At 35.8% G+C, this 111099-nt stretch overlaps 1 protein-coding gene and 1 non-coding gene across 2 annotated transcripts; both read right to left on the bottom strand.

The window, feature by feature from the left end:
• Positions 1-16479: 16479 nt before the first annotated feature.
• Positions 16480-86789, bottom strand: LOC138708072 (protein Hook homolog 3-like). The gene is made up of 15 exons (XM_069838214.1): positions 86610-86789; positions 73337-73422; positions 65825-65897; positions 62196-62298; positions 59018-59098; positions 53276-53674; positions 51850-52127; positions 48037-48201; positions 46105-46244; positions 45444-45584; positions 36523-36701; positions 35616-35818; positions 35458-35529; positions 24912-25049; positions 16480-16618 (listed from the first exon to the last, which is right to left on the bottom strand). Exons 1-14 carry the CDS (start codon positions 86646-86648, stop codon positions 24912-24914), a joined length of 2097 nt encoding a protein of 698 aa, XP_069694315.1. The 5' UTR covers positions 86649-86789; the 3' UTR covers positions 16480-16618.
• A 20051-nt stretch (positions 86790-106840) lies between these two features.
• Positions 106841-106913, bottom strand: TRNAN-AUU (transfer RNA asparagine (anticodon AUU)). The gene has a single exon. It is a non-coding gene; the product is annotated as a tRNA-Asn (tRNA).
• Between the last annotated feature and the right edge of the window lie 4186 nt (positions 106914-111099).

Raw genomic sequence — 111099 nt, 5'->3', positions numbered from 1 at the left:
ATTTTAATAGCTCAGCTATAAGGTTTTCATATTAAATGACAGAATTATTTAAATAGATACCTTGTTTATGAATATACTGCAAGTATATTTTTTTAGGTTTTGGTACGTACCTTATACGCGTGAATGCTGTTCATGACTACCTTCTACATCAGCAGATCCTCTGTGCCTCCTTATATTCATTATATGAACCATTCCTATAAGATATGCATTTGCTGGTCAAAATGACTTATTGACGAGAATGTAGCCTATCATGCACATGTGTGCTCGATCATTTTCATTATCCAATCGTTCGACACAACATAACCCAAATTTGCAGTCTTTGTCAGTGTAAATTTTCGCAGACACAGGATTTCCATTTGCATTTACATACTCTTGGCAGCTATTTATTTATTTATTTATTTATTTATTTATTTTCCTACATTCTTTTCCCACTCATCGCAGTTTTCCACACGATTGCTAGATTTCACCTCAGTCGAGTTATTTTCTTCCACTTCGTCTGCTATGTTCTACATCAAGTCACGTGGCAAGAAGCAGCAACTTTCACTGGGCGCTTGGACATGGCCCACTCTGCTTCTCAAAAGAACTGGCATTTGCTTGAGAGAGTATTTTTGTAGCTTTAATTATTTCATAACGTGAAGTATTTGGGCCAAATGACGCTATCTGTTGAGTACGTAAGTCAGCAGGCAATCAAAAGATGACATAAGCATCAAAACACTGAAAATGGATTTGGCCCACTATGGCTCTCAGCCCTTCAATATAACTATGTTGTCATCTAGCTATTGCATAAGAAGTCACGTAATAAGTCTCATTTGAATTGCATGGAGCAACTGAGCAACTGTACTTCTTTCTAGCGGTCGTTACCAATCGACGGTGGCGATCCTGGTGGTTGTTCTCTTCTACTTGTTACCGTTTTTAACATGGGGATGGCTAATATATATATATATATATATATATATATATATATATGATCAGGGGTTAAACGGACTAGCTATGATGAGTCCCAGACCACAAATATAACAGATTGCTCATCCCTATGTTAAAATCGGTAGCACTTTGAAGAGAACAACCGCCAGGATCGCCACCCGTCCGCAGTAAACGAACACGAGATGGCAGTACAGTCGCTAATGCAATTCCGTATTCAAATGGGAATTATGACGTGACTCCTTATGTAACAGCAAGATGGCAGCATAGTAAACCAAACAAAAGTTGTTACCGTCAAAGCCTATAAGGCCGAACAATCTGAGTATACGTATATGATCTAGGGATGAGTGTACATATAGAAAATTTGTGTTTGACAACTACGACTACTTTATTCAAACAGTGCCGTCATTTCCCATAACTATGGTCCTGGAACACAACTATGGTCCACTCAAATTTTGTACTCCATAACGTAGTACCCCGTTTATCTATATTTTTGCTGTACTGTAGTTTGAAGTCGTCACGTCACTGCAGCTATCTATGAACGGTCTATGTTACTTCTACAATAGTTGTATAGTTCTTTGAATAGTTGTATCGTGGACCATAGTTGTGTTCCAGGACCATAGTTATGGGAAATGACGGTACGGGTAGTTGAACAATTTGCCATGAACCCAAGAAAGTTAATTTTTCAATAATTATCAATTATTTGCAACTCTTCCACATTGTGAATTTTTCATAGTTTTACATTTCATTGTATTGTATTGTATTTGCTACTCAATTCCATTAATAAAATAATTATTAATAAAATATCAATTATTTCCTCGTCAATAGAATTAATGTTTATAGTTTATTATGTCTGCTCCTTTCCCTGTAAGCTCCGTAAAATTTTAAGTTCCCCGTCCCCCCTCCCCCAGCTTGGAAGCTGGTGACGCACCTGCATATGATAATGCTTGGAAATTAGGGTTTTAATCGTGAATGTAGAAGGTATTCAGCTATATAATATTAAAAAAAAAAAAATGTCCACACCTGTGGAGTAACGGTCAGCGCGTCTGGCCGCGAAACTAGGTGGCCCGGGTTCGAATCCCGGTCGGGGCAAGTTACCTGGTTGAGGTTTTTTCCGGGGTTTTCCCTCAACCCAATACGAGCAAATGCTGGGTAACTTTCGGTGCTGGACCCCGGACTCATTTCACCAGCATTATCACCTTCATTTCATTCAGACACTAAATAACCTAGATGTTGATACAGCGTCGTAAAATAACCCAATAATATAATATAATATTAGTCGGATTGGGTGGCACAGTCGGTAGAGTGCTGACCTTCTACATATACTCGACGTTGCGGGTTCGATCCCGGCCCAGGTCGATGGCATGCTTAAATGCGACAGGCGCATGTCAGTAGATTTACTGACATGTAAAATAACTTCTGCAGGACAAAATTCTGGCAAACCAGTGACGCTGATATAACCTCGGAAGTTATATATATATATATATATATATATATATATATATATATATATATATATATATATGCTAGGTAGTACCTTAACACTAGGCTCTACAACTAGGTAACTGCAAAGTTCATAATTTTACAGGAAGCTGATTTGAATATATATGCTACAAGTAGTTAAGTGAAGATACTTAATTGTAGCACTAAAGCTGTTTTGGTAATATCTATTTGTAACAACCAGAATCTTAAGAATATGAAATAAAATCTCACTTAAGCATCCAGGAAATGTAGATAACTCATTTTCATGCAAAAGTGCAGTTACAGGTACCTAGTTGTAGCATTAAGGCAGCAATATAATATAATATAATATAATATAATATAATATAATATAATATAATATAATATAATATAATACAATATAATACAATACAATATAATATAATATAATATAAAATAATATAATACAATACAATATAATACAATACAATATAATATAATATAATAATATATAATATAATATAATATAATATAATATAATATAATATAATATAATATAATATAATATAATATAATATAATACAATATAATACAATACAATATAATATAATATAATATAAAATAATATAATACAATACAATATAATACAATACAATATAATATAATATAATAATATATAATATAATATAATATAATATAATATAATATAATATACAGTGCGTTCGCGTCACGCTTGATCCAAAGAATGTGGGCGGAAGCAAGCCTGCAGAGCAGCGGTCATCAAAACACTGCATGCTCAGGCTAGCGTCTCTTACCCGCAGACAAGACACAGCTCTAGCGTGCAATCGTCGCTACTGGCGGGTATGCTGTCTCTCTATCCCTTGTGCACGACGGAGCAGAGTTCCTTACCCTGTATGCACTCTACCCATTTCAGTGAGTGCTGACGACCACTGCTGTAGAGCATGAGGTAAAACGCAGCATTTTAGATCCATATTCTCCAGCGTATTGAACTCATATAACTTTCATTAATTAATGGCATGCACACAATCAACATTTTAATTCACCAACCTCTGTTACAGTAGTTGCTGAAAATGGTGTCCAATAGCATTCAGACATCCCAACATCTTTTGATGAAATTTGAATTCACACGCAAAAATTCTTCTTTCGTTATACTTTTAATTTCTATTCTTATATTGTCTTTCAGTTCATTGATTTTGTCTAATTTATTTGTATCGATTCAATTTTTTAGAGTTCCCCACAAATAATAATTGCACTTGGTAAGATCTGGGGAACGTGTGGGTCATAACCGTGTAGAAATAATTCGGTCATCAAAAATCTCCCTTATACCTCCAAAGAAGCACCTGCAGTATAGTCTGTGACAGAATCTTGTTGAAAATATGCATGTTGTCCCTCATTATCAGATAATTCTTCAAAAATAATAATTACTAAATGCATGCAGGAAGGGTGAAATGGAAAACTTAGGTGTAAGTATTCCATTACTCAATGAGTGTTAATTTATGATTCTTATATTCGTTTTGAATTTGCTCGTGCTGTCAGATAGATATTTTCAAGAGGAATTCCCTTGTGTTTCAGTTGATATGGGAAATGGTCACGATAAACGAAAAAGACGACAAACACTGCTCATGGAAATAACTCTGGTTGACACTAAACACCAGCTGGAAAATTCGCCTAAAATCTCTTTATCATCTTTCTCAGCAAACGAGAATTTCTTACACCTTTGTACCAGAGGCTACAAAGTTACTTCTTGCAGCCCATGAGCTTCATGCCATGCTCACAATTCATAGATAATTTGCTCACTCATTATTATAACTTTGTTCAATAAAATAGCAGTACAAATTTTAAAAAAAATTCAATTCAAACATTTATAAAATAATACGCAATATTACCATAAGAAGGGTTATATCGGATGGATTTACTATATTTTTAAATATTCTGAAACTATTATGATTTTCATGAAACTCGATGTACTTATTGTTTCTATTACACCTTAGAAATAATAATAGCATAAAATGAAATAATTAAATAGTTTCATGGAAACAGGATTAACAATTATATGCTGTCTGAAGTTACCTCGTTCCATGCAGTTTTCTGTAAATAATTTAATAATTTTCAGTTCGTATAAGATAGGGAGAAAATTAAACATTTATTTTCATTCTAATACTACAGACCATGGGAAGAAATTTTCTCGTGAAATTTTGGCCAGTGTATGGGACCGGTGCCCACCTAGCATTGTTATGCACTTGGGGAGCTACAATAGGTAGCGAAAATCCGGTTTTGCAAACCAGCTATAAGGGCTGGGGGGATCATCGTGCTAACCACACAGTACCTCCATACTGTTGGATGATCGTCCACCTCTGCTTCAGCATGTGGACGTGAGGCCAGCAGCCACTGGTCGGTCTTTGTCCTTCAAGGGCTGTAGCGCCATGGATTTTTAATATTACAGACATATGTGTCACATGAAAATAATACTCACATACTTATTCTTCAATGCTGACTTGATGGAAGTTTCCATAATAAAACAATACACCAGTAACTAACACACTATTTTCAACAGCTTCACACGACACACTGGCAGTTATAATTCAACAATGGGTCTTTAAAAATGTGCAGAAACATACAAGCGGTACAAACACAGCAAAAAGCGCGGAAAAGATGCCAGGAACTGGTGTCACCAACATGAAATATGATAAATTGAATTACCGTCTGATGTTACCCCTGCGTCCGAAATATCCCCACTTTATGGTACACTAACAAACCAATTTACAGCAGCTTATTTTTTTAGGATTTGTCCACAATACCGTAGTTGTCCCATTGTAGGCATGTTTGCTGGGAAGAGGGGGTGATACACTGATAAATGGCAGACCTATTGTACCAGATGATTTAATATATGAGAAGTGGTAAAGCATTAATTAAAATTAATCTCTGGCCCTCTGAACTATCCTAGCGTTCATCTGGAGAACTTGGGAAACCACAAAAAACCAAAGAGGTCTCCTGGAGGTTAAACCTTAGGCAAAGGCAAAGGCAAAGGCAAAGACAATGACTGTTACTTCACTTTGTTCAGAAGGAACTAATTAACGGTAATACCAGTGGCGTATACTGGTTAAAGGGTTTGGGCTACCGCTGACCCTATTATTACACAAAATATATCTAACAATTACTTTAATTTAAATTACTATGGTAAAACTAATAATACAAAATTATTACATTATGTTATATTATAAACTTTTTCTTTTGTAATTTCCTTGGGCTACCACCGGTAGCCCCGGTAGCCCGCAAAATACGCCCCTGGGTAATACAATATGAAACAGAAAACAGATTAACAAGTCCAAAAAATGTATGTAGGCTATATAATTATCACAATATTTATAACTTCATTAAGTGTTTGGAAATGTCAGTACCGGTACTATAACTACATTATGATTATGATGTATTAAAGACCTACAGATTATGAAATAATTACTGTGGAATGGGGATGGGGAATTTAGTTTTTTCTAAATGGAAAGAAATATATCGTTGGCTTTGAATGTAAACCTGCTAACTAACAAAAAGGAAATTTTACAGGGGAGACAAAAAATTAAGTACAAATTAGCTCTGAAATCTTGGATTTGGTTCTAAATTTTCAAAGTTAATTTATACTCAGTTTTTTGTTTCCCTTGTAAAATTTCAATTTATTTACTTACCAGGTTTACACTCTAAGCCAACGATACTGAATTTGCTGCTTGCCACAACTAATCATATACAGGAAATACTATACGGGACTTCAGTAAATAGTGTGTACACATGATTATCGCAAAATTTATCAGCAGCAAATAAGATATTTATTCCTTGCTGTCTAATATCTTATCTGAGCGTGTTGACTGCCAGACAACATCTCTGGGATGTGGCTATTTTTGAAGGCAGTTTTGTTTGCTGTATTCTTTTATCAATAATTTATGGCGGTAATGCGTGTTTATATTTAAAATGTGTCTCAGTGAAACATTCAGCAGAGTCCCTATAGAAAATTTCTGTCTGACGCTCTTCCAATTCACTGCAGGCTAAAGCAAGGAGATGCACTATCATCTTTACTTTTTAACTTTGCTCTAAAATATGCCATTATGAAAGTGCAGGAAAACAGAGAGGGTTTGGAATTGTTACATCACATCACCTGCTTGTTTATGCGGATATGAATATGTTAGGAGAAAACCACAAACTATTACGAAAACATTGAAATTTTATTTGAAGAAAGTAATGAGATAGATTTGGAAGTAAATTCCGAAAAGATAAAGTATGATTATGTCTCGTGACCAAAACATAGTACAAAATGGAAATAAAAAAATTGGAAATTTATTCTTTGAAGAGGTTGGAAAATTCAAATATCTTGGAGCAACAGTAACAAATATAAAAGACACCTGAGAGAAAATTAAACACAGAATAAATATTAGAAATGCCTGTTATTATTCGGTTGAGAAGCTTTTGTCATCTCGTCTGCTTTCAAAAAACTGAAAGTTAGAATTTATAAAACGATTATATTACCAGTTGTTCTGTATGGTTGTGAAACTTGGACTCTCATTTTGAGATAGGAACAGAGGTTAAGGGTGTTCGAGAATAAGGTGCTTAGGAAAATATTGGGGCTAAAAGGTGTGAAGTTACAGAAGAATGGAAAAAGTCACACAACGCAGAACTGCACACATTGTATTCTTCACCTAACATAATTAGGAACATTAAATCCAGACGTTTGAGATGAGCAGGGCATGTAGCACATATGGGTGACTTCAGAAATGCGTATAAAGCATTAGTTGGGAGACCTGAGGGGAAAAAGACCTTTTGGGAGGCCGAGAAATTGATTGGAGGATAATATTAAAATGGAACTGAGGGAGGTGGGATATGATTCTAGGGACTGGATTAATCTTGCACAGGATAGGGACCAATGGCGGTCTTATGTGTGGGTGGCAAGAATCTCTTGGTTCTCCAAAAGTCATTTATAAATAAGTAATATATGTTTATACAGTCTCTTTTATACCTAAAGATGATGTTTCACTGCAGATTTTTGTGACAGTTTCCCCCAAATAGACACTTATTTACACCACAGTGCTGTTCTCCTGCTAGTCTTTGCTAAATGCTGGTTAAGCATAAGCCTGCAATCAGTGGTAATATGAGCACATGGTTTTATGAACATACAGATACCGGTATTGGTAATTCAGAAACTGATAAAAAGATTTTTAACTCCCATGCAAATAGTATTGATATATTATGATAAGATATTTATTAGTCAAACAACATCTATAACATCATGGTGTACCTTCACATTCTTGTTGTCCACATCTGTGGAGTAACGTTCAGCACGTCTGGCCGCGAAACCAGGTGGATCGGGTTCGAATCCCGGTCGGGGCAAGTTACCTGCTTGAAGTTTTTTCCGGGGTTTTCCCTCAACCCAATACGAGCAATGCTGGGTAACTTTGGGTGCTGGACCCCGGACTCATTTCACCACCATTATCACCTTCATTTCATTCAGACACTAAATAACCTAGATGTTGATACAGCGTCGTAAAATAACCCAATTAAAAAAAATTCACATTCTTCTATTTAGGAAACACCATAATTCATCATTAAGGTACATTATTAGGCATTTCATTATTCTTTCTCCTCATCATCTACTTTTCTTTCCCCTATTCGTATTATTTAAAATCATGAATTTTTCTACCCAGCAGTTCTAGTACCACATTTGTTCTCAACTATTAACTCAATTTACATAACTCAAACAAAACACACAATATTAACACTATTCCCCTTTACTCTTTACTATATTAACACAATTTCCAGCCACTGGCATGGCTCAGTCGGTTAAGGTGCTTGCCTGCAGGTCTGAAGTTGCAATCAGGCGCAGGTTCGATCCCCATTTGGGCTGATTAACTGGTTAGGTTCTTCCGAGGTTTTCCACAACCGTAAGTGAATGCCAGGTAATTTATGACGAATCCTCGGCCTCATCTCGCCAAATACCATCTCGCAATCACAAATCTCATTGACGCTAAATAACCTCGTAGTAGATACAGCGTCGTTAAGTAACCAACTAAAACACGCTATTTCCCCTTATTCTGTACTATATTAACACTATTTCCCTTTACTCTTTACTATATTAACACTATTCCCATTTACTCTGTACTATATTAACACTATTTCCCTTTACTCTTTACCATATTAACACTATTCCTCTTTACTATATTAACACTATTCGATTCACCTTATTTCTTTACTATATTAACACTATTCCCCTTTACTCTTCACTATATTAACACTATTCCCCTTTACTCTGTACTATATTAACACTATTTCCCTTTACTCTTTACTATATTAACACTATTCCCATTTACTCTGTACTATATTAACACTATTCCCCTTTACTCTTTACCATATTAACACTATTCCTCTTTACTATATTAACACTATTCGATTCACCTTATTTCTTTACTATATTAACACTATTCCCCTTTACTCTTTACTATATTAACACTATTTCCCTTTACTCTGTACTATATTAACACTATTCCCCTTTACTCTTTACTATATTAACACTATTCCCCTTTACTCTTTACCATATTAACACTATTCCTCTTTACTATATTAACACTATTTGATTCACCTTGTTTCTTTACTATATTAACACTATTCCCCTTTACTCTTCACTATATTAACACTATTCCCCTTTACTCTTCACTATATTAACACTATTCCCCTTTACTCTGTACTATATTAACACTATTCCCCTTTACTCTTTATTATATTAACACTATTCCTCTTTACTCTGTACTATATTAACACTATTCCCCTTTACTCTTTACTATATTAACACTATTCCCCTTTACTCTGTACTATATTAACACTATTCCCCTTTACTCTTTACTATATTAACACTATTCCCCTTTACTCTTTACCATATTAACACTATTCCTCTTTACTATATTAACACTATTCGATTCACCTTGTTTCTTTACTATATTAACACTATTCCCCTTTACTCTTCACTATATTAACACTATTCCCCTTTACTCTGTACTATATTAACACTATTCCCCTTTACTCTTTATTATATTAACACTATTCCTCTTTACTCTGTACTATATTAACACTATTCCCCTTTACTCTTTACTATATTAACACTATTCCCCTTTACTCTGTACTATATTAACACTATTCCCCTTTACTCTTTACTATATTAACACTATTCCCCTTTACTCTGTACTATATTAACACTATTCCCCTTTACTCTGTACTATATTAACACTATTCCCCTTTACTCTGTACTATATTAACACTATTCCCCTTTACTCTGTACTATATTAACACTATTTCCCTTTACTCTGTACTATATTAACACTATTCCCCTTTACTCTGTACTATATTAACAATATTCCCCTTCACTCTTTACTATAGCTATTAACACTATTCCCCTTTACTCTGTACTATATTAACACTATTCCGCTTTACTCTTTACTATATTAACACTATTCCCCTTTACTGTGTACTTTATTAACACTATTCCCCTTTACTCTTTACTATATTAACACTATTTCCCTTTACTCTTTACTATATTAACACTATTTCCCTTTACTCTTTACTATATTAACACTATTCCCCTTTACTCTCTACTATATTAACACTATTTCCCTTTACTCTTTACTATATTAACACTATTCCCCTTTACTCTGTACTATATTAACACTATTTCCCTTTACTCTTTACTATATTAACACTATTCCCCTTTACTCTGTACTATATTAACACTATTCCCCTTTACTCTGTACTATATTAACACTATTTCCCTTTACTCTTTACTATATTAACACTATTCCCCTTTACTCTGTACTATATTAACACTATTTCCCTTTACTCTTTACTATATTAACACTATTCCCCTTTACTCTGTACTATATTAACACTATTTCCCTTTACTCTTTACTATATTAATACTATTCCCCTTTACTCTATACTATATTAACACTATTTCCCTTTACTCTTTACAATATTAACACTATTCGATTCACCTTATTTCTTTACTATATTAACACTATTCCCCTTTACTCTGTACTATATTAACACTATTTCCCTTTACTCTTTACCATATTAACACTATTCCTCTTTACTATATTAACACTATTCCCCTTTAGTCTGTACTATATTAACCCTATTTCCCTTTACTCTTTACTATATTAACACTATTCCCCTTTACTCTGTACTATATTAACACTATTTCCCTTTACTCTTTACCATATTAACACTATTCCTCTTTACTATATTAACACTATTCGATTCACCTTATTTCTTTACTATATTAACATTATTCCCCTTTACTCTTTACTATATTAACACTATTCCCCTTTACTCTGTACTATATTAACACTATTCCCCTTTACTCTGTACTATATTAACACTATTCCCCTTTACTCTTTACTATACTAACACTATTCCCCTTTACTCTTTACTATATTAACACTATTTCCCTTTACTCTTTACCATATTAACACTATTCCTCTTTACTATATTAACACTATTCGATTCACCATATTTCTTTACTATATTAACACTATTCCCCTTTACTCTGTACTATATTAACACTATTTCCCTTTACTCTGTACTATATTAACATTATTTCCCTTTACTCTTTACCATATTAACACTATTCCCCTTTACTCTGTACTATATTAACACTATTTCCTTTTACTCTGTACTATATTAACACTATTCCCCTTTACTCTGTACTATATTAACCCTATTCCCCTTTACTCTGTACTATATTAACACTATTCCCCTTTACTCTGTACTATATTAACACTATTCCCCTTTACTCTGTACTATATTAATACTATTCCCCTTTATTCTGTACTATATTAACACTATTCCCCTTTACTCTGTACTATATTAACACTATTTCCCTTTACTCTTTACTATATTAACACTATTCCCCTTTACTCTGTACTATATTAACACTATTCCCCTTTACACTGTACTATATTAACACTATTCCCCTTTACTCTATACTATATTAACACTATTTCCCTTTACTCTTTACTATATTAACACTATTCCCCTTTACTCTGTACTATATTAACACAATTCCCCTTTACTCTGTACTATATTAACACTATTCCCCTTTACTCTGTACTATATTAACACTATTTCCCTTTACTCTTTACTATATTAACACTATTTCCCTTTACTCTGTACTATATTAACTCTATTTCCCTTTACTCTGTACTATATTAACACCACTTCTCTTTACTCTTTACTATATTAACACTATTCCCCTTTACTCTGTACTATATTAACACTATTCCCCTTTACTCTGTACTATATTAACACTATTTCCCTTTACTCTTCACTATATTAACACTATTCCCCTTTACTCTGTACTATATTAACACTATTTCCCTTTACTCTTTACTATATTAACACTATTCCCCTTTACTCTGTACTATATTAACACTATTTCCCTTTACTCTTTACCATATTAACACTATTCCTCTTTACTATATTAACACTATTCGATTCACCTTATTTCTTTACTATATTAACACTATTTCCCTTTACTCTTTACTATATTAACACTATTCCCCTTTACTCTTTACTATAATAACACTATTTCCATTTACTACACTTCGAAACATTCACCTTATTTCCTATGCCCTCACAACCATCCCTTATCCGCCTTAATCCCCCCATAATGTGTTCCGACTTATTTATCCTCTTCTTATCTACACGCATCTCTTTTCTAGCATCCGCATTCCTTATTTCGCTCTTGTTAATCTTCTTCAAGTGAGACGATATTATTGCTGTTATCAGCAAATTCCTACATGCCATACATCATCCTGGTTTCCACTTACAAGCTTGTTTGCATTTCCTCGTTCAGTAACCTTTGGTGGAATTCCGTTTGCTCCAGGCTCTTCTCCCATTTCCATAATAAGATCTGAAAGAACCTCTTGTCTAGCTCCAGAAGATGTCATTATTTTTTCCATCCATTTTTCTTCATTTCCACAGATTAAATTTGTCTTCTCCTATTGATTGCTTAACTATTTCTTTCTTCTGTACCGCTGTCTTCTTCTCCTTACTCCCCTCCCTGGTCTGCCCACTGCATTCTTCCCTACTTCTCGTGTATGCCAGTATTCTGAATTCTGGATAATCATTTTCCAAGCAATACTCCACACCGTAGAATTTTCCATTTACTTTCAACTTACCTTCATACAGTTTCGCAAAATGTCCTTTCGCCTTAGCTGCTTTCATACATGGAAGCAGTGTTTTCTTCTATTTCTCACTTCAAATGATGTCTTTTTCTATGCGCAAATTTGAACCACTGAGCCGTTTTCGATTATTTAAAATGACTTCCCTCATTCCTGTATTTCTAAACCTTATCATAAATGGACCTATTTACACCTCCTCCTAATCTATATGTTTCCTCGATGTGTTCAACTTCTAAATTAAAAATCACTTTACATAGTTCACTTACTGTCTCCAAGGTTTCCTCTTCTTTTTCACAACCCTTTCTTCTACACTAAAACTTAATCGGTTCCTTTTCCTCATATTGTGTTCAAAATAATTCACTTTCTTATTTTAGTCGGTTTTTCTCATTTAGCAACTCCTCCATCTTCACACTGATGTTTTCTACCACGAATCTTAAGTTTTCTAATGTCTGAATCTTAGGTGCTGCGTCCTTCTGGTTTATTTTTTTTATTAGGTTATTTTACGATGCTTTATCAACATCTTAGGTTATTTAGCATCTGAATGATATGAAAGTGATAATACCGGTGAAATGAGTCCAGGGTCCAACACCGAAAGTTACCCAGCATTTGCTCATATTGGGTTGAGGGGAAAACCCCAGAAAAAACCTCAACCAGGTAACTTGCTCCAACCAGGAATCGAACCCAGGCCACCTGGTTTTGCGGCCAAACATGCTAACCGTTACTCACAGGTGTGGACCTTCTGGTTTAATCCTGTAATGTTTACCACTACTTCACTGCCTAATTCACTTGATTTTTCACCTTCTGTTATATCCTTTGTATCCACTTTTCCATTTTTGTCTTATGAAAATTTCACTTTTGCTACCAGTTTAATGAAGGTGAATGCCTCTATACTCATCAGCGCTTTTGGTGTTTGTGTCTGTTCTCTATGGTTTTCATAGTAGTAGCACAGTCTAGTACATACAGTCACGAAGCTTGAGTTGTGAGAGTGCTAGGAACAATAGACTGTGCCGGTATTATTTCGCATTGTCTGTGATGAGGCGATAGTAGCGATCCTAGTGATTAGCAACTATCTATGGATGCATATTCCCTATTTATTGAGCTTCGTGACTGTATATACTAGACTGTAGTAGTAGTGACAGTGACAGTTGTATTGATGACGTATCAACCAGCAAATTAGCTTGTGTAGTTTCAGTTTGTGACAATTAGGGCTAAGACATTGCGGCTTTTATATTCAGAGGTATGATACAGGATTCATTATCTTCAAGGAAGTTCATGGTCTCTCTGAAAATGATAGTATTCGAAGAATGGACATGATAGCCTTCAACGATGATCATACAGGCTATGTAAGTGATTCAAGAATTAGATTTGAATACTCCAGGAACCAGCTTGATGAAGTTCAGACCGAAAAGCAGCGTATATATGAGCCATCTATTCCTTTCCATCTGCGGAAGTACAATCTTCACCACACTGAAGTGGAGCTAGAGGAACCATCCTTCATTCGTTTGAAAATTTCTCTAGTGATTTCATTAGGAACAATATCTCTTCATTGACTCTTAAAGGATCAATAATTGCTCTCCTAAAAATTCACCTCAAATGATAGCTTTGTTGCCTTTGTATAATGAAATTTATTATGTATCTTTGTTATTTATTCTATCTTTTTGGTAGTTTTTACTATTTTTTTGAAAAGATTAACTTCTAAATTCTATTAATTGTATATTAAAACTGTCTACAGTAGAGACAGAAAAAATAGGCGGGTTTGGCGAACCCCTTCTTCACTACTCTGACTCCTACATACCTCAGAACTTGCTTGGTGTATGGTCCTGTCCCAAATAGCTTTCTTTTCCATTCACATGTTTTGTACTATAGGAAATCTTAAGAAAATAATAACGTGATTTCTAGTAATTACAAATACCTGATTTACTGAATATCTATTTATTTATTTAATCTAATGCTCTAGACCAGTGGTTCCCAAACTTTCTTGATCACTGATCCCTTTCGACTCGAAAAATGATTCACAGATCCTCAAATTAAATTAAATTTAATTTAATTTAATCGCTAGATTAATATAGATGTAAATTTAATATGCCTCCATATTTATATTCTGTACGTATTTAACATCGATAATATGTCTACAACTACATTAATTACCATGCACAGCCATGAGTTCATAAACATGCAGTAGTATTTATAAACTGCGTGTATTTTTTTTCAGCAATTACATGCATAATTATAAAAAAAAATACCTTCAAAATACTAATGTGAAGAATGGTATTGTTTCCTCGCTCACAAATTCTTTTCAAGTTTGGGGAGATGGAAGAAAGCTGAATTCTCATATCTGATGTGGCATCCAGGCGATGACGGAATTTTGATTTCATTGCTGCATATCGTGAAAATTCTACTTTGCGCAAATATGTTGCTTCACCATATTTTCGTTCTTTGGTTGATTCACCCATTTTTAAATTAGCAGCATTGGCGTGTGATACATTACAAAGTGACCAACTGGTTTCTGAATTTGTAAAACTATCATTTTTATTATCTTTTATTACCCACCGATCCATTGAGACAACACTGTATAATATGAAAATTAAAATTATTCGTGATATTAAGTTAATATTATTATGTTCGTAATCAAAGACACGTGGTTATTAACACACAGTTTAACATGAACTCCTCACATAAGTCTGCTTGTACGGAATGAATAAAAACTGACTTCACAATAAAAGTAGCAGAAGAAGAATACGTGCACAACAATGGACGAAATTAGTTTATTTTCAAAAACACGTGTCAAAATTTATTGCTGACTAAATAACATTGTCAATCAAATTTATTTTACAATTAAGACATTAAGGGCCGTATTCATAGACATTTTTAGCGCGGGCTTCCGGTGGATGATCAGCGTTTTTCGTATTCATAAACCAGTGTTAGTGATATGAAATGATTTAAATTCTGTACAAGTAACCAGTGGATAGCCAGGGCTAGCTTAGCACGCTCGTAGCGCGTCTTAACAAAATTCTGATATTAGTCCCTACATTTGTAAAATAAACAATTAAAATTTAATAACACTTTTTTATTTCCTTTTTTGCAAACAGACACTTTTAAAATGAAATCAATTAACAAAATTCTGTTACAGAGGAAAGTTTCTTATTAGTCTAAAGAATGTGTGTTATAAATTTCTTGCATGTATCTTTAATAGTTCAGAAATTATATCTATTTCTGTCTGGCAGTGTAGCAAAAAAATGAAGTTACCGGAAACAACAAAAAAAGGGGGCATATGACTTAAAAATCCATAGCACAGGAAGTTTAAAAATGACGTCTCAACATCAGATAAGGGCACAAATACCCACAAAATGTTATGCAATGCATTCCACACATGTCAAAGAGTATCTTAAAGAATTTTTTTTTTTAATTTAATTTAATTTACCGGAAACAACAATAAAAGGGGGCGTGTGATTTAAAAATCCATACCGCAGGAAGTTTAAAAATGGCGTCTCAACATCCGATAAGGGTACAAATACCTACAAAATGTTACGCAATGCATTCCACATATATCACAGAAAATTTGAAAATTTACTCGTTTTTCACCAAAAATTATCGTCCTCTCCCCTTAAGAAGTTTTATTTTCTATATTAGAATGTAATAAAAATTGTTTCAAGCAGTGTGACAATTTCCCCGTGAATCTGTTTCAGATTTTTAAAGGCACTAAATAGTCATGTGGAAAGATTCTGGAACACCGACTGAAATGGAGAACAATGGAGCAATTCAGAATCAGTAATCAAATGATAACGCTCTTTATTGCATAACCGACAATACAAAACATTTGTGTAGGCTATAGTGTCCAATCTGTATTATCCTCTACCATTAATAAATACATGAACATGATATAAAAGAATAACAATTCATTTATAAGTATTATCTTAGGCTAATTAGTGAATAAATCAAAATAAGACTGAAGGAAGCACTACCTCCCAATACTTCATGCACTCAATCCAACACGGGAAGACTAGCTACACTGTTGACGTCTCTCCAGTCTGCAGGAAATAAAATGACATTTCAGTTCGAATAAGATAAATTGTATCAAACAATTTTTACATGCAACAAACTATTATCTAGTGCAAAGTAAGATAACTCTGCTACAGGCCATACACACAGCTCTCTATTTATGAACAATGCCATTGGTAGCAGTACAGATGTTACTTGCTGCTTTCAGTTCTCAAGGAAATGTCTAGTACTTTATTTCTGTTAGAAGAGTTAGGGGCTGAAGTTGACTGTGGAGTCTTAGTATGAACAGAAGTATTAGGCCACTGGAAAAATAGAATTACCTCTCTGGAATGGGAACGTGTCGTCTTAACTATTAAACTGTGCATCCTCTCAACTATCTAGTATAGAAATGTATTCGAAGTCATTCTAATGACTCATCAATTTTCTTGCTTCCGAGCAAATAATCAGAAATTATCTGGAAGAAAATTACCATGTCTCTCAACATAGCAAAGTTAAAATAAAAGCAAAAACAATATAAGTAATTGATTAACTAGCGGACTTACTCGTGTTAATTATGTAAGTTTGTGCGGCTTACAGCTGTTTTGGTGCTTATCACACCATCCTCAGAGCCTACTAGATCTCGGCGTCATCTCGAACTTCTCTGCCTGTTATGTGGGTGCGTTTGATTGTTGAAAGGTGTTGAATAGTGGAGTCAAATAGTGTGTGTGTACTGAAATTGATCTGTGTGTTGAGAATTTGATCAGGGTGTGTTTTAGTGTGTTTGTATATTTCGTATTGTATCGTATGAAATATACAAACACACTAAAACACACCCCGATCAAATTCTCAACACACAGATCAATTTCAGTACACACACACTATTTGACTCCACTATTCAACACCTTTCAACAATCAAACGCACCCACATAACAGGCAGAGAAGTTCGAGATGACGCCGAGATCTTGTAGGCTCTGAGGATGGTGTGATAAGCACCGAAACACCTGTAAGCCGCACAAACTTACATAATTAACACGAGTAAGTCTGCTAGTTAATCATTACTTATATTCAGGTGTTAAAAGTAGTGTATGCAGAATCAAAATGAACAAAAACAATAGCTTAAGTTTCTCTACAAATACTAACAACCATCGAGGTCAACAGTATACTGGAACAACTGCTAGCATTATTAATTCGCTCTTGACTGAGTGATTGTTAAGTTCTGTTTTGCTGTGGTTCTCATTTGAATTTTTTAATGAACGTTTAAAATAAGTTTTATGTTCAATAAGAACAGTTTCGTGAAAGGAGCTGATAAGCTTAATATATACTTCATTTTGTATGTAAAAGCAATACACGATACCTACGTCATATTTATTTTAGTACTGCAAAGTTTATTGCTATCATTAATATATTTCTTAAGAATGAAGTCAATGGAAGACTTAACATATATAATTGTCATATATCACACATTTCCATTTAAATGTCCACAGATGTTAATGGATAAGAGCTGTAATAAAAAACAACTCGAAACATACACATTTTTTTTTTTTTTTGGGGTCTTTCGGAGGAGGGCCTGCAGGCTAGCACTGCAACCTTATGGCTCATCTCCACTATTAAACATTTAACAACATGTTGATTGAACATGTTAATGCTAATTTCATTTAACACTTTGTCCACACTGTTAAACATGTTAAACTTGACTTTCTTTGTGTAGTCCACTGTAAACAGTCTATGAGATTTTAATGCAGATAGTGTCTTATTTTCAAACCTTGAACATTGGACTCAGATGATGATTTGACTTTTGTAATTGCCTCTATTGCTTCCTACAAGGCCTTGAAAAGCAAGAAAATGAGAATGTGGGTGTGGCAATATCTTAGTAACAGACACTATGCAGAAGACATTCTAAACGAGCTTAAAGTTGAAGATCGATTTGGATTCAAAAACTTTCTGAGAATGTCAGAACACGATTTTAGAGCCGCCATTTCATTTCAATTAAAAAAATTACAGCGCGATTGATTATCATAGGACCTACGACATGATAGATGTTTAAGGAGCGGGTAATATCATATAATTATTCTTTCCGAAGTTTTACGAACGTTAACATATATCACCAAACACGACCATTACTGACGTCAACATAGTATTACCGTTTAGCGTACGACGAGAGTGCAAACTCTCTATTGTATTCTCGAGAACAATTAAATAATAATTCCATTTCTCTAAAACAGTCAGCCTTCTTTGTTTTGTCTCTGTCTTCTTTTGCAGACATCCCACAAACAAGGCCTTTCCATCAGTGCATTAATTTTATTCTAACGTATTTTCTTCTGTCCACTCCATTACTCTGAACAACTTACAGCCAACACCAAGGACTAATGATAGTATAAAAATGATCAAGATACGCGCCACAAAATCAGAAGTTAGATGTTGCTATGAAAACTGTACGAACTTTGCCGAACTGTACCGACGCTACACGAGCAAATGAATTGACTTGACATGTTTTCCATTGCTGCTGGAAAACACGCCAACATGTTAAAAGTGTTAACTTCAACATACTCACTCAACATGTTAATTCAATTGAGACTTGAAATGCCCATATACATGTTAAATTCAACATGTTGTTGTTAAATGTTTAATAGTGGAGACTAGCCTTTAGGCTTACTGCGCAACCTCCTTATGTTGGAATGATTGTTAAGTCCTTAGGATCGCTTGTTTCAAGCTCATGATTTACTGCATAGTGTCATCATATTGATTCACTCACAGAATCCAGTTCTCCGGCCTCCTCAGAACCATGGCATCTGTTTGCAATTCATGTGCTTGAATCTGCTGTATCCTCAATCAGAAGAACACACCGTCATCCATTCCACAACTCACCAAGGCGCCATCTATCCAAGGGAGCTACATTCCCCCAGTCACCCGCAGTCCACTTATTAAAGCCCCTGCAGCTTTGCTGGATATGTGCAGCTCCCACAGACAGATGTTCCCTATAGGCAGATCATGTAATGTCTGCCATGTCCTCCTGGTTGATCTGTAAACTACTGAGATGATGGAAATGATACTAATGAAGGCGAAATGAGTCCGAGGTCCAACGCCGATAGTTATCCAACAATTCTGCTTTGAGTGGTTGAGGAAAAATCTCAGAACAAACCCCAACCAGGTAACTTGTCCTGACCGGGATTTGAACCTGGGCCTGCTTGTTCCATGGCCAAGAAGGCTAACCATTACTCCATAGCGATGGACTACACAGTACATTTATTTACATAGTAAAATTTTCCGAAAAATGTCACATTTTTAAATAAGCAAAGATAAAAATTTGATGCAGTTCCAGACACCTTTAGCTTTCCTGAACATTTACTTTAGATACTTAAATAAATTCACAGTATAAATTTTTTTTTGTAATAGATCAGTCAAATTCTGACTTAAAGAATGAGCTGTTATATTTCATTTTGCTTTTTAAAATTTTAACACCAGTGAAGAGAGCAGTGAAGTTCCTGAGGTTGAATTATAATTACCATGGAAGACAGCATTGAAAAGACGAATTAAAATCTTACAATAGAAGCTAAAGAGGAAGAAAAAGAAACATGAAGCAATGCTCCAACATATGATGAAGGATGGGTGGAACAGAGAAAAATTCTCTCTGGCACTGGGATTTGAACCCGGGTTTTCAGCTCTACGTGCTGATGCTCTATCCACTAAGCCACACCGGATTCCAATTCCGATGCCGGATTGAATCCTTTCAGTTTAAGTTCCACCTCTTAGGTTCCCTCTAGTGGCCAACCCTCATGCAGTGAGTCACAGATGTATGACAGTGGCACAATGTCCAACACATTAATGTGCAGAGGTGCACTCATTGGGTTGGGGACAACTAGCCACAGAAAATTGGCCACAGAGGCAATTCACCACATAATTGGAATTCGTATCAAAGACAATTCGCCACATAATTGAAATTCGTATCAAAGACAATTAGCCACACATTAAAATTCAAGGCAATACTCAAATTCGCAACAATTTATAATATATTTCTATGATAACACAAGGCAAATCCAGAAGCTGTAAACTAATTCGGAACTATGGCGGAAGAAATTCGCTTCACAAAATCAGAATGAGGCTCTATCAAATTAATATAGCTTGGCTACATGTACACGAGACTTAGAGAAAATAAGAATGGAGTTGTTTGGCGCTGTGACATGCGTGGCGGGTGTAATGCAAGTCACGTTATCAGAAGGTGGAAGCAGTGTCGTCAAAGAACCGTCTGAACACAAGAATCATTCTGCAGACTGGGGAACGATTAAGGGAAAGGAATGTATAGAGAACATGAAGGCAAGGGAGGGGACTTCCCGAGAACCAACGTCTGTCATTATTCAAAATGAGTTACGGTGTATTGCAAGCGAAGCCAGTGTGAATCTACCGAAGAAACCATCTATTAAAAAAAACTGTGCGCTGTGCCAGGAAGCTGCACCTATCACCTGAACCAAGGAATATTGACCAACTGAACGTTATAGCTGACAGATACAGAGAGAGATTGGAAGGTGGTCATTCTCCTACCAAAAAGAAGCGGAAGTATATCGACATGGGCAGACGAATATCATGTATAGTTGAAGAATACCCGCGGTACAAGGAGAAGGCACCATCATCCGGTACTTGAGAGCTGTAGACCACAACCTAGCAGGACATTTTTGAAGCCAAATTTACATGTACATAGCAATTCACATACTTAGTGGAATTTACAATTATTAATCTCTGTATCCATTCGCACAATATAGAGCTTCTGGAAGTCATAGATTCATCTTTGTACCTCAGTGTGGCAAATTGTCTATCTGTGGGAAATTGTCTATCTTTGGCAAATTGTCTATTTGTGGTGAATTGTCTATTTGTGGCAAATTGTCCCTGTTACCAATTTTCTGTGACCAATTGTCCCAGTTCCCAAATTTCTATGGCCAATTGTCCGGAACCGGCACTCATTACGAGTGACCATGCAGCCAGGATCCGACGAAATAAGCGTCATCTTAAATCACTAAGTGATTATTTTCGCATATCATATATTATGATGTACCGAAGTAGATATATTTCCATGCAGAAATTAGTCACTCGTAATGAGTGCATGGGAATCTTGTAGATGCTGCAGCACTGTTGAGACCTCTTGTATTTTATAAAAGTCTAAATCACAGCTAATAAGAGACGAAAGGGTTATGACCCTACCCATTTTTCGATATATTGGTAATTTTCTGGAGACAAAATTTCTTTTTAGTCACTGACTCAACAGACTTCTTCTTCTTTTTTTTGTGATATACCATTTACAATGCAATTTATTACGAATACCCAAGTGCACTGTGGTCAATTTCAAAATCTGATTGGGGGGGGGGGGGAATAAAAAATTGCACTCTACCTCGAAAACTGTATTTTTTCTGTCACCATATCCTGGAATAGTTATTCTTCACACCACTGTATGTTGTGAAGATGTTATGTTTATTTTCAATTGGCAGCATGCCCCTAAACTTTCCCTTAATAAAGATAGTGTGCCATGCAGCTGGCAGTTTTCTTCTAAGTGCTGAGATTTGTTGGGTGACTTTCTTATGTTAAAGGAATACTTTTGTTTGAAAAATGAATTATATTCCTTCAGTTATAGGTCTACAGTATTAATCATATCACACCAATAATTGAACAAAAATATTTAATCCAAGCTATGCATTTACCACTAACATTTTTATGCGAGTTAATGAAATTGAAATGAAGTTATTTAATTTTATTAACTTAAAAAATTACTCTGACAAGCTCGGATGATAAATATTTTACCATAATGATGAGAAATTATTCTACTTCCATGGGCATATTTCAGATGGTGCTCATATTTGCGCTTTTTGAGAATATAATATTTTTTCTTGGATAACAAGTCATTTTGAGGCAGTGCACAGTGTGTCAGAATGCAAATCTAGCTGAACAAAATTAATAACTTCTCTCCTATATAACATAATTTTATGAAACTTCGTACAGGAGTTGCAGGTAGCATATATTTTGTGTACAAACTCTGATTACGTTTGTGTACAAGAAACAACCACTTATAGTGGGAGGTTTTAGAAAAAATTAATAACTTCTCTCCTAACAGATTTTCATGATACTTTATAGAAGAGTTACAGGTAACATATATTTTGAATAATTTCAAGGGAAAAATTGTTCCGGGGCCGGGTATCGATCCCGGGACCTCTGGTTGAACATACCAGCGCTCTACCAACTGAGCTACCCAGGAACTCCACCCGACACCGTCTCAACTTTTCCCTTTATATCCACACAACTCACGTGGGCTGACGAAACACCAGAGACCCACATCGAGTGCACACAATCTCTGTGTGACTTGGAATTGTGGTTTTCTGTTAACGTACACAGTGACGTATATATTATGCAAATCTAGTCTTTCAGGTAAAGCTCCCTGTAAAGCAGATTTGAATAATTTCAAGGGAAAAATTGTTCCGGGGCCGGGTATCGATCCTGGGACCTCTGGTTGAATGTACCAGCGCTCTACCAACTGAGCTACCCGAGAGCTCAAATCTGCTTTACAGGGAGCTTTACCTGAAAGACTAGATTTGCATAATATATACATCACTGTGTACGTTAACAGAAAACCACAATTCCAAATCACACAGAGATTGTGTGCACTCGATGTGGGTCTCTGGCGTTTTGTCAGCCCACGCGAGTTGTGTGGATATAAAGGGAAAAGTTGAGACAGTGTCAGGTGGAGTTCCCAGGTAGCTCAGTTGGTAGAGCGCTGGTACGTTCAACCAGAGGTCCCAGGATCGATACCCGGCCCCTGAACAATTTTTCCCTTGAAATTATTCAAATCTGCTTTACAAGGAGCTTTACCTGAAAGATTAGATTTGCAACATATATTTTGTTCGCAAAGTTTGATTACGTTTATATGCTACCTCTAACTTCTGTACAAATTTTCACAAAAATCTGTTAGATAGGAGAAAAATTATTAATTATTCTAAAGTCACCCCCTATATAAAGGGGTACTTCCTCTTACACAAACATAATCGAACTTCACAAAATACATATACTGTGTCTGTGTGTGTGTGTGTGTATATGCCACCTGTAACTCATCTACAAAGTTGTTTTACAAATGAGTAGTTATTAATTTCCCTATAAATGGGTAGTTCCCCTCGTACAAACTTAATCAGATTTTGAACACAAAAATATATACTATCTGTAATTCCTGTCCTGTGCCAGTGTCGTGGTTTAAGGCATCATGCCCAGGGCTAGCATTACAGAATGTGCACTGGTGTGAATCCTCTTGGGGAAGAAAACTTTTCATGAAATTTCGGCCAGTGTATGGAACTAGTGCCCACCCAGCATCATGATGAATTTGGGGAGCTACGGTAGGTAGCAAAATCCAGTTTCATAAGCCAGCTATAAAGGCTGGGAGGATAATAGCATTAATCACACAATACCTCTGTTCTAGTAGAATGATCATTCACCTCTGCTGAGGCATGTGGACATGACGCTGATCGGCTGGGCCCTTCATGGGCTGTCGCGCCTAAGATATATTCTTTTTTCTGTAACTCCTGTACAAAGTTACATAAGAGAGAAGTTATTAATTTTGTCTAAATGCAACCCTTATAAAGGGACAGTTTCGAAACGCAATCAGAGTTTGTACGCAAGAAATGCAGTATATGGTACCTGTAACTTCTGTACAAAATTTAATAAAGATCTGATAAGAGAAGGTCTTTTTTTTTAGTAGGTTATTTTACGACGTTTTATCAACATCTAGGTTATTTAGCCTCTGAATGAGATGAAGGTGATAATGCCGGTGAAATGAGTCCAGGGTCCAACACCGAAAGTTACCCAGCATTTGCTCATATTGGGTTGAGGGAAAACCCCGGAAAAAACCTCAACCAGGTAACTTGCCCCAACCGAGAATCGAACCCGGGCCACCTGGTTTCGTGGCCAGACGCGTTAGCCGTTACTATACAGGTGTGGACGAGAGAAGTTCTGCTAGAATTGCTTTCTCACTCACTGTGCAATGTACATATGGTTATGTCCATGATGACTAGAACAATCAATATAGAGAACAAAGCAAAATTAAAACTCAAGTATAATTTGTGGATACACAAGTTATCACAGACAGAATTAAAATAGTTTACTCTTTCCTTTTAAAGCACTTTGATACCTTGTAAATTTCTGAGACAGTGCAGCAAAAGTAATGTTGCATTTCGCCAACTCTTTCACATTTATGTTTTGATACACTTGGCCAGTTACAAGAAATAAGTTTCAGGTATCGTGTGAAGTTGCCATGGCTGGCTGCTAGTAAGCAATTGCAGTCAAAGAAGACAAGTCTGCCATCTGTTCATAGCAACTTGCCTATCTGGAGTCGTAGTGCTGGTGCTGTGGCACTCTGCGACCTGTCGCCTGGCGCTGGCGGGCAAGGAATGACTGCCCCTGTCCGGAGCTGATCACAGCCAAACGTTGGTCCACTGCCTCACGCTGTCGAATCAAACCCTGAACAGAAAAGTTGTCGATATTTCAATTGTCTCTGGAAGATGTGGAAGAGTTAAGGAAGCTATGCTTTAAAAGGAGGCTATGTTCTGATTGCAATACAGTAGCGTGCAAATTAATCCGAACAACACGACATATTTTTACATTTTCTGTCATTGTTGGCCTCACAGCTGCTCATACCGCTTTAATTGACATCTGTAGTATGTGTAATTCCATTGTTGAAGGTCTGTCATTATTTTTTTTTATAATATGTGACTTTTGCCTGTCGTTTTGTACTTATAAGCATTTCAGTTGTGTTGAAGACTTAATACTGCAATCCTGTGTACATTCTGTCGTCTTCACAAATGGATACAACTCCACAAAAACGGTCTAAAATTATAACATTAGCAGAGCATTCTTCTATGACACAGAGGCAAATTGCTGCAGAATGTCACATCGGTGTGGCTACTGTTAATTCGAGCATAAAACGATACAGGGAGACTGGATCCATCACACCCCAGAAAAAAGGAAACTGTGGCCGAAAAAGGAAGACTTCACCTGCAGATGATCGTTTAATTGTCAGGAAAAGTAAATTAAATCCTAGACTAACTGCTCTCGACTTAACCCGCGAGTTAATGGCTACCACTGGGGCGAATATTCACATCACAACAGTGCGGTGTAGGCTTTTGGAAGCTGGACGAAGGGCTCGTAAGCCTATTAAGAAGCAACTGCTAACCCCTGTTATGTGCAAAAAACGCTTAATGTGGGCAAAATTACATCAACACTGGACAGTGAATGACTGGAAGAATGTACTTTTTTCCGATGAGTCTCATTTCGAGGTCCACGGCCACCGTGTTTCTTATGTACGGAAAGGATCCGAAAAAGTAACAGCAGCTCATCTCCAACAAGCACCCAAATACCCCCCTGAAGTAATGTTTTGGGGTTGTTTTACACATGAAGGGCCTGGAGCATTAATACCTATCAAGGGAATGATGAATTCTGACAAATATATTCACTTATTGGAAATCAGAATCGTATCCCAGCTGCAAAAATCATTTCCGGATGGCAGAGGTGTGTTCCAACAACACCTGGCACCATGCCATACATCTCGAAAAACTACAGAATTCTTTAACAAGAAGAATATTCAGGTACTCCCCTGGCCAGGCAACTCACCCGTCATCAACCCCATTGAGAACTTGTGGTCAATTTGCAAAAGAAGAATGCAAAAAATGGATTGTTCTACAAAGGAGAAGATGATTTCTGCCCTCATTGGTGTATGGTTTCGCGATGAAGAAATGAAGAATATTTGTGGGAAATTAGTGGAATCCATGCCAAATCGTCTCAGAGCTGTTATTAGGAACAAGGGAGGCCACATAGATTACTTAGGTATGTCTTAGATCCCTTTTTTATCCCGTTTGAGTGTTTTTGCATAAGTAATTACGTTGTTCGGATTAATTTGCACGCTACTGTACATATCATGCATACTCAAGAATACACCATCCTACACGCATTTTAATTACTAGAACTCGGATTTTACGTAAAAAGAAAGTTAAAATTATGTATGAAAACTCCACCATATGCTATAAATCCAAAGAAGGAAAACTGTATTATGAGACAGTAAATTTAGGAGTAAGACAGGGCTGCAGTTTGTCGCCAACACTTTTTAATCTTTATCTTGACGAAGCAATGAGGAAATTTAAGTTGCAAATGCAGACGTTTAACATACCAGAAAAGGTTAAAAAAAAAAAAAAAAATTCTTAACAAACTTCCTCTTTGCTGATGATCAAGTCATATTAGCTAGTGACGAGGATACGTTACAAAGGGGACTATTTGAATTATATAACATTACGAAAGATATTAATCTAACTATTTCGACAGAAAAAACAAAAGTAATGGCATTTATGGGCAAAAAGGTGGTGAGATCAAAGGTAGTAGTGGAAGACTATATTATAAAACAAGTTAATACTTTTAACTTCCATGGCTGCCATCTATCATATACTCATGAAAAAGATAGTGATTATAAAATTTCCAAATTTAATAATATATGTGGGACCATTAGAAGAACACTCCGAAATAAAACAAGGAAAGATACACAGATTAAACTATATAAAGATATGGCAATATCAACGGGCTTATATGCGAGTGAAACTTGGACCTTAAAAGAGAAAGATAGAAGCCGACTACAAGCAGCTGAAATGCGATTTCTTCGAAGTGTAGCAGGAGTAACTCGATTGGATCACATCAGGAATGAGGAAATAAGAAACAGTCTAAAAGTTAACACCCTGTTAGAAACTGTAGATGTGTATAAACAGAAATGGTGGGAACACGTACAACACATGAGTCAAGATAGAATTCCGAAAATAACCGCTATGTATTTTTTTATTTTATTTTATTGGGTTATTTTACGATGCTGTATCAACATCTAGGTTATTTAGCGTCTGAATGAAATGAAGGTGATAATGCCGGTGAAATGAGTCCGGGGTCCAGCACCGAAAGTTACCCTTCATTTGCTCATATTGGGTTGTTGAGGGAAAACCCCGGAAAAAACCTCAAGCAGGTAACTTGCCCCGACCAGGATTCGAACCCGGGCCACCTGGTTTCGCGGCCAGATGCGCTGACCACCACTGACTATGTACCCACTGGAAAAAGAAGTATCGGCCGACTATCAAAAAGGTGGATACAAGAAATAAAGGAGCCGCAATAGGCTTAAAGCCTACAGCTTGAAGCAGAAGAAGAAGAAAGTTAACATATGTACTAAATTAAAAAATACCGTATTTCATCGTGTAATCATCGCTTAATGGCGCACCCTTATTTGTAGACAAAATAATCAGGACTTTAAAATTTCACAGCATATTCATCTCATGGATTTATTTTATTGGGTTATTTTACGACGCTGTATCAACATCTAGGTTATTTAGCGTCTGAATGATATGAAGGTGATAATGGCGGTGAAATGAGTCCGGGGTCCAGCACCGAAAGTTACCCAGCATTTGCTCGTATTGGGTTGAGGGAAAACCCCGGAAAAACCTCAACCAGGTAACTTGCCCCAACCGGGATTCGAACCCGGGCCATCTGGTTTCGCGGCCAGACGCGCTGCCCGTTACTCCACAGGTGTGGACCATCTCATGGATATTTATCACGATGTAGAATTATTTAAAAATAACATGTCTCCAATGCAACACAAAGTCCTTTACGCTCAAGGCTGAATGTGCGGGAAACAGTAGTGGCCGCTTACAAAGTGAATGGAGTGGAGGTGCGAGATGTTTTTTTATTGGGTTGTTTTACGATGCTGTATCAACATCTAGGTTATTTAGCGTCTGAATGAAATGAAGGTGATAATGCCGGTGAAATGAGTCCAGGGTCCAGCACCGAAAGTTACCCAGCATTTGCTCGTATTGGGTTGAGGGAAAACCCCGGAAAAAACCTCAACCGGGTAACTTGCCCCGACCAGGATTCGAACCCGGGCCACCTGGTTTCGCGGCCAGATGCGCTGACCATTACTCCACAGGTGTGGACGTGCGAGATGTTAGCACCAAGCCAATGGCCATAAATGCTTTCAGTTTAGTACAATTGAGGGGTTGGCTGGAAGGGCATAATTCGAATTATGGCGTTTATCCATAAAATGGCTATATGCGTTCTTTGGCAGTGTTTCTACCAACCATCGCAATATTATGCCTCTACTCCCAATAAATAGCAATAGAGAGGTATTATTCAATTGCGTTCGTCTTCCATCTCACTATTGTGGTTCGAGGACTGGTGAAGGTAACTGCAAGTGTGTTCGTGTTGTCCGATGAATGTTCTGCTCTATCCTATCTTTCGCCTAATGGAAGCGAATATAACATTTCTGATGTTGAAAGTATCAGTGAAAATGAATTACATACAGAAAGGTAGAAAACAGAAATGGTTTAACAAACTATGAAAGAATAATCTAGGAAGCGACGACGAAATTATGGCAAAGCTCACACAAGTAGGTCAGGAAAATGGTGAAAGAAATACAGTATTACTATTTATTTTTGTCAATGGAGTATGAATATAAGGTATTAATAATAGAGGCGTATACAGTGCTATAAAATGTTAGATACAGGCTAGCAGTCAGTCATTTAGGAATGACCATATTTCTGACAGGTTAGCAGCAAAACATTTAAGCCAATTGCTGCCAGAAGAAATATGAGATGTCTACAGAGGAACAAGCCATTTTTTATTGAGGATTTTGGGAAACTGGAATCAAAATCCAACAGGATACATTTCTTATGGGATATTTGGAGAGGAGGACCATTAAGCAAAGTCAAAAAACTGTAAAACCACAGCACCAAAAATGTTCTTGGGTATACAGCAGAGTACTGCATTGGAGTTAAATCGCTTGCTTGAACTCAGTCGAATGTAGCGCCCTCGAGCGAGATAAGATCAGTCGTGATACGCTCGTAATAAATAGAAGCACAGTACAAGGTCATCTCACCGACATGTGTTATCTTGTATGGAAGGCGACAGATAAGATATATTTGTGTTTTGCTCACACGGTAAAAATAAGGCTTTATTTTCTGTGTCTACGACAAACGTTTAATGGAACATACCAAAAGAGTAACATGAAGTTATAAATAAAATAGTACGAAAAACTTCGATATACAGTTATTATTGCTAATTAATAATTATTCAATATTTGATGTACCACATATTATATAATATGATAAGTCCATACATAGTGTTCCGCCTATATACTGCGACAATGCAGAAACGTTTTACAAAATATTATTGATATTATAGCAGTAGATTAATAACAATATTAGTACAGAGATAACATCACAGAAAATATAATAAAACTAATAATCATGCGGAACAACTGTTACAGACGGAAAGATTGATACACTAATTATTAAAGATTATTATTATTATTATTATTATTATTATTATTATTATTACTAGAAAACTTGATACGGTTCTTGCATTATCGTGATTCTGTTCTCCATTTATAATAATTACATTTATGTACATCCAACAACATCTATCAGATGTGGCAAAAACAAAATCACTCCTGTGTGGGGTGGGGGGGGGGAACATTTACCTACAACATTTATATTACATTTTAAAGCAAGTTTTGTAGTTGTACCACAGTCTAGTATATACAGTCGCGAAGCTCAATACGTAGTAAATATGCAAACATTAGATAGTTGCTCACCAATAGGATCGCTAATATCGCCTCATTACAGGCAATGCAAAATAGTACCGTCACAGTCTGTTGTTTCTAGCACCCTCAAAACTCAACTTCGTGACTGTATATAATAGAATGTGGTTGTACTATGGAGGTTAGTTAAACACTGCAAAGTTTTGAAATGATAAACATCTATGATGTTACTACACAGTTAATCACTGTAACAAGAACAAATGTCTAACACTCAGCTTATATTGTTCGAGGATCTATCGCTCGCGACAATTTTACCCATCATGCATGTGCGCTACCTATCGGATTATGCTATGAACTAATTGGCGCTCGAGCGAAAACGTCCGATGCAGACCTCTGGTATACAGTATCATGACAGAAGAATTTTTATGCAAGTCCTTTATTCTGTCATTGTTTGAAGTATCTAAGAAACGAATGATAACTGTGCAAAACATAGTGAAACTAGGAGAAACTCTCGAAAAAAAACTCAACCAGGCAATTAGCTCAAGCAGAGATGAGACCCACGCCCGAGTGCAGCTGTGGATCAATGGGTGAATGTGTCTACCACCTCAGTTGTGTTGAAGGTCCTAAGTGTTGTCTTAGAAGTGTGATGCATGACAATTAGTGATGATCAGAAAATCACTGACCTGTGATTTTATCACAGTGATAGAAAAATCACGAACACACCTGCAATTAAACAGCTCTTTAAAACAGTGATCACAGTTCGAGGGCTAAACTGCTCACCACCTGAGACAGTTAGGCCCAATTGTATAAAACTCCATGACTAAAGATCAATTTTGATCGAAGATCGGAAAGTGTACCGAGTTCAGACACTTCTTCTATTGTACAAAACTTTTCGGCGATCAAATTACCTTGGTTCAAATGCAATCAAACAGCGTATTCCGAATCTCACCGGTCCGGTGGCATCAGTGACGTCACGTTGCAGCGAAATAAGGAACAAAACTGCTGGAAGGATCGATGGCTGTCATGGCGACTATACAAGTTGTTGTCTGTGCTACGCTAGCAAAATTTTGCGAAATTTTCGTACTGCCATCTCATTCAAAGAAAAGATAGCATAAACAATTTATTTCTTGAACCGGTAGTAATAACTGGTCCGTTGACATGTTCGCTTATAAGCCATTAACATATTGTTTTTACGTTGTACTCATTACAAACAATACAGCAAAACCAAAGCAGAACACACCGCCATGACACAACAGTGCACGATGTTATTCGTCTGCTAATTCCCGCCCTATACAAGAACCAATCAGATTCACTGATGGCAGCTGATGGAGACTGCCACCACCTCTGCAAGTTGATGGCACTGGTGCGACACCGGTGAAGCATCAATGACGTCATCGGTGGAATTCGGAACACCGTGATGCCATCGGATTGCTCACTGGTGAGATTCGGAATACGCTCAAAGTTCACATGAAAAGGATTTGGCAACATCACATAAACAAGTAAAGTATGTGATGCGCGGGCCATGTTGTACAGGTTTGTTCAGTGTTGCCAATTTAGCGACTTTAACTCTTTCTCAACTACAATTTCTTTTAACTTTTATATTGCTTAAATAGGAAATTAGCGACCTTTTTAGCACCCCATAGTGACAAAATTTTATCTTTCTTTGTTGATAATGAGAAATGTAGTGACTTTCCAACTACTTTTTGGCGACTTTCCATACACTCTGTTGGAGACACTGGTTTGTTTTGTTCATTGTAAATAATGGCGGACAATAAGAAGAAGGTTGACTGTTCTTCAAATTGTTATCATGTTATGGTGTTTGATACTGCTAAACATAATAAAGCTTTATAAAACGACAATTTTCATTTAGTAATACAGCTAATTGAAAATTTATTAATGTACCTATCATATCCATTAATAATTAATGGTTGTTATAAACATAATATAATATTACAGGTTATGTTATTTGATACTGCTGAACACGATAAAGTCTTATAAAAATGTAAGAATGTTTGTGTATTAAGGCAGGAATTTGAAAAAAAATATATATATATATAAATGTACCTACCATATCTATTAATATTAATAACAATCGTTATTCTTTTTGCACAATCTGCCACTTGTATATTTCACACAGAAAAGAAATAACTGAACTTGGATCATCTAACTTAATCGGAGAAATTTCTTCAGTCAAAGTTGACTTTAGTTAAGACAAATTAATCTCAGATTAGACTTTATACAACACAAAATTCCAAGTTCAGCTAGAACGAGGATCAATTTAACCTCTGATCTAAGATTAAATGGTTTATATAATCGGCCCTTAATGTTCTTTTCTCACTGCGTGCGCTGCGCTGCTGTGCTTATGATACCCAATAACAACACCGGGAACAACTACGCTCGCGAAATGTGAGCACCCAATTTTAACAATGCATTCAATGTCGCCAACTCAGTAGATTTCAGGCCGATTTCAATTTCTTAAAACCGAAAAATATACTATTGTCAACCGACAGCCGAAAATCTGGCAGGATTTTACATTGCTTAATTGATTCCCTGCTTACTGAAGGATGCACTGGAAGGAATGGTAAACAGGAGAAGAGATCGGGGCAGAAGAAGATATCAGATGATAGCCGACATTAAGATATATGGATCATATGAGGAGACAAAGAGGAAGGCAGAAAATAGGAAAGACTTGAGAATGCTAGGTTTGCAGTGAAAGACCTGTCCTTGGGCAGAACACAATGAATGAATGAATTGATTGCATTATTTTAAGCAGTGACGTTAATTGGCTGCACTATTCAGCTAGTTAAATTACAACAATAACAAAATTTTACCAAATATGACATGATTTAGAAAATAATGTTTCCTTCATCTTCTGAATGATGTGTGAATTATATCAAAATTAATAATTTTCCGTTTTTTCCTATACAATATTTCACTTCAGGAATACTGGACAAGATCAAATGGACAATCATCATATTGGGTAACCAGACGACAGATGTTCAGTTTGTTTACGATTAAATGAATAAATAAATCAATAAATAATATAGGTATATACTGCATGTTCAGTTCAAAGTGTGTCATGGCTTGCTGTATGACGTCATGTGGCTAGCCGATGAGCCTAGACAATTCAATCTTCCTACACTTCCACAGAGGCGTATTACTTATGTGCCAGAGAAGTTGCCTAGCAAGTACGACGTTCATTCTGAAGAGTACTTACCGATAAGTACGGTAACTCCAGTAGTGGCAGGAATGTGAACTGTTTGGAAACACGTACTGGGGTGAGTTTTTTTCTTACTGTCGGGATATGGGGAGAGGGTTAAGACGATTACTTACGTACAGTATTTGTTGACATTAACTTCGAATGTCAACATGGACACGGAGCATTTGATTTGTGTTGTGGAATGTTGCCGTACGCAACAATGATAACAAATACCCTGCTTACGACTTTCCCGAGCAAAACACAGTTCGAAAGAGGTTATGGTAGCACACAGACCGTACAGACTGCCATCTGTTGCTATGACGTTCAAGTCATACTGTACATGTTCTCAAGTTCAGATTGAACGCCTTGATTAATAGGCAACTTCTCTGACATAAAAGCTGAAACTCGCTTCAAATTGCTGACTCACAACAGTGACATCATGACACACTTTGAAATGAACACCCAGTATATAAATACTGACTTTCAAACCTTTAATCTGTTTTTAAAATGATGAAATGCCTATATTTACATCTCAGTATTGTGCTTACACTTGACTTCTGTGAAGTACAAACACATAACCTCAACATTTTCTCGACCTCTCCTACCATGTGCGAAATATCGAGAGCATTGAAACATTGCAGTGAGACGCTCTGATGAGCGGAGAAGAATGAAATGTTCAGTGTTCACCTCGAACAAGTTCGCAGTTCAATCAGTGTTTCACTGTCTAAGATCACCGTGATCATAAATGAGCAATCACAGGTCGAAGAGTGATCACAAAAGAGCAGTTTATCTCATCACTAATGACCATTATTATCTAAAAGTGTAAATAGTGCGAAAATTCCCTTTAAGCACTTCAACACCATAGTTACCATATGAAATCGCGCCTACACAGATATCTGGATATTGTGAAATTGGTCAATTATTGCGAAGTAAAGTAACAGTTTGCTGCTGATGTCAGAGCCAGGGGCGGCTCTACAATAAGAACTGCAGAGCTGCAGAACCCCCATTTAAATGGACCTGAAATAATTAAAAATGTAAAACGTGCTTTTATGTAATTTAGTTCATTGTTTCATTTATTTTTCCAATTCATTCTTTTCGATTCGAGATTTTACTGTCTGTAGGAACCTTGAACTGCTCGAGAATTTTAGCTGTAGTGTACTTTTCGGATCTGTGATCGGCAGTTCCTGAAGCTCAACATAGGGTAGTCGGCAGCAGAAAACTGGTTTTCTTCACCGTCCCATAAGACTGCATTAGAGCTGCAACCGAAGCAGTTCTCTCCGAATATACATAACAACCGTCAACACCCTCATCTTTTTATGACCTGCGTTAGAACCCATAGGCTTCTGGACTACTGTATACCATTACAGTTCCAGTGTGTTATAGTACTGTGGGTGGTGTGATATGATTAGTCAGTGTGTCTAAGGAAATATTTTATATTAAAAATGAATGAAATGAAAACCTAATCAACCAACCCTTTTCGAAATTAAAAGAGAAATTGCATGTTAACGTAAAAAATTAGGACGTCCTATACAACATTTAAATATTGAAATTTCTGAAAAAAGTCGAGGAAATCATGTAGCCTACTAGTCATTTTAATACCGAAATGTGTGATGGAAACGATTGGTTTTTTGCTGCGCTCATGAAAACGCTTTCTCCCTCACCCGTGTATTCTGTTTAGAGGAGAAAATACATGGACAAACACCGAAGTGAAGGATTTAGTTAATTTGACTTAAAAAAACTAGAAAAGCATATGGGGCACATCTCCACTACGTGACTAGTTGTACCAGGTGGGAGAGGTGTAGCACACGGATCGTTGGAGTAGAATTTCGGGTACACAGTCAACTTTGAGAAGGGGCTGTAATTACACGCGTCATACGATTTAGATGCAATAAACAGCATGCGTTTGCTACATACACTATTTTTCATGCAGAACTGCCAACCTTTGTAACCGCGAGCCGCTACTGGTCAGAGCACTACATTTTTAGTCAGATCCAATATAAGTTAACATTTGTGAAAGGCTAGAATAATTGCTGCACATGACAAATTAAAATATATTTAGATGAATATATTTAGTAAACCAATGTAATATAAGGAAGAAACGTCAAATAACTTACAAGTTTGTAGAATGCCGAAGCCATTAATTTTTCTTCCATTTCACGGAATGCCTTCGCATGTTCCTTCTCTTCCTGCAGGAAATAAGAAAAGACGTTACATAATGGAAATGGAGTGGAAAGAGAAGCAAAAGCACAGCAGTGTCCAATTCTTAGCTAACCTCTAGATCTTCAATAATCTTGTGCTTCTCAAGCAGCTGGTTGCGGAGAACTGCCACTTCAGCAGATCCTGGGTTCTGCTTTGGATCCAACGTTTTTATAACACTTTTTGCTTTCTCAATATATCTCTTATATCGCTCTTCCAATGACTGAAATTCTACTTCCTTGCGTTTTAGTGTTTCTTGCAATGCTGCTGCTTTTTGTTCTGGGGAAGGAAAAAAAGTATCAAAAACGGGTTTCTATTCAATTCTGTGACCTACATTAATGTTATAATAGTACATTATGCAACGAGCCTATAATGACAGTAATTAAGACGCAAGTATGTTTGTTTCTGAAACGAGCGCGAGCTTCATAATTTTCATACGAGCGTCTTAATTACCATTATAGGAAAGTTTCATACGACTTTTTATGCTCGACCATATTTCTAACTTGAAATTATTAAGAAGTATTCACTTTATTTGTATCTGACAGAAGATCGGAAGTGACCTTGTTCATAGCTCGTGAATTGTGAGATGTGCGCAGATGCGAAAGTATTGATTTTTTCCAAGGAACAATAATGTCATTGACCTTGATGTAATGCAGAGAATGTATAACCTGGAAATTGATTTAGAATTGAAAAACGAGATGACAAATTGAATTTATTTGAATATTATTTACAATTAACGCTAATTATCATAGTAACAGAACATAACCTTCTGCGACAGTATTGGATTTCCAGCCTCCGTGACATTTCCCTCATCTTTCTATTGCATATCCAAGAATAATCGAAAACCTGAACTTTAATGAATAGGTGTACTTTAATGACATGCATTAAAGGACTGCTACCAGGTGTGTAATTACTACATTTCGGCATGGTCGAGCATAAAAGTTATCTAAGAGATTAAACTGCTCCCAACACTTGCAACTTACTGTACTCAGCAATAGAAACTTCACGTTCTTCCAACTGCGATACTCGTCTCTCTTTCTCGCCTTGTGCAATGCGAAGCTGTCCCTGCAGATCAGCCAACCGCTGTCGTATCCCTACTCCTCCACCCTCCTGAAGCTCTTCTACCTGACTTTCTAGCTCCAATATCCTCTGATTCGCCAATCTAGATCAGTAGAAATGGCAAATCCAATTAGTTGTTGGTACTGCAGTTTCTGCTCACAGGAAGAACAATGAACTTACACTACCAGTCAAAAGTTTTCGATCAGTATGAAAACAACTATAGTAAAATCCCAATAAGACGCTGTTCAAGGGACCGCGTGTAAACCGCGTATTAACTGCGACCGCATGTTAGGCGGGTATACTAATTTTGACTTATATACAGTATACATTAACATTTTTCTTTATTGAAATATATTGTTCATGAGAGTTAATACAGTATTACTCCATTATGTAATTACTGTACTGTATGTCAAAGACATTTACAATATGTAATATATAATCCGTGGCGCTACAGCCCGTGAAGGGCCTAGACCAACCAGCCGGCTGCTGGCCTCACGCCCACATGCCGAAGCAGAGGTGGACGATCATCCAACCAGAATGGAGGTATCGTGTGGTTAGCACGATGATCCCCCCCAGCCGTTATAGCTGGCATTCGCAACCGGATTTCGCTACCTATCGTAGCTCCCCAAGTGCATCACGATGCTGGGTGGGCACCAGTCCCATACACTGGCCGAAATTTCATGAGAAAATTTCTTCCCACATGAGGAATCGAACCAGCGCGCATTCCGTAACGTGAGTCCTAGGCAGGATGCCTTAGACCACGACGCCACGGCGCGGGACTTTACAATATGTACTGTACTTAATTCTTTCGAAAAAAAAAAACTCCTTTATAGTTGTTTGCCGCATGCATGTTCTCCAAGTCATGTTTACCACACTTCACTTTCCTGCGCTTACATCCTCCCAACGTCGCAGCTGCAGAGATTGAGTCGCGATTTTTTATCACCGTCCTTAATGTCGATGATGGGATTCCTAATGAATCAGAGAGTTGTCTCTGATTAAGAGTACTGTTTTCATCGTACTTTCGTAAGATTTCCAATTTTTCCGACACAGAAAGACCTTTTCGTTTAACACTCATTGTAATCACACTTACAGACATTTCAGTACACTAAAGGACAACAAACTGACCAGCAAACATTTCCAGAATTTTATTATGGCCGAGTGAGGAGAGAGAGGGTTAGCAAAAGGGTGGGGGTATTGTAACTGTATGTAGGCACGCAGGTAAAAAGTCGAATAAGAAAGCGTAAGAAGAGGTAGGTGTATTGTACAGTATGAAGGCTTAAGTGCGCAGGTATAGGGTCGAATACCAATACTTTTCAGGTTAATGGCACATGGCACCAATGAGTTCAATGGCCAAAATGTTTCATTGTTGTTACAGTATATTGCTGAAAATGACATAGAAAATATTCCACAAAAATAGTGTATTATGCAGGAAATGAGCACAACAAATGGGGTATTTTATAAAGGCGTTATATATGAAACATGCAGGGACCAGGCAAAAAAACTGTATTACATGGGACAGCATAATAAGCGGGCGAGGTTTTACTGTATATACTTTATTTCAATGTACAAACACATCGGAAAAACTAAATAGACCAACAAAATAAATATTTTCTCTCTCTAGCATTATGATATGATAGAATATTCAAAACGAAATCCCTGTTTTAACCACAAACCCATAGTTGTGATAAGTGATCAAAAACTTTTGACCGGTAATGTACATTTGCTGCTATTTATCACAGAACGTGAATACACATACAATTTAAAACATGAAAAACAAGCAGCATAATGTATCATACCGTACCACTTTACCAGCAACCTTAAAATTTGTGCTCTTCAATAAAGAATGGTGTTCATAACATTCAATGCTGAAGCTAGTAATTAAGTTATTAATTCCTCGAAAGCAAGGGGAAACAATGCCAAATTATTAACATTACTGTTTCCATTCCCAAATTCTTTTTTGTCATTATGCTCTCTTCCTCCTCATCCTCTATTCAATTTTATTATTAATGTTGCTTATGTGTTCTCAAATTCTCAGGAGCCAATTTTGTCATCAGAGCTCGAATGTTAGATAAAATTTATTTCCTTACTGGTTACGATTTTAAGGATTTAAATTATAGAGAACACTTTATGATTTGGAAGAGTTTTTATTTTTCCTTTACTTCACTTTATTGCCAATTTTTTTAATTCACTGTGTCTTCCTGCCTCTTAGTACGATTTTATAACTAATTCCACGTTTTTTACCATAGACTAAGGAAATTATTATACAATTCGCTTAAAAAATGAATTTCACATTTAAAAGTGAATAAGTGAGTGAAAGATCATTCAATATATTACCACATACATGAATATACACATCATTAAAAATACATTATAAATTGAAATATCAAGTAATACTTTATACGGTAAATTTAAGAATTCATTCACAAAACAAGGACACTGAACGGTTAAGTACTGTTTCACTTTCACTTTGAATTTTATATAAGATAAAGTTTGTATCTCCAATGGTAACATATTGAAACATAATGACACCACAGTTTAGTATATACAGTTGCGAAGCTTAATACTTAATAAATATGCAAACGTAGACAGTTGAAATATGCATCCATAGATAGTTGCTAGCCACCAGGATCGCTACTATCGCCTCATCACAGATTCTTTCCCTAGCAGACGATAAAATGTATTGTACTTTTGATATCGTGTTCTTTTGAAAAATTAACATCTTCCTTCCACTATTGAAATACGAAATACATAAGGTTTATATATTATTTTCATAAAGTATATATTATATTTTATAAACTCACCTTCCTGGATCTTTCGGAAGGATAACTCTGACCTCTTTTTCTTAGAATTTACAGTGCAACAAACGTCCCCTTGTCCCATATTATTATTCAAATCATTGTATTTTAGCCATTTACAGTTATTACAACCGATAACGAACATTTCACAGTTTACACAACTTTTCACAACAATTCGAAATACGGCACAGTCAATGCCTAGACAGTCAATGTCTAGACCAGGCCATAATATATGTTCGGGTTTTCTATTTCAGTGTATGGAGCTCAGTGAATTATTATATTATAACTTTACTGCGTATCATAGCTAAGTTTTATTTAGTGACATGTGTTCATAAGTTCCCTTTACTTCTTGTTGCATAATATGTTGCAGAAATAATTACAAAACTGTGTTCTTTTAATGTGAAGAGAATTTTACATGTTAACATAATCTTTTCGCATCAACATTTTAAGTTTAGAATGGAAGCTATTTTGAGGTTTAATAAAAAAGAATTTATATTGTGATTTTAATATAGCACATCTACCTTCCTTGATAAAGACAGAAAATTTATCATACCAGTCATGAAATTAGTGTACATACGATTGTTACTTCGTCTCTTAGGTAGTAGATAAATACAATAATTCATTACTCAATTGTAGTATTAAAATCAGACAAATTGAATTTGCGGAGTATCATACATGACATTATGCTTAATTATAATGTATAATTGCGAATTTAGGAATATAAGATATAGTAAACATAACCTATAATATTTAACTCGCAAGGAATTATGTCTGAAGTGTCTCATAATCATTGTTTTAAATTTTATTAATGGAATTACACTACATTTTAGAGAAATATATGTTACTTTTTATGCATTCCAATTAATTTATATGGTTGAAACGCCGCCCTTCGTGATCGGGTTAAGCGAGTCACATGGTCTGCCTTACGGCCTGTATTAGATCACGATGACAGTGACACAGTCTATTGTTCCTAGTACACACAGCACTCCAAGTCGCTAGCAACTATCGCGAGAAATGCAAAAAATCACCCCAAGCTTCGCGACTGTATATACTAGACTGTGATGACACTATAAGCGGACGATTTTACATATTTTTCTTAAGTTTATGATTTTCAATATTGACTAGATGCGCATTTCGCATGCTATACTTACGAAAATTTGAATTCTTCTTTTATTTATTCTCATTCTGTTTAAAGAAAATAACACATTTATAAATATAAATGGATGAAAATGTTAAAATTTTATATTGTTTTAATTAAAGTTTACATGAGTCCATACCCTTTAATTTAAAGATGGATCTTATAATTCTCTTTTTGTAGTAAATATTGTTCTTTTACTTATTTATCCAATGGCAGAAACTTGACCTTGTATCATTCGCCCAAGGCCCACTTATAGGAGTGATATGCCGAAGCTGTAGTTCTTTTTGCCATAGACTTTGCCCTAAGTGCAGCACTGGAGGTCAACTACATAGCACTGCTTCATAATGAGTAATAAAGCAATGGTTAAATGTCAGTAGGAAAACTGTAAAATATAAAACCAAGCACCATTTTTGTCCACTAGAAATTCCACTTAGATCTGCAGGGATGCGAACCTGGGTTACCAAAATGTTTGACTAATAGTATGCTACAAATTGTTAGAAATTATGTAGGCCTATGTTACGTCTTTGAAAACAGTATAACTGAACCTTAGCATTAACAGCACGTAAACAGATGTGTTTGTTGTTAACTTATTCATTCAACTTTTCGTATCTGAAGTAAAATTCCAAATCTTCTGTTATGTCATGGTTATACTGTCATAATCCAGCTCACATTCTCTAGTCATTTACAAGATGCAGCTTCCAAATGTCCTGATGGTCGAAGTTTCAAGATTCATATCACTTAACAGATTCCTTCCATGGATAAATATATAATAGGATGCGAAACTGCGGTCAGCACCATCTGACGGAAGGGGTTCAAATAAGATGATCAGTGCCTGACATCATAGGTGGTGAACATTAGAACTACGTGTTGGGTAGATTACCCAGAGTTCTCTATTTATTCGTTCATTCGAGACGAACAGATGATGCTCGAGAAGACAAGATGGCAGCCAGAAATTTGCTAATAAGTGGACATAAAGTATACTAAGTGTGTGTATAAGCAGTGATGTTTATGGACCTTGTAAAAATAGTGTTGTGGAATGTATTGTAAAGTAATAGTAATATCACAGTCTAGTATATTAGGTTACAACCAACCAAGTTGAAAACACAAACAAGTTTTCTGTCCAAAGTCTCGGAAATGAAAACAGAATTGAATCTCCCTAATTCTAAAGAAAACATTTCAACCAGAGAAAACCCTCTAACGCTCAAACCAATTAATGTTCGGCTAGATTTAGAAAAACCAGTTATAAAATCTGAAACTTCCAAACCTGTACTAAAAGCACTAGCATTAGAAGCTGTGAACAATAGATACCCACCAGAAGAATGGTTACATATCTACACAGACGGGTCTACTATCGATAACAACTAAGGATCAGGAATTACGTGTGCGTTATTCTCATTTTATCAACCAGCAGGATACCACACAACAAATTTTGATGCGGAAATAATGGCTATTCATATTTCACCCAACACCTACTATAGAGAATAGATAAATTTCAAAATGCTGTCATACTCTCTGATTCTAAAGCAGCATTATATGCAATAAATTCATATAAAATGATGTCAGTCCAAATTAAAGAATGTCACAAAATGATTCAACTTCAAAAACTACAGAAAAGAATTCAATTGCAATGGATACCTGCACATTGCAGAATTGCTGGAAATGAAACTGCTGATTTTCTTGACAAAAAAGGCTCCAATTTAGTTCAGAATACAAATAAAAACCTACCTTTTCAATCCATGAAAAGACTAATTAAAAACAAATATAAAATCAAGCAAAACCAAGCACTATGTAAGAAAGCCGAAGACAAAAAATGGAACATTTTAATAAAAGAAACAGAAATTATTCCAGAAATTCCACGTAAAACTGCCGTAGCAAAATTCAGACTGCTTACGGAACATGATTATTTGGCCAAACACTTGCATAAAATAGGAATTTACACGAATCCTAATTGTCCTCTATGCCACAAAGAAGAAGAAATGACTGCAGAACATCTACAAACCTGTGAAGTTCTACCAGTTGGATCCACCACAGAGAAATATTGGAGAACAAGAGCGCTAATGGCTTCGTTGTCAAAGCCCAGCTTTGGATAACAACAACAGTCTAGTATATACAGTCACGACGCTTGAGTTGTGAGGGTGCTAGGAACAATAGACTGTGCCGGTACTATTTCGCATTGTCTGTAATGAGGCAATGTTAGCGATCTTAGTGGTTAACAACTATCTATGGATGCATATTTATTATGTATTGAGCTTCGTGACTGTATATACTAGACTGTGGTAATATAATAAATTGAACTATTTAAGTAGTTTTTGCAGACTTTTCCATTGTGCTGTACACTAAATACCCAAAGAATACAATCCCAATTATCTAACCTTTTGCTTTATTTTCTTCTCTGTTTGGTTATATTTTAATCGGGTAGTGTAAAATAGATCTCTCTTATCTTCCTGTTGGCTCCGGTAAGAATTTTCAGTGGAAGGTGGTGTGAGAAATAAAAATGTAAATGTTTTATTTTAAATTGGGTTCATTGAGAATAGAGATGAGGGAGGGAGGGAAGGAAGCAATACTTTCTGCATAATTTAACATTTTCGTCACCAGGAGAGCTTTTTTTCCCCCCCCTTTACATTCAGCAATTTATTGATAAAGTTCCAAAACAAATATGTTTACTGCCTTTTCGTATTTTAGTGTAAATTCAAATAATGATGCACAAATATTGTTCATGTCCAGCTGTCAAAACAATTGGGCACAGAGACATTAGTGTAGGTTTAAGGAAGTCAGAGGTTGTGGAAAAGTGCATGTTATTCACTTAAATAGGATTTTGGTGTTCTGTGTTTTCTTGTAGAAATTTGCATTGTATTGACCAAGACGCTTGATGAATGGATTTTCACTTGAATTTGCACTGTTATAAAACTTCTTAACTTGTTCACGTAATGAGTCTTTCAGAAATGTCATGTCCAAATCAAAATGTATTTGTGCATTTGCTGTGTACCAGTCTGAATTATGTATTATTTGGAGCACTTTATTTTGAACAATTTGAAGAGGTTGAAAGACTGTTTTTGGAATATAACACCAAGCTGGGGCAACGTAAGTTAGGATTGGTAAAATCAGCATTTTGTAGAGCATAACTTTTCTTCTTAGACTGAGAACAGGAGATTTGAACAGGGGGTAAAGATGAGATATTCTAAGAGAGCTCTTAGTTGTTACAGATTTTATGTGCTTGTGCCATAACAACTTGTTATCAAGAGTAATACCAAGATATTTTACATGGTCACTGTATTGAATTTCTTGATTGCATATTTTTATTTTGTCACGAGGTCTTTTTAAACACTTGGAGAAAATTACTGACTGACATTTTTCAGGATTTAAAGAAATACGCCATTCTTTAAGCCATTCTTCTAATAGAAGTACATGGTTTTGAACTGCAGAGACAGCATATTGAGGACTGAATTTAACACTATATATAACTGCGTCATCAGCATACAGAAGTGACCAGGAGAGCTGCTAAATGCATGGAGTAATTAGTTTTTGTTTTCGCTCCTTGGTGCGCTGATAGATGTAATAAATTCTCCACCTACCAACAGATGGCAGCAAGATATGTTGCTACATTAGCGCCTCTAGCATGTGTTACAGGAAACTCAGCAAGTTTCGCATCTATTATATATTTATACATGCTCCTTCCATGCACCTAATAGTCATGTTTTAGTCTGTACATAACGTTAGAAAAAAAAGTTTGCCCTTGTAATTGTTTTCAACTTTCAACGTGAAGTAAAGTAAACCACTGAGTAATAATAAACAATTATGTGAAATAGCAGTTAATCACGAAAAAAAAGTACTTCATTTCACAGCATCTATCTACAGCCAACTATCAGTCCACAACTGTTGAAGTTACTAGACGTAAGAAGAGAGAGTTCATTCCTTACATTCACAACTGGAATGAAGTCAGGAATGAAGTGCCAACTGCGTAACAAATTCTGTATCATGATCGTGTTCTTTCTCAGCAGCTCCTAGTTACATTTTTTAAATTATGGTTTATTTAACGATGCTCACAACTGCAGAGGTTTATCAGCATCGCCAGTGTGCTGGAATTTTGTCCTGCAGGAGTTCTTTTACATGCCAGTAAATCTACTGACATGAGCCTGTGGAATTTAAACACACTTAAATGCCATCGACCTAGGCTGGGATCAAACCCACAATCTCGGGCTCAGAAGACCAGCACTATACCGACTACGCTACCTAGGCCGATGCTCCTAGTTACATCTTAGGTTAGGTTATGGGGGGATTTTTAAGGAGTCTTAAAGGCCCCTTGCACGTCAGACTAAAAGGCTTATTGTGCATCCCTATTGGAAGGATTGCTAGCATTGTCTTCCAGAATCTGTTTCATGGACTAGTAACAGTATCTAGGCTCCAACATTAGTGTCCATTCTTATGTCTTCCCTTGTTATTAGTTACATCTTAGTGATTTGTAATCCCTTCTGTTTTATTTTCTGTTGAAAATTGAATATCTTATCTCTGTTGTTGTTAATATGCCTGAATATAACATTTACAGCTAGAGTAGTAAACCATAAGAAATGACAAATAATTGTATTTGTTGAACTCTTTCATTGATATTTAATTGGTTATTTAATGGATTTAATGGTACTGTACCAAATCTGCAGTTATCTTGTGATGGTAAAACTAGTGATAGTGAGATGGTATTTAGCAAGATAGGTCTGAGGATTCACCATGGAATTAACTGACATTCACTTTAAAGTTAGAAAGAAAAAATAAAAGCCCCAAACGGGCAGTTAACCCAAACCGAATTCGAATCCATATCATAGTGCAGCCATCAGAAAAATGAGTTTTGCTTGTTACCAATGTTGACAACTTTCATTGGTTAGAGAACTTTACATTTCCTTGAGCTACAGAATTAACTCACCTGTTCTCCATACGCAGCTGGTTCACTCTCTGAGTTGACTCATCAAGAAGTGCTTGTACCATTGACAGTTTATCATCTTCAGGCCCACGCTGATTCAATCGCAACATTTTGTTTTCATGTTGCAATCGCACCAGTTTTTCCCTGAAAGTAGCCACATTAAATTCATACACAATCCATATAACAATAATAATAATAATAATAATAATAATAATAATAATAATAATAATAATAATAAAATAACAATAATAATATAATATTAATAATAATAATAACAACAACAACAATAATACTCATTTCAATGAAGAAATGATGATGCAGCTAACACCAATGGTTACAGCTTCTTTTTTTTTGTAGTTATTTAACGACACTGTATCAACTATTAGATTATTTAGCGATCATGGGATTGATGATAGTGAGATGGTATTTGCCATGAGCCAGAGGATTCACCATAGATTACCTGACATTCGTCTTATAGTTGGGGAAAACCTCGGAAAGAAACCCAACCAGGTAATCAGCCAAGTGGGAATCGAATCCACGCCCAAGTGCAAACCACCACCACCACCACCACCACCACCACCACCACCACCACCACCACCACTACCACCACCACCAACCATTATTACATTCAGTACTAATTCTGCTATTATAAATTTACACATACTTTATTTCAGGAGAAATCATATTTTCTGAAACAGTTTCAGCCAGAAGAGTTGTTCCACTCGTACAGTTACCCCCAGCTAATTGTGAACACTTCAGTTCTTCGTTTGTTTCTTTGAGTGAATCTCGTTCGATGATAAGCCTCTGAAACAGAGAAACATATTGACAAAAACACTGTCAGGTGAAATGCTGAAGAACAGGATACAGGCTGAAGTGCAAGAAATCAACGAAACCCCAGGTTTATTGCAAAGTATCATGAACAATTTTCGTGTAAGATTAAAACAGGTCATAAGATACCAAGGGGATCACTTGAAATGTGTAATTTTCAAAAATTGAAGACATTACAATAAATTGCATTATTCAAGCTACATACTGTGTTACTTCTTAATTTTTAAACCTTACAGTCCCTTTACAACAGCATGTTGAAACTCGTCAGAACCAAATGCCAGACCCTGTACTAAGTTGTCATGTTTCGTATGTGTTAGGTTTGACATTGAATTACTCATGTCTTGAATAAATACTCCTTGGATAAATTTTATTTGGCTAAATTTCTCCATATGTACAATATTTTTGCGTGCAGGTTGAAGATTTTGAATGAATGTTCCCTGGGTGAAATTTCAATACATCTAGTTTTCCTCTGTGATTTCGTAAGTTGGGGGAAACTTACTAATGATATAGCTCAAGGATGGGCATCGTGCCTCACTTGAGAATTAGTGCCTCACTGACCTTCACAGAGCTTATCGCTCTGAGTGACATCATCTTCACAGTCCCCGTTCCTCCCTCACATAGCTCCTAGGCGTGGACAGGTTCTATATTAGTTTCATAAGCAATATCAGTGGTGGCATAATGGCATTATCAAAGCAGTGTGTACGTTTCAGAGAGCGCCTGACCAGAGTACAGGAAGTCGCAGGTTCGAATCCCGCTCGAGGTTGTGAAATTTTTCTTTCATATCATGGCATGATTATGACTATATAAGTATTTAAATATTCAGTGTGTACGTGTTAGAAAACGATTATTTCATGAGAAATGGGAGGAAGAGTTTTTTGCTGTTTAGAAGGGGAGAACATACGATGTATGTTATGCTCGAAAATCCTATTAGGCATTAATAAATTTAATATACAACGACATTACTCCTTATGTCATAAACAACATGCTGAATTAGAAGGTAAGACAAGTTAAATGTTATTTTTTCGTACTATTCCGAAGAAAAATTATGATCTTAACATTTGCATAGTAGGCTATACTAAATACATTATACCTTAAACACGCTGCATTAAAAGGTACGAGGAATTAAATGTTGTTTGTACATATTATTTCCAAACGAAATATATAAAAAAAATGTCAAATATGCGTAGAAAACGAAATATGATTTTCTGAAATTATTTTAGGACGAGAATGTGCAAATCTATTAAGTAATCTTGATAAACACCAGAATATTCAAGAAAATAAACATAGACAACGTGATGGAATATTATTGGCTAGTTACGCAATTTCTCGCCTCTGATTTAAATCAATTCAATGATGGAGAAATAGTAAAGAGGTTTTATGATTAAAGCTGCCGAATTAATTTGCCAAATTGAATAAAACTTTTCGAGTCTCTCACATTAACCAAGCGCTTTCCTAATAATTCGCCACTGACCGCCTTAGCGATTACGATAAGGTGACGCAGGTCACAGCAGTTTATATTTCCCATCCTACAATGCAGTCTCCTCTCCTAGTAAACAAACTATTTCAAATCGAGTGCCTCACGTAACCGAAAATTGTGCCCATGTATGATATAGGTACATAAAGACTTAATCCTCACAGATTAACCCTGGGTAAGTACTACTAGTGTACTTGCAGAGAGCACCACTTTTAAAAATCTCTCATTTTATTTCTCGCCTTTATGCTGCCTTGAATAACTTATTTCACATAATATGATAGATCCTCATCATACCTCTTTTTCTCTTTGTAAGGCATTGAGCTTTTCTTGCATCTTCTTGCACTCGAAGTCACTTTTATCTGCCCTCTTTGTTTCTTCATTGAGCCTCTGATGCAATTCTGCTATTTGTTTTTTGTACATTTCCAGTTGTGGCTTCCATGTTCCACTCTTCTTCAATTCCTAAACATTAAAACTGTGAATAAACATGTGACAAATAAATAGTGTAGTCTAATTGTAATATATTACTGTGATTCCCTTCGTGGCAGAATGAAAACGCACAAAGGCAAAAGCAAGGATGGCCTTTAGCAGTCACAGAACTACCAAGCTTAAAATAACAAATGCAGCTGGATCCTGTAGGGGTCATGTCTCATCTGATAAGAAAATCAGTTCTTACTATATGTTAAAATATCCTCACTGTGGAAGATGCAGTTGAATATTACATAGTGAAAAGGTCACTTAACATTTTTTAATCTACGCATAATGTTAAGAAATATTTCATTTAAATTTAGTAATTTTGGTTAATCTAGTCTATTATTATTTTTATTAGTTATTTAGTTAATTTTATATAACAGACAATCAAATATTACTGTAATATTGACAATGCAGAAAGAGGATTTTATGAAGGAAGTGGTTAGAGATCAAATCCTGAAGAGGATAATAATATACTGTATATCAGAGAAGATAGTGATACTGATGGTAACATTGAGGTGAGCAACATGGAAGACGAAAAGGAATATGACAACAGCATGTCACTTGCAGTGCCATTATCCTAATGTGAGCTTTTATATTTCAGTATATAATTTGAAATTACTCGTGTCATCGGCAGGTCTCATATAATTATCTAGGCTTATGTTTTTATTTACAAATGTAAAATTGTCAAACGTATTTAGAATTTGTCATAATGACGATGAAAAACTTGTCAAAATACTGTTTAGTATCCAATGTCTAACAAGTATCAGTCATAATTAAAACCAAAATTATGAATTCTTATTTTCAGATGTAAACTATAATGATATCCTCTCAGATCCACAAAAAGAATGAAATCTTAATTTCACATGTACTTAAGAATTTTATAAAGATAGAACTGTTAAGAGAAATTCAGTTTAATATTTATTGAGCTATTTTAAAATTAAGTACACCGATGGTAGTAGCAGTAGCAGTAGCAGTAGCAGTAGCAGTAGTAGTAGTAGTAATAATAATAATAATAATAATAATAATAATAATAATAATAATAATAATAATAATAATAACAACAACAGTGTATTTCATTTCTAATAATTTTTTTCATTTAAATAGGCTCCTTTCAACAGAATAAGGATGCAATGAATTGAATTTTCAAAATAGTTTACAGCACATATTAATATTTGTTGTGCCCGGAAAACACATTTTGAGACAATGTATTGTAATCTACCATAGTAATGCATATCTTATAGAATTATCTGGATATCAGTGATATAAGAAAGTGATCGTTATGTTTTATTTTTGTCAAATGCCAAATAGCATGTCTCCATGTGGAATGACAGATTAAGAGATGTGTGCAAGTGAGAACTAGCTCACAGCATGCTGCAGTATGTGACAACAAGGCACTACTCTCTGGTCGAAATACTGCGACCTCAATATTTAGTAAGTTCTGTAGCTACCACATTTTAACACACTTGCTGTAACATTAACATTCTTCCTGTTTTCGGAATCAGTTACTGACAAAGTTACACATTACTTTTACCATTTTATTTCCTTGGAGATACTTGGTAATTGTAGTCGGCAGGGTTCGAACCAATGACCCTCAGATTCAACAACTATCATGGTAACCAAATAACATTTAACATTATAGCAATTTTAAACACAGATTTTCTAAAACAGAAATATTATAACTGCATAATAATAATAATAATAATAATAATAATAATAATAATAATAATAATAATAATAATAATAATAATAATAATAATTAGTAATAACAATAATAATATGTGCATTTAACGTGAATTTCTGAAAAATTACTTATTTGTAAGCTACATCGACTTAAACCATACAATTTATAAACTAATAAAACACAATGTGTTTTGTGCAATGTGTAAAACAAAATTCAATCCTATTTACGCCCATCATAAATTAGTTATTTCTAGGGCTAGGATTTTGATGAAATTGCATCTTTTTTCTAGTAAGCCAGAAACATAGCTGCTTTAGTATTTATATGTTATGTGATAAACTGAGTGTTTTAAGACATATTTGTTAGGGCTTTCTTTTTTTGCATTTTTTGCCTGTTTCAACTCATAAGAGCATCTTTTGTTTTATTCGGTCATTTTTTTAGCCATTTTCATTTAATTTTGGCCATAAATCCCCATTATTAATGTATTATTTATTATTTCCTTTCATATTTTCTTTACATATTTTGTCCATTAATACCCATTATTTTGTATAATATTTTAATCGTTTTTATACACAAATATGGCCATTTTAACATAGTACACCCCATGTAATGGATCAGTCCAACAACCCCTTCAATATAGACTCCTCTATACCTGCTAATTCCGGATAAGAGTAGCCTTGTGGTAGACTACATGGAAACTAAAAGTAAAGTAAATCCATGGTGCTACAGCCCATGAAGTGCCAAAACCGACCAGCCGACTGCTGACCTCATGTCCACATGCTGAAGCAGAGGTGAACGATCATACATGGAAATTACATCAGGTAAAATAATTAATTAAAGTGTACTACTTAGAAAAAATTATGTAAAGTTAAATTTAATAACTAGTGTAAATATTAAGTAGTACAAAACCTCTTTTCCTACTAAGCCAATTATGTAAGATCAATTTTTAGGGCATTTTTTTTAAGATTTTTAGGTAATAAATGCATTGTTTTTAGGACTTTTTTCACGATTTATAGGTCATCAAAATCCTAGCCCTAGTTATTTCTGTAATGCACGAATTTTGAAAGAAAGAAAGAAAAAAAAAAATTTAATGCAAATGAACTATTAACAAGAAGGAACATAATTTCTAACATGTTGCAGACCTGAATTGTTGCAAAATACCTAGAATGTACGAATAAAGAAATAATATGTCATCTTCATGGCACTGTTTATGTATGCGTAAAAATAAGAACACCATGTACATGTACATGCACACAATACTTTCGTCATGCTGGTGACTATTACTGGTGCTATGTCATTACTGTATACATTTAAAAATTATATATATCCTTCACATTAATGTATTGTTAACATGAAAACAGAAGAATTACATTTAATGCACGATTATCTTGCATTTACACTGCTATAAATTCAACATTTGTAAGATGCTTAAAATTCCCTTTCACTAAATTCCCTTGATAATACCTGTGTATATCACTATGTTGAACAAGATCAAGAAAAACTAACAACACAAAATATGAACAACATTCGACATAAATTTAAACATCCATAATAATAAGGTTCTTAGGAAAATATTTGGGGCTAAGAGGGATGAAGTTACAGGAGAACGGAAAAAGTTACATAATGCAGAACTGCACGCATTGTAGTCTTCACCTGACATAATTAGGAACATTAAATCCAGATGTTTGAGAAGGGCAGGGCATGTAGCACGTATGGGCAAAACCAGAAATGCATATAGTGTGTTAGTTGGAAGACCAGAGGAAAAAGGACCTTTTGGGAGGCCGAGACATAGATGGGAGGATAATATTAAAATGGATTTGAGGGAGGTGGGATATGATGATAGAGACTGGAATAATCTTGCACAGGATAGGGACCAATGGCGGGCTGATGTGAGGGCGGCAATGAACTTGCAGGTTCCTTAAAAGCCATTTGTAAGTAAGTAATAAGAGAGCACATACCTCCTCCAGCTCCATGTTTTGCTGCATGTAGTCTGTGTTCTTGTCTTCCAACATCTTCACTTGCCGTTTCAAATCACCATACTCTTCGAGTTTCTTTTTATATGAAGCAATTGTAGCTTCATACTTCACTGCCTTATCTGCTGTTTCTCTCAAAATATCCACTTCGTCCTTCAGGTGCCGGGCTTCATCGGCCATTTTCTGTATCTCTTCAAGTTTTGATTGAAGTTCTAAGAGTTCTTTCTCCTGCATTTCAACTTTCACGCGGTAATCATCTCGTGCTGGAAAGTTATATGGCATTTGTGATTCAAAAAGTCATGAGATAAAATGTTAATACAGTAACACTAATTATGTATATTAAACTCCAGGAAAACTAATGCAATCATTGTTTTCTTATGCTGGTAACCATTACTGATGCAACAGCATTACTACATATTTTTTTAATATCCCTTCACATTAATGTACTCTTAACGAAAGTCAAAGTCAAAGTCTAGATTATCGCCAACTTCGAAGTAAAGTCACGATGGAAGTTTACTTTCGTCAAAGTGTCGACTGTGAATAGGAAAATGGTGACTTTGTACTTTCCAAAGTCAACTTTGGTCCAAAGTCTTGTCTATGAATACGACCCTAATAGATTAAACTACTAGCAACAGTCATAAATTTCACCTAACCCAAAAACGAGAACTGAAAAGGGCTCACCACATATACTGTTTTCGCTGTAAAAAAAATCCTAATGTAAACACAAGCACATGGCTGTCATACCCGTGATTGGCTCACAGTCGAAACACTCACATGACGCAGGAAAATATAGTTCGTATTAGGAAACCACAACCTTGTATTATTTGAAAATAAAAAATTGAATTCTAGTTGTTAAATACGATGAAATATTTAACTTCACTCATGTGTAAAACGCTATGTAAAAGAAAAGCTACTTTTATATTTTGTTATGTACTATGAACGCGGATGAATACCAACAGTAATACCGAGGTAGTCTGTTCTTGTAACAAGCTGGCGTCCCTTGAGCTCGTAGTTGTTCACTCGAGCTCGTGGTACTGAAGTATGGCTTCTGTACCCTCAACTGTCCATTGTGAAGACATAAGACTTAAAAATAATTTAATTACAGTAATTATAAAGTAAATGTTTCCTAAGCAAATGAACACATAGTAGTGAGGTTAGGCCTACTTGACGAGTAACGACAATTGCTTAACATTAAACAGAATGTATAACAGTAGGCGGGAACACGTACTGAGAATCTATGGCGCCAAACAGTGGCCAATGAAGCCTCACTTCAGTCATGTGCTATTGTTTACATCAGGATTTTTCTTACAGCGAAAAGATTATAGCCATGAGACCAATACCCAGACATTCCAACTGCCAAGAATATTTAGCACGACTTATACAAAGCTATCCTCTAAGATGAATGACTCACATGTTTCGATCTTAAACATCTCCTCCTTCAGGGCATCCAGCTGTTTTCGCGTTTCCTTGTACCGGTGTATGGTGCCAGTACCAGGTCCCTCAAGCACCTCCAACTCCCGCAACCGGTCTTGTAGTCGCTGGTTCTCCAGCACAACACTGGCCTTCTCCTCCTGCAGTACAGTTACCTGCATATCCAACTCGTGACAGCGCTGTGCCATTTGGTCTCTCGCATCTGCAGCAGCTTCCAATTCTGCCAGTATCCTCTGCAGTTGAGGGTCAACATCCGGTCCAGAACTCATCACAAGACTTGTGGTGTTGGATCCAATGCTGCTTCTGTCCAGCTCCTGGATGGACTGCATTATCACTTGCTGAACTGACTCCTCCATAGCCATTATTGTTGTGATGTAGTCTGTCGACAAAATGTAGCAATAACATTTCTTTGTCTTTTCTCTTAAAATTAATTCCCTTTAGTTTAATAATATTAATGTAATTTTGACTATCTCCATATAACATCACTGAAGCAATGTGAATAAATGTACGAGGCGCATCCAGAAAGTAAGTTTCCCTATTTTTTAAAAAAAAAGAACACACACTTTCAGGAAAACATTTATTGGCAACAGGTACAGCAATGTTTCAGCTATTTTTCAACATAGCCACCATCAGAATTGACACACTTGTCGTATCGTGGGATCAACTTTTGTATCCCTCTGTCGTAGAACTCTGCCGCCTGTGAATGGAACCAGCGTGTGACACGTCTTCAGCTCTTCCTCATTGCCAAAACGCTCACCGGAGGACAGGAATTTCTTGAGGTGCGAGAGAGAGAGAGAGAGAGAGAGAGAGAGAGAGAGAGAGAGCGAGAGAGAGGGAGGGAGAGAGAGAGGTTCGGCCCATAGACCTGACAGGGCTGCCGATGAATTTCAATTGGCGCAATTCTTCGTGCATTAAAGAACTTTATCACCGACCGACCCTCGCAGGCGGCGGCAGAAGGAATAAGAGCTTCCATTTCGGACCACTGCTGCCACGCTACTGGCACCAGGCGGGACCTGTCAGACTGGCATATGATTGATACGTCATAGATCTCTTACGCATGCGCAATTGACACGGCTAATTACGTTTACTTTCAAGGGGAAAAAATCGGGAAACTTACTTTCTGGATGCGCCTCGTAGTTAAAGAAATATAATGTACAAAATTCTTTCCATTATTTATTTATTTTTTGTCTCCACATTTGGTCACTTCAGCCCATTCTTCTTCCTTCTATAGACCTCAGTACTATAATCGTCACAACATATCATGAGGCACTAAAATGCAACTTCAACATTTCCTCCCCTCCCCCAATACTTCATCATCTGCTTAAATTTAGTGATTTTCTAGCTGTTAGGTTCACTTCACTAATGGCAACACTTTCTGGAATACATGCATTACAGATATCACAATAGTTGGTCATTTTGTAACTGTTAGGTTGGCACAATGTGATACATTTATGATTTTTATCAATCGAGTTGATTTGAATTCACCAATTTTATTCAGATTCAGTTTTGTTTATTTTATATCGCCATTATAACATAACAAAACATTGCGGGAATAATGAGTTGTAAGTAGGTAAAGTTACTGTTTTCATCACATCATATGCATACAACTTAGTGAAATAGTTTTTTTTTCCTTCAGAACTACTGGTACTGGATGTATTTTTCAAGTAAGTAACAATTTTGGATTATGGTGTAATAAAGGGTTCGCCATGGAAACGAGCGATTTTAAAGTACACACTACAGAAATTTTGTTATCTGTTTTTATATTACCGAAACTATGCAATTTACGCAGCGTTACATGATCAATGGCCATGGAACAATGGAATGGTGCATAGCGTGCATATTCAATCAAAGCGTTAAAAACAATGACAGGGCTACAGGCGTGGCTCAGTCGGTTAAGGCGCTTGCCTGCCGGTCTGAAGTTGTGCTTGGGTGCGGGTTCGATCTCCGCTTGGACTGATTACCTGGTTGGGTTTTTTCCGAGGTTTTTCCCAACCGTAAGGTGAATGCCAGGTAATCTATAGCGAATCCTCGGCCTCATCTCGCCAAATACCATCTTGCTATCACCAATCTCGACGCTAAATAACCTAGTAGTTGATAGAGCGTCGTTAAATAACTAAAAAAAAACAATGACAGTTACGAGGCTGCCAGACGAGATTTTGGTACACATTTCAATACCGGAAGTCATAATTCTATGCCTAGTGCACATGCAATCAAATTATATATCACAAATTTCAAGGCTACAGGATCTGCTATGAAGAGAGTCCCAAATGGAAGAAATGTCAGCATCTCGTAACTGTCATTGTTTTGAAAATGCTTTGATTGCATATGCATGCTGTGCACCGTTCCATTGTTCCATGGCGACTGACCATGTAATGTTGCGTAAATGGCATAGTTTTGGAAATATATCAACAGATAACAGCACCTTCTATCGCCTACAATATTTCTGTAGCATGTACTTTAAAATTGCCTGTTTCTCTGGCGAACCCTGCATTACAATAAATTATACAAATTATAATACTGTGCTGTATTATGATTCACTGTAATATGTGCAGTAAGGCATTATTATTACATTAAATATTTTAATTTTAGAAGAGTGAAATTTATAATTACAGCGGACTCTGCTGAAAGTAAGAATATTGTTTGAACATTAAAACAATAAATTATTCATTATAATATTCACATGGTTTAGCATAATATAAGGTATTTCTTCAGAATAGCTACACCAAGCATGGCATGCTTCACTTGTTTCTATGAGATGTATGTAGTGATAAACTCATGGTTTTAGTTTTGCAGCCATAAATACTTTCAACACTGCATTAGGATATACAGGTAATTATTGAACGATTCTTATGTTGAAAATAGTTATGGCTGCAAACTAAAACCACGTTTTTTTTTTTAATCACTGAGTGATATACATCTCACAGAAGCCAGCAAAGCAAAAGAAAAATGTGTCTTATTTGGTGTAGATACTCTGGACAATTACCTAATATGATGTTATATAAACATTATAATCTTACGAATATTTAGTCTAATAAAAATTAAATTAAGATTGAGGTTAAGATTAATGTGTATGGTAGTTAAGATTTCGATATAATATAATAACCATTTCATTTTAAGGTTATATAACATGTTCAAAAGGAAAGAGACTGAAGAAACTTACACATCACGAAGGAAAAAACTTACATTACAGAGTACCTTACAAGAAGCAGTGGTTAATATGTACAGACAAAGTCTGAAGCAGAAGAGGAAGATGTCTAACCAAACAAGCACAAATGACAAGAATTGGAAAATAATTTTTTCTGCAGGTATTTATATTATGTATGGCTGAAGTAGTTGGAAAATTTTCTGTATTACATAAGAGGAAATTTATTAAAGAGTATATGTACTGATTTGGTAAGGTCATAATTCTAATTTTTTTTTAAATAATCTACATGATTCTCTAGCCTTTGCTCCAACTATTATTCTAATGGCTTCTTTTTTGTAATATGACTATATTTTTACTATCTGCAGAATTTGCCCAAACTATTATTCCGTAGGACATAATGGAATGAAAATAGGCAAAATATATTGTCTTTAAGATACTGCTGTTTAGAAATTGTTGTAACGACCTAATTGCGAAGCATGCTGAGCTAAGTTAAAATAGCTCACGAGGAAAAACCAATAAAATAAACGCACTTTTCTAATTTAACCATCTCCTATTCTATATTCTGATAAAGCGATCAATTGAAAATACAAGAATTTAGCAAGTTGCTTTTGGAGACTTCTGTAGCATAATTATGACTTCCGAGATTTTGCGGAGGATAACTTAATACGAAAGAACAATGCTCCATTACCATTAACTACAGTCAAAGCCAAAAAAAAAATCGCGAATTATGTCACCATTAGCATCGCAGAAGTTGAAAGGGACTTTAGTGTAATGAATGAATGATATTGCCACTTGTGAAAGAAGTATAGTTTCCCACTTGCCCAGTTTAATCATTAACAACATTATTGGCAAATCTATGTAATAATGGGACATGGTTCCATTTGTGCATCCTGGCTGAGAAATCATCACCTCGCTACTGACACCAGAGTGCATCCCACAGCTGAGCTGAATCCATCAGTGAACAAAATGGCAGTTTGGAACCTATTTTAAGGAAAAAAGTTATTATTATTGTTATTGTTATTATTATTATTATTATTATTATTATTATTATTATATATTACTTACTTACTGGCTTTTAAGGAACCTGGAGGTTCATTGCCGCCCTCACATAAGCCCGCCATTGGTCCCTATCCTGAGCAAGATTAATCCAGTCCCTACCATCATATCCCACCTCCCTCAAATCCATTTTAATATCTTCCCATCTACGTCTCGGCCTTCCCAAAGGTCTTTTCCCCTCTGGCCTCCCAACTAACACTCTATATGCATTTCTGGATTCGCCCATACGTGCTACATGCCCAGCCCATCTCAAAAGTCTGGATTTAATGTTCCTAATTGTCAGGTGAAGGATACAATGCGTGCAGCTCTGCGTTGTGTAACTTTCTCCATTCTCCTGTAACTTCATCCCTCTTAGACCCAAATATTTTCCTAAGAACCTTATTCTCAAAAACCCTCAATCTCTGTTCCTCTCTCAAAGTGAGAGTCCAAGTTTCACAGCCATACAGAACAACCGGTAATATAACTGTTTTATAAATTCTAACTTTCAGATTTTTTGACAGCAGACTAGATGACAAAAGCTTCTCAACCGAATAATAACAGGCATTTCCCATATTTATTCTGCGTTTAATTTCCTCCCAAGTGTCATTTACATTTGTTACTGTTGCTCCAAGATATTTGAATTTTTCCACCTCTTCGAAGGATAATTCTCCAACTTTTATAGTTCCATTTCGTACAATATTCTGATCACGAGACATAATCATATACTTAGTCTTTTCGGGATTTACTTCCAACCCTATCTCTTTACTTGCTTCAAGTAGAATTTCCGCGTTTTCCCTAATCGTTTGTGGATTTTCTCCTAACATATTCACGTCATCTGCATAGACAAGAAGCTGATGTAACCCGTTCAATTCCAAACCCTCTGTGTTATCCTGAACTTTCCTAATGGCATATTCTAGAGCGAAGTTATTATTATATATTATTGTTATTATATTATTATTATTATTATTATTATTGTAAAGTAACCACTCTTTTCCCCTTTCTCTATTCTGTACAGTTCATGCATTTTGTCAAGACACTCGCAATGTGCAGTACAGGAACAATGTTTCTGTGTAGAGGGTAAAAGTAGAAGGGAAGGTCGGGCATGTGTCTACCGAGTTCAAGGCAAAAACTAACTCATTCCCCTATTATTCGTAAGTAGACTCATCTGATCTCGTGCGCGGCTCTGTAGGAATAGTGGGGGAGTGTCTTGACAAAATGCATGAGCTGTATGTCTCTGCTGGTTGCCGCACCCTTTTCCTTTGCAAGCCCTTTCTTAAATTATTGCCTGCACACCACTGGCCATTACTTTATAATCAATGAGAATAGAACACAAGTTCATGTTAACTTTTTTAATGAAACTGATCTCAGCAATTGCCTCCTGTAGCTAAATCCTGAACTCTGGAATTACCTTGTATAGATGTCTTGCACAGTGCTGTCATGTGGACAATATGCCACAACATAGCCAGGCAGTGTTGCTCTGGATGTCACAGCAGAGGAAATATTTGATACTGCACATCATAGATCAGCTGAATATAAAATTACCTTGTTTGTGATTGCAATTAATTGCACATCCTAGAATCAGCTGCAGCAACCGGCCCAATTCATCTGGATCACATTTTTCTCCTGAAAACAAGAAAATTGTTATCCTATACTGCTAGCAATATAAATTACAATCAATGAATGTACAGTCAACTCCGGATATAGTGAACCTCTGCAGACTTGCATATTTCGTTCACTATATCCGAAGTTCAATATATGCGAAGTGTCTCTCCCCTAACCTTAAAAGAGAGAAATGAATGAAATTGTGAACAAGAAAATAAAATACTTCATTTTTGTGGAATGGATTACACTGTATACTGTTACACATAGTTGATTTACTTAAACTATGCTATCGACCAGTGGCGGCCGGTGGTGTCACCAAAAAAAAAAAAAAAAAAAAAAAAAAAAAAAAAAAAAAAAAAAAAAGGTTGCACGCAAATCACTCTAGTAAAACGTGATAATCACAGCTCACGTTTACATTATATTAAATAAAACACATTAATTAAACCACGTATTTTACTAAGTGTGCAGTTAATCATGCATCTAGTAACAGTTACAATAACATTTCCGAAACTAATAACGAAATTTACAAAATATATAGATAATGCAAAACTTTCTCAGTATTTTTTTTTTTTTTTGGCTGTTATTATTTATACTCGCTTTAACATCTCTGGTCATATCTCAGCATTGTTAAGTCAAATATAAATGACATTTATAACTAGTAAAATTACTCGCAAAAACACACAAGAATAACAATGCTATAGATAATAAATGAACATGTTTGCACTTCATTTAAACAGGCCGATGAATCCAAGGCAGCAGCCTGAATAACACTTGTTCATGTCCTGCACAGATCTCTTGTATTGTTAACAAAAGCATCAATACTAGCAACAATATAGCGATATTTAGTTGGCGCAAAATAAAATAAATATTACACAAAATTAGCAAATAGTGTTACATAATACGAAAAAAATATTTATCTTTCTAAAAAGAACCATGACTGACTATCTCTGCATTCAATATAGTTAAATGGATAATAATTTATACATTCAAATCCAAGTTATGTGCATTAGTTTTGAATTGATAACATTACATTAAGATTTGGCGCGGAACTTTAACTTGTGTTTTCCTGAAAGCCTGCACTTGATGGTTCCCTGCCTAACATCTCAAACAACCCTGCCACCTAGCGAAATTTCTGCATTATTGCGCTCTAGCGGGCAGATTGTTAACTATTGAGTCAAATTGAATTCGGCTCAGTGTCTGCCATTAGAAACGCATATAAACTAGAATCAGTAGCCTTTTGTACAGTATTATATAGACGCAGACAGTGCCACGCCGAACTGGCTCCAACGTTCAGAGAAACGCTGCAAGAGTGCGTCCCAATCTGTGCTCCCGCTCGTTCAGATGACATACGAATAAAATGTGTAGAAATAAACAACTACAACTCCTTTTTAGGATATTATTTTTTGTTTCTTTCATTGGTGGTGCCATGGCACACTGGCACTGCCCCAAAAGCTGCCCCTGCTGTTGACCCAAGTCTGCTTGCGAAAGACCATGTTCAATGTCACTTATAATGTTTGCCTTTTCTTCCAAAGAAAACACTTTATGCTTCGACATTTTTATATAGTACATTCACTGTTGGAATACTAGAAATAGACAAACGCTGTTATGGTGTGACTGCGTACTCAGTCTTGGAATTCCCGGGTCACTTAATGGAAACTGGTAGAGGGTTGATGGAGTTTGAAAGCCATCGAAATCTTACCTCTGGACATAATGTTCATACCCTTTTAATAAAAGAAGGCAATTTCATTTTCCGTTGTTTCGATGCTGTTCGTCATAATTGAAATGTTTCTGAGAACAAAAGATAACCCTTTGAAGGTGGAGGATTAGAAATAACAGTAGAGTAGAGTGCCTGAGAACAGAATGTCAACCCTTTGATGGTGGAGTGAAGCAAGGTCATCACGCGTTGCCTGGATTTACAGTAGAGCTCACTGTCTAGGAATCACTGATCCTACCTTTGTCCTTTGACTAAAGGAGTATGAAACTTAGAATGTTGTTCTCAACACATTCTTTCAATTTTATACAAGAAGGTCTGACTTCAAATAAGAAAATCTCAGGATACAAGGTTCACTATAACCGAAGCAAGGGTTCACTATAAACAGAAATATTAATGCACTTTTTAATGTTTGTGGGTCAGGACCAACTATTTAGTTTCACTATAGCCGAATGTTCACTATATCCAGAGTTGAGTGGTATGTAATAATTAAAATCACAGTAATGGCAGGAAATGTCGGTAATGGTGGTGGTCATGCAGCAGCAGTAGCTGGATTAGTAGTAATTAAACAATATAGAGAAGCAATCTTTGCAGACAAGTTCAAACACTACAGAATTTCCAGAAAACCTTTAAAACCGAGTTCAATGCCTGTCGAAATTACAAAGAAAGAGGAATCCAAGAGCCTATATAAAATATGTCCAAAACATTTAGTACTACGTACACATTTATGTTATATGGACGTGCAGTTGTGATGAAAACAAAAGTCAAGAAATCTGGGAATGAAAGTTTTGACTCCTCTCTGTGAGACATTCCCATATTTCAATCTTGCATACCATGAAACAAGAGATAAAACCAAATATTATGTTTTCAGGGTGTCTACCGAAAATGTGAAAAAAAAATTAGTTACGTTTAGTTACCACAACTTAATAATTACTCATAAGCACTATGGAAAAACACTAATCACATTTCAGTCATCTTACGATCTGTCATCAGACTTATTTCTTAAATTCTTTGATCTTCATTTTAATGGACTTCCAGCTTCTCAGCTGTTTCTTCCAATAATATTTGTTTCTGAAACTGCAGCTGTTTCAGCTCCCCTTAGCCAAGATTAAATAAACATTAAATAAGTGAAGCTGAACAATATATGTAATTTCGTTATCAACGTTATTTCAGTCTTTTAAATTCGTTACCAATTTGCTTAAATTAGTTACTTTTGAATTACTTTTTTTACCAGTAGACACCCTGTGCTTTTCACGTATATCAGAACTTCAAGAACTATTCTACAGAAATACTTAAAACAATACACTAACACATAATATACAGAAAATAGTACAACGATACACTGCAAGATAATCAAAGAAACATTTTAAATAAAAAAGAGAAACAAATAACTAACTTCATAATTACCTATTTTAACCACGTCAGGTTTACTGAAATCTGTGAGATGTTGATTAAGACACTCTTGATAGTAATCCACAATGCCTTCCAAGATTTTCTTCAAGTTACTAACCTACAAACAGTAAATCAAATTTAAGTCATAGAATATAATTATATCGTAAGGAATATTGTATGTACAAATAAGAACCAGAAGACTAGAAAAAATGGCACATTCCACATATATGAATCAAGTGTGAAACTTGCTGTGTTTCTGTCTTTTACTTCTAAGCATCAGTTATTATAACACCTAAAATGCAAAATTAATAAACAATTTGTAGTAAGAGAAATTAAAAGTATCTTCGAGATAGTAGTAAAACGGAATTATATTGCCAAATACAGTGAAATCCCTCGTACTCAGCACCCAAATAATCGGCAATACCAAAACAACAGCACTTTCGGCTGTGCTAAAAAAAATATTTATTCTGCCACATTGCCACAATCTGGGCCATCAGTGTTTGCCACATTAGAAAGTTCGCACAACTTTCATTTTCAGTGAATATCTGAACCTAAAATTATTGCATTATTTGTATTGTGTGATGCATTTTAATACAGAAAATCCACACAGTTTTTATGTTTATTTAGTTATGTTCGGGGGCGTCAGTGTTGCACATTAGGAAGTTCACACGAACTTTCATTTTCACTGAATATTCAAACCTAAAATTAATGTACAGTAAAACCTCAACAAGACGCGCCCGCTTATTACGCTATCCCGTGTAATACGCTTTTTTTGTCCAGTCCCTGCACATTTCATATTTAACGCCTTTATAAAATACCCCGCTTGTTGCGCTCAAGTCCCGCATAATACGCTGTTTTTGTGGAATATTTTCGATGTAATTTTCAGCAATGTACTGTGACAGCAATAAAACATCTTGGTCACTGAACTCATTGGTGCCATTAACCTGAAAAGTATTGATATTACGACCCTTCACCTGCGAATTTAAACCTTCTGACTTCATACCTTAGTTACCCTACCCTCTTGTTACGCTCTCTTATTCGACTCTTTACCTGCGCGCTTAAAGCCTACATACAGTTACAATACCTCACCCTCTTGCTAACCCTCTCTTTCAAACAGCATTCCTCACTCGGCCGTAATAAAATTCTTTAAATTTTTGCTGGGCAGTTTGTTGTCTTTTAGTGTATTGAAGTGTCTGTGAATATGATTACAATGAGTGTTAAAAAGCACTTCCTGTGTCGGAAGAATTGGAAATCTTACGAAAGTACTATGAGAACAGTACCCTTACTCAGAAACAACTCTCTGATTCATTAGGAATCCCATCATCAATATTAAGAACGATAATAAAAAAATCGCGACTCAATCACTACAGTTGCTACGTCATCGGGAGGATGTAATCGCAGGAAACTGAAGTGTGGTAAATATGAGGACTTGGAGAACACGCACACGGCAGACAACTATATATGACTTTTTTTCCGAAAGAATTAAGTACAGTACGTATTGTAAATGTCTTTGACGTACAGTACAGTAATTACATAATGAAGTAATACTATATTACCTTTCATGAATCATGTATTTCAATAAAGAAAAACGCTAATAAATACTGTATATAAGTCAAAATTAGTATACCCGCCTAATACGTGGTCCCGGTTAATATGCGTTTTACACCCGGTCCCTTGAACAGCGTCTTATCGGGTTTTACTGTATTATGTATGTTATGTGATGTGTTTTAATAAAGAAAATCCTCACAGTTTATTTAGTTATGTTTGGACCGTGGTTTCTATAATGGTGTGGATGGAAATAACCCTGATGGCATGGATGAAGATAGTCTTTGTGGGGCATGAAACACTTACAGAATATTAGTACATGCAGAATATCCTTCAAGAGTATGTTGTGCCTTCTGTTTCATTTATAAGTGATAGTTGCATACTAATGCACGACCATATGTGGTCCAAAGTGTGCAACAGTACCTGGTTGATATGGGGATTCATGTCATGTTATGGCTTGTTTGAACCTCAGACTTGAATTCCACTGACTTGACAAACTAAGAAAAAGTTTTCGCCAGCATTATTCAGACAACCTGCAGGACCTGAGGGAGACACTTCAAGAAGAATGGGAGCTCGATTCAGCAGGAGGAGATTGCAGCATTACTCAGCAGCATTTTGGAAGACGTGATTAATGCTAGAGGTGGGAATAATACGTGCTTTTGAAGGTAAAAGGAATGTCAGAGTAAATGAACATTAATGAGTTTAATAAGATACTGAAATTGTAAATAACCTATAAATTTTGTGTTGTGTCATCCTTGCACATTTCGATCAAACTGCTGTAAAAATTGCTTTTTACCATTAAGAGGATTCTAAAACTTTAGAAACCTTTATTAAAATATAAAATAACAGAATACTCTTCCCAAAATTCCCAGAAACGTGAAAGAATCCAATTTCCTTCTTTTTACTATCATTTAAAGTGTTATGATTTTTGTTCTGGCAAGTGAATGAGCAATATTCACTGCACAAAATTATTCCCCTGTCTTCCAACAGTAGGACATGAAGTAAGAAATTTACGAGGGAACACAAAAACACAGATGATTATAATTAGAGCTCAGATGTTAGGAAAAATGCCTTTTTTAAACTGAGTGTATGTACGAAAGACCTATTAGAGATAAACATGCTTCCACACATTTGGGGACGATAGGCCCAATTTTTATTTTGCCTTTTTTGCCTATTTTAAGGTTAAATGCCTTTTTTTAGCCTTTTTACGTCGTTATTGTACATTTGTTATATTTTTAATGCATTTAAAATAAACCATACATAAATTAGCCTATATCAAAAAACAAAAAAAGAATCGTTGTACAAATTAAAAATATATATTCACCTCACACAAATATTTGCTGAAAATCTTATTCTCCAGCAATACATATGTTTCCAAGAAGTAGTAAACTTTTCTCCCCTACTGATTCCATCTTTCATGTCACTTAACAAAGATGTCTGAACAGTAAAACCCTCAGTGCTCAGGTCAGTTCAGGGTTTACCAGCGAAAGAAAGGGGATGAGGAAAGTATTAAAAGCAAGTCTCCAGGTCCCGTTACTGTTGTCGCTTGCACACACAAGTCACGCGTACTTTGAAGTCTCTAATCCCTTCTCACACCCCTTTTTTTTTTAAACAATACACAGTTGGTTTTTCCCGATCTTTGAAAGAAAGTAGAGTCCTTCTGAAATAAGTTGTTTTAAGTTTGCTCCAATTGCTCAGTAGATGCAGAAAGATCTTTTTCCGCCATGAAAAACTTCTCTCTGACAGGTGACTCACTATGACAGTTGACAACTCAAAAAAGCATCTTGTTGTGACATGTAACCAAGGAAAGTGAGTACCGTATGGGATAGTTTATTAAGTATTTGTCTATTTTTGTCTTTTCCATGAATAATAAATGTCTATTTCATTGCCTATGTTTACTATTTTTAGTGCCTATATGCCTGCCTATTTTAAACAAAATAAATGCCTAAACATCTGGGCTCTAATTATAATATAAATTGCACAACCATTAATTGTTCATTGCTCTATATACAACTCACAATGTGGTTTCCTGATTAGGAACTTAATCCACCATGAAGAGACACATTAAACCAATCACCTCATCATCTACCTTCAATTACCTTCAGCCTCCAGTTGTTGCCAGCATCAGTTTTAATTTTGGACATCCACGACTCTCCAAACCACTCTGGAGCACTGAAAAATGTAATGCAATTGTGTAAATGTCTACTGAACCAAAATCTGTCTTGTGACGCATCAAATCTGAAATGTTACATCCATCAGTCATATTTTTAGCAAATTTTACTGGCATGTCAGAAATCCTGAATAAGATTCAAAGACATGAGAAAGATGTCAGTTAATTCAGATATTAGGGGAAGGCTGAGCCACTGATTGGAATCGTACATGAAATTACGTTACTTCCCTTGGCATCACTATCACTGTCACATATGACAATCAATTACCTGGAAATAAAATGTTGCACAGGATATGAACTCAACATATTCAATGAAAACATTATTTCACATGGGGAAATCTTAGAGTAACTTTGGGTATTATGGAATACCATTTTTGTTTTTGTTAAACATCCAAATATTATTGACACATAGGTAATGATTAGTGAATACATGATTTGCTTGACTTCTTTTTAATTGTTTTTCATAGCATAACTGAGTAAATTAATTTTATATTACGTAGATAACGACCAATATAAAAAATGTACATTTTCGAGTAATATGAAATACAACAATTTTTACTTGGTAATGTTGTCTTTTGTTTAAAAAGTTACTAACATGTGTTAAATAGTCGGAAAAACATAAAACTTTAAATGAATACTTGGCACAACTAAAAAAACAAAGTGGACGGACATAACCTAATCCAAATCAAATACAGTGGTTTAATGTCAACATAGTTGATGTTAGTTTCCATTAATCGGGAATCTGATAACAAGAGTATATCTGTATACATAAAAGTATCGTCAATAAAATGTATCATTTCAACTTAATTATATTTTTCTTTTGATTAAGAGATCTATGAGATATACGGTTATAAGTGAGGGCAATATGGAATTCTGGTATTCCATATTACCCACATAGCCATTTTGTAAAATAAATTTCTATCACATGATCGCGGAAAAACAAACACGTAAAACCAGTAAGATAACAAAGATTAACTACTGTACTTCATTACATGGCGCATTTCGTTAAATTGTATATCACAGGCATATTTAGTAACAATCTACTAACATCAGATTATCTGCAAAAGTTTTAGAAAACAACAGAACACAGAATTGATTACTAACAAGTTTTCACTAGTTTAACTTAAACGAGACTGCAACCACAGTGCCAGGAGGATCATATCAAGTAGTTTTCGTGGTTTCTGGGAGGTTGTGACATTTTACAGAGATGAAATATCACTATTCCATATTACTCAAAGCTCCTCTACCTTTTTTAAACAATAACACTATTCTGTCTCAAACTACATACCATGTAAATAATCCATCTTAGTGACAATCAATACTCAGTAGTAAGACTTTTTGAGAGAGTAAACCTGTAATTCTTAATGAAATTTCAAGGTCACAAATATTATTCAATTTCTTAAAAGTGTAAGCACATGAAGGAACTTCATACATAAATAATTTTGAATTTATCTGAAGTAAAGTAGCGTGCAAATTATTCTGAACAAGCCATACTGAGTATATTAAACTAAAAGTACATGTTCGTAATTATATCACCGACATGACCTGGCATGGATTCCGCTAAATTTCCACAAATCATTGTAATTTCCTCATCACAAAACCATATTTGAATAAAGAAAGAATAATTTTTCCTTTTATAGAATTATCTAGTTTTGCCATTCTCCATTTGCAAATTTACCATAAGTTCTCAATCAGGTTCATATCGGGTGAGTTGCCTAGCCAGGGGAGTACCTGTATATTATTCTGGTTCAAGAACTTTGTAGTCTTTCGAGATGTAGGTATGACACGTTGCCAGGTCTTGTTGAAACACACCATTCCCATTCGGAAATGATTTCTGCAGCTGCAGTAAGAGTCTAAGATTCCAATATACAAATATACCTGGCACAATTCATCATTCCTTTGATAGGAATTCCCTTGATCCAAGCCCTTCGTGTGTAAAACAACCATAGAATATTACTTTTGAGGGATTTTTCGATGCTTGTTGGAGATGAGCTGATGAAACCTTTTCGAACATAACACAGTGGCCATGGACCTTGAAATGAGATTCATCGGAAAAAAGTACTTTCTTCCATTCACTGTCCAGTTTCTATGTAATTTTGCCCATATTAAGCGTCTTTTGCACATATCAGGGATTAGCAGTTGCTTTTTTTAATACCTACACTTCCACCCAACTTCCAAAAGTCTATGCTACACTGTTGTAATGTAAATGAGGAGCATCGTTTCAAAACGTATTATGTGCCCCTTACAATTTTTTTACACGAATGACGAAAAACTGGACTACTCGTAAACTGGAGAAGTTTTCAAAACACTACACAAAACCATTTTTAAGTACTGGTTTAACAGTTTACAAATATGACGACTTGGAGTCATCAGACTTCACAGCATGAAAGATAAATAAATAGAAAGTAACAAATTTAATTTCGTCCACTGGGGGACTTAATACGTTTTGAAACGATGCTCCTCAAATGTCTATCCCAGTTGTAGTTATTAACTCGTGGGTTCAGTCAACAGTATACAGTCTAGAATTTATTTTACTTTTCCTAATAATTAAACGGTCATCTTGCGTTGGTCTTTATTTTACTGCCACATCTTCCTTTTTTTCTGAGGCATGATGGATTCAGTGTCTTATCATTTTAGGACAGAATTAACTATAGTTAAGCTGACACCAGATTCTGCAGTTATTTGCCTCTGTGTCATGGAAGTTTGCTCTGTTAATGTTACAATTTTAGAGTGTTTTCGTGGAGTTGTATCCATTTCCGATGAGAGAATGAACACAGCAATAAGTCTTCAACACGACTAAAATGATTTGGGGAAGAAAATGGGAGGAAATAATTGACAAAGTGCAAAAAAATATAAACTCCAGACCTTCAACAATGAAAGTCTGCTATACAGTTTCACAGAACTCAATTAAGTAGGAATATGCAGCTAGCAGACCAACAATCAAAGAAAATGCTGAAAATTGTCACGTTCAGATTAATTTGTATGCTACTATAGTAAAACTATGGTGCTTCCACTAGTAATCTTCAACTATCATTTGCTATTTAATACATTCACGATCAAAAGTCTAATGATCGTCATTTTTTTACAGATCATGTGCTGATGCACTGCTACTGGATCACCAACATTTTCCCAATGGCAAACATTCAGTCAAATGTTCAGGTGCTTTGTTCATATGCCCACTATCCTCACCATTATTAGTAATTAATTTGAATGTCAACGTCGGTAAACTAACATGGCATCATACTAACAAGAGCAATTCAGTATTCACTGAATTTTTCAGCATTTTTATTATGATTTCCTATTGAAGTCTGAAAAAATTATAATGGATTTAGTCACATTTTCTAAAATTTACATCAATGTTACAGTGTTTTTTAATTGGCTAATTTACGATGATTTATCAACTGCTATGGTTATTTAGATTCTGAGTAAGATAAAGGAGATAATGCTGAGGAAATGAGTCCAGGATTCAGCGCCGAAAGTTACCCAGCATTTGCTCTTAACGGACCGAGAGAAAACCCCGGAAAAAACTCAATCAGGTACCTTGTCCCAAACAAGATTTGAACCCGGGCCCACTTGATGACAGTGTTAATATATCATATTTCTTGTAAAAAAATAATTTTGTTCAAAGTTATAGCCTAAACGAAAGATATTTATAAGTGTCCAGGTTTCATTTTGCAACAAAATGTCACTGTAACATGACTTAAATGATTCAATTATCATCGATTTAATAAAAATAGCAGTTTTGTGGAACAAATTAACGACGATAATCGAAGCTCGACTGCTTATATATTTAGCAGGGTGTGTCAGCAACTATGGATGTCAGCCATTCCATAAAATATGGGAATTTTTACCTGAAAAGCAAGTTAAGGAAAAACCTACGAATTAGAAGTCAAGCTGAATAACTCGTAACTTATAACAACAACGACGACGACGACGACGACGACAACAATAATAATAATAATAATAATAATAATAATAATAATAATAATAATAATAATAATAATAATAATAGACTATTAACACAGTCTAGTATATACAGTCGCAAAGCTCAATACATAGTAAATATGCATCCATAGATAGTTGCTAACCACTAGGATTGCTAATATCGTCTCATTACAGACAATGCAAAATAATACCGGCACAGTCTATTGTTCCTAGCACCCTCACAACTCAAGCTTAGTGACTGTATATACTAGACTGTGCTATTAATAACAACAATAATATTAATAATAATAATATTTTGAAGTTTCAGCACTTTAAACAATTTCGTTTGATGTATAATTTTAAATAGTTTATGTGTCAATGTCAAATAATAATTTTTTTTCTACAATTATCACATGATTTCAACACTGTTATGAACTATGTGGTGCAGAGAGATCAGCTGCCTCCATATTGTCAGCACCTCAAGTTTTTAATAAAAGTGGTTATTTACTACTGAAAAAGAGTTGTAATTAAGTTTTGTTGAAATACAAAGAGGAAAATAAATTCAGAATGAAACTTTGCCTTTTTCGTTCCCCCCATAATGTCCCACTCGCAACACTGCCAGCAACTTTATTTAGTTGTTTTGCTAAGTGAATATATATTTTAAGGATCTTGGAAGCATTATTTATCATTTTTTAAACCTCTATTTCTTCATTAATATCGATATTAAAATTCTGACAATAACAGAAGAACAGAAAATGTTCGATTTAACATTTATCACAAAAATGCGTTTCCAATTATTTTTGTCCCACCTGTAAAAAATCTTAACAATATTACTTCAAATACATTAATAATATTTTAAAAGTTTAAACAACATCCATTATGCAGGGTAATATGCTTCATTTACAGAATTCAAACATGAAAGGTTGCAATGCAATATTTAAAGTAATATAGCAAATTTGAAGTTAAAAAACTGAGTAAGAATATCTCACCCATAATTATGGAATGGCTGATGTATGCTCTTCTAATTATTCAAAAATGAAGGGTCATAGAAAAAAATTGTCGATGGCCAACTTTTGACATTTTTTAGTTGAGTAGTACTCTCTATTGATTTTCAGGGGTACTATGAGCCTATTGAGTCACCATGCACTAATAAGCAACACAATCCTTGTAAAATAGGTTTGAAAATGTGTACTGCGAGAAAAGAACAGTTGATATCCATTATTTTCTCAGAACATCTTATTATGGACATCGACATTTCTTTCCCATGACCCTTCAAATATACCTCAAGAAGAAATGAAGAGTACAGGGGAAAAACCTTATAAGTCACGTTTTACTGTTATTAGAGGAGAGAAAGTTAAAAGTTTCAAGACCCATTGTATTGGATCGTCTTTGGATTATCATTCTTCAAATTTCTCTGGATTAATGAGGTTATTCTATACATTTAAACTACACAAATCTACACTACCTGAGCTATTACATGACATCTAAAACAGAAAATCAATAATTTTGGACTTCACAAGTTTTTCCCCTGAGCTCTTCAAATGGATTTCCTGAGTGCTAGAAATCTTTCATGAAAATTTTAGAAATCCGTGGAAAAATTATGAAAGAAAATCATTAGAATAATGCTTAAAAAACACTGTGTAAGTCTACCATTATTATCTCAACAAACAGTGAATGAAATGTACCTACAACCATATTGAATGTTAATTTAAAAAATTTAACGATCAATTTCAACATCCTCTATTCACAGAAAAATACGCTACCTACATGGTATTAATTTATATATTAAAAAACGCTAACTTACTGTTGCTGTAACGTCTCGACCAAGTGGCATGTACAAATTTTTTCTGAAAACATATCGAATTGTTTGCTTACATACACATACATATTTTATCGACAGCCAGGTAGTACAGTTGATAGAGCAACTGGCTATGGACTGGAAGGTCCTGGGTTTCATTCCAAGTGGTGATGGAATTTTCTCATTGCCAAAACTTCCATAAAGATCCCGAAGTTCACTTAGCTTCCTATCAAACTGAGTACAATACCAGATCTTTTCCAAGGATAAAAAGTGGTCGGAGAGTGGTACCAATCAAACTACTTCATTCCAGTGCCGAGATCAAGAAAGCATGGAAGTGCCTTCATGGAATATATGGGCTATTCCATATGAAATCGATCTGTAAAAAACGTCGCATTTTTTTATACTCTAATTTTTTCCCTATTTATACAAAGTGCTGAGGAGAGTGCATTTTAAAAAATATGCTATCGAAAGTCAAACGGTCTTCATATTATTGAGCGACAAATTTAGCGTATTTTATAAAAACAAGCCTCTTTCAGCGCTCAGAACTCTGGAACCATTTACTGTAGAACATTGAACGAGACCTTATTTTGAAGCTGACATTTGGTAGGTTATGTTAAGAAGTAATCCTTATTTTTATTGTACACAGAGAGACAGATAATCTGATTTTACTTACTTTTAGGCTTTTTGCTATTTGTAAAAATGTAAAAAAATATTGAGAAAAAACCTTGCATTATTAAGAGGGATTCGGCATTGTTTGCTTAGTGGTACGGCAATAAGTTTCGAGAGTGTTAAATAAATTATTTTCACATGCCTAGACTTGAATGGCGCAGTACTGCATGCACTGGCCGAGAGATGAAGATAAGCGAGCGTTGGGCGTCATTTTACTCCTGTGTTTATGAAAACCTGTGATAAAGCTAGCACAGTCATGACTGCTAGACGACACATCACGTGTTTATGTCTCCTGGCCTCGCTTACCTCGGCTAGCTCCCGCCTCACAGTCAGCTGGTTAGTTCACGCGCGTACTATTTATTTTCTTTATTTTATATTTTTAATACTTTATCAACGTGCCAGCAGTAAAAAATATGTATTTGTACTTTCAATGCAGAATCTAACTATATATTTTTAAAATATTTTTTCCTCAGCAAAGGCGTCTTAATGAGGAAAAACCTAAATTTCTCCATTTCCATAAAAAGTAAGAAAATCTGTTTATATGTCAATATAAACTTTAATTTCTCAGCATCAAAATAAACCATGATTTTGATCATTGGGTGAAAGGGTTTCGGAGCTACAACATTTTAAATTTGCAAATTTTATGAAAATATGATAAATTTAAATATTTTTAATTTAAACACTATAAAGTTCTGATGCCTCAAGCTTTGCACAAAGCATTGTATCACAGTTCTCTACGTACAAGAAAAGTTTTATTGTATTTAGAAACTGTAAGGTCAATTTTCTCTATATTTCGGTCAATTTGAGATGGAATAGCTCATATGGGAAATACTTTTACATTTTACATGTTTTGTCGGACTATTAAGACTGTAAAATTAAGGTGCCATTTTGATTACCCATCGTTCTAAACATTTTTTTTTTCATTATATAATCTACCCCATATGTAATTCTAGTCCATTTTGGCCTCCACAACAAGTTGCTATATCATAAATCAAGTTCAGTTTTTTTAACAGAAAAAAAATTATCGTAACTTTATTCATATTATCTTACATTTGGGTGAGGGCCTGTGCCATTGCAACTCCATCGCTGACTTCTTCCAGAGTCTTGTGTGGTGCATCCAAATCAAATGTCTGCAACTGAAATAGAAACTTGTGAGTATATGCATGGCACTCCAAAGAAGTTGAAAAGAAATATGACAGATTCACACCCCATATTGACAAAATTTGTTAATACAGAGCTTAGAAAGAAATTACGTAATTTTGACTTTCTTTTTAGTCAGTTATTTAACGACATTTTATCAACTACTTGATTATTTATGGTTATTTAGAGTCGATAAAATTGGTCACAGTGAGATGGTACTTAGTGAAACGAGGTCAAGGACCCGTATGATTATCTGACATTCGCCTTACAGTTGGGGAAAACCTCAGAAATACCTAACTACGTAATCAGCCCAAGCAAAGCTCCTGATCAGATTGCCTGACAAACATGTCTAATGCCTCAGCTACACTGATGGCCGTAATTTCAATATTAGACTATCAATCAAAACAATAACTTTTCAAACATTTCGCTTGAAAAATAAAACAATTTCTGAAATTTATTTACTACGCACCTCAACTTTGTTTGTAAGCCACCCAACAGATTGTGGGGAAGTGAAGTGACATTTCTGTCCAACGCAATCCTAATTCAAAGTGAAGTAATTTAAGTTATTCTGCAGGTAATAACGAAAAGTTACTCAAAGTTGTACAGTTACCCTTAAAAAGAATGAGACGATTCTTGGTCGTCGGAAGTTAAAGTTCTACAGCGCGGTTCACTCGATATCCCATAATGATACATACCATGACAAATAGTACAAGAATTGTTATAAGGACCACAACAAGGACAAGCACCAGAATAAGGATCACGAAGAAGACTGCCATTTAAGGCCAGGATTTCACAACATAGCTCGAGTCACAAAATATCATTGCTTCACTGTACCGAATGGCAAATGCCTGCTAAGGGATCTACATTCTGGACTGCTGCTGTCACTGTCTTGTCTCGGTAGCTCATATAGTAGCGTGTCGGTTCCAATGTATAACCGAAACGTCTCGTGTTCGATCCCGGGTAAAACTTCTTTTTTATTGAGGTGTAATTAATTTGTTCAGAGATCCTCGACTGTCTAATTTGTCGAAAAATATGGAATAATTTATGCCCAATTTCTGGGTCTTACAAGTGGGCTGAACCTCGTCAAAAAATAAATCTTACTTGGATGTTAAAAGTATTCTTCCTCAAACAAAAATCATAAGAAACAAAGAGAGACCTGTTAACTTAAAATCTTGTCCACACACCATCAGCTTCTATTACAGCTCTAAGTCGATCCGGCATGGATGTCACGAGATTGTGGAATAAGTTCTGATCCCCGGCGAGATCTTCCCAGGTGTCAACAACTTGATCTCACAATTCGTCACGATTTCGAGGGCGTCGGTGGGTATAGGTGGCTATTCTTCTCTTTTTCAATTCCATCCATAAATTTTCGAGGACATTCAAATCAGGTGACTTCGGAGGCCAATTAATGATTTCGATCTCGGGTCTCCTTTGAAACCATCTTTGAATGCTTGCAGCATAGTGCACGAGATGGTTATCCTGCTGGAACAGAAATGTTCCTTCGGGAAAACGTTCTTGGGCGGAAGGAAGGAATAAATTTTCCAGAATGTGCTAGTAAGTTCCCGCATTAAACCGGTCACCGATTCGTTCTATAACGCCAGGTCCATCGTAAGACATCCACCCCTAACACGATATGCTAAAGCGCCCCGATCTTTCACGTCGGTGCACATAGCGCTGGTCATGTCAGAGACCATCCTCACGATAGACACGGGCAGGACCTTTGTAATAACTCGAGATGGTTGTTTCGTCGGAAAAAATTACATTTCTCCAATCGAAATCCACTCGATTGGTAGCGAAGGCAAGACGGTCGACAGCTTGTGCTTCCCCCAATATTTCCATTTGCACAGCCCTCCGGCTCCTAATACCGCGGTTCCTCAACCTGCTGATCACAGTCTGTGAAGAGCCGGGAATGTTAGATGCTGCGCTTATTTCGTTAGCAGTCAGAAAGGGGTCCTGTCGAACTGTCTCGAATAACAGAGCATCCTCTTCCAATGAAGAAATCCGCGGACACCCAGGAATAGGGCAATTTTTGACCTCCCCTAAATTTTGGTAACGATGAACCCACCTCGCGGCTGTACTTCCAGGAATACCAACCAAACGGCCAGCAGATCTAGCCCCATATCCAGCCTCAACTAGAGCTATAACTCGCTGTCTCATGTCACGTCGGTTCGCCATTACGATGAGAAATGAGGGATGACGATAATGCTTTAGTGTAGACAATGACTATTTAACGTGATATAGAATTATTGAAATAAGAGGCATCTTGCATAGTAAGAGTTAATAAATCAACCCTAAATTAAATATCTAAATAACAGGATATAACAGGAAGTCCAATTGTTGCGAAACTAATCAAATTAAATCTAATTACATTAAGTAAACAAACCCCAAATTATGACACCACATTGCTACAGCTAAATTGTAGGTTATTAACATAAGCATTGAATAGGTCCGTGGTTGTGCGTTGGACGACAAAACCAAACATCGAAAGTTCGAATATTGCCGAGGAATGTAACTTCTTGCTTTTTATAATGTAAATCAGACTTATAACTACAATCATTCGTATTTCTTACATTATTTATTAATATTTATAGCCAACACTGAATTTCTAAAGAAAAGACTTCAGAAATCTCATATGGAATTTGTAGCACTGAAGTAGCACAGCCATTGATAAATGTTTTGTACACAGAATTAGACTGAATTCCTATTCGACAGAACCTATAATCAATGGCTTGTCTGAACATGATAAACAAATCCTAAGTGTTTCCAATGTCACTGAACAATTTCAAAATATTAATTCAAAAACTAGTATCTAGTGATTATTTACATTTATGTCTACAAAATGAATCTTGGAAAAACATATGATACTGGTACTACTGATATTAAGAGTAAATGTATTGAATTTTTCACTTAATTTCATAATCACTTCAGTGGATGTTCTCGACTCAATGTTGTGAAAAAATTCAAAATTAAAAACATGTAGATAACGCAGGGACTTCAAAATCTCATATATTAAAAAGAAGAATCTATATGTAATGAGTTGCAATGTAATGATCCTCATGTTCTTAAATACTGCAAGAAGTACAGTGTAATTTATCAAAAATTGTGAAAGAGGGAAATAGAATATATTTGAATAGAAAAGTACAAAATTCAGATAATGCAATTAAACCTATTCGGAATATTATTAAATTTAAAATTGTAGATATCTTAAGAAAGAAAATATTTTTTCATTAAGACCAATGATTATAAAGTAGAGGATTCCAAATCTATTGCAAATTCTTTTAACGTATTATAGTATATGGTACAGAAATATTATTGACAACTTAAACATTCAAGATTTTGCAAAAGATACTGCAATTGGTTACTTAACAGATGCATTTAATAATTAGTATTAATACATGTAATTAGTCAATAACTGCAACAGTGCTTTTTCATTCAATCATCTATACTAATAATATAATAAATCTGTAGCCGAAATTTTTCTGGTAATTTCCGATTTTCCAAAAATAATTGGTCCTAACATATACAATTAACCACCCTGAAATGGAAAATCGCTTTTTTGAAATGTTTGTTTGTATGTCTGTCTGTCTGTATGTTTGTTACCTTTTCACGCGATAATGGCTGAACGGATTTCGATGAAAATTGGAATATAAATTAAGTTCGTTGTAACTTAGATTTTAGGCTATATGGCATTCAAAATACATTATTTAAAAGGGGTTATAAGGGGGCCTGAATTAAATAAATCGAAATATCTCGCTTATTATTGATTTTTGTGACAAATGTTACATAACAAACGTTTCTTTAAAAATAATTTCCGATAAGTTTTATTCCTTGAAAAATTTTGATAGGACTGATATTTAATTAGATAAATGAGTTTTAAAATTAAAATAACTGCCATCTAAGGCCGTGTAATGAATTAAAAAACAAATGACTTCGTCTATAAGGGGCCTTGGACAGCAACAATCGAAAGCTATGAAAGATAGCCTACAGATAATGTTTCTGTGTTTGTATGAAGTAATATCAGAAGCTAAATTAACCGATTTGTATAATTAATTATTAATTCACCATTGGAAAGTGTAGTTTCTCTAGATGGACATAATGCTATAATGTTATTACAGTAACTTCTGAGTGAATCGAGGACAGGTAAGATTAAAATAGCTTCTTATGCACAGAAAACGTGATAGGCTATTCAGTACATTCATTTCCTGTTTTTCCTAAAATAATTTTAATGACCAAATGAGTGGTCTCTGGATCAAAATGATCGCATTTTAATTATGCAAATACAATTTAAATTAAGTTACATAATAAACGATTTATCCTTATATCAAACACGAATGTTCCCTGGATCAAATGTCCTATTTTAATTATGTAATTACTTTATATTTATTTCTAACGGGTGCAGCGGAGCGCACGGGTAGGGCTAGTAACATGAATAAAATTGAATTCACATTAAATGAAACACTATTGCAAACACGTAGATAAAATAGTTAAAATTAAATGAAGGGGTGAGAATGAAATAATCCAAAGCCACACTTTTAACAAAAATTGTTTTGTGCGAGTGCATTACTTACACATTACACTAATGGGAAAGCTATTAATAAAATATTGTAATAATTACTCAAGAAATGACATAGCCTAAGGACTCTAAACCTTTGTAAAAGTTTGTCTATTATTATATACATATTTTTAATTTAATTTTAATTGTTAGTTTTTAATATATATGCATTTACATTGTACAGTATATGTGTGTGTGTGTGTATAAATGCATTCATTAGATTAACGTTTATAATATTATAACTTGTAATTTTGTATTGTTTGCGATCATTAACACTTAATCTCAGGACTTTGTAGAACTCTATTTCAACGTTACTTAGCTATTTCAACGTTATTTAGACAAAAAAAAATCGTTGTGTAGACTAAGAATCGAACTCGCACTCTTCTACACAGCACGCAGAAGTCTTACCGTCTGAGCTATTGAAACGACACGAAAGCTTTCCTTTCTGTGCGGAGTGTCGATCTAGTCATGAAGGGTCATTGTCGATTTAACTACACGATTTATGTATATATTTATCTTTTATTTACGTAATATTATCATATTTTTTGCAGTTTTTGAAGTGAATTTCGGAACGATGCTAGTAACAAACCAAATAGCCTGAATTTAAGTAACTCAATATTCGTTATCTTGTGTATCAGTGCTCTGGTCTCCGATCATGCGCAGTGTCTTACATCTGAGACTTAGGAATATTCAATCGTCTCATCCTTTTTCAGGGAAACTGTACATGACACAATATTAACAGAGAGGTAAATTTAGAACTAAAACAAATGGCTTCAACAGATAGAAGAAGTTTCAGGTTTGCTGTTAACAAAATTGATATTTGCTGTGTTTCAGACAATTGGAAAAAACTAATACACATCTCTAAAATTCCAGTCTTAATTTTCATTAAGATTAGCTGCATAATAATTTAGTTTAGAATTTCCTATAGAAACGAGACTATGGCCTGAAAGCAGTAGAAAGATTCCAGTTTTAATAGAATGAAAAGTTTAAGATTCAAGTCTTCTTCCAAAATATTTTTGTAAGTTGAATGACGAGAAAGACAAGATTGGTACATATTTAAGGAGTAAGAGATCTTTCTTGGTACCCTAAACCAAATAATGGAAATTCAAAACAGGATGTAGAAAATGTTACTAAGTTCTATTAGTTGTATTTTGAGGCACAAACCCGATTCTTGAAACGGAGAAGTTTCTAGATGTTTCAGAAAAAAAATAATAAGCACACTTGATGTAAATCAGTTGTGGCTGACATTATGCAGCGCAGAAGTACATGTTCTCCATAGAATTTCATTTTCCTGTTCGTTTATTATTATTGGGCCTATTATTATTTTATGCTGGTTCGAGTCCTCATGGGAGAAGAAATTTTCTCATGGAATTTCGGCCAGTGTATGGGACCGGTGCCCACCCAGCATCATGATGCACCTGGGTAGCTACGATAGGTAGCAAAATCCAGTTACACAAACCAGCTATAACGGCTTGGGGGGAGGGCTCATCGTGCTAACCACATAATACCTCCATTCTGGTTGGATGATCGTCCACCTCTGCTTCGGCATGTGGCCATGAGGCCAGCAGCCAGCTGGTCAGTCTTGGCCCTACGTGGGCTGTAGCGCCATGGATTATTATTATTATCATCATCATCATCATCATCATCATCATCATCATCATCATCATCATTATTATTATTATTATTATTATTATTATTATTACTGTCCACTGCTCTGGAGTAATGGCTTGAATTTTATTTCTTTCGACATCTGTTAAACCTCTGTCGTATTTTTCTGGATGTCAATTCTTCAGTCTGTTCACAATTTAAACAAACAATTGTGTGAAATAACTGTGTAACAACACATTTTCTTCTTCCTGGAGATCTTGAAAGTGAACGTAGAACATGTGCAGTGGCTTTACCTAGAGACTACAATCTCTTGAATATTGAATATTGAGCTTCAATTGCCTGTCTTTCTTTTTTCAGTCTTCTACATTCAGCAACCTGCTCCCTTACTCGTCTTCATTTTTCATCTTCTTTTTGCTGTTTTCCTCTCTTTCTCAGTTCATTTATTTTTTTTCTGTTTTGAACATTTTTTCATCCTTTCTCGCTGTGTTTCTTTGTAGGCCTCATATTTTCCTTCCTGCTTTAATTTTCACTTCTTTTCTTCAGTTTTTTTTTTTTCTGTAGGAGTTCCATATCTAAATTCAAAAGTTAAATGTTGCACAGAAATATTTAATTATGATTGTATCATCAAACTGCTGCTTACGAGATTATACAAGCTGGTGCATAGCACTTGAAATACGGGTCTAAAGCGGTTCCTACATAATGCCAATTCCGCCAGTCAGAGCACTGTTTGGTTCTAGAGATTCATAGCAGAACGCTTAAATGACACTGACATTTGGGACATTTAAAGGACTCACTGTTGCTTGTTAAATGCTTTGTACAATATTTTATGGTCAATAGATGTAATTTCAAAACTTCTACATCTCAATTATATTAAAATGAATGGCTGTCATTCTTGACATTAAAAGATATTACATATTATAAACTAAGGCACTACCTTCCTTCCACACCTGTGGAGTAACGGTCAGCACGTCTGACTGCGAAACCAGGTGGCCCGGGTTCGAATCCCAGTCGGGGCAAGTTACCTGGTTGAGGTTTTTTCCGGGGTTTTCCCTCAACCCAATACGAGCAAATGGTGGGTAACTTTCGGTGCCAGACCCCGGACTCATTTCACTGGCATTTCATTCAGACGCTAAATAACCTAGATGTTGATACAGCGTCGTAAAATAACCTAATAAAAAAAACTACCTTCCTGTTGTTCAATTCATACACTATACCTTTTCGGAAATAATGAAAGAAACTTAATACATTTTACATAAACACTGTAGTTTACCCTTTCACGTATTTATTATTATTATTATTATTATTATTATTATTATTATTATTATTATTATTAAGTTCCAGTGAATTAAGGTAATGTATTATCTTCCATTTTCCTGAATTCATAATTTAATCATTTGTAAGTGGGCCTAACTTTTCCCCTTCTTTCTTTTTTTTTTTTTTTATATTGACATTGAAGTGTTATGATTTTTACTAATGCAAACTGCAGTCACAATACATGATTAGTACAATTATACGATTTTTCTTGCACACTTTGCAGTGATGAAATAAATATCTAACAGGCCTGCTGATTAATCTGTAGTGGATAGTAATAGCAAATGATGTGATATTTTAGTGTGTGTAAACAGTTTTTAATTTAAGAGTTAGAATTAAATTACATTAGGAAGTTAGTCAGCAATATATGTGATTAGAAATGGTTTCCGCATTTGACGATTTACCAAAACAAACAAATATCTCTGGATTCTCAGGGACTTTTTTTTTTGCCGCCCATAGGCACATGCGCATCTGCTCTCTCTGATCCCCATTTCTTTTTTAGTAATGTCTGCATCTCGCTCCCCTGAGCTGTTTTCTGTCGTCACTCATGACATGTCAATTTAATGAAAACAAAGTAAAATCTTTGGTACATCATGCAGTGGTAATTGTACTTTATCACAACGAATAATTGAGGGGGTCAGCGCAACAGTGGCCTAACACTTCTCAATGCGAAAAATTAAATATTGAGCCTTCTGTTGATTTTGACGTGAACTGTCTTCCTACGAAGTGGAATAGACCAATCTACCATTATATAGCTTGTTAGGAACCATGTAGTTTTCCCCTAAAAAATATCACTTATATATATATATATATATATATATATATATATATATATATATATATATATATAACTTTAACTTGTGTTTTCTACATTAAAAAGTGGCTTAGACCACTGTTACGCTGACTACCTCAATTGTAATAATTATTATTTATTTATTGCTCGTAATATAATAATATTTGATATGGCTTGGAGGATGAGGGGAGTACGTTACACTAAACTCAGCACGCGCAATATTAAAATCGCATTGCTGCGTATGTTGTATCGTAAATAATGCAAATTGTATATGTGTCAATATTCAGCAGTAATAATTAACCATTGTCGTAGAATATTTCGCCATTATAAATGACTTTTAATCATAATTATTTTCCTCGAAACTATTTAATAACGCTACTGACTGTCTTAAGACAAGACAAACTAAGAACTATACGATGATGATAATAATAATAATAATAATAATAATAATAATAATAATAATAATGTCTGAAAGTAAAAGACATCGGTAGTTCACTTTCTGCAATTAAAACGACTAAGAGGGAACAAAATCTGAAGGAAAAACAAGGAATTGAAAATGTTAATCAAATGAATTTTGACGATACACAATGCTTAGTAATGGAACTATTCATAATTTAATAGAACTGCGAGGCGAACCTAGCGGCAGAAATTGTCATGACGCTCAGAGACCCACTCTAGATCATGTTATGCGCCAGCTTGTATAATCTCGTACGCAACGGTTTTAACTCACGTTATAATAATTTTAGCCAGACATTAGCCTCTTACACTAGGCCTAGTAGTTTAAAAATCGTTCTCATTTATCATAATTAAAAACCATAACACATGGTATGAGATTACAAAGTGTCTAATTTCCAGCATCATTTTAGTCATGTTCACAAGAAAAAACGCTTGTTATAATGTACGTAATTTACGTTACAAATTACTATGTTTCACTTTTCAGGTTTGTAATGGATTAATTATAAATAGTATTTGAAGTTACTCTCACTAGCCTACTTATTGTAAATTTTGTAACACTGGTATGTATAGGTCTCACCTAAAAACTCCATGCTGTTCCTTTCTGTCTAATTTTAAAAAATTTAACTTTAATTTACGGCAATATTGGGGTAGAATTTCATCTCAGTGTCGTCGTAACTAACGTTATCTTTGCGTAAATCATGCTACGGTCACTCACGTTACATATTTTCAGATTTCAAAATAGGCTCGTCTATATCAAAAATTCATATCTTTGATATGATTGAAGATAAGAATGAATACTAAGAGGGCTGAACAATTTAAGGGACAACTGTGGTTATTAACATATCTATGAAAAAAAAGGTTATTTTATTAACGCTGTTACATGGTGTGTGGTTGTATTTATCTCCAATTATAAGCAAAATACACAAGTAATATTCAAGTCTAAACATGTCATAACATAGCTTAGGCCACTGTCGGCCTGTTTAGAATTATATATATATTTCGGAGCAAATACCTCATGTTGTATTTAACAAAAAAAAGTGTAATGCTATAATTATTGGTGGGAATTTCAGAGTTTTCTCAGAAAAATGTTCTTTTCCCAAATTTAGTAATGCTGTGAGTAGCATCGTTACTTTTTGTTCATATTGATAGAAAATTTAATAAAAAATAATTCATCCCTCTGGCGTATTTTAACAGCATGGACGGTTTTCGTGTAAATTTAATTTATAAATCGCTTAATTTGAAGCCACTGAACAATGCGCCAAGATCAAAACACTGTAGCCAGATAGGCAAGTGGAGGCAGTTAGACAGCCTGAGTTCATTCAACTTTTACATAAATAGAGAAGGGGTGTGTTAGCGACGATGTTGCCAGACTGCTGGAACTTCCAAATTAATTTTCTAATTAACCATGCATTTAACCACAGAACATATTATAGGTTTTCAATTCATATAAGTGTAACCTATCGTACCTTTCCATGTGCAGGGTTATTTCACTTCCACACTGTATAATATAAACCTCAGAACAAGACAATTCTGTTCACCAAAAGAGATGCTTGCATATAGGTGTTGAAAGCACAAGCACTAATAATCACCAACCTAACTCGAGCAAAAATACAAGAATAATGCATTCCCATAAGAAAATATATTAATGTTGTGAATGTTCACTTCATGTAGCCTACTTCGAGGAAATATTGAAGTTTAAGACAAACTAATAATTTTAAAATTTAATACCTTTGTCCTTAATTGCTTGAAATGACCCGGTTGCATACAAAATTCTACATTATGTTCACACTATGGGGAAAGAAAATTTCACTGTGGGAGAAAAAAAATCCATAAAATTTATAGGCCTATTCACTCATTAATAACAGTCACTTTTTGTGAAGGACATACTTTTCACCACATTATATCCAAATCTGCCATATATCAGTCCACGTTAGGTAGGGCTTTCACTGTATGTCCCTAATAAAATTTGTTAAAACATATAATTATATACAGTAAGGTCCGAAAATCTTTTCACCCCCTCCCCCGTTTGTATGTTGATGTGCATCCATTTTGAACATGTCATAGCAGATGTGTGACAATGGTTGACACTTTACGTTTCAGCTTGTTTATTGATCCAGAACATCAGTATGGGCACCATCATTATCAAGGCACAAAATGATGTGGCACCATGTCCTGTATGAAATTTTCTGCAGCAAAGGCAGTGAAATTTCCCTTCGGGAAATAATTAAGCAGCATGTCTCAAAACATCGATACCAGACAATTGAAGATTTGAAGCAAGCTGTTAGGGAGGCATTCAGGGAAATTACACCGTCTTTGCTGCGGAAAATTTCATACAGGACATGGCGCCGCATCATTTTGTGCCACGAAAATGATTGTTTCATACTGATGTTCTGGATCACTAAACAAGCTGGAATGTAAAGTATCAACTATTGTCACACATCTGCTATGACATGTTCAAAATGGATGCACATCAACATACATGACAAGACTTTCGGACCTTACTGTACAATGTGGAAACTTGTCCAAATTTGGAAAATAAATTTGGTCCTTTGCAATATGAACAAGTTTTACTGTAGCCTATTAATAACACAGAAAATGACAAAATGCAGAAAACTTGAAAACTTTCTCCTTGTCCAGAAAATGTATCACAAACCGAATCTCTGTTCCTTTAAACAGAGGTCCACTATCCCCACCGGTTAGGTTAGGAATGCTTCAATGAGGAGACAGATTAATGACAAACAGCCCAAATGTCACTGACAAGGTTATGTAGAGTTTGAAGAAGAGACAGATTAGTGACAAATAGCCTCAATGTCAGTGACAAGAAAAGGTAGGGTTTGATGAGAATATAGATTAGTGAAAAGCAGCCCCACTGCCAGTGACAAGGTTATGTATGGTTTGATGAATTAAATTTGTTACAAGTAGTCTTCCTAGGCCCACTATCAGTGACAAGGTTAGAAAAGTTTAATGAGGAGATAGATTAGTGACAATTGCTCTATTATCAATGACAAGCTTAGGGAGCATTTGATGAGGAAAAGAGATTAGTGATAAGTAGTCCCACTGCCAGTAACAGAGTTAGGAAAGGTTTGTTGAGATAAGTGACAAGTAGCCCCAATGTAACTAACAATGTTAGAGAAGGTTTGATGAGGAAACAGATTAGTGGAAAGTAGTCCCACTGTCAGTGACAAAAAAAGTTAGGGGCGATCTGTAGAGGAGATGAGTGACAAGTAGCCCTAATGTCAATGACTTCATTTAGTTTAGGATATTCCCTACTATTATTATTATTATTATTATTATTATTATTATTATTATTATAAATTATTGTTAGTATTAATTATTTGTATTAATTATTGGTATTATTATTAACTGTATTTTTAATTAATAAGTTTATTATTGTCATTATTGAGTGTAACTAGTTACCACTGCCACCGGGTATATACCCATTGCAGTGTGAATAAATACATACAATGACAAACTTAGGTAGGGTTTGAATGATTTGGTGAGAAGATTGATTAGTGACAAATAAACCCACTGTCAGTGACAAGATTAAATAGGGGTTGATGAGGAGACAGATTAGTAAAAATTAGCCCCACTCTCAATGATAAAGTTATGTAACGTTTGATGACAAATTAGATTAGTGACAAGTAGCCCTGCTAGCCCTACTACCAGTGGCAAGGTTGGGAGAGTTTGAAGGAGACAGATCGGTGACAAGTAGCCCCACTATCAGTGACACTGTTATGTAAGGTTTGTTGAGAGGTTAAGAAGTAAATCCACTGTCAGTGAAAAGTTTAGGGAGGGTTTGATGAAGAGATAAATAATCAGTGAACATGTAGCCTCACTATCAATTAAAAGGTTTTGTACGATTTGATGCGGTGATAGATTAATGACAAGTGACTGACGCAAAAATGACACACGTAAATATCAGGTCCATTGCCCTTCGTTCCCATAAGAACAGTTGCATTACGAAAACCTTTATAAACTTAGTTACATGCATTAATGTACTTTATGATAACAGCACTACTATTAATTACTTTAAGTATAATTTCATTCAACATTTACGTTAGGCCTATATATTAGAATTAATAATTTTAAATACTCCCAACTATTGTTAGTAGTTTTAAAGTTGAGATTTAACCCTCAACTGGTATCTATGGGTCAATATAGACCCATAAGGATAAGTATCGTTAACGTACATTAAAAAAGCAATACTAGTTGAGGGTTAAAGTTAATTTTCAGCTAACGTTCTTCGTTGCTGTCAAGTTTATAATTACTACTTTTCAAATGACAGTAAACCGTGAACAAGAGCCAGTATTATCCAATTGCTGAATTAGTAGCAGATAGCAATATGTCACAAGACCAAATATTGTTACATTTTGTGATCAAATGAGAAAATATCCGGAATTCAAATAATCAGTGCTTGTTAATCTAAACCATCATACAAGAAACTCAGCTGACGTGTTACTAACCCATTTCATCAAACTTTCGCACAGATGAGCTTTATCCATCACATCTACAGTATGACTGCACAATCAGGAATCAAGCAGAACAAATATTTTTATCTAAATCGCTCATCACAATAGCTGAAGCAAGCATTATACCACATGCGAATTTAATTCCACAGTTTAACACAATCACCAAACACTAAAAACTTCACACGATTCATTCGTGCAAAACGACACAAACACCACATAACATAACGTCTTAAATGTTATCAACGCTAATCAATTTCATGTAATAGATAACCGAGGCCTAGAGAATATAGGTGTTTATTTGATAAAATGGGAGAAAAGATCAAATATACAAAGGCTGACAACTAATATTCAAATAACTGAAAACGCGATATCTAGTAGTTAAAAATGGAAATACAAGAACATGGTGTGAAAGCAAGAAGTACTATACACAACCGTTCACAGATATCGGGCCTGCAATTTTCTGATCGTGTAAGTGATCTTTCTAAACACGGGATAAGCACAGTCAGTCACGAAACTCAATACTTACTAAATATGCAAACATAGATAGTTGCTCACCACCAGGATCGCTACTATCGCCTCACACACACTTTCCCCAGCAGACGATAAAATGTATTGTACTTTCGATATCGTATTCTTTTGAAAAATTAACACCTTCCTTCCTATATTGAAATGTAAAATACATAAGGTTTAAATATGATATATATATATATATATATATATATATATATATCATATTTTATAAACTCACCTTCATCGATCTTTCGGAAGAAGGATAACACTGACCTCTTTTTCTTACAATATCTATAGTACCATAAACGTCTTCCTAGTCCCATATTATTATTCAAATTATTGTATTTTAGCCATTTACAGTTATTACAACCGATGACGAACATTTCACAGTTTACACAACTTTTCACAACAAAGCGAAATACGGCTCAGTCAGTGTCTTTTCGGCCGTAATGTATGATCGGGTTTTCTATTTCACTGTATGGAGCTCAGTTAGATTATATCACAGTCTACTATATACAGTCACGAAGCTTGAGTTTTGAGGGTCCTAGAAACAATAGACTGTGACGGTTCTATTTTGCATTGCCTGTAATGAGGCGATATTAGCGATCCTAGTGGTGAGCAACTATCTAATGTTTGCATATTTACTACATATTGAACTTCGCGACTGTATATACTAGACTGTGATATTATATTATAACCACAGTCTAGTATATACAGTCGCAAAGCTAGGAGTGATTTTTTGCATTTCTCGCGATAGTTGCTAGCCGCTTGGAGCGCTGTGTGTACTAGGAACAATAGACTGTGTCACTGCCATCGTGATCTAATACAGGCCGTAAGGCAGACCATGTGACTCGCTTAACCCGATCACGAAGGGCGGCGTTATCAACCATATAAATTAATTGGAATGCATAAAAAGTAACATATATTTCTCTAAAATATAGTGTAATTGCATTAATAACATTTAAAACAATGATTAGGAGACACTTCAGACATAATTCCTTGCGAGTTAAAGTGTAATATTATTTTTGGTGTGAAAATTACGTTGTTCGTATATGTAATAGACCTACCTGCCTTTATTTCGATGAAATATTGCGAAATTATTGTACATTCATTTATGCACAATTCAATAATTTTCAGTTGCACCGCACGAATATTTAGACATGTTGAAATTATAGGTTATGTTTACTGTCCCAGTTGAACCTTTCTGTCTAATTTTAGTGGTCTCCAATGCCCTGCCATTCATACGGAAATATTATAGGTTGTTTACTATATCTTATATTGCTAAATTCGCAATTATACATTATAATTAAGCATAATGTCAGGTATGATAATCCGCACATTCAATTTGTCTGTATTTTAATACTACAATTGAGTATTGAATTATTGTATTTATCTACTACCTAAGAGACGAAGTAACAATCGTACGTACACTAATTTCATAAGAGTGGTATGGTAAATTTTCTGTCATTATCAAGGAAGGTAGATGTGCTATATTAAAATCACAATATAAATTCTTTTTCATTAAACCTCAAAATAGCTTCCATTCTAAACTTAACATGTTGATGCGAAAAGATTATGTTAACATGTAAAATTCTCTTCACATTAAAATAACACAGTTTTGTAATTATTTCTGCAACATATTATGCAACAAGAAGTAAACGGAATTTATGGACACATTACACCAAATAAAACAACTTAGCAATGATACGCAATAAAGTTATAATAATTCACTGAGCTCCATACACTGAAATAGAAAACTCGGACATACATTACGACCTGGTCTAGATCGAAAAGGGATTGACTGTGCCGTATTTAACATTGTAATGAAAAGTTGTGTAAACTATGAAATGTTCGTTATCGTTTGTAATAACTGTAAATGGCTAAAATACAATAATATGAATGATAATATGGGACAAGGAGATGTTTGTAGTACTATAAATTCTAAGAAAAAGAGGTCAGAGTTATCCTTCCGAAAGATCCAGGAAGGTGAGTTTATAAAATATAATATATACTTTATGAAAATAAACCTTATGTATTTCGTATTTCAATAGTGGAAGGAAGGTGTTAATTTTTCAAAAGAACACGATATCAAAAGTACAATACATTTATCGTCTGCTAGGGAAAGAGTCTGTGATGAGGCGATAGTAGCGATCCTGGTGGCTAGCAACTATCTGTGGATGCATATTTCAAATGTCTATGTTTGCATATTTAGTAAGTATTGAGCTTCGTAACTGTATATACTAAAGTGTGATATAACTTTATTGCGTATCATTGCTAAGCTTTATTTAGTGTGAAGTGTCCCTAAGTTCAGTTCACTTCTTGTTGCATAATATGTTGCAGAAATAATTACAAAACTGTGTTATTTTAATATGAAGAGAATTTTACGTGTTAACATAATCTGTTTGCATCGACATTTTAAGTTTAGAATGGAAGCTATTTTGAGGTTCAATAAAAACGAATTTATATTGTGATTTTAATTTAGCACATCTACCTTCCTTAATTGTAGACAGAAAATTTACTATACCACTCCTATGAAATTAGTGTACGTATGATTGTGTTACTTCGTATCTTATGGTACGGTCACACGTCGCTACTTTTGCAGCGCTACTTTTATACTGCAGCTGCAAAAGTTGCGTGTCGTGTTCACACGTAAGCCAAAAGTAGCGCGCTGCACGCTACTTTTCGTGCTGCGCAACCCGAGTGCTGCAAAAGTAGCAACTGGAGGTTGCGAGTCTGTTCACACGCAAGGCGCTACTTTTGCAGCCGCAGTCATGCTGCAGGTTCCCATCTCCGTGTTGACTTCTCAATATACATTTTGTGGTTATGTTCGCATTATTAAGAAACTCATGCGAAAGCTTCCTTATCTATTAGTTGCTTTTCTGTCGTATCTAGTATTCAGAAATTGGCATTATTTTTACTATAAAGCTTTTAAAAACGCCTATATACTTAAATGATAACCAACAGTATATTCACGTAATCAATGTTGGCAACCCTCCTGTTTGGAACTACGCTACGGAATATTTAAAAAATGAATTATATCGTCACCAATTATGCTCAGACTGTGTTGTGTATTTAATAACTGTTACAAATAATTTATTTTCATCACATTTAACATTAAAATATATCCAAACAATAAAAGTATCATTGACACATTTGGGTGGTAACACTGGTTGCAACCGCAGCAAAAGTTTCAACAAAACCGATATCAAAAATGCTGCGGCTGCAACCCTGAGAACCCTGTTCACACGTCGCTACTTTTAAGTTGCGCGCAGCATGGAAAAGTAGCGGGCAGCAGGTTCGGCAGCCGCTACTTTTCGGGTTGCACCGTTGTTCACACGTCGCAGTACAAGAGTTGCGCAGTTTTTTGTACTGCAGCGTTGCAAAAGTAGCGACGTGTGATCGTACCTTTAGGTAGTATATAAATACAATAATTCAGTATTCAATTGTAGTATTAAAATACAAATAGAATGTGACGTGTGTCATGCATGACATTATGTTTAATTATAATGTATAATTGCGAATATAAGAATGTAAGTTAAATATAGTAAACATAACCTATAATATCCATATGACATAACATACATATGTAGTGGCAGGGCATTGGAGGCCACTAAAATTAGACAGAAAGGGGCAATTGGTACAGTAAACATAACCTATAATTTCAACATATCTAAATATTCGTGCGGTGCAACTGAAAATTATTGAATCTGCATAAATGAATGTACAAGAATTTCGCAATATTTAATCGAAATAAAGGCAGGTATTACACATATGAACAACGTAATTTTCACACCATAAATAATATTACACCTTAACTCCCAAGGAATTATGTCTGAAGTGTCCCCTAATCATTGTTTTAAATTTTATTAATGCAATTACACTACATTTTACAGAAATATATGTTACTCTTTATACATTCCAATTAATTTATGTGGTTGAAACGCCGCCCTTCGTGATCGGGTTAATACTGGTTCACAATAAACCTGGAATGGAAACGACAACGAGAACGGAAATATTGTTAAAATAAATGTATTTAAATGTAAGCATTCACAACAGTTAATTGTGAATGCTGACATTTAAATACATTTATTTTTAAAATATTTCCGTTCTCGTTCTTGTTGTCGTTTCTGTTCCAGGTTTATTGTGAACCAGTCTTTAAGCGAGTCACATGGTATGCCTGTATTAGATCACGATGGCAGTGACACAGTCTATTGTTCCTAGTACTCACAGCGTTCCAAGCGGCTAGCAACTATCGCGAGAAATGCAACTCGTTGGCAACAAATCATCCCAAGCTTCGTGACTGTATATAGTAGACTGTGGGATAAGTCTGAACAGATAAAAGTTGACAAACTTTGAAACAGTTCTGATATTCCTCAATAGGTGGCACCATTATTAGAACAATTAAAAGTGATGTGGGGGGAGGGAAATATGTTGATTAAGAATGAATTATTCTCGTAATTGACAATATCAGCAATTTCCAGATAAACCCAGTGTTGCTTTACAATCAGCAGAGAGGGATGAAATGTTCAATTCTAAAATGCGAGTATACAGGGTGAGTCAGGAGGAAAGGTACATGATTTGAGGGGTGATAACATTGGCGATTCTGAACAAAAAAGTTTACACGAACATATGTCCTATTCTTAACAGTTTCGGAGAAAACTAATGGAAACAATGAGAAACGGGAAAAGTGCAGGTGATAGTAAATTAAAACATTGTTATGTTATGTTCTGTTTAATTGTGTACTTTTCTTTACAGAACATGTTCAAAAAGTCCACCATCAACTTCAATACACGTTGCACCTCTTGTAGACAGCAGCTGTGTTGCTGATCTGACTGATTCGAACATTCCTTTATATGAGCACAAGCATGTAAAATGCGAGCGAGAAGTTCCTCCTTTATTTTCACTTTATACTTGTAGACTTCGCAATTAAGCAATCCCGTACACAGAAATCCAATGGAGTAAGGTCGGATGACCTCGGTGGCCAATAAATTACTTCAATGCGACCGATCCAACGCACAGGATACGTTTCATTGATCCTACTATAACCTGATGTCGCCCTGGTTGCGTCCGCATGTAAGTGCTGATGAAGGACATGAGACTGACGCCCGTGTTATTCAAAAAGCTGTATGTCAGATATTGTTAAGAATAGGGCATATTCTTTTTTGTTTAGAATCACCAATATTATCACCCTTCACAGTATGTACGATTGGGAACATTGGCAACTATGACTACTATTTTCGCCATCTATTAATAGAAGTAATAACTAAGAAAGCCCCCACTCCGCCCCCACACACATTTGCATCTAGCCCCTGATCACATATACACTATCTACCAAAACGTAATTGGGCACTGTTTTTGTCCCTTTAGAACCCGTGGTACCACCTCTTGTTGCTATAACAGCAGCCACCCTGTTACGCATGCTCTCCACTAGTTTGTGTAGGATATCCACTAGAATGCGTCGCCATTCCTCTTGCAACATGACTCTCAGTTGGACAATGAAAGTTGGCCGCATCTCCCGAGACCTCAATCGCCAGTCAAAATCGTCCCAAATGTGCTCAATGGGATTGAGATCAGGACTCTGTGCAGGCCAGTCCAACCGGTGAACAGTATTGTCGGCATACCACTGCATAGTAGCTGCCGAAACATGGGGCCAACTTCCATTGTCCAACTGAGAGCCATGTTGCAAGAGGAATGGCGACGCATTCCAGTGGATATCCTACACAAACTAGTGGAGAGTATTCCTGACAGGGTGGCTGCTGTTATAGCAACAAAAGTTGGTACCACGAGGTTCTAAAGGGGCAAAAACAGTGCCCAATTACTTTTTGGTAGATAGTGTATAACAGATTAATCAGCCGCATGCTAAAAACCGTAACGTGTGGAAGAGAACAACCACTAGGATCGCCGCTGTCGATTGGTAACAGTCGCTAGATGGAAGTACAGTTGATCCATGCCATTCAATTTGTCCATGTTCATATTCATGTTCATGATGGCACTTGACATGCCTGTTTAAATACGAGGGTTGATCGGAAAGTAACGCACAATAATTAAAAAGAGGTTTAATAGGTAAACAAAAATAAAAAAATACAAATGAATTCACATCTTTTAGCTACTTTTCTACATAGGCGCCAATTTTCTCAACACATTTCTCCCATCGTGGTACCAGTTTCAGTATACCTGTTCATAGAAGTCCGTTCGGTTGGAATATAGCCATCTGCGGACACTTGATTGCATTTCTGCATCGGTCGCAAAGCGATGGCCGGCCAGGAATTTCTTCATGGGACCAAACAGATGAAAGTCCGACGGTGCAAGATCTGGACTGTACGGTGAATACTGGAGGAACTTCCAACCAAATGTGTTGATTTTGTCACGAACAGAAGCCGCAACATGTGGGCGAGCATTGTCATGAAGAAGTTTGACATCGTCAGCATTAATATTACGCCGTTTGTCATGAAGGGCACGACACAACTTTACCAACGTTTGAATGTAGGCTGCGGCATTCACAGTGGTCCAATGTTGAGCAAAGTCCACCAACAAAACACCATCCATATCCTAGGACACTGTCACAAGCACTTTCTTAGCAGATTGCGTCACTTTGAATTTTTCTTTACTGGAGAAGCAGGATGTTTCCACTTCATAAAGGCCTTCCTTGTTTCGGGCGTGTAGTGGTACGCACAGGACTCATCACCAGTGCAAATTCCTTTCAGAAAGTCATGCACTTCTGCAGCGTAACGCCTTAAGTGGTCCAAGCATGTCATCATTCGCTGGCCTTGTGGTCGTTTGTCAGGTCCTTAGGTACCCAGTGGGCACTAACTTTATGAAATTTCCATGCACGATATCGTACACCGCAACGTATGAAATGTTGAACTGCTGAGATAAAGTTCGCAGTTCAATCCGCCGGTCGTTCAAAATTGCCGCCTCAATGACTGTGACATTCTGCTGGTTTGCAGCTGTTACCGGCCGCCCGCAACGTGGCGAATCACAAAGTTTCTCACGGCCGTCTGTGAAGAATGCGAACCATCTGGAGCTGTTGCTACGGTCCATACAGTCTTCTCCTACATGCCATACATGTCCCTGTGAATTTCACTTGGGTTATGTCTTTTAGCCCACAAAAGTCGCACAACACTTCGCTGCTCTTCGCAAGTTGACAACAGTAACATGCGCACCATCTTTGTTGCGTAGTTCACGCTTCTCTCGCTAGAGCTGCACATGTAAAGCAAATTGTATAATTGTATAATTTATATCTGTAGCACGGTCAACTCTACTTGTGTGTGTGCGTGTGTGCGTGCGTGTGTGTGTGTAGCAACGAGTTAGAAAGAGAAGAATATAGAGTGGCCATGTTGTCCTGTACAGCGCTCTTTGTGGTGCCACCGCGAAACACTGCAGATATGAATTAAGCGCCCACCGTTGTAAAAATTCGTCTGCTTACAACATTGTGTATACGGAGGTAAACATTACGAAAAAAAAAAAACAAAGAAAAAACATGCCTGTTGTGTGTGCTGAATATAACTGAAATGTCAAAAGGAAAAAGCAACTGATATATCATACTTCATAAAATTTACATGAAATATGATATATCAGTTGCTGTATGCTGCTAATTATTAGCAGCATTTTTTTTTCATGCATAAATGTGTAACAACGCCCGGCATACCATGCGGTGTGTACAGTATTTTTCTTTTCTTGCAGGTTCCCTTTGAAAAAAAAAAAGGAACTGTTGAAACAGTGGATAATAAATATGAAACGAGACAAATGGTGTCTCTCCGAGCTGTTAATTACTAGAAGTTCTTTCAGTACTCCATCAAAACACTTGTTTATAATTTATGATGCAGTTTCACACAACCTATTGTTCAAGTCCCTAAATTATTCCCTGTAGTTTTCGTGAACTGCATTTTCTTGAAAGAAAATGAAATTAACACTGTATTCATTATATCATATCATACATATACAGACACACGAAAACACACCCCAACGATATTCTCAACACACAACTCAATTTCAAAACACATACACTCTTTGACTCTACACCACGAACGCACCCACACAGGAAACAAGATGCGCCAACACCAACTACGACCAGTTCTGAAGATGACCCAAAATAGGTCGAAACATGTTAACAAGGTACGTTAAAATTTAACACAAGAAAGACTAATCATACATATTCCGAAGTATATCATAAGCTTTACGTTTCGTAGGTGAGGATCTGGAGTTCATGTTCTTCTGTAAATGTGCAGGAAACCAGCAATTGTTTGTATTGCCTTGTCAACAACTGGCTCCTACACTTTGTCATGTACATATATTTGTCTTCTGAATGTGGGGAGCATAGGAAGCTGTATTTCGTGGGATGCCCTTTAACCCTTGTCGTGTTTTTTTACCGACTGATTTAACAAATATTTGTTTTCTAAAGGAAAAGTGTAGGTTTCTCTGTTGTATATACCTAATGCGTAAGTAATTGCAGCGTATTATTTTTATTATTATATTTGTAATTATTGAAAAGTGTTTTTCTCTTACATTTAATATGTAATTAATATATTTTCTGAAGAAAAATCTTTAAGTGTTGAGTGCTTTCTTAATGGACAAAATTATGTAATATCCTTTATTTCTGTTCCTTGTCCCCGACCTGCTTATAGAGAAGACGATGAGCTGTAGCTTGTAAAAAGTAGGAGGAATAAAATATTAAAATTGTATTTCGACACCGGCATCCTTTATTTCTGCTCCTTGTGTACTCACTGCTTATAGAAGAAGATGATGACATGGATGAATATATATTTGTCCATGACGATGAGCTGTAGCTTATAAAAAGTAGGCCTCTTTCAAAGACAAACTATTAATCAAATAAATGGTTCACTAGTAATAAAGTTAAACTGAATACGGATAAAACCGCTACAATTCCGTTTCAAACCCAGTAATAGCAATCAAATATTAAAATTGTATTTCGACACTCGCATCCAAAATAACGCAAAACTCTGTGGTAGGCCGTATTGTTGTTAGTATTTTGACTGGAAGGACATGAAAGAACATAATTGAGCACCTACATGCAATAATGGGGTAAGTATGAATATATTTCGTAACTACTTACCCCATTATTGCACGTGGGTGCTCAATTATACACTAATAATAATCTGTGGTGCCACAGCCCTTGAAAGCCTCAGACAGACTAGCCGGCTGTTGGCCTCACGTTCATATTTCGATAATTATACTCTACTGTAACTTAAAAAAAAAAAAAAAAAACTGACAGCGTGTTTGGTCATGTTTTACGCAAGTTACAAGCTTGGAGTAAAGGTTCTTTACTACAGTTAGGCCTACTTTCATTCTATATATTATGATATAATAAATAGTTTTGCAGCGTGTAGAGACTGGGAAAAAAAATTAATAAAATCATCCGAATCATACTCGTTCATTTTATAGGCAATCTTGCGGGTCGCATTTAAAAGAACCTAGGAATATTAACATTTTCTTCAGGAATGACATCTTATTGATATTACATATGTGCATAAAATTATGTACCATCACTCCGCAAGCAATAATAATATATATTTTTTATTTATTTAAAATAACAATACAATATGTACAGAATTCCAGACATAAAAAGTAGGCCTATGTCTTTTTTTTATTTTGCGTAAGGTTATTGTGTTTAGTTTTTAGGTCTTCACGTTACCTATTGTTTGCAATGTATTATGTACCGGTACTTTTTATAATTGATAGCATTCCCTTTATTAATTGAAGAATGAATTCAATGTAATTTGGCTACCTTTGCGCATAATATTTTGCCAGATTACTTATGTCCTAGTAGTACCGGTAATATAATTTTCGATTCTCTAAAACTTAACAACAGGTCTATACTGATTATCACATTTATTTCACTTAAGAATTTGGTTATAATAAGAACTTGTGTAATCAAGGTGCATATATTTATGTCTTGTAATGTATGTTAATGTAATTTTAGATTCTCTGAAACCTAACAATATGCTGATTATCGTAAAATTATACATTCTATAATGTGTATTATGTAGGCCTATTTATGGATGTATGAGCATGTTTTCTATAAATTGCTGCGTATGTATTTTCTTTTCTTTAATGCTCTGACACATATCAATAAAACTTTGAATGTGTTTATTTCATCCTAATTTTACGTTAAACGTCGAAAATGGCCATAATCTGTCAATTTTAGATCATCACAGCGTTAAATTGCGTGATTTACGTACTGTCAGTGGCACAGTTCATCTGCCCTGGAAGGAATGCGGCGTTGGGGTAATAGTTTCGCACTGGGAGTGGATGGAGTGAAAGTTAGAAATACAATGTAGCATGCATTATAAAAACATTCATTTACCAATTCCGCGCCACGTTACTATGGAGTACACTACACATGAAAGTTATATTGCTACGTCTTAACTTTGAATACATATTTAAACAAGCAATTCTATTACGCAAACGTTCACCGTCGTCTTCCAAGTACAAATGAAGAGAGAGAAATGCTTTTTTGGAGAAAATAGAAAGGGGATTAAGCGGAGGGTATTCACACCAAAAGTACCGTTAGCCAGCCGCTTGCTCCAAAGTTAGCCTCACACCACTCTAAACAACATCCCTAACTTCCCCAAGGTTCAGGGCAGATGAGCTGTGTCATCGACAGTACTGCTATTATGTGTTTGCTCTCCAACAACATGGCGGCAAGCGCAGCGTTCAATTTTCCCCGGTTTCCTCGTTCTGCGCAGCCGAGACTGTAGGGGCTTGGTAGAGACTGGGAAAACAATTTAATAAAATCATCCGAATCGTACTCGTAATACATAATCATACAGGGATAAATCGCAATATAGCGAACGCCAGTAGGGAAAGTTATCCCCACCCACATGAAATGTGCATTCGACACAACACTCGCCTATCACGTAGAGTGTCTGGTGAGTTAGTAGGGGAAAAGTGGAAGGGGTCGTGGGCGGAGCTTCTACGTTCGCTATATTGCGATTTGCCCATATATATATATATATATATATATATATAGGACTCTGTGACAGTACGTACAGTCGACTATTCTAGGAACGAAGTTCATTTAGCATTCGAGGGTGTAAAAATAAATATGTGACCTCCACTCCGTGACCATTGTGAATCAGTGGCGAAGCTACATTCATGCAACTGGGTATTCTAAAGTTCATTCCTTATACATATATATATATATATATATATATATATATATATATATATATATATATATATATATATATTGTAGATGAACTCCAGTCGGGGTGTCGATGATGTGTTCTTTGAAGATGTCATGCCTGAAGAGACTGTTTAACAAACACTTCTCAATAGCCAGAGTACTCAAATTGCTCAGTCTAGAATCTGACATGGAGTTCCTTAAAAATGTCTTAACTCTCTTCAGTGCACTCATACTTCGTTCACTCGACGCAGTAGATACAGGGAAGGTGAGAAGCAATCTTATGAGCAACACTGTTTCTTGAGAGATTTTTTCTAGGCCATTGTTAAAAAAATATTGCAGCAACAAATATGCAGGCAAATGCTTTGTTTGGTCAGAATAAACGTTTGTGATCCATGTTTTTAAACTCACAAACATGCACTGGAATACCGCTCTCACTTCACTTCACCGCGTCGTTATTTAAAGACGCTGCTGCTAACCAATAGTCATGCTCCTGCGTCGAAATGTGTCATTAGAAAAAATTCGTTTCCACGTAGTATTCTTTACCAACAGTTAAATATATTTTCAATTTCACATTCGTTCTAGTAGTTAATATAATTCGAATTATATACTATAAGTGTATTCGTAGTACCGAAATACCGAACCCACAGGTGACTATTTGAATAAAAACGTAAGTGGATAATGGATGATACATGATAATAATGAACACATCTGCACTTTACGGAAATAGACCGACGAAAAATGAGTACTGCCCTATTATTTCTCACACACTGACAGACTGCAGCGTTGCCAACCATGGCCGAATTCAGTAAACGCATCTTTTAGCTACGTAGTCTAATGGCAAAATGTAGCCCAATGAGATTTGATCGAATGACTATTTGTGAATACTCAATTTTATGTGTAAACACGTTCTTCTATCAAATTTTATTTTCTCACACTCTAATAGCCATAAGAAGTTTCTCGCTTCCGCAAAAAAATTACGAAAACATAACAGAAAATTTAAAGTAGGACTGAATTCCGGACACAGCGACCATTATTTATGGCAAGGAAAGCTTTGGTATTTTCAGTTTTCTTTTCCTGTTATGTGAATAGCGCCCATTGTTTAACCATCAATTCTTGGATTCATGAATTCGCCGACACCTGACAGTGTCCTTATTGGGAGTCGCCTATGCAACAAAAATGAACTGGCCCTAAATTAATGAATGACATTTCCAACACACCCGCCTTCCAACATAACTATAGCACAGGTCGTGGATTCTGTTTATTACTCTCTGAATGTGTGTGGCTTCATTTTGGTATTTGTAGCTGAATTTCTGGACGTTTGTAGCAGAAGCAGACTCTGAGATTGGTGCTGCTGAGTCTAGGCTCTTCACAGAGCTGTCTAACATTAGTGACGTATGCAAGCACTCCGCTTGGCGCATGCGCATATGCTATCTCTAGCTGCTGCCGTGAGCCTGGTTTGAAGCAGAATCAGGAGTAGTTACGTGATGGTTCCGCGCCGAGGAGCTGGCGTCAATCCTTCCGTAACTAGACCGAAAACTAGAGATTTCATTTACCTATACCAATGAAAACAGGAAAATATAAATGCGCTTATTTCTTCAAAATCCAACGGGTAATCTAAGGCTCACAGATTACCCTTCAGCTTCGCCCCTGTTGTGAATACAATGTCTTGAAAATTTAAAAAATGAAGGTGTATAAAATATTCTACATGCAGTACCCCGGAAGAACTAAAACTTAACATAGGAAAAACATCGTCTCGATTTCGCAAGGGGAAATATTGTGGGTGATGCGTCATTATTTTTCTCTTAAATAGGTGCCACATATTTTTTAAAATGAAGGCAGTTTCACGGTCTCCTTTTTTAAAATGGATCAATAAATTACGTTTTAGTTCCTTTATATCGTACCGGATGATCAATTGAGGCGTTTTTGCTGTTGGTATGCGGGTTCGATTATTTCGCACGTCGTTAATAGTGTGTGAAAATGACAAAGTTTTACGTGTTTTCTTTATCTAATTTATCTAAGAACGTGTTGAAATTGACCTTTGTATTGTATATACTGGTATTTGTGATACTGGCTTACGAAACTCTCCACGACTCGTTGCAAATGACGTCGCGATATGGAGGCTACTTCCTATCTGAATTTCTTTTTCTGTTCGTCTTAGTTATGTACTGTAGGTATTATTGTACACTCTTTAATCCAGTGTGTCTTAAGAGAAAATAGTCACACGGTTTAAGATCAGGGGACAGTAAAGGTCACATGTTGCGAATTCCTCATAAAGAAATATTTATGACATACGCTATTGCAAAACCTCGTTGAAAGAGGCCGGAATTTACTCTTCCTTTCAGTCAGTTGACTGAAAAAAGGCAGCAAAATCAGGTTAATGTACCCAGTGGCGGCTCGTGATAATTTTTGTTGGAGGGGCCAGATATTTCACAAATTTTGTGATATGCGTTAAATAATGCACCAAGATTTATTTCATTTTAGTTAATTGTTTCTACTTAAAATAATACAACTAGAACTACCACCTACATAATAACGCAAATTCAACATTAAACTTACCAATTTGCAGAATTATTTATAAAGATGATGTGCTTGTCTGTCCTTTCTGGCAAACTTTTCTCATGACCCTGTTCTTAAGTCCGGGATTTGATGGAGATGTTCCTTAAGAATAGAACAGAAAGCCAACGAATTCAGCCTATCTTGACCCACGGTGTTTCTGAGAAATGTTTTTATCCTGTTTAATGTGTTGAAACTCCGTTCTGACTCAGCTGTTGAAACAGATGTTGTTAGTGCGATTCGAAGGGCTTCTTCTACTTCAGAGAATGAATCTTCAAAGGTATAATTCATTAAAAAAAACAAACAAATCACACGCAGAGGAAATATCTTTAAATGCATCATTTCGATAGATCACTGATAGTGCATTAATACATTTTTCTTTCGAAATTAAAGGACTGTAATATTTTACGAAAATATTAGCCCAGTCGGTGGAGAACTTATCTCTGTATGAAGCAAATTTCTTTGGAAGCTGCCAAATAATGTGATTGCATGAAACGTCAATTGAATTGGTTGATAATGATATCGCATATTTCTGTGGCATCTGCCGACAGTTTTACTTGCCTACTGAGTTTAAGCCTTTTTCTTGGAGGACACGAACGTTCTTCTTCATCACAGATATTTATTTCGTATCTGTTAGTGTTCTCTCTTATTTCCATTACAGCCGACTCAAAATGTTGTAATGTGGCAGATATTCTCAATCTATTTGCAGTTTGCATCTGTATTATATTGTAAGGTAGGTGTCCCTGATATGGCCATGCTAAGGTTTGAGAATTTTTCTAGCCGCCATTTTGAAAAAAAAATGTAAACCACTTTTTTTCTTAGTCGTTCTTAGTCTAATGGACTTTCTTAAAACAATTTCCTTTCCCCATAAAAATAGCTTTAATTGTCCAAGAAGTCCCAAATTCCAAAAGTCTACCTAGTGGCCATATCAGGAACATGTGCACATGATATGGCCACCCTTGTTCCATGTTCTACAAATCGTGATTGTTTTCAGTTTGATAGCGCAGTTGTGTTAAAATTAAATAATTTTGGTGTAAAATGAATAAAAATGACACTTAATAATCTTTTTTATAATTCAAAAGTGTAGTCAAAACAGGTTTTTCCATAAAAATTAAGTTGTTTTTCTTAAAATACAAAATTTTTGCGTAATCTCAGCTATAAGGCATGTAAATTTGTCAGGTGAAAAAATAAACGTGAAATGAACTTGATATGGCCATGGTGCATTTGATATGGCCATTGTGCATTTGATATGGCCATATCAGGAGCAGGTAAGCTTTCACGAAAATCGTTTGATTATGAACAACTCGTAAAAGATACGCCATCAACTACAACACCAATCAACAGAACATTAAAAACCGAATTGAGTACGATGGTTTTCATGAAACAAGTCTTTGAAAAACATGCATAAAACAAAGGAGACTTACCAGAGAAAAATAAGAAGAGATCACATGAAAACCACAAAACAGGCAACTGACGCCATATTGCTCAACCTGACTGGATGGAAAACGATCAAGTGACATACCAGGATGCCCTTTCACTGGATGCTGCTGCAATTTAGCGGATTTTTTGGTTAACTAACTCACAATTGGGGTGGGGGAGGGTGGCCATATCAGGAACATGGCCATAATAAGAGCACCCACCTTATAATATATCAACATGTTTCATCAAGTCATAAACGAAATTTAGAAAAACAAAAATTCATTATTATTTAACATTTTTTTAGACCAAAAGCCTCTCTCACTGTTATGTCATCCCATTCATTTGAGTCATCTCCCTCTTCAATCCTTTCGAAGCATTTCAATAGCTCCGCTTTATTTCCCTTAACGGAGGCTACAACTTGGGACTGAAAGTTCCATCTTATTGCTGAAATAGTTGGTATGCGCTTACTGCACACAGATCGCAGTAGGTCACTGCGTTAGGTGAAGTGGAGAATGCTATGAATCCAGTAATATTAGCAAAACACAACTTTACTGATTTAATGCGTTATGAACATGTATTTTTTTTATAACTAAATTAAGTTGGTGGACGTAGCAGTGAACAAATTTCGCGCAAGGAAATGTTTTCTGCATCAAAGTCTGGACCCCACCCTGGTTTCCACTCATTACTGCAGCACTATCATATGCCTGAGCTATGAGATTATTTTCTAAATTGAAAGCTTGTAGACTTTGTTTTAGAATCTCGCTCAGACCGTTAGCCATGCGGTTGTTCAAAGAACAAGAGTCTGTGATACTTGCTTCAGTCCGTCAGGTGGGCCCCAACGAAGCATATACTCGTAACGGTAAATTTGTAACACTTCGTGAATTTCCGTCGCATCATGGCGGTTGAGCTCTAAAGTGATTCAAGTAGTGGGGTCCTTTGACGCGGGCCCAAGCTCACAATATTTAGTGTAATACAGTCTTTGACGTTTTACCGACACACTTCGCGTAATGTGACGAAATTTACTGAAACAATTATGAATCCAGTACACTGTCCTGAACAAAATTTACGTATTTTAAATTCGAAAAGAAAAATTATGGGGGTCGAATTATTGGTGGGGCACGGCCCTAGTGGCCCCTGAATGTACCTATCAGAATTTATTACGTCCTAAAACTAGGTACAGTACGATTATTTAGTCCTGACAGTCGCCAGCAATATGCACCTGATTCAAGCGAGTCCATTAAGTTACGCCAAGGGATGTTCAGGTTAATCTGTTGACTGCAGTCAGAGCGATCAGATGTCACGCATGCGGTATAGCGTTGTGTTTCCAGTACAGTTAAGCTGTACTGCATTCCTTTACCGACCGCTCGCCCTTATTTCTACTCCGGAACTTTCCCCACTAATCCTACTACTTCCCCTCTTTCGCGTCACTGAGCTGTCAGGATTAAATAATCGGTCTGTACTGTATTTCACTCACCATTAATGGCATACCAAACACTGATTAAATAGTTATGAAGGGTAATGTCATGAGGGAGGTTTGGTTTTCTGCACTCCAGCATTGGTTGTTTTGAGAATTGACATACTGTATCTACACAGTTGGAAACAAGCTTTGTATGAAAAAAATTAATAAATAACATTAATGACTTTCCTCTTCGTCACAAATACTGACCAAAATCTACTCACAAAACTATGCCTGGGAGCAACAGTAACAAATATAAATGATACTCAGGAGGAAATTAAACACAGAATAAATATGGGAAATGCCTGTTATTATTCGGCTGAGAAGCTTTTATCATCCAGTCTGCTGTCAAAAAATTTGAAAGTTAGAATTTATAAAACAGTTATATTACCGGTTGTTCTTTATGGTTGTGAAACTTGGACTCTCACTTTGAGAGAGGAACATAGGTTAAGGGTGTTTGAGAATAAGGTGCTTAGGAAAATATTTGGTGCCAAGAGGGATGAAGTTACAGGAGAATGGAGAAAGTTACACAACACAGAACTGCATGCATTGTATTCTTCACCGGACATAATTAGGAACGTTAAATCCAGACGTTTGAGAGGGAATGTAGCACATATGCGCGAATCCAGAAATGCATATAGAGTGTTAGTTGGGAGGCCGGAGGGAAAAAGACCTTTGGGGAGGCTGAGACGTAGATGGGAAGATAATATTAAAATGGATTTGAGGGAGGTGGGATATGATGATAGAGATTGGATTAATCTTGCTCAGAATAGGGACCAATGGCGGGCTTATGTGAGGGCGGCAATGAACCTCCGGGTCCCTTAAAAGCCAGTAAGTATTACTGTTACTTTTCTAGTAGTACATTAATTTATACGTGGACTATACTTTAGAACTGCTGCTGCTGTCTCCTCTGCTGCTACTACTGCTACTCCATTTTTATACCACCACCACCACCACCACCACCATTACTACTACTACTAATGTTTTTTTTTATTTTAGTTGGTTATTTAACGACGCTGTATCAACTACTAGGTTATTTAGCGTCGATGAGATTGGTGATAGCGAGATGATATTTGGCGAGATGAGGCCGAGGATTCGCCAGAGATTACCTTGTATTCACATTACGGTGGGGGAAAACCTCGGAAAAAACCCAACCAGGTAATCAGCCCAAGCGGGGATCGAACCCGTGCCCGAACGCAACTTCAGACCGGCAGGCAAGCGCCTTAACCGACTGAGCCACGCCGGTGGCTACTACTAATGTTGTTGCTGCTGCTGCTACTACTGCAACCATCATTAGCACCACCACTGAAGTATTAGAATCGCTGCACATCTGACTTGTAGCATGGTATATTAAATTGTGTAAACATGTCAATCATTTGACATGTCTTACCAATTTCTGCAGCTTTTATCAGGTTGTCATATTTTTTAAATGAGAGGTTTTTCCCGCGACCTATCTTACAACCGTTTCCAGTCCTTGGGTTACCATCTACAATGCAGCAAGTGCTGCGAGGTGGTGTAGCATAGGGGTAAGATTTCTGATTTCGAAACCAGACATTGTAAGTTCGCTTCCCAGTAGCGTTGATTTTTTTATTTTATTTTATATTTTTAATGCCAAGTGTTAGTGGAATTTGTTAATAAACTTGGTTATGCAAGTCTTGCAAACATATTATAGCACGACCTGGCTGTATACAAAATTAACAGTTTATTTGCTTCCTCAAAAATCAGAAGCACATCAAATATAAATAAACAAAATTATGCAAAAAATATATATAAACAAAAAAAAAAAAAATAGAAAGGCCTGTGGTAGGGACTAATATTTCGTCCACAAACCACCTGGTTGGCCGTGCATCTCTACAAGGGAAGAAAATGCCATCTTAATCAGAGAAGTTGAAAACCATCCTTTTCCAATTGCCTTTGAATTGAAGATGACGTCCAACTTTCTGTGAGGAGATGTTTTAGAAAGTGTGGCATAAGGTCTCACCGAACTGTGACAAAAGAACATTTGAAAAAGGATCACGTCATGGACTGTCTAGCTTATGCTACTATCCGGCAGGACTTCGACTGGAGAAAAGTCAACGCTCCCTACGAAGAATATAGGCAAACAAAAAATACAGAAAGCTAAACTCCAATATGAACTGACTTGAATTGACTTCCAGGCGATGTCACCACTTGGTACTCGTGTAAATGATGTTGATAAAAACTTATTATGGTAAATTTGTAATGTAAAAAATTAAGACTAACGGAGATTCGAGCCTACTACAACCAATGCTATCCGGTTTAGACCCATACTTAAGCCACCTACACTACAATGGCTCATACTTCTATTTCGTTCATCTTCGGTTTGATAGATTTAGTATTTACCAATTTTATTGCTATTTCACTCTTCAGAGGCACTGATGCAGCTAGAATCAACTTTTCGTTTTATTTTATAACGCATTTTAGAATAAAATACAGCACATTTACGTGGTTTAATTGTGTCATCTCGTGAACTGGAACTTCAAGGAGACGGGCATGCACACTGTTCTGTTTCTGGAACTTAGGGCCGAATTCATAGTCAATACTTATCGTAAGGAAACACTTAAGCAGTTGCTTATAATAATTTCCAATTCATAAATCCCACTGAAGTGAACACTTATTCAAATAAGGTAGCTTGTCAGTTTCCTCAAGTGTTTCCTCATATGCATTGTAATCAGCTGATTCGGTATACAATGATGATGATTAAGATATAATTTAATTTATTGAGTTCTGTAATTAAAATGAAAATGAGTTTCGGCAAGCAAAAGATATATCAGAGATATGGAAAACCCTTTAGAGATGTATAACGATCAACAATTTAAGAGGAGATACCGTTTCGACAAGAACACTGTTGTGAATATTCTGGTGTCTCTCATTTAAATTCACAATACAAGCATGACGCTTACCGATTTTGCTGCTGCTGAAAGTACTGGTTGCTTTGAGATTTTATGATACAGCAGCATTTCAGGTAGATTTAAGTGGGATTTTTTTTCGAAAAGTATTCACGTCCCAACAAAGTGTTATTTGCATTTTTGTTGTATTCTACCCAAGGAATAAGCTGCAAATCTAGTCTTTCAGGTGAAGCTCCCTGTAAAGCAGATTTGAATAATTTCAAGGGAAAAATTGTTCCGGGGCCGGGTATTGATCCCGGGACCTCTGGTTGAATGTACCAGCGCTCTACCAACTGAGCTACCCGGGAACTTCACCCGACACCATCTCAACTTTTCCCTTTATATCCACACAACTCGCCTGGGCTGACAAAACGCCAGAGACCCACATCGAGTTGTGTGGATATAAAGGGAAAAGTTGAGACGGTGTCGGGTGGAGTTCCCCGGTAGCTCAGTTGGTAGAGCGCTGGTACGTTCAACCAGAGCTCCCGGGATCGATACCCGGCCCCAGAAAAATTTTTTCCTTGAAATTATTCAAATCTGCTTTACAGGGAGCTTCACCTGAAAGACTAGATTTGCATAATATATACGTCACTGTGTACGTTAACAGGAAACCACAATTCCAAGTCACACAGAGATTGTGTGCACTTGATATGGGTCTCTGGCGTTTTGTCAGCCACGCGAATTGTGTGGATATAAAGGGAAAAGTTGAGACGGTGTTGGGTGGAGTTCCTGGGTAGCTCAGTTGGTAGAGTGCTGGTACGTTCAACCAGAGGTCCCGGGATCGATACCCGGCCCCGGAACAATTTTTCCCTTGAAATTATTCAAATCTGCTTTACAGGGAGTTTCACCTAAAAGACTAGATTTGCATAATATATACGTCACTGTGTACGTTAACAGAAAACCACAATTCCAAGTCACACAGAGATTGTGTGCACTCGATGTGGGTCTCTGGCGTTTCGTCAGCCCACGCGAGTTGTGTGGATATAAAGGGAAAAGTTGAGACGGTGTCGGGTGGAGTTCCCGGGTAGCTCAATTGGTAGAGCGCTGGTACGTTCAACCAGAGGTCCCGGGATCGATACCCGGCCCCAGAACAATTTTTCCCTTGAAATTATTCAAGGAATAAGCTGTTAAAATTTGCGCAATTATATCACTTCCACTTTGTTTAGCATAAAAATAATTGAAAAATAAATTAAAATGATTTAGTTACAGGAATATTTCCGGAGTTTGCATTAGACTCAACTGCAATTTTGTTCCATGTCAATTTCTTCTTTTGGAGAGAACAATTATCAATTTTTTTTACTTTCGACGATATCTCCATATTTCATAACTAGTTATCTTAGCTCACTTCTTTCTTTTCTGTAAAATGCTTTCTGGACATCTTGTATAATTTTTAGCTCTATAATATTTACTTCTGTATTTGTGTATGACAATAATGCCGATTTAACAATTTGAAGGTGCTGGAAAACAATTGAATGTAGGAAAGCACTCACGTCTAGCCATGTTGCCATATTTCTTTCGATGTCAAGGGAATGCTCAGGGCATATCAATGAATAGCGTCTCTGCAATATGATCTGAAATAAGTGCTAAGGAAATGCTCATTACTTAAGCGTTTCCTCATTTTATAAGTGACGACTATGAATTCGACCCTTAAGACATTTGTCGTCTGCCCATTCTTTTTTAACCTTATTGTAATTGTTTCTATTGCTGTCTTGGAGTCTACTAAGATTACCACTTTGTTGAAGTTTTGGGTTCTGATGATCAGGGTTCTTAGGGCTATTTCTATAGCTTCAACTTCCCTTCAAAGACTGATTTTTCTCTACCTGCTGATATGTAATGTGTTAACTCTCCACCTGTCCGGTTTTGGATAACATTCAATAAATAGCTAGTGCGAGATGTTTCAACTGGATGGGTTTGTTTCAGCTATTTTTTGTCGGGAAGTCCTTGGAGTTCTTAATACAGTGAAATTTCCCTTAACGGACACTTCCCAATAGCGGACTCCTCTCAATAGCAGACATTTTAAAATTCCCCTGCAAAATAACATTGGCCCTTATGATAAAATTCTTCCAAATAGCGGACATTCTCAATAACGGACGTGGACACTGAAATGTATCTCTCAACAACAATTAAAACTTCCAAATAACGGACAGTGTGAAAGAAAAGAAAGAAAAAGACAGTTGTAAATTAAATGGAATTCTAACGAAATTCTTTGCAACAATCATTATCGTGCATTTGAACGTTCTTGTACTTTATTGAAGGTAAGCAGCACAGTTGTTAGTTGTGATACTGTATGTGAGCAGTCCGTACTTTCTTAGTTTGTCAAGTTGAGTGTTCGGAAGTACAGTCACATTAAAAATGTCACAAAAACGTGAACGTTTGTCACTAAAAAAGAAAGTGGATATTGTAAAGGATAGTGAGAAGGAGAAATTAAGTGTTCGTGAGCTGGCCACAAAGTTTAATGTGGGAAAAACTCAGGTTAGTGAAATTTTGAAAAACAAGTATGTTATTTTAAAATCATACACTGAGAATGCAATTATAAATTTCTTTGTATAAGGTGAAGTGGTACAGTGACTGATGTTTATTTCATTTACAAAACATTTACTGGTACAATCTCTCTGGATGAATATTGTAAGCAAAATCTCACAATCTCACTGTCTACTGTATTATACTGTAAAATATAGTGTTGAATATGTATGAGAAATTTTAATGTACTGTATATATACTAACGATTTTCTAAATAGCGGACACTTCTCAATAATGGACATTTAGTTTTTTCCCAGCGGTGTCCACTATTGGGAAGTTTCACTGTAGTTGTTATAATGTTGGTATTCTGTGGGTTTAATTGGGAAGGATGGCTTATCAAGTTCTCTGGCATTAACAATATATTTTCTTAGGATTCTATCTGTGATGTGATGAAAAGATTCTGTTTTTTTCAAAGTGTGTGCTCTTGTTTGACTAGGATCTCCATTTTATCTTTTGACATCAACTTACATCTGAGTGCTACAGCTGCTTTTTGTCATTCCAAATGAATTTGTTTATATCTTGTATATACCTGCATTGCTTCACTGGTGTTCTGAAAATGTTTCAAATCAGCTATTTAACAATGTTCCATTAAGTATGAATTTATCCAGAATTCTGTGGCTCCAAGACAAAATCTAATATGTCATTTCTTGCAGTTTTTCAGGAGTGAGCATTTAAAGTTTGAACACTTGTATAAAAACATAATAATCAAATTCTATAACAATGAGTTAGAGAGAAAAATAATAGATATATATACATGTCATCTTTTGCCACATCAGGATGCACGACATATCGCAAAATCTCATTATTGACAAAAATTGACATATCACCTTTTGCTTTGGAAGCACAAAATTTGTCAGGACTAGTGCCAGTGAGATGGTATTTAGGTGAAATGAGACCAAGGTTTAGCCATGAAATTGCTTGACATTTACCTTAGGGGAAACCTCAAATAAAGTCTGTCCGATGATCAGTCTAAGTGGAATTTGAACCCACAGATAAGTGTAGTATAAATCTGATGTCTGATTAGTGGAATATGTAGCTAGTCAGCGATGTATGCAATGGAGGGGGGAAGGAACTGGCCACCCTACCTCATTATTTCCTGGCCTATTTGCCTCATGAGTGGTGTCACTTGTGGGGTGCAGACCTGTCTTTGGACAGTTGACTATACAACAAAATGAGCGTAAACTTATGCAGTGAGCCCAGCTTTTTAACCCCAAGCTTTACTGATAGCTTTGGAAGTACCCAAAATATGAATGAGTATTTACAAACAAATATTGTGCTTTTACAGAAATTAAAACTCGTGTTCTGACTCCTCTAACCAATTGTCAGAGAGAAAATAAGTATAAGCCATCTTTCTACCAAAACCAATCAAACACTCTTGAACATTACACAACTCTAAAGCTCAGTTTTCAGTTTAAATTTGAACTCTGATGACAGTACGATTTATCAATACTGTAAGTTTTATCACTAAATTTAGAAATTACTAGTACAGTAACAAATCAGTTAGAAATTGCTAAGTATTCAGATAGCCAGTTGTGATTTTGTGCCGTAAGTTATAAATGCACGAGTTTTTCTGCATGTTTAAAATCATATGTACTCACTTTCACTTTGTCAGCACTCAAAGCCAGATATTGTCAGACCATCGGATCTATGCCCCTTCAGCGCTGTCGTCGTTCTTGGAAAAGTTAACACCTCTACTCACCCCATTCCACCCGTTTTTCTCCCACTACATCAAATAGCAGGCCACAAACCTTGCCGAATAGGGATGTTGCCAAACTTCCGTCAAACAGTGTCATGTCTCTTGAATATTGCTTATAATAATGTAAGGTTAATTATTACTTATTCATAATTTAATTTAAGTAGGTCTAATGACGCTGATTGACTTATGCAAAATGCTATTACTTGCTTAATAATATTTCTTTCACCACTCCGTGCTACAGTATTCATGTTGAGTTGACAACACTGGACTGCAAGTGC

Source organism: Periplaneta americana, chromosome 10 (assembly GCF_040183065.1).
Source record: "Periplaneta americana isolate PAMFEO1 chromosome 10, P.americana_PAMFEO1_priV1, whole genome shotgun sequence".
NCBI lineage: Eukaryota > Metazoa > Arthropoda > Insecta > Blattodea > Blattidae > Periplaneta > Periplaneta americana.
The sequence above is the reverse complement of the archived record's forward strand: the minus strand, read 5'-3'. Positions and strand labels throughout refer to the sequence as shown.

Coding starts and splice junctions, on each gene's coding strand:
- LOC138708072 (XM_069838214.1), bottom strand. CDS start 86,648: ATGGATAAAGCTCATCTGTGCGAAAGTTTGATGAAATGG. Junction 62,299..65,824: donor GCAACAACTGGAGGCTGAAG/GTAATTGAAGGT, acceptor TACTGTTTGTAG/GTTAGTAACTTGAAGAAAAT. Junction 48,202..51,849: donor AAAACATGGAGCTGGAGGAG/GTATGTGCTCTC, acceptor TTTAATGTTTAG/GAATTGAAGAAGAGTGGAAC.